The sequence below is a fragment of the Ciconia boyciana genome, chromosome 2, assembly GCF_034638445.1.
Source record: "Ciconia boyciana chromosome 2, ASM3463844v1, whole genome shotgun sequence".
Lineage (NCBI taxonomy): Eukaryota > Metazoa > Chordata > Aves > Ciconiiformes > Ciconiidae > Ciconia > Ciconia boyciana.
Genome location: NC_132935.1, coordinates 41978015 through 42122193, shown reverse-complemented (window position 1 = coordinate 42122193; position 144179 = coordinate 41978015). Strand labels below are relative to the sequence as shown.

At 39.7% G+C, this 144179-nt stretch overlaps 4 protein-coding genes across 7 annotated transcripts; 2 read left to right on the top strand and 2 right to left on the bottom strand.

The window, feature by feature from the left end:
• The first annotated feature begins 8296 nt into the window (after positions 1-8296).
• On the top strand, positions 8297-24048 carry UBXN2B (UBX domain protein 2B). 2 transcript variants are annotated; one of them, XM_072852440.1, is made up of 9 exons: positions 8297-8451; positions 10577-10677; positions 13150-13221; positions 14780-14939; positions 15486-15563; positions 16986-17095; positions 17600-17737; positions 20077-20238; positions 22357-24048. In XM_072852440.1, the coding sequence occupies exons 1-9, from the start codon at positions 8329-8331 to the stop codon at positions 22481-22483; spliced, it is 1071 nt and encodes a 356-aa protein (XP_072708541.1). In that variant the 5' UTR covers positions 8297-8328; the 3' UTR covers positions 22484-24048. The 2 variants fall into 2 exon arrangements, with proteins under 2 accessions (XP_072708541.1, XP_072708540.1); XM_072852439.1 differs by having other exon boundaries at positions 22413-24044.
• Positions 24049-46919: 22871 nt separating this feature from the next.
• Positions 46920-53626, bottom strand: CYP7A1 (cytochrome P450 family 7 subfamily A member 1). The gene is made up of 6 exons (XM_072851258.1): positions 53547-53626; positions 51983-52223; positions 50686-51299; positions 49211-49341; positions 48090-48265; positions 46920-47467 (listed from the first exon to the last, which is right to left on the bottom strand). The coding sequence occupies exons 1-6, from the start codon at positions 53624-53626 to the stop codon at positions 47168-47170; spliced, it is 1542 nt and encodes a 513-aa protein (XP_072707359.1). The 3' UTR covers positions 46920-47167.
• Positions 53627-69161: 15535 nt separating this feature from the next.
• Positions 69162-85195, top strand: SDCBP (syndecan binding protein). 2 transcript variants are annotated; one of them, XM_072852437.1, is made up of 9 exons: positions 69162-69539; positions 73756-73821; positions 76732-76810; positions 79401-79510; positions 79819-79977; positions 81370-81545; positions 82798-82969; positions 83525-83616; positions 84476-85195. In XM_072852437.1, the coding sequence occupies exons 2-9, from the start codon at positions 73771-73773 to the stop codon at positions 84528-84530; spliced, it is 894 nt and encodes a 297-aa protein (XP_072708538.1). In that variant the 5' UTR covers positions 69162-69539; positions 73756-73770; the 3' UTR covers positions 84531-85195. The 2 variants fall into 2 exon arrangements, with proteins under 2 accessions (XP_072708538.1, XP_072708539.1); XM_072852438.1 differs by lacking the exon at positions 69162-69539 and adding an exon at positions 69772-69971.
• A 1719-nt stretch (positions 85196-86914) lies between these two features.
• On the bottom strand, positions 86915-128284 carry NSMAF (neutral sphingomyelinase activation associated factor). Of its 2 annotated transcripts, XM_072852435.1 has the most exons (31): positions 127944-128284; positions 116928-117017; positions 116751-116829; positions 116593-116660; positions 116467-116503; positions 113586-113636; positions 111124-111195; positions 110697-110744; positions 110519-110571; positions 109873-110002; positions 108819-108890; positions 107859-107967; positions 104713-104889; positions 103703-103782; positions 102162-102252; positions 102004-102067; positions 101833-101884; positions 100664-100784; positions 100235-100366; positions 98390-98432; positions 97787-97950; positions 96241-96349; positions 94800-94858; positions 94025-94092; positions 92299-92366; positions 91942-92065; positions 91096-91179; positions 89874-90024; positions 89385-89487; positions 88272-88381; positions 86915-87278 (listed from the first exon to the last, which is right to left on the bottom strand). In XM_072852435.1, the coding sequence occupies exons 1-31, from the start codon at positions 127994-127996 to the stop codon at positions 87184-87186; spliced, it is 2757 nt and encodes a 918-aa protein (XP_072708536.1). In that variant the 5' UTR covers positions 127997-128284; the 3' UTR covers positions 86915-87183. The 2 variants fall into 2 exon arrangements, with proteins under 2 accessions (XP_072708536.1, XP_072708537.1); XM_072852436.1 differs by lacking the exons at positions 94800-94858; positions 98390-98432; positions 100235-100366; ... (16 more) ...; positions 116928-117017; positions 127944-128284 and having other exon boundaries at positions 97787-97926.
• Positions 128285-144179: the final 15895 nt, after the last annotated feature.

Sequence of the window (144179 nt, the reverse complement as noted above, 5' to 3'; positions counted from 1 at the left end):
ATTTCAAAGGGAGGATTCATCTCACCTAACACAGTCACATCCAGGCATATGTCCCTGATCAGCTGAGTAGGTCTGACCACATATGACTGCCACAGCTTGTCCCAGAAACTCCCCCTTGCTATTCTTGCAACAGTACCGTACATGCATGCTGAGACTGAGGCGCCTCAGCAACCCCAGGGTGAAATCAGTAGGTAGCAAGAGGGGCATCCATCCCATGCTGAAAGAGGCATCAACCACGCTTCTGTGGTCTCTCCATTGATTGCAATAGGTGCTTGTCCTGGTTTCGGCTGGGATAGAGTTAATTTTCTTCCTAGTAGCTGGTATAATGCTGTGGTTTGGATTTAGGATGAGAATAATGTTGATAACAGGCTGATGTTTTGGCTGTTGCTAAGTGGTGTTTACACTGGTCAAGGACTTTTCAGCTTCCCATGCTCTGCCAGGTGCACAAGAAGCTGGGAGGGGGCACAGCCAGGACAGCTGACCCCAACTGGCCCAAGGGCTATTCTGTACCATAGGACATCATGCTCAGTATAGAAACTGTGGGAGTTGGCCGGGGGGCAGCGGTCGGTGCGTGCTGAGTGGTTGTATCACTGTTGTTTTTTCCCTTGGGTTTTGTTCCTCTCTCTCTTTTTTGTTGTTTTCCTTCTCATTACAATTTATTATTATTATTATTATCATTATTTGTTCCAATTATTAAACTGTTCTTATCTCAACCCACGAGTTTTCTTACTTTTGCTCTTCTGATTCTCTCCCCCATCCCACCGGGGCGGGAGGGTGAGCGAGCAGCTGTATGGTGCTTAGTCGCCGACTGGGGCTAAACCACAACAGTGCTCTACCAAGCTGACAGCTAGCATTAAATGCAAATGCAAGCCGAAGTTCATGTGGGACTGACACTAGCAGCTGTATCTACAGAAGGCCTAAGTATCTCTATATTTTAGACACATTAAATTACTGCTAGTTGCATGTTATGTTCCTGAGGGGACTGCCAGGGGAGTGGCATGAGATTATACTGCTGTTAAAAACATCAGGAATACAGAAACTCAAGATCAGAAGACATTTCAAAGGTCATCAAATCCACTCCCCTTCTATTATTAGCTGATACAATATATCAACTTTTTTACTAAGTTGAATTCTACTTTCTTTTTGCTAGATATCCAAATCTAGCAAACAGATGCCCAAGTGAAGCAGAGAGCACTTATTCATGCATCAGAAGAGGGAAATCTAGGGATAATGAAGTCTGTTCATTCTTCTGGGAGGCAGCCAGCCATGCAGGGTACATGCAGCTCTGGACAAGCCACAGCGGTTGATGTCCCTGGTCCAAGTGATGGGTCAAAATAGGTAGCTAGGACACACAGCAGGGGAGATCGGACATTGCAGTGCAAGGGTGCTGGGGACACAAAAATGCTATTGGTACTTACAGAAGGGGCTGGAGGTACTGAAAGGGCCTTAGGGAGGACAGGAGAAGGGAAGAACCTAACATTTTGGCTTGGAACTGGAGAAGGATATAATGGGAGGAGGTATAAAGGGAGAAATGGAAATAGGGAATGCAGGATATAGATTTGTGGGAATTTGGCTTCCTTAGTTCTGTGGAACAGTTTGTCTAATATTTTTATTATTGTCTAATATTTTATTATTTATTCCCCCCTGACAGAGGCGGTGGGAGGTCTGTGGCAGACTCGCCACCTGTAGACTTGCTCTCACATCAATGTAAATATGCCCTCACTGCTTTTTCCTCATCAAGATGCTTTCCTACTGCAATCTCTTAAATCTGTTTTGCAGCATCTGCTGTGCTACAGCACAACTGTCAAACTTCTGAAACCTTAATCTTTTTCTGTACTTTGCCTCTGTACCCACTAGTTGCCCTGAGGGTGGCAAGGGGATGGCTACTAGAGCACAAAAATGAAGTAAACATACATTAGCACTGGGAGGATTAATTTAAATATCCTGATTTTCAGAGCATCTGCAGGAAGAATAGAAAGAGTTTACTTTAAAATACCCTTAAAAATATAAGAAAATATCTATTTTGCTTTTTATTTCATGTGCATTGTGTGTGGAAAATTTGTCTGATATCCTTAAATCCCTCTGTTCTCTCCTGTGTGTTCCTGAACCCTTTGGTCACATAGTGTCAACTGCAAAGCTAAGGCTGCCAGGGATCCAAATGACTTGTATCTTCCTTTCAAAGGTATTGAAGTGGCCAGCCTCATTTTGTCCCCTGTAACTGGAAGCAGTTCGGTTCTGCTCTTGTATGCTACAACTGGAGCCATAGTTTTGGGGGTTTTCTTTTTTTCTCCTTTCTCTTCTCTCTCCATCTTTCATTTTATTCTGTTTTGTTAGAAAACTTTGCACATGTGCAATTCTTGTCAAATAAAAGCTAAATACCTGTCACTTGTAGATCCCATAACTGAATGATACATTATTAAATCTTTTCAATATCCTAGGTAAATATAACCAGCAAAAAACCCATTGTCAGTGATAAAACATTTGGAGACAACCAAACAGCAGTGGGAAAATGAAGACAGTGTTGCTGTTTTGCAATTACTGTAATATAATGTCTGTAACAAAATCCAATGCAAACTGCAGAGTTAAGCCAAAGAAATTCTAGGTCGAAGTGATGATGAAATGACAGAACCTTAGACCTCAACAGCAACAAAAAGCCTATTAAAGTATTTTAACATACTGAGTTTGAGAAGTGTAGAGCTTTAGAAATTAGTAATACTGATATATTTTTAATGGACTATGTTCTCTTTGCTTTGGTGGTGATTTTTTTTTTTTTTAAATACAAATGTGAATCTCTCAGCCCCTCAGAAATTTCCTTTGATTTATCATACAATGTTATCAGTTGCAAAACAGCTGGTACATTGTGACCATGGGCCATGACAACCCATTGTGTTCACCCCAAACCTTTTCTTGCTCCTATGTTATTTTCTATGGGAAATTTCCCTCTAACACAGTTCACTCCACAACCACAAAGCACAGAGGTCCTCCTCCCTGTTGCACTCCTCCCTTTCCAGCACAAGCTCCATGGGACTGCAGCTCCTGGAGAAGCAATAAAACCAAGGAATTACCTGCTGCCCACTACTCACAAAACCAGTCTTACAGGACTATGCATTTTTGGCAGAAAGCAAGCAAATGGATTTAAATAAAAATGTTATGTCAGCACTCATTCATTTAGTGTTTGAGTAAGAAAGATACAAGTTTTCTAATAAAGAAGATATTATACTTCACTGTGACTTCAGATGTGCCTTTAAAAGTTATTATCTTACATATCTTCATTCTCCAAACTCTAGTGTGGTTTTGTTTTGTTAGTTAGAAAAAAAAAAAAAAACCCACTATATTTTCAGCCTGGAAATTTACCACAGAAATTCTGTGTGAAGCCAAGTCAATTATAAATTAGGTATTCAAAGTCTAAAGGCTGGAGAGGCACAGTGAATTGTCAAAGCAGCTCTAGGAAGAATTTGGTATCAAAAGGTGGAATGTTCTCAAGAGCTACTGATGTCCTGAGATTTCAGCAAAAACCTCACTCCTAAAGCTCTCGAACTCCAAAACATCTTTTCCAGCTGCCCCAGTTACCAGATCTCTACATTAGATACTTCTCAGAGTTTCAGCAATGATATTGTGCCTTCTCAGAGTAATGACGAAGTGCACATCACGGCAATATCTACCTCTAGCTTTCCCTCCCACTCCTAGACCTCCTAGTCCAGAGCTGCTGGAAATCCAATCCTGGCCAGCCCCAGGACAGACAGCATCTCTCACTGTTTTGGCAGGTCATAGCTGAACTAAAGCTAAATTGAAAGAAAACTATATTTTCTGTGAAAGGATTAGCCTTACTGTAGTGAAAACACAGCAAAATACAGCAGCCAAGTTCAAGTTTTGGGAACTCCCATGAAAACCACATCGAACTATCAACAGCTGTCCTGGTTCTGCCAGAAGACATCTTCCTTTCAACCCTTTTTATCTAGGAACATTGTTGACAGACCTTTCTGGATACTCTGTAGTCAGAGTACTGAAGACAGGAGGCTTTTCCTCGAAGAGCGGAGATAGGTGTTTGACAAGTAAGCCCAATCCAAACAGTTATTCTCTATTTCCTCCGAGAAAAAGGTAGCAGATTGTACAGAAGATCCCACAGACTGCATGCAGATTACATGCTGACAGCTAAATCATGTTTAGCTAAGGAATGTACCATAACTAAATAAACTAACTAAACCCTCTGGTCTCTCTCTCTCCCCCTCCCCCCCCCCCCCCGACTGTTGTCACTTTAAATATGTACTTTTAATTTATTTTTTGAAGATACCTGCATTCCTCTTTTGTAGGTTATTGAAAATTACCTTCCAAATTTATGTGCTCCCTACTAGATAAAAAGGTCTCCTATATGTTCCTGAGGTTTAGGGTAATCCCATCATGCCAATATGTAATTGGTTTGTATCTTAAATTTTTTGTGTTGTTTTTGTTTACACAGTAAATTTAACATGGCATTAAGTCCTTGAAGTTCAAAGACCTGGGATTATATTGCCAGTTTTATTTCAATCTCAGTCCAATGAGCATTTAATCATGTCAAGTTTCAGGTGTCTCTCTCAGCCTCCAAGCCCTTTATACTGGTTGTTCCTTAACATTTATAAACCTAAAACTATAAATTTTGTTGTCTACCCCTATCCTGATTACTCTTTTTAAAGCCTCTACAATGCTTTTATTTTAAATGTCTTTTGAAGAAAGTTACCATTAATTTTGTTCTACCTTTGTTCTAACTTTATTATTCTTTCCTTCTTCTCTTTTAAGTTACATCCAAAATTTGGGGTGGTGGGTGGGTTGAGTTGTAACAATTGTTTGTTGTTATTTTTACTTGCATTTTCATTATATATTTGCTTCTGGACAGCACCAACTGCAGTGAAATTTTGAAAATAAAAGACTTGTTGTCCGTTGCCTGAGTTACTCCCAAATAGAAGACTGTAAATGCTGCTAGTTTTAATCTCTAGGAGAAAAATTTCTAGGATAATTGAAGATTATTTCAGACATAAAGAAAAATGCAGGACCAATTTTAATTAAGGAACTAGAGCCGCCAGATAGTAATTAACTGTTTTAAATCTGTAGCTGTGTGAGAAAATATTAGTCACAATAATAATACTGTTATGCAAATTAAAATGGCTGCTTGGGATAGACAGATTTAAATTTCCAGATGTCTGTGACTATATAAATTTCACTGAGAAAAAAATTATGTGCTAATCTGTATTCAGGTGATCTCTTGAAACATTGTTGGCAGCTTTAGTCAAAGAGGAGGCAATCACAGAGAAAGACAGACAGGAATAATGCCAATGTTTAGGGAAGAGACGCCTGTCAAAATATGGGACACCTAATTAGAAAAAGTGATTTAATAATGAAGTTATTTGGCTTTTAAAGCGATTACAGTTTAGACATCCTCTCTGCTAATTCAGTCTGTATCACCACAGACTGAATTTTTACTTGGACAACAGCTGTGCACCATATATCAACCCAAGGAAGGCTCAATGAAACAACACATTACTACATTTTTATTCTTGACATATTCATCGTATGAAGGCTTCAACTAAAGGGGAATCTTCTTTCCATTCAGTTGGAGTTTTTTCCTAAATAAAGCAGAGTGTAAGAGTTCTTTACAAGCATACATGATCAGCTTCTATAGTACAGAATATGGGAGCTACGTGAAATGTATTATATATGCATTTTATATATAAATGTATTTTATATATATATATAAAATATATCCTCAGTGGTGCTGTTCTTCTTTTTCAAACACCCTAAAAAATTCCGCAGAAAAAAACAATCATTGATACCTACATTCTCCATAAGAACAATATTGCCATTAGCGTAGTGCAGGTAGCATTGACTCTTGAGATGGATCTGGGTACTGGACCACAGTTTTTTCCCTGTTGTTCATGGGCTGAAACAGATCGTTCTGTCTACGCGCTTGCCAAGGGTTTGGCTGACTACAAAGGCACAAACGTAAGTGCACAGTTTAATAGTCTGGCTTAAAAGGTCCTGTGTAACCCCAGCTCCATTAACCGTGGTTCCCAGTGTTTCTGAAATGTAAGCTAGCATCAACAGGGTCTAGAGAGATTGATTAGTGGGTGTTTGAGCTGAACGGCACTGGAAAAAACTGAGGACGGTTAGCTGGCTATTCCAGCTGCAGCTTCAGAGGCATTTCGGTTCAGCATTCAGGTCACAGTCACCAGAGTCCCCCCACGTGGCTCAGTTGGGGGTAATCGAGCATTATGTGTGAATGCCGGACAGTTAGTGATTTTAGCTGTCGGTCCACAATTCCAGATGAAATCCCGATTGCAAACTGTAATCACTTGCATATTCCACAGTTTGGATTAAAAAATTTTTCAACTGCCAGTCAGCTCAATGGGCCTCACTTAGGGCAGTGATTTATTTGTGTGCAGATACTATGGATCCACATCTTGATGAAATATCGAATTGGAAACTGATCTATTGATTCCTGTTTGTCTTTATCAATACTTCTTTCTCATTATACATAAAAGCCCTTGTTTTATATCAAAGAACATAATGTTTGCAGTCACCCTGGTCATCATGATGTCTTGCCCTGTAGTCCAAATGGCAAATACTAATGTCTGCTGAGAATTTATTTTAAGGATTTCTTCCACTGCCTTCTTTCTTTCTTTGTCTTATGTTTATTCTTGGGAAACTGAAAACACCCACTTTTAAATATTACTTGCTCTTCATCAGTTATATTTAGGGTCATTGCAAGTCTTACCCATAGCACTCACTTTTTTATTTCACTGCAGATTAGCACATAAAATGTTCAACCAAATTTTCAATAGTTCATTGTACTGGGTCTGGTTAGTGTGGAGTTAATTTTCTTCATAGCAGTCCATAAATGCTGTGTTTTGGATTTCTGACTAAACCAGTGTTGACACACCAGTGCTTTGGCTATTGCTGAGCAATGCGTGCATAGCATCCAGGTTTTCATTTTCCCACTCTGTCCCTGCAGCGAGTAGGCTGGGGGTGAGCAAGAAGCTGGGAGGGAACACAGCCGCGACAGCTGGCCCCAGCTGACCAAGGGGTATCCCATACCATACAGCATGATGCTCAGCAATAAAAGCTCAGGGAACAGAGGAGAAAGGTGGGATGCTCGTGGTTATGGTGTTTGTTTCCCCACATAACTGTTCTGTGTGATGGAGCCCTGCTTTCCTGGAGATGGCTGAACACCTGCCTGCCCATGGGAAGCAGTGGATGAATTCCTTGTTTTGCTTTGTTTGTGTGCGCAGCTTTGCTTCACCTATTAAACTGTCTTCATCTTGACCCGTGAGTTTTTGGCTTTTGCTCTTCTCATTCTCTCCCCCATCCCACTGGCGGGGAGTGAGCGAGCAAGTGGGTGGGCACTTCGTTGCTGGCCAGGGTTAACCCACCACGTTGCAGGTAGCAGAAATCTTTTTACTTCTCAGTTTCTAGTTTTAGTTTCTGGCATGCAACATGGTCAAGTTTGGTACCTGACTACAAAATTATGACGAGATAGCTAGAGTTTTTCTCAAAGTTTCAGAGTATTTCAACCCATAAGATTAAAGTGACAAACTCAGCGTCCACATTTAGAAAAAGTTTTTAATGCTTAATATGTAAGAGTTGGAAAGAAGACAAAATCTCACACTTTTTAAACCAGACTGGCATTGTGGCACACATGAGCCACCACTTTGAGCGCTGAGTCAGCATTTGCCAGGCTGATATTGTCTGCTCCAAGTTTGCTTAACCATTTATGTGAGCAACCCGGTTTAGTTTTAGCATCATCAATGGTACTTTATAGTTCTGCAGAGAGCTTTGCATGTAAAAGTAGACTACGGAATTCCCTGGTGCCATGGGCACACTCTGGCCATTGGGCTGACACTACAGAGTGAGGGCTGCCAGCCTCCACCAAGGCCCAGGCCGGGCCAGGCCGGTTAGTGGACAAAAGCCTTCCTCCATCGCCAGGTGCTGAGAGAAGGCCACAGGCAAACCCATCCTCCCATTTGTGCCCGCTGGGAGGGACACGGCTGGGCCCTCGCTGCCCGAGGTGACACGCACGCACAATATCCCTCCTGGGCAAGGGAGGCTGAGGGCACACGGAGAGACAGACTGACTGACTGACTGACTGACTGACACACGCACGCGGCCCCCTATGGCCAGCTCCCTCTGTGGTAGCAGGCCCCTGCCGTCTCCATGGAAACAGCCCGGTGGGCGGGGCTACGCCGGCCCGGCCCCTCTCGTTGCCATGGCAGCCACCACTGGCGGCGGAAGTGCCTCGCGGAGCTGGCCCCGCCCCGCCCTGCCCCGCCCCTCGGCCGCCGCCGCCACCGCCTTCGGAAGATGGCGGACGGCGGGGCAGCTCCTGCACAGCAGGAAGGGGAAGTGTCCGCGGCGGCCGGCGGCGGCCGGAGGGATCGGCAGCCCCGGAGCGGCGGCCGCCCGCCCAGCGCCCGGGATTTGCAGGTGAGTGGGTGGGGATGGGCGTCCCGCTCCCTCCGCGGGGCGGGGCCGGGCCGGGCCGGGCCGGGCCGAGCGGGGCGGAGTGCCGGGTCCCCTCGGGGGCGCCGCTGGCCTTCCCCCAGGTCGGCCCTAAGGGGAGCGGGCGGTGCGCGGTTCCCCCCCCCTCTCGTTGCCAGTCGGGGCTGCCCCGCCGTAGGCAGGCAGGGCCGGGCCTCGGGGCAGAGGCTGCCGTCGTCTTTCCTTTCCTTTTGAGGCTGGGAAGGGAAGGACGCCTCTGAAAGAGGACTGGGCGCTTTAGGAAACGCTGGGTGGTCAGCGTGTGGTGGTCAGCTCTCCAGGGAACTGGAAGGGCTCTCCCGACACTTCAGTAGCTGCGTGTTAACTGTACTTGAAGTTATTTTGGCGCCATTGTATTTCCTGATTATTTGGTAGGAGTGCCCTTCCCCGCACGAAAACGTCTGTCTCCACAAATTTGGTGTAAGACTAAGGACAAGATCTTTTCCCAGGTTTACATGGGGGAAGTTTCGAGAGTCACAAATGTGACTCAGCTTTGGTACTTAAATGCTTAATTGCGAACACTTTTAGCAGTATTCCGTTTTTGTGTGTGACTTTGTATGAAGGTTCAAAATATTTTAGCATCAAGTTGATTGGAAAACAAGTGAAACTATTAGTAACTCAAACTGCCTCTATTTTATTTAATTGTACATAATTAACAGAGAAAGATGGATATAATTTTCTTTTTTTCTTGTTTACTCTTCGGGACTTTCATAGGTTCTTGTTGAGATTAACTTTGCGGCAATATGTGACAGTAATAAAGTCTGTGTTAATACTTTTGGTTCATAAGGTCTTTAGTTAGTCACCTGAAGCAGACGGGCTTTTTGGGTAGATGATTACTGATAAAATGTTAAAAACCAAAGAAGCACCCTGTTGGGTCAGAGTAGCTGACCATCCATCCTTCCAGCTCAGTACTTGATTTGTCGTGGCACCATAAGAGATGCGGTATAAGGAATGTACAGAAGCCTGACCATGCCCTTTTATGGTCCCTCAGTCTTTGGATTAGGGATGGTACAGGGTCAATCTTTGCCTGTTCCTTTTAATGTCCGCTTATGGATTTGTTGTCTGTGACTTACCCCATCAGCTTTACATATCTAAAAGATATTTGCTTGTATCTTCAGATAGAATGGAGGTCTTCAGTGGTTTTCTTGAGCTGTCTTGTTACTCAGTTTAGTTTTCTTAATGGGTGTAATTCCTCAGCTTATATTTTTCCCCTGCAGAAAATGCTTCACAATAATATGGGATTAATACCCTGTGTTCATAGCAGTGTGTTTTGAGGGATGGATGATGTTTCATTTTATTTTAATGTGTATTTCTTCTACATAAAACTGTAATGAAATTGTAGCCTAGTACCTATTCCAGTGTGTATTATAAAATGTTAATATCACTTGCATAGCATGAGCAAAATGGTTTGGGGACAAAATTAAGGGTGACTTGACAGAATAGAATATTATTCAGGACAGAATAAGATTGCTAAAAATTATGTTAGATGTGCTTTACACAACTTCCTAAAAATGAATTTGCCAGTGGCATGGCAGCATTTGGGGAACGTTTGTGAAAAACTTTTTTTTTTTTAAAGTATTTGCAACAATGTCTTGAATTCAATCCAGCAGGCTGAATTGGATCTTAATTCTACTACAAGCTTATTTGAGTTATGTTTTTAACATTTCTATGTAAAATGTTTGTGAAATTTATTATTTGCTTCCCAATCTTATCAGAGGGATACCTAGCAACTTTGTTTCAATTTATTAACGTTAATGAGGTGATGCTTAATATATATGTGTGTATATACTCTTGTGGTTCTGAATCTAATACAAGCTGAATGTAGCTAGTGATGCAGTGTGAACCAAATGAAAGCAGAGTACAAGTTCCAAGTCACAATGGCATTAAGCATCATGTGTTTTTTTCATAAAGCAGAAATTAAGTTGAATTTAGAGAAGTCATTGGGGTTTCTCATGTTGATGTTTCTAATTTTCTGCTGATGCGCACATTTTTCATTAGTGTTTTTCTTATTTCTGTTCCATATGTAGTTCTAGAGTTACAAGACTTCTAAAAAGAATTCTGTTTCCTACAGTTGGCCTTGGCAGAGTTATATGAAGATGAAGCTAAAAGGCAGTCATTGTGTCCTGACAAACCAACAACTACGAAGATCAGTAACACAAAAATATCACAGAGGTAGGACGTGCTTTGTACTTCAGAAATATGTTGAATAGGTACTGTATTGGCTCACAAAACTTTGTGGTAGTTACTTGATCTCATCCTTGTATAAAAAGCGATCTGCAGCAGTTCATAATCTGGAATTGTGAATCCCTGTAATAACGCATAGTCTGTGTCTCTCAGAATGCTTTTTAGTTTGTATTTATTTAGGAGCCTTTGTGTATATGGTATTCCAAAACACTTTAAACCCACTTCAGCTAAGATAGGATTAAGATGCTGTAAGTGAAATGAATTGTTGCTCTTTGTTTACACAGATAGATTTTGGAAATTTGCTGTATCAGAAAAATACTGCAGTTCTTTGCTGCTTCAAAATTCAGCAAATCAGTAGTTTGTGTGAAACTTGACAAGTGAGCTGCTTTGAGTGTTGTACTTAGGTCAGTACTATTTACGTAACTAACCTGAGAGGACAAATATTCATTTGAAAAATTTTTAGTAGGTTCATTAGTAGGCTCATATGGGGTGAGAGAAATAAGAAGGGCTTCTTAATGAATTTGTCCGGTTTTGGCAGGTGGAAGGAAAGACATTTATTTCTGTATAAATCCAAGTTTTGCTGGCCTGCAATGTTTGCAGTTCACATAGCATTTAAAGATTCAATGTAGTTTTAATTTTTTTATAAAGAAGTCTTGCCAGTTTTTAATTAATTTCATTTAAATTGTTTTAAAGAAGTCTTTAAATCATTACTGTCAGTGATGCCATAACAATTCTTGCATTTGGCTTGTCTTTCAATTGCTGCTGCCAATATGGATCTCTGTTTTAAAGGAGGTTAAGCAGCAGAAGAGTTCTTAGTCACCAGAGCCATGCTTCAAGTGCATCTGCAAATGCAGATCTTCAGGAAGGAGGGATTTTAGCACAATATGTGACCCTTGGAAAATAATAGGGGTTTTGGTGAGTTTTTTTTGCTTGTTTTGGTAAAACCACCCAAGTTGACTAATCAGCTACATAGAACACAGTTTATAAACAAATAAAGCAAACAGCTCCATTTACCAATACATATCATTGAAGTTACAACTTCCCACTCCAACTGAAGGAAAAGCTGCAATACAGTATCTTGACTACTTCAGTGTGATAGCTGTTGGCAAACACTTGCTCTTTGGCAATCATACTGGAATCTGTCTGAGAGAGATGAGATGGCTGCTATTTGCATGGTATCCAAAATGAGAATTTTTTTTAGTAGACTTCAGTTTGCTCTCAGATGAGCAGTGTATTAATTGCAAGGAAACATAGTGCTGCTCTTGAAGTCATCTACTCAGCTTGCCTTCCACAACTGCAGGTATAGAAGAATGTCTCTGGGCCGTGCTGGAACAAACACCATATTATATATGCTGTCATGTTGTGTAAGCTCCTTTAAGAAACTTAAGGCTATTGGCACAAAAATACAAGCCCCACAAAACCTACAATGTGACAAAGGAAGAAAATAAAGAGATTAAAGTGTTTCTAGTGCCCATGACCTAAGTCCATAACAATACATTTTTTTCTGAGGAAGTAATAAGAAGTAGATCCTACACTGGGGTATAGAATTACATTGTTTTATCAACACTGATACTTAAAAAAGCAATGGCCTGCTCTGCTACACTTTGATTTCAATGGTAATCAGACAAATTGCATAAATCTGAACTAGTTATCTGCCATTACTCATGTAGCAGATTGTATGTATGTTCTTATCCCATGGTAGTTGGCTACCTCATATACATCTTGCATTAATGAATTTTATCATCAAGTACTACAGGATAAGAGCATATATCCGTACAGCTTTTCCTGGCATTTCACAAGCTAATAACCCTAGCTTGTCCTGTGGTACCTTATCAGTCTGTCCCTAATCTGATTCTGTATTTTAATTGTCTTTTGAAAGTCTTTGCGATGTTGCCATTTAAGATATTTTTAAAATTGTGTAAAAAAAGAAGTGAGAACTACTACTTTTTAGTTTCTAGGATCATCATAGACAGGGACTCCAGGACATCAAAGAAAGCCAGTGTTGACTTCACAAGGCAACTTACCTCTTGACAAAAACAGCTAAAATATGGAAAGAATTTGAAGTGTAATTAATTCTGGTAAGCTGGATTCTGAAACAGCTGTTGAGCTTGCATATTACCTGTGTCATCTGTGGGACCACCAGTGGTGTAAAGCAAAATTCTGCAAAACCTCCGCTAGAATAGAATAGAACAGTTCAGTTGGAAGGGACCTACAACGAACATCTAGTCCAACTGTTATTGCAAAATGACTCTGCCATACACATGCCCTTTCCTGCTTATTCACTGAGAAGCATTCATGGCTATGTACTTTGGCAAAAAAAAGTATGGTGAGAAAAAAACCTCCAACAACTTGATATCCTTAGGTTTTTAAAAATAAGTAGTTTCAGAAATTAGATATGAAGTACTTAGTGAAGTGTATGTACCAGTCATCTTCAAACTTTTTCTTCTATTCTCTTGGCAGTCTTAAAATTGATTCTCTTAGAAGGTTGAGAAAACCAGAGAGAAGCATGAGCGATGACAAAGAAAACCAAAGGTATTTTTAAAACAAAAGAATTCATTTAACAATTGTGAAAGTAATTGGGTTTTTTTTGTGACATTCACACTTTGCTCCCCCCTGTTTTTCAAAATGCGTATGAGCTAAGTCTATCCTACAAAGAGCTAGTAACTACAGAGATGCTATGTGGCTTATTAGAGTAAGTGTTAGCTGTGCACTGCTGTAGTAAAACTATATTTAGCAGAATCAGGCTGTAGTGATCTAGGACCTGTACATGCCTTAACACGTGACTGTATGGATGTAAAGGTTGTAACTTACACTTGAACTCAAAAGCTTTTTTGCCTTTTCTTAAATATCCTGAATTGTTCTGTGTATCCATTACTCAAATATTTGAGTACTTCCTTTCTTTCTTGAATACAAATTCTGATGAGAATTCTTGTTTTGTCTCCTTACCACTATCATTCTTTTAAATCTAATAGTTAAAGATTTTCCATATAAATGGTAATTGGGATAATAAATACAGATTTATGTACAAAGGAGAGATGATACTAAGGGATTGCCAGGTATGTGACATCGTAAAAGCAGGATGATTGTACAGCACCTTCATACTGACTACTGTTTTGGGGTAACTGTAAAATATGGTGGAATCAACAGCATTGTGAAGTCATTGACCTGAGAGGTGGTTTCACATGGATTAATTGATTTGCCTTGCCCCAAGTGGTTAAGTGAAAAAGTTAAGGAAAGTAGAAAGCACTTTATTAGTTATTAATGCTTCTTGTAATCAAAGACAAAACACTCTCAGGTTTGCCAGGTTTTGTATTTATATACAGATTTCTTTACAGAATCTATTCCATTGGTATTTAGAGATTTATAGCACCTTCCTCAAGATAATCCTCAAGGAATATCTTGATCTTCATAATCAAACAGGTACAGTTTTGAACAGAATTATTTGTAGTTTAACCTTTTATCTTCAAGAGCTGGAAATGGGGCTGTGTTGAAGAAAAAGAACACAAATTAGCTTTCACAGCAGTTTCTGCAGATTTTAAAATGCCTTGAAAGGTAAATTAAATTTATTAAAAACTCTCCATTTCTGATATTTGGCAGGAATGGAAGTATACGAAATCTTTAAAAGACCAAATTGTAGCACTGTTCAGGTTTTCCAACAACAGTTTTATGCTTGTTCTGTCAGTGTTAGTCGTGAATCTGTATTCTAACCAGCCCAGGCACAGTCGCATGCACAGGACACTCCTGAGGAAATTGGTCTTTCTGGGAGCAGGCAGCATCCACATAAGATGAGGTGTATAAAGCCACAGCTGCATCAGGACTGGGTTCACTTAAACATATGGCCTCGGCCCCTGACCTCTGGGATCTGTTCCAGAAGGCACTTTTGTAGTTTTCTTAGTGAAATCTCTTCGGAGTAGTGCTGCTTGGATTGCTGGGAAGGTCAGAACCAAGTGGAACATTTGTGTGATCAGAATGAGAAGTTTTGTGCCAAATTTAGCTCTTTGTTCATTAATTTTTTTTCTTTTGATGGGAAGAGGAAAATTATGCTTGTCATTTAAAAGCGTTGTTGCTTATGAACATTACTATTCTAAAGATTTTATTCAGGTGACTCAGAATATAGAGGATTACAGATTTCTGGGGCTTCTGATAATCCGAGTAAAATTGTTGCTGAACTCTTCAAGGAAGCAAAAGAACATGGGGCTGTCCCGTTAGATGAAGCCTCAAGAGCATCTGGTGACTTCAGTAAAGCTAAGGTAAAAGTTGAAAGATGTTTTGATCTCTATATACATTAGTCTGTCTGAAACTCATCTAACCACATGAGAGCAAATACGCTTTTTTGTGGTTTGCGAATGGCAGAGGATTTGATCAACACAGTTGTGTATTATCTATTCTCAAATAGCTTGCTGTAGAAAATAAAGTGGGGAGTAACCACACAGTTTTCAGGGGAAATCATTAGAAATCAACCTGAACTGGAATTATATGCTTTATTTTTAATTAAAATCAATTTAAAAAAAAATAAACTGCAGTTGCATCCCAATCAAAATCTCTTACCTGTTGAATTACTAATGTTTGAAAAAGCGTGCAGATTAGAAACTGAAATGCATCACAAAATCTGCTTAGCCTGATTATGGTTACTAGGTGTAATTTTCCACTTAGAAAATATACAAGTTAGAACAGTGTATTTGCTTTTTATCACAGAAGCAAGCTTGCTGATGCTTTTATTTGCATCTAGGTAGGAATTTTAATAAACTGTTTCAGATATTTATTTCAATAATCTTTTCTATGTATTTTTTTCTCAGTCATTTTCTGGTGGTGGATATAGGTTGGGTGACTCATCACAAAAGCACTCTGAATACATATATGGAGAAAATCAAGATGTAAGTAAAATTCTGAATAGCAGGAAACAATCTCCAACAGATGTCTGCTTAATCATGTTAATCAGCTTGAAATGCCAGTATTACTGTAACTATGTCTATGAGAAAAAACTAATATCTAAATATTAGATATGTGTTAAGTAGAAATTGTTGAAGTGAAAGTGTCCACAGAGGACAGATGTTCATTGGATAACCCTGAGGCCTCCATTGTGGAATTTTCTGACATAAATTACTTTGAAATTCTTAGCAAACATTCCTTTCGGTTACTTTCCTCCAGCTGTTGTTCTGCATTCTCTTAGCTATGCTAACATTTTAATACTCTTAGGTTAGGAATTGTTTCTTCTTGTGGCTTGCAAAGTAGCAAGTCTCAAACTGGAGGGCATGGATGTATTCCAGGAATGGTGAAGCAGCAGGTTAGAGGCCTTTGGAAAATTGCCTGCCCTTTCTCTCCTCTCACTTAAAAGGCAGGAATTGAGGGAGAGGGGCGGGGGTGGGGGGGGGGAACAAAGTTCTCTACACTTTGCCATTCATGTGAATGGCTAGAGCAAATGTTAAGCTTATCTAGAAATAAAACCAAGAAATGTCAGGCCAAAAGATGTGGTTCAGGCTGGGGGGTGCGTTCATGTCACACCAGGAGCTGCTACCTTCTACTCTCTTAAGTAATCCTTCTACCCTCTACGTAATGGCTGGCTGTACTGAGACAGAAGCCTGTTGCAGTAGGGTTACCATCACTGGGGGCAGGGATAGTTCTCTAAGGGAAGGTCAGATTTACTGGCTAGGGAAGCCTAGATGTGCTGGACTGCAAGGCATTAGTTGCAGGGAAGAGAGGTACAGGCTCTGAAGGTGAAAGGCTCTGGCTGGAGGTATGGGCATGCAGCAAAATAAGAAGAGAGTGAAGGAGGCTGGTTTCCAGGATTCTCAGCATTTGAACTGAGTGGAGCTAGTGAACTGAGTGGAGCAACTTTATTGGAGCTCAGCATGTAATAAGTTGAGGAACGAATAGTTTTCGCTATAACTGATGTATCAGCAGGAATTTGTAATTTTATGTATTTATTTCTTAATTTATCAACAAGAAATGTTTACTGCTTTTTAAAAGTAGTTGGAACACTGCAAAGATCACTACACAGTCACTGTATATCATCTGTTATGTCATGGATAGCAAATTAAGAGATTCTTTTTCCCCAAGTGTAAAAGTGGTCTTGAAGTAGATAGTAGTCTATAACTTATTTGCTTTTTTAAAGGATTCTAAGAATGGTAGTTACAGTGCAGTGCTCTGTTCTTCTTTTGTCATTTGCATCTTGTTTGTGGTCTGCTACAGAATCCGTTAAGTATAGATCAAAAATTCTATAACTAATCTATATGAAATTGAAATACCTTATTTGTCTATTTTCACTTTTTTTTATTTCACCGTTTTTTGCTTCATAGGTTCAAATTTTGTTGAAACTATGGAGGAATGGCTTCAGTTTAGATGATGGTGAGTTGAGATCCTATTCAGACCCAACAAATGCTCAGTTTCTGGAGTCTGTTAAAAGAGGGTAAGTTAAAATGGCAACGTTTTTGAGGTATATCTTTCAAGTGAAGTGAAGAAAAAGGTTTTCTCCGCACATGTATAATTATTAAAAGCTTCAGGCTTCTTCTCTGCCTGCACCCATAAAATATGTTCTGTATTTGTCATCAGATGCATGGAGCATGTAAAAATTTGGAACACTTTGGTTCCTTCTGGTGGTTTAACTCTGAATGCTACTTGCTACAGACAGCTGTTAGTTTCACATGTTTTGTTAGCGCATTCTAGGTTTTGGCTGTCAGTATGTTCTAGATTTTGACTGTCAGATCACTGATTTTTTTTTTTTTCTTCCCTTTAGTTTTTCATTTTATCTATTATTTTGGGATGAAATAAATTCATAAAACAATTGGATGTCCATGACTTTTAAAGTAGACATATTAATAGTGTCTTCTCATACTGTAGTGTGTAAGGTTTTTGTGTAATTTTGTATTGCAGTTCAGAACATAATTGGGAAACTTTTATTTTTGTAATTAAGGGAAATTCCTGTGGAACTGCAGCGACTTGTTCATGGTGGCCAGGTTAATTTGGATATGGAAGACCACCAAGAACAGGAATATGTGAAGCCTAGACTGCGATTCAAAGCTTTCAGTGGAGAAGGGCAAAAACTTGGAAGGTAAAAAACACTAGGTTTTCTGTTGTGTGTTCATATGCTCTTTCAAAAGTGGATTTAATCGATTAGGAGACTGTCCGAGAAGCTAATCAGATGAGAAAAGCAATATGAAATTATTCTGTGCCACAAGTCTCAGCCCTGATTTCACAGAGAAATTCACCAGGAGTCGTGGAAGCTTATATATGATCTTAAAAAAAAGTTAAGTCTTAGTCCTATGTCCTGGAACTGCTCATAGATTTACTAGGTACTTTGTGCTTTGTTGTGACTGTGAGATTTCTCTGCCTGTTCTTGCGTGTAATTTTGTATATAATTTATTTTTTTTTTTAACTTTGGCTATGTTTAAAACAGGAGCAAAGGAAGCTGAAAGGTGGTTACCACTGTACAAATTTCATGAGAAAAATCTCTGTCTGGATAGAGTAAGCAGACCCAAATAATTGTTCCCTATTTAGTGAGGAACAGGCAGAACTTAATCATAATGTGATACTGGCCAGTGAGGACATACTCTGCTCTGGCTTAGCTGCAGTACATGTTGTGTTTTACTGCTGGGATCATCACAAAGGGAATAGGAGATGCTATTGCAACAATATGGCTGATGCTTGACTTAATGCAGATGGAAAGTATTTTCGTATGGGAGAAACTCAGCTATTTTTTTCGGAAATGAAGCAGCAGAAATAACTGTCCTGAAATATAACCTTGTAAACAGTCTCTCATTATAAGTTATACAAGGCAAGTCTGTTAGCTTTAAGAAAGAGAAATAATTTGATAAACTATTTTTTAAATTTGATCCAAAATAAATGAGCAATAAATTGTATCAAAAATCTCTCAGCTTTTACTAGGATTTGATTAAAACTTCAAATGATGCTGCAAAAAATCTATAGTAGCAGCTGTTTTTTTAAAAACAACCAACCAGAGAAATTGTATATGCTCCCCTAGATGAAATAATACTGCAAAGCCTGGATTGTGGGAGAGGAGGGACTCAACTTTTAACCTCTGACTGGAGCCCCCACTTCCTCCAATTCTAATGTCATCTCCAATTACAGTATAAAATTCATAAATGTAGTAAAAACCCCTGAAATTTAATGATTTAGAAAAGCTCATACCTGGTTCTGTTTCATTTGCTGTCCTGGTGCAAGAGTAGGCTGATGCTCTTAAAGCTCTAACATGTATAACTCAGTTGAACTGATACATAATGTGCCAAAATTCATTCCTGTGACTGAACATTTCCGACTTTGTCCAAAAGTGCATAATCCCCACGCAGCTTAAGTCAGTCAGTAAGAGTAAACAGTAATGTGACCTCAACTCTGCCAATGATCGGCTTTTTCACATAACAATTATAGGCTTTCTAGCATCTTTTCCAGCTGACTTGATATTAGCTGTTGAATTGTAAATACTTCTAGGTTTCTGTTCATGATTGCATTTATTTATCTGATATGTTTGGTTGCCAAAAAGACTTATTACTGGTGTGCTTCTGCAAGTAATTTAATTCAATAAATGATTATTAGCTGTTTCCAATCTATATTACATCTTTTTAAAAATGAGGAAATGTGCTCAGTAAAACTGAGAAGGTGGTAAGCTCTGGTAGGAGTGACATAGGGAACAATTGTATATAATAACTTCTTCACTTGCACACTTGCTCAGATGATTAAAGAAAATAGGTGTGGAAGAGAGGAGGTTCTGTATATAAGGAAATGTGCACACCTGTTTTGTGGCACTTCTGTTTGTTTTGGTAGCTTATGAAATCTCAGGTATGTAAGCAATGAAAGGAGTAGCCAAATGGTTATCTCCAATCAGATTTATATTACTTTTATACTAAATGTAAAAAATTCCATGCTTACTATGTGGTGATAGCAATTACCTGTCAGTATCATTTGTGCTTTAAAAGGGTGAGGGATGCCTGGAATCATAAAGTAGTGCTCCTGAAAGCAATTACTAAAGTAGCTTGGGTCAGTTTAACGCAGTATAATGGTGTGTGATTATTTTTTAATATAGTCCATGAGGTACGATATATAAATCTTAGTATTTCATGCTCTGTAGGCATAAACAAAGATGGTTTTGTTGGTACTTGATTACCTATTTAAAATCATGCAAATGTGATGATATACACAGTTAAAAATAAATGTGAAATATTGCAGTAATTGACAAGAAAGTACAAAAGCATTATTTGTGTCTTTATTTAAAAAGCTGTATTTATACTTAGTTCAGATAACTTTGAGACGATTTTCATTGCTCATTTGTACTAGCTATACATGGTAGTCATTCAATGAAAAAGACAACTGAAAACATTATTCAGTTCTGGTTTGACCCCGTTAATAACATCTGGTTTATTTTTTTTAATCCTCTAGCCTTACACCTGAAATAGTCAGCACACCTTCTTCCCCAGAGGAGGAGGAGAAATCCATTCTTAATGCTCCTGTTCTGATTGATGATTCCATGCCAGCAACTAAAATTCAAATAAGATTAGCAGATGGAAGCAGATTAATACAAAGATTTAATCAAACACACAGGTAAATTGATTCTGCATCAGTGCAGGTAACCATAACTATTTTGATAAGTTTGTGTTTTGTCATTAAATGAATATCAGCAAGACAGCAAAAAGGGGGAAAATACAGCTCCACTGAAATGTTACAGCTCTGTGTCATTTTCATAACATAGATGTACTGATAAATTGACTGTCAAAGCAAAATTCTGTAATTTTGTAATTTTACAGTTATCAAATATCTGTAAACACAAGATATTTGATAACTGCAAAGTCACAAACTTTCATGACCAGTTATGTCCTGTGATTTGTAAGGACATGGTGCCAGTCATAACTGTTCTCAGGGCAACTGAAATCTGGACAACCTCGCTATGTAGTCATCCCAACCCTGGGCCCTTCTGGGGAGGAGCATGTGGCTCATTCGGATGACCCTGTGAAGGCACTTTATTGCAAGGTGTTTTGGAGTATAGTCTGAATTGAAATATAGTCCATGCTACGGGCAGAGAAATGCTTTGGCTCATAATCAAGAGCTCCAGCTTTCTACCTTGTTATAATTGAGAGTATGGCTAAACATGACATGGCTTATAAGTGTAGACTGCAGCCCATATGTGCAAAAGGGTATATGGACATACCATGCTCATGTGCAGTTCTGGCACATAGGCTGGACATAATACTGAGACCCAACCTTTGTTTTCTTTTGGATGATCATCTCCTAGGAATTGGCAGTGTGTGAACTTGGTGGGTTTTTTAGATCTGTTAGTTTGCTGATTAGAGCTTGCCATGAGTTTTATTGACATTTTGGGGCATTGCCACAAATGGTGTTGGCCAACCCCATTCATTTCCCTAAGAGGTTGTGTTAGTGCAAGGTTCTGCAAAGCTCTACTTTGCACAGCGTGGCTGAGAGAACTTTGGGCAGAGGGCAAAGATTTGGGCAGTAGTTCCACCCACACTTCACAGCAAGCAAGGTTCAAGCCAGCCCTGGTCTGAAATCTGCACCATTGTGTTAGAACCCAGCTGAAACCAAGCTTGAGGTGGTCTTAGCATGGACCCAATTCCATGTTAATATTGTTACATGGAGTGTTCACCTGTTTCCTTTTTTTTCCTTCTGGCTCAGAATAAGGGCAGAGCCAATGTGCAGCTTTCTTCGCCTACAACATACACAGACCACAATGAGGCAATTTTAGCTGAGATGCCGATAGGGAGGAAGGTACAGCAATAATTTCCCATATTTTAGCAGACCTGATAGTACAGGCTCAGATCCTTTCTTCACAGCACCTGCTGGAGAAGTGACTTAGATAAACAGTAGGGCTCATCGGGAGCGTCCATAGCCATGATGTGTTTTCTTTTGCCTGCAGGAAAGAGTAGAAGTGGTAAACTTCCCAGTAACATATGTAACCAAGGGTGTGGTGACAGAAGCTGATTTTAGTCATTATTAACTTTCTCTTGGGTGTGGGTCTCTTTAGTTATCCTTGCCATATGTATGATCAAAATCAGCTACTGAAGAGCATTGCTTGTTTGTCTTGAAGGACTAAGAAGTCCCTGCTTATTTGGCTACAGTAAGCCTGCCTACTTATTAGTTACAATAGATCTTCAAAGATTTATTCTCAGCTTACTGTGTCAGGTGAGAAGTCTCAAATTTCAGTTTTATATCTAAAATCTTATTTTTTCATCCATGTCTTATAAAACTAAATTGTTCTTGTTATACTGTTGATGTGATTGTTTTATGAACTGTTGTTCAGAAATTCAATGCCAAGTGAAAGTAGGGGAAACATCTTGCTATTAATTCCCCTCTGCTTTCTCATAACTGTCACCATATATTTTAAGATTCCTCCTTCATTAATAATTTATCCTTTTTGGAATATACTAACTAATAGTGAAATTCTTGACAGCTGGTGTTGAAATTACTTGAATTTCTATGCTAAGTATCAGTTTGCAATATACTTCTATGTTATAAATTTTATTTCTGTTATATGAGAAAACAAGCAACGTTCATTTTAATTTTTCAGGTTTTGTATGCAAGAAGCAAAAAATTCTAGGCTACAACCATTAGTCATCTGGATCAAATGGAAATGTAAAATCAATAGGACATATTAAACGGTTTAGTCTTTTAGAAGGTTTTGTGTTCTCTGATCATCTTAATGTTCAGAGATTTATGTCAAAATGGAATCATACATAGTTTTCATGTCCATATCCTTTCCACAGGATTAAAGATATTCGAGATTTCATTATCCAGTCCCGTCCAGCATTTGCAACAACTGATTTTGTTCTTGTGACTACCTTTCCAAATAAAGAGCTAACAGATGAAAGCCTGACACTACAAGAAGCAGATATTCTTAACACTGTGATTCTTCAGCAATTAAAGTAATCTTACAGTTGTTGGTACAATATACAGAGTGTGCTGTATTGTCACACAATATGTTTCCAGCAGATGAAAAAGGAAAGATCAGTGTCTTTTTATTCCCCCACTTTCACGGATCAGATTTTTGGGTGTCATGTCTTCCAGCTATAGCATATCGAACTTCTTTATTTTAATTTCTCAACATTGTTCAACCTTTTTTCAGTGTTAAAATTAAGCTTCTCTACGTTAGTATGTTTCAAACCACATCTTGTACTAAATGTGAAATGAGATACGACTTTATGACTCTTCATTATTTTGAGTGGGGGTGGAGGGAGAAGCATTTTTCTGAAGGGGACAGTATCTTTCATACAGTTGATAAGATTTGCACTATGGAAATATTTTATGCTGCATTGACAAACAGCCATTTGAAAACTTAGCCTGTAGGTTATGTTTACCTTCCAAGCTGTATTAATATTAAGGTGTTCTGTTTAATAGGTTGACAGATAATTAATGCCCTAATATAACTTTTGTATATTCTGTTTGTAGTGTTTCATGGTGCAGTATAATATTTATATTCTAGTTTTTATGTAATTTTCCCTGTGTCGTTGCTCATATGAATGAATCAGTTCAGGAGATGCAAACCTCAGCTACTGCAGACTATAATAGATTGTTCTTATTTGTATTCTAGTTGTTCTACTTGTGGTGAAAATAAGTATGAATTTTTTTTCTTCTTGAAGTTAGAGAAATGGGAGAGAGCACTGTCATCTGGAGAAATGCTGTGACTTAGATTTCATGAGAGTAGGCCTGTGGTCACTTTGAACCTGAATGTGCAGTTGAACCCTGTGCAGCTACATGATTCTTCACGTGAACGGTTACTTAACCCCAAACAAAAACCACCAAGGTGCACAAACACAGAAGTTGTTTATGCTGTCACTTGCATGCACAAAAGTAGACATGTTAATCAATCGTGTATTTTTGACCTGAATTTCAGGTCTCTATACTTGGAATTTTGGCCAAAGGCATTTTGTAATATTCAGTGGGGATTTGGTTGTGCAGCTTTCGCTATACTTGTTCGGAAGCTGTGTAATTAAACCCCTTATCTTTGAAATTATATATTTTTTAAAATAACTTGGCCCTGCACTGCAGTATGCAGGTAGGAATCTTATGTTGTGGGCAAACTGGCTGCTGTGCTTTAGTAGTATGCAGTTTTATAGTATTTGTGGCTTTATATCAGATGAGTGGATCACACTCTGAAGGAGGGTAAATGGGCTGTATCTCTTGTACCAATATATGTGTTAAAAATGCTGGTTTCACTGATTATTTTATCCTGAAAATATCAATACTTATTTATTTATCCTAAGCTTATAATTGCTCAGTATATTTGATTAATCTTACATTTTTACCTCAAAGTAGATATTTGAGTAAATTTTAAACGTGCAATTGTATTTGAAGTATTTTGTTTTGTAATCTGAATATCTGCATGATTTTAATCATAATTCATTTCATGTGCTAAGTAATTAAAATTTGAAGCTAAAAAGACCATAGGCAACACTTCTTGTTTTCTTCCCAGTTTGTTGTGATGAAGTGGTGATTGTGTTGCGTGCCACATATTTAAGCCTAAAAGGAGAGGAATGAACACTTACTATGCATATATTTTATATACTAACACTTCTCTATATAAATGCAAGGCCAAAGCCAGTATTGTGATATCGATGTTGGGCAGCCTGTGGTTTGGGAATATTTCAGTTCAGAATATAGGTGAAGTTACATTGCTTATTACTTCTGAAGACCCTTATTAATTATACACTGATGTATGAAGGACAGTGGCTAACTAAATTGTGGTTTTTTTCCTCTTACTATGCCAAACCCCACAACTGCGTATTATCACAATCTCTTTATTTCAAATAGCTGGTAAATTTTAGTGTTCAGTAGCAGCTGACAGTAACTGGGGGTCCCAGTACTTGACATTATTTTGTCAAGCACTAAGAAAATTTATCAACACTCGTGTTTAAATATGTCACTGCTTCTCAGTGCTTTAAAACCTATAGAATCTTCCGTCTCATAATTTTGTCATACCTTTTATTGATATTAAATTCTCACTCTTGTAGCTAACATCTTGGCATTTTTGGCACAAAACAGTTCTTTGAATACAGACCTATGTGGATATGCAGTTAAGACTGGCTACAAGGGAGAAGGAGCTTTGTAGAGGATGATGATCTTTCCCTCACAGCAAGGCTGCTGAGCTTCTTGGGAATTCCTCTTAGCTTCTATGACATACAGGTAATAATCCTGTTGCTTGCCCTTGTAGGCAGCTTATGAAAGGCTCAGGCTTCACCTCTGCTTGTCTTTCCCAGAAATCCTTTTATCACACAAGAGCCAAATAATTCGAAACATCTCTTAAGAAAATCTCTCTGGACCTGAGTACTTGTGCTTTTTTTTTTTTTGACACTACTCCCATCTCTGAACTCCACTGTTTTACCTATTTATTCTGGGTAAACACAATTGGACTTGTTAGTCTTTGGGTTTTTTGTTTTTTTTCAGCAGTGCATTGAAATGTTTGTAAACATTCTGCTTTAATCTGACTACTGGACACACTTGTATAATTAGCATATATTAACAGCTGTATCATGCTGTTCTCTCTCTTTGAAAATCTGTCCAATATTAAATGAACCAAGGAAGAGCATGCAAGTACTCAGAGGTGCTGTTACTAGCTCCCTGTGTAGTTGCTTGCACAAAGGTAAAGCACCCATGATCTTTAAATTGTATTATTCTGTGCAGGGAGAATAGACTGGGACATGCACGTTCCCCTTGCTCATGCTGTTTAAGCCTGACAGGCCTCAGTGTAGGCATGTGCTGTTCTATGGGCAGATGAGACAGTGAGCAGCAAGAGTCTGGAATAATAAAAATTTAATTCATGGCATACCAAAAGCAGTAAGCTTGTGGTGTTTCTATGGAAAGGATATAGTTGGAGTGGGTTCCTGAAGAGAAAGTAGGACTGGTGCTATTTAGCTGCTCATCAATTATTTGAAAATAAACTTTGAAAATCCGAAGACTAATGCAGTGAGAAACAACAGTAGGCAGCAACTGTGATGAACATTTAATGAACAGTAGCAATCAGATCAGCTGCATCCTTAATACAGCCAAATGTCAAGTTACAAATCTGGAACCAACTGTGAAAGACACTAATAGCCTGGAAAGCACTGGCCCTGGAAAGGAGTTGGATGACAGTAGGAAAAAAAATGTAGCAGAACTATTTTACACCCCTTTAAGGTTCACAGAGTTGACTTTGTGACTGGGAGATGATTTTAATCTGTGTGTTTGTTATTGGTGAGTTTGATACTGTTTATGGTGCCGGTCCTGCTTCTGGAACTTTAGAGATGGGGCCAAAAAAAAAAATCAGTGGAAATGCTGAATTAAATATCTTAAAAGAGCTCAAAACAGGTAGCTTACCAGGAAGAAAACAGAGAGATGAGATGATTTAAAGTGGGCAGTTACTTCACAGGTGGGGAAAAAGTATTATAGGACTGTTTGGTAGAGAAAAGCATAACAAGAATGCGAAGCTTGTACAAAGCTGGAAACTCAGTTCAGGTATTTTCAAAGTGAAATTAAACCACATTTTTCAATAGGTGAACTACTGGAATGAACCAACCTTGAAAATCAACTTTCTCTTCTGTTATTTTTGTTTAATACTCGTTATTATGCTGGCTTTCTGTAAGATTTGTTTTAGTTAAACCAAATTTATTTGGATTTTGCTACTGAGACAACCAGGTAACATAAGATAGCTTGGGTTTTGGACAGCAATTTACTTTGCCTTTGTCTAGTCATACTTACAATTAATAAATTCCGCTATATGTTTCATATTTAAAGGCTGGAAACATCAGGTACCTCACTGTGCATCTTCAATATTTTCATTACAGACAATCCAAAAAAAGTCTGCTGAACTGCAAACAGGTGATTAACAGAACTCAGATTACAGGCCAGAATTCACCTTTTAAACTTCTTACTTGCAACTCTCCTCCTTTAGTAATGGTCTTGTTCTGTCCATAGTTGAAAAGGTCTGTGGCAGCACATCTGAATGTTAAAAGAAAGAAACTAAGTTTAAAAAGTTTTTCATCTAAAACTGAGAAGTGGGGAGGGTATCTAGTTCTTGTCTGTTTGCTGGGAGCTGTCTGCTCTTGAGTTAAATATGTGATCTATAAGTTACATATTTGGGCTCTTTTTCTGGAGTATGAGAAGATAGATGTCTTGTTCCAAACTGCATTAAGGTAAACTGAGCAAGACATTCTTAACTGTGGAATTAAAAAAAATTTCCTTTAGGGAATTATTCTGGAAGAGCCACTGTTTTACACTTATAAATCTACCTCAGTCCAAATTAATTTGGTGAGATCTTAGACCATTTAAATACTAATGAGCAAGTACTCCCAAATGGGAATACCCAGGAGTCATTTTTCCTATATGATGTTTTTTGCTGAAGTTTGAATAGAAGGAATTACTTATGCAGGGCTGTGAATTTATTTATTTCATGGAATTCTTAGTGTCTTACTAGGTGCTGATATAAAAATTTTGATTGTCTACTCTAGCAAAAAAAATAGAATTCATAGTGTTTACAAGCTCTATCCTAAAAATTACCAAATAATTGCACTTTGAGGACAAAATAAATTTTCTGATTTCCAAATTAAATTTGAATTAACTTTTTCATAGTAATAGCTGTCTACAGCATTTTGGACCAAGGGAAGCCCCAGAACTTTAATGCCTGCATTGTGCAAACCCCGCATAAATGTTCCATTTCAGTGAACAGAATTCATTTCTGTTTATCTTGTAACTGTTCCTAATCAAGTTAAATTAAATCATCATTAACCAGATATTTACAACTTAAATGTCCATACAGTCTTTCATGCCGATTTAGTTAATCCATTTTAAATTAGATTTTACAGATAAAAATCTCCGCCTGAACGTGAAATTGTAAGTGCTGTTTTTTTGGAAAGTTTGCATTTAATAGAGAAGAACTTAGATTATGTATTTATTTCTACTTGCATTTGAATTCTTCTCTTAGCAAGCTGGTTCTTGTTAAAAGAAATTGAGAAATTTTCAATGGAGAAGGCTTTGGCTCTGAATGCAGAATAGTGCTACCACTTCTTGTCCATGAATGAGTACCTTGATACACGTGAATACTTGTTTCTACTTTTTTATTTATCACTTTTTTTATATTGGTTCTCTTGTTTTGAATGTCATGTGTATGCTTTCAACTCTTTTAACTATAAAATTATATTCCTGCATATTTTTATTAAAGCAGTGCTACTTCCCATAGCAGTCCCCAAATCCTGTAGTCTAAAAGGAATCATTGAAAGCACAAGAGGGAGCGTAAGTGGATATAGGCAGATGGTTATGTTAAAATGTTTTTCACTAAATGATTTGCTCTTGCTCTTATAGTCCAACAATTCTTCTGGTTTTCTAAGGAGTCTTCCTGAACACTGTTTTTCCTGGAAACAGACACAGGTCTTAGACACAGTTGGAATTGCTTGGTAACCTTAGTCACCACTCAAAATATTGTAAGCCAGGATTTGGTCTGTGTGAAAGGAGTGAATGCTTCATCTGGATAGATCAGACATTTAGGCCTTAAAAGGAAATGCTCGGAGGAAAAACGTGAACCTGAATCCTATCTTAAATCCCAACACTAGGAAAGTTCAGCTGTACCACTGAGTTGTATATGCATATTTAAGGTTTATCTTTTCATCCACAAAAAGGGAAATTGGCTGTTCTAACTTGATTTTAGTTGTTTTGAAGGTGCTCTTCCCTCTGCTCTTTGTGAAAATGGTAAAAATAAACTGTGTGCAATTGGCTTGCAAGGAGAGAGCTAGCTCTTCTTGACCCGACTGTACTGCAAGCTGGTTTTAAGATAGAGGCTAACAATCCGCCTTGGTAGAATCAAAAATAAAACTCAAAGGCCTGGAAACATTCTAGGTTTTAGATAGGTCTGGCATCAGTCACAACCCTTAATGGAGGACTAAGCCCTATTAGGGATATGCCTATGGGAGATTCCATGAAAATTTCTGTCTTGCCCATAGTACATTAACCACATCCGTCACATGGACAAGGGAAAATTGGAAATGAAAGATTCTTTGTAATGTGATGATTTAAGGTGTTGATGTTAGCAGAGTCATTTTTACTTGCTGACAAAAGGGTTTAATTTCAAAGGGTTGGGTTTTTTTAAATGTAGTGTAATTCAGCTTCCATGTTTCTGTCTGGGTCTCCATGATCCATACTTCCCCCTTTCTAGAGCAATTACTTAAATGGATGGAGCTAAATAAACAGAGGAGAGGGGACAGGTGGATGTGGCAGTCTGGCAAAACTGGAGGCAATTTGGGCCTAGGAGGCAGAACAACCACATTCAGCAAACTTAGGCAGGAGAGGATGCTTGTTTAGTGGGGACCTGTAATGCATCCCAGCTGAAGTCACTATTCTGTGAGAGGCTCTTAGCTGGATTAAAGCTGGTACTCCAAGCTGCTGAGCTTCTGACACCTGCTTTCCTTAGTTCCTGAACTATCTACTAGTCATTGTCTCTGTTGGTCATTCCTGTTCAGTAGAATAGTGCCTGCAGTATGTCAGTTCTTACAGACAATAGTAGTGGTTTGCAAGAGTCTGTTACAAAAGGCAGGCTTAAAGTCTTCCCCTTTTCCTCAACACCTTTCTTCATCGAGTTTCTTCAGCATAAGACCCCAAGATACACTAAACTAACACTTAACCTGGGTACATTAAGCAAGTTTGGATTGTCTTATCTTCTCACCATGTCACTTATAAATATTGCATTTGCCCTACTTCTGTTTAATTGGGTTTAATACATGTGTACCAAACAAAACAAATTATACAATAAAAATTTTGGTGTCTTCCCTGTATCCCTTCTAGTAAGCTTATGGTGCTGGTAGATAATTTCTGCCCAAGGACTCCAGCCCTGTGGAGTTCTCATGAGGGCAGCCCTCCTTCCTCAGGTCCACACTTCACTATGGCAAGAATTTTTATTATTATTGTTATTTGCTTGGTTTATTAGCAAATAAAGTTTGGTTAGTCATTGTGTATTCCAGGCTGCACAGAGTTCTCCAGTGTTTTGATGCTTCACGTTTAAATCTGACAATTCTTTGACAACCCCTCCAAGGGACTCTTAATAATATATGAGGTTTACTTAGCTAGTGCTTTTTGTATTCCTGTTGTTGCAGAGCTCAGCCTTTGGAATACAGTTCTGCTGGGTTTTGTGGGGTTTTTTTGTAGTATCTCATGGCCTAAATTAAGAGATAAAGCTTAGGTTGCACATATGATAAAGATGTGGAGTAGGTCATGGTGTCAGCAAATACATGTGAGAAAACTAGAACCTTGAAAGGATTTTGGAAGAACTTTGATTCTCCGTGTTTCTTCTCTAACCTGCACTGACCTCTTCCACAGAGCAGTTTTTACTTGTTATTTGCTCAGCTAAACATTATCTTATATCTGTACAGAAAGTCCCGTTAAGTTCTGTATCAGAGGCTTGAGCCTGCAATGCTTAATGCCTGTCTTCCTAAACAACTCCCTGGAGACTATTGGCCTGCCTGTAGGCACATGTGAGAATAATTAACTTTAGGTGTAATGCTCAGATACTAAGCTTTTTGTGGCTTAATTCCTAAAAACAGTGGCTGCTTAGTTCTAGTTGCAATCTTCAGGCCCTACTGCAGTAAAACTTTGAAAGAGTAATAAATCAGTTTAATGACTACGTTATTGACTTCTCCAATTCTAGCTCTTGTAGTATCAGTGCCATGGATCTCCAAGTTGATGCATTGATGGATATAATCTGTAGCTTTAGTGTAGAGTAAATATGTGGAAGAGAAAAATATTTGTTTTCTCTCTCCTTCTCTTTTGAAGTGGCAGTTTAGATGAACCCATAAAAAGTCAGAACATGTCAACCTGGCAAGGTCTGTTTGCCTTAGTTGTCTGGATAGGCTTTATTACCCAATCGACTGCGCAAGCAGAGAAGGTAGAGGTGACCTGGAGTTAGTGATTTCCAAATAGCCCTTACTCATGGCCAAGGCCACCAACAAACATGTATTTAATTTTATGAATCATCTTAGAATAGTAGCATATGCAAGCTCAGATAGTGCTACTGTCTTTGTACAAGCACAGTAACTAAGCATTTGTTAAACGCTGTTACAATAGGGAGATGTCTTTATTATGGAGAAAACTACATTTTACTAATGGACTTATCTAAGTCTACTCTTAGATGAACAAATCAGTCTCTTTTCCATAGAGTAACAATGTGATAGTCAATAATATGAATTTTTGTAATATATTCAGAAGAACTTGAAATTTTGTGTAGTAGCAGTAGCATTCTTACAGAGAGCTTGTCTACAGTTATAAGGATATTTGAATTCCTGCAAGACAGGATAAAAAAAATCTGTAACTATACTACCAGATAGAAGTTTATTTGGATTAGGATTTTATAGATGAAACCAAGCATGGGTTGCCAAAGCTGCTGGTCTGATGAAATCAGACTAATCTTCAAGAATGAACTATGTTATGGTTTGTTCAGGATGTGGTAAGTATTTTGTCTAAATTCCCTCAGTGAAATATGGATGTAGATTCTGTCAATCACTTGCACTTCATAGCAAGAGGAAAGTGTTAGGCTCTAAAAAGAAGCCTGAGTATATTGGAGATTTGAAGGCCAGACTTGAATGTTAGTTAAACATGGGAGAAGCAGCTGCTAGTATCCATAAAGAGCCCAGTTTTCCTTACTAGTTTGCCCTTACATAGAGCAGTTGGTTACAAACATGATGTGAGTTGGTCATCGCAAATGCTTAGGGAGAGATTTTTTCCCTCCCTTCTTTATCCTGCCCTTCTGAGGGAGGAACAGATTGTAATCTGTATCTGGTATTTCTGCTAGAAAAGCTTCAACAGATGTGACAATAAAAGACACAGCCTTCTTACTCCAGCTGTCATAGCACCTACAGAGCTTGCAGTCTACACTTCCCATGCAGGTGGTTGCCCGTCTTTCATAAATGTCATGCTTTTTCTTATATTCTTGCCTACTTGAGCATCTGTCACTGAAACTGAGGGAGTCTTCTGACAATGTATCATTGTGTACTCTCAGGGTCTCATCTATTATGTTGCATCTCATCCATTTTATTTAGTCTTCTGCAGCTAATGCTTCTGCTTGAGGAATGAGTTGCTTGGGTGGCTAATTAGGCTGATCATGCAGCAGTTTCTTTTCTGATGAAAAATTACTTTCTTGAGGATAGATCGTAATAGTTTGTATCCCAAGGATTCACCTTCTTTCTGAGAGCCAGATTTTTGTGCATATTTAAGAAATCATTTGGAAGACATCTATTAAAGTGGAAGAAAGGAAAACAACTCTTCCTCAACTCAGTAGTGGAAGGTTGTCACGTTTGATGCAAATGTCACTAATGGATTCTGCTTTCTACACTATGCACTTCCTTTTTTTTTGCCATAGCTAAGCTAAATTGTTCATATTAAAGACCTTGAATCTCTTTTGTGTTGCTTCTCTCTTGCCACTACTCTGAAGATATTGTTATCTGGATGTTTCTCAGCCCTACTCTGGTCAGAATGAAGGCTTTTAATCCATAGATAGAAGCAAAAGGCAAGATCTGCACTGGAAGCATGAGCCTATTCCCATACTCAGTGAACTAAAATACTGTTAACACAGGGGATCTTTCTAGTGAAATACCATAGTGGACATAAGTGAATGGTAACAACAAAGGACCTTGGTTAGCATGAGAGGGGATGGTGGCTGGTTCTCACAGCAATACATTATTATGGACTTGTTTTTTCCCCATTGCTTTTCTGTATTTTGCATGCTAGAACTTGCCTCTCTCTTTCCTCACCATTTTTGAGTAAGTGGACGATTATCACCTTTAACCTAAGTTCAGAGCACTTTGGCAGTTTTGCCAACTCTCATAGTTTCATCCCAGTAATGGGATTTTTAGCTGTCGGTGCAGCTGATCTGTCAACCCATGACATGCCAAAGACTGCAAATATTGCAACCTAGCTGTGGGAGAACTTCCCCTTTCTGTTGTTTCTTCTTTTTTATTTTTTTCTTGTTTCTGTTTCCTAAAGCAGAACAATCAAAGTGGATTGCTGCAGAAGTCAGCAGGAATTTGTTCTCATTCTATGAGGTGATGGGGTTTTCTAGATGAGGAAGTTAAAAGGAAAACAAGTAAAAGCTCCAGCAGCAAAAAGTGACTCTGCTTATGAACCTCTTCCTATGAGCACTGCATCAGTCCCCTGAAGCTTTCCCTTCCCTGCTGCAGTACCAAGACTGGGATAAAAGAGGAGGGATGAATCATGGAATAATTTAGGTTGAAAGCTACCTCTTGTTCATCTGTACCCTAGGGTTCTTTCACCCTACTCTCCAGACTTAGTAAGGGACAAACAGATCAGGTTGCATTTAAACCCATGGTAGTACAGGAATTCTGTGGAGTTGCAGGTGAGAAACATGGAAGTAGTGAAGAAACATAAGGAGAAACATAAGGTAATGAATTAGGCTTCACCAAGGGCAAGTCTTGCTTGACCAAGCTAGTGGCCTTCCATGATGGAGTGATTACATCAGTGGACAAGGGAAGAGCTATGGATGTTGTCTCTCTGGACTCCTGTAAGGCCTTCGACATGGTCCCCCACAACATCCTTCTCTAAATTGTAGACATATGGATTTGATGGGTGGACTATTCGGTGGATGAGGAATTGGTTGGATGGTGGCATCCAGAGGGTACTGGTCAATGGCTCAATGTCCAGATGGAGATCGGTGACAAGTCGTGACCTTCAGGGGTCCATATTGGGACCAGTACTGTTTAACATCTTCATCAGTGACACAGACAGTGGGATCGAGTGCAACCTCAGCAAGTTTGCAGATGGCACCAAGCTAAGTGGTGCAGTTGACACACCTGAGGGACAGGATGCCAGCCAGAGGGACCTGGACAAGTTCAAGAAGTGGGCCCATGTGAACCTTGTGAGGTTCAACAAGGCCAAGTGCAAGGTCCTGCACATGTGTAGGGGCACTCCCCAATACCAATACAGGCTGCGGGATGAAGGGATTGAGAGCAGCCCTGTGGAGAAGGACTTTGGGGTACTGGTGGATGAAAAGCTGGACATGAGCCAACAATGTGCACTTGCAGCCCAGAAGGCCAACCATATCCTGGGCTGCATCAAAAGAAGCATGGCCAGCAGGTCGAGGGAGGTGATTCTGCCCCTGTACTCCACCCTGGTGAGACTCCACCTGGAGTACTGCGTCCAGCTCTGGAGTCCTCAGCACAAGAAGGACATGGATGTGTTGGAGCAGATCCAGAGCAGGGCCATGAGAATGATCAGAGGGATGGAACACCTCTCCTATGAGGACAGGCTGAGAGAGCTGGGGTTGTTCAGCCTGGAGAAGAGAAGGCTCTGGGAAGACCTTACTGCAGCCTTTCAGTACTTAAAGTGGGCTTATAAGAAAGATGGGGACAGACTTTTCGGTAGGGCTGGTTACAATAGGACAAGGGCTAATGGTTTTAAACTAAAAGAGGGTAGATTCAGACTAGATATAAGGAAGAAATTTTTTACAATGAGGGTGGTGAAACACTGGAACAGGTTGCCCAGAGAGGTGGTAGATGTCCCGTCCCTGGAAACATTCAAGGTCAGGTTGGACGGGGCTCTGAGCAACCTGATCTAGTTGAAGATGTCCCTGCTCATTGTAGGGGGGGGTTGGACTAGATGACCTTTAAAGGTCCCTTCCAACCCAAACTATTCTATGATTCTATGAATTCCCTGGCTGAGGAAAAACAGACAGATGTGATGCACATGTCAAATGAAAAGATGGAGGTTTGCGGACCTGTTGGGACCATTGCCACCAGTGACAACTCTTAGAACAAGGACTTGATACACCTTATTTCACCAATGATGGGAATAGGTGTCAAGAAAGGGAAAGACCCCAAAGACTAAAACATAATCTTTTCCCACAGAATCATGACTTTATAAGTTTTTTGAATACAACTCAATTTTCAATTTTATATTAGTGAGGTTGTCATTTAGGGTAGAACGTAGTTCTTACTCAGAAGAGTTTTCCAGGTGTCTTCAGGTTTCTTTAAAATTCTTCCTTTGAATGATACGATTGATGTAATTTCTTTTTTTTTTTTGGGGGGGGAGGGTAATGAAGGAGGTAGATAAGGAGGTAGATTTGACTTGCATCAATGAGCCTAGTGAGGCAGGCTCTTTTCCTCCTGTGAGTAGAGATTGTTCTCTATTGCTCTATATGAAACAACAAAATTAATAAAATTCTCATGTTTATAAGAAACATCTGCAGCATCAAACATAAATATGTAGAAGCTTATCAGAATAAACAGCAAACAAAACAAGAGAGTAGTAGTATAAAATGACAGTCAGTGTCTTAGATTTCTGATTAGGAATTTGGATAGGTTTTCTCTGTTATATTTTAAAGAAAACAAAAAAGATGCAACTCTGCATCTGAGCTTTTACTGTAAAGGGTTTGTGCAGCGTACATCTCGCCAACTGATTCGAACAGTATGGGTGTGATAGTCATGAGATGCTGCATATCAAAATTTAATGTTAGCACATGGGAACATCTCTGTAGTTTGATGGATCCATATTTGTGCATACAGCAATAGATAGATAGAAAATCATTCTTGGAATCTGCCCTGATACATCTCTTCTGTGATTTCAAGTTAATAGAAATATACAAAGCCACTTTCTGCCCTTATAGTAAAAGTTATAGAGGAGACTTTCAAGAGCAGTACACATTGGTTTCTCTTCCTATGGTGGAAGTTTTAGATTAGGTTCCTACTGATGTTGATGAGACTGGAAGCAAACCAATGCCGAGTGTTTTGGGGAACCTCTACTGTGTAAGAATGCCAAAGAAGTGGCTGGTAAATGTTTTCAAAAGAAAATGCTATATGAGTCTTCATGGATTTCAATATATGAATGCATGGTAGGAGGAAGTTAACAGTTCTATGGTTAAAATGGAAAAAGTGCAAGTTTTAGTTACTAGGGAAGCTATGAAAATAATTCCTTTCAGAAAGAGTTGGATGATAGCCATTTAGCAGATCTGACCTAAGTAAAATATATCAGAATTTTCAGCAAACCAAAACATTGTGACAGCCAGTATAGATCAAATGAAACAAAGTGCTATGCTTTCCATCTTCTAATCCTTCAACTTGAAGTAATTTTGAAACGAAAGAGCTTTTTAAATGAGAAGAAAACCAGAAATGTGTCATTTTGAATACAGAGAAAGAATTAATTTGCTTATTTTCAATCCAAGCAATTCAGGAAACACAAACCATATATAACTCTTTTGATTGACTACAGTTTGCATTTTTTTCCACAAAAGTTGTTGGTCAAAGTGTTTTGCCAGATCTGTGCAATCTTGACTCCCTTGGTTTATGCATAAATTACATGATACGAGGCCTAAACCAAGAACACTGTTTCTCCAGGATCTCCTTTCAGAGGGAAATTGAGAGCAAAAGTCTCCAGGGCAGGTTTATTATTTTCCATGATTGATAGCTATTGTTCCTGTAGAAATCTAAATCTTTGTTAAAAGCCAATGACCAAAACTGAATTCAAAGCCTGCATTTCTTTGGCAGTCCTCAAAACTCTGAGAATGGAATTCAGTTCAAAGACTAGGAAACTTAAATGTAGGTAGGTACCTGTACACATTCACGTGTGAGCAAGGTGCACAGCTCCCATTCTGGTCAGTGGAGGTTTAGGGCTTGATTGGGCTGCCATCCCACAGTCAGATCCCAGAAGCCTTTTGGTCTCCTAAGACATCATGAAGTTGACAGGTTTGACACTTGACTTATGGGATCCACATGCCCGTATGAAGTGAGCCTAGAGATTACATGGGATACCACAGCAAATTTCAAATGGCTTTAGATACCTGTGTGTGGATAAGTGAGCCAAACCCCTTGTTAGTGCCGTCATTTCAGTTCAGAGATTTATTGGGTTTACCCTGAAGTAGACACGCATACTTTGGCAGCTGCTGGTGTTCAGATGTCTGCTTGTGCTGACCAGATCTCCACTGGCTATATGAGGAGTTTTGAAACCTAGTTCATATATGGACACCTACGGATAAGTCTCTTAATCTGTGAGCTGACTCTGTCAATCTCAAAATAGGACTTTAAACATTTTTTATTTTATTTTCCTATAGTCTTTGGTGGCACAATTTAATATTTTATTTTTCAGACTATACCGTAAATTTTCATCTTTATATGTGGCACGCAATTTTTTCTTTTCTTTCTTGTATGCTCACCATATATTCATTGCAAAAATCTGTATTATACTGAAGCCAGGAAATTAAAGGCTGTAAACTTGTGAAAAACACCTGCCTCAAAAACATTTTAATTACCCCCCAGATAAGCATAACAAGCAGTGCAAATTCTATATTTCATAGAATCATAGAATAGTTTGTGTTGGAAGGGACCTGTAAAGGTCATCTAGTCCAACCCCCATGCAATAAGCAGGGACATCTTCAGCTAGATCAGGTTGCTCAGAGCCCCGTCCAACCTGACCTTGAATGTTTCCAAGGACGGGGCATCTACCACCTCTCTGGGCAACCTGTTCCAGTGTTTCACCACCCTCACTGTAAAAAATTTCTTCCTTATAGCTAGTCTAAGATAGTTTCGTATTTCCTTAGTTACTTCTTGTTGCCAATATGTTTTTGAGAATGCATAAATTGCAATAATGTTTCTATAGTGCTGGTGATAGCTGCATGTGTGTTTTATTTGGCAGGCTCCAGATAAATTATTTTCTGTACATTTTTACTGGTAGTCCTCTGCACAAAGGTTCAAGGCTGATTGACGGTGCAGTTTGGTGTACTGATCTTTAGCAATAGCTGTAGTAGTGGAACACCTTAATAAATGCTGTTCAAGGCCAGTTTCCAAGGCTGAACATTATAACCTAATAACTTTGATCAGAGTGGTAGCAAATATTTGCATAAGTACGTGCATGTGGATTCAGTCTGCTGTATTTTATTTACAGCAGTAACTGTTTGGAATAGTGTCTGTCTGATACCTACTCTGGAAATTGAGGTTCATGGTTTCCACTAAACCGGCACACTTACTGGCCTCTCCTCCTCTCCTTCTGAGTCCATCCTACCATATCTCCTGAGAGTCACCCTGTCTGTCACTCCTTCCCTTAACCTTTTGTTCTCCCTTGCTCTTTTGTTACCTAATGCAAGCTTACTTCAGCTGTGATTGTGCCACGTTCCTTTCTCTCTTGCTTCATAGCTTGCTGAACACACCATTTATAATCACAGTCTGGAGTGCTGCTTAAGTGCTGTTCTGGCTTCCCATCAATTGAATTTACACCTGCTTCACTCAAGTGATACTTCTTCCCAATATCTTTAGCCCGGTCAAGTCTCACAACCAATACCACATCCTCACCCTTGGTCACCCATCAGCAATCTCTGTCACAGTCAGTGGTGCTCCTCTTCTTAAAATGTTTCCTCTTGGCTTCTGCATAACTGCTGTTCAGATACAGCCTTTCCTAGCCATCCTCCTAACAAAACATTCATCCAGGTGCTCCCTGCTCCCTTCTTGTTCTCTATCACTGTAGCAATTTTCTATTGCTCTCCTGTCCTACTACAGACATTCGTATTTTTGCTGCAAAGGTCATTTATGTATACTGTGATCCCTTCTCCCTTGCTGCCTTCTCCTGCATCCTTTTTAGCACCAAAGATAAACTTTTTTCACTTTCAAGGAGCTTCATAGCTTAATCGTCACCTGTCATCTGGTATTAACTGTCTAGTTCTCATGTTTTAGATCTGATCAGGTCAAGATGCTTTAGTGTTAGTGATAAACTTGACATTAACCAACCTGTTGGTCTCTGCAGACCACTAGCTGGCATGCCAGGAACGCTGCCTCGTTGTTTACTTGCTCTCCTCTAGATGGATGGTTTTCACCTTGTCTTTTTCTTAGATTGTGACCTCCTTGGGAGAAGCATGGTGGTTTTTTTCTGTGTTTGTATGATTCTTACAACAAAGTCCTAATCTGTGTGGAAATAATATCATTAATAAACAACAATAGTAAAAACGTTCTTAGCAGGGAGGCCAAGGAATAAGCATGTAACTTATGCTATCATTTAGCTTTAGAAACCATTCCTGGGGTGAGATTGGGCTGGCCCTTCAGCCCTTGCCTCTGCTCTGCCTGTGCCAGGAGCCTCAGCAGTTAGCTTGGGTCTTCTGAATTGCAACTAGATGTCTGTCTTCTGGCATTGCAATGCCTCCGCGAGGAACCTCATGTCAGCCATCTGCAGATAGCTCTGTAGTGTAGCATGTCTCTGTATATCTCTATCCGGCACCTCTAGCATCTGGTTATAGTTTCTGCAGATTCTGCAGAATTCCTAATGCTTTATTATATCACCAGATTTCAGGAAAAGTCCTTTGACTATAGTCTCTTTATAGACATAGAAGAATCTCTTCTAACTCCAGACATGCAACTTCAATGGACAACAGTTGTTTTGGACTGTTTACATAGGTTTGCTGTGTCTGAATAATACCTGTAAGAAGCTAATGTACCAAGAGTATGAGGCACAGGTAACAGAACTGTCGTGGTTTAATCCCAGCCGGCAACTAAGCACCGCACAGCCGCTTGCTCACTCCCCCCTGGTGGGATGGGGGAGAGAATCGGAAGAGTAAAAGTGAGAAAACTCGTGGGTTGAGATAAAGACAGTTTAATAGGGAAAGCAAAAGCCGTGCACGCAAGTGAAGCAAAACAAGGAATTCATTCACTGCTTCCCATGGGCAGGCCGGTGTTCAGCCATCTCCAGGAAAGCAGGGCTCCATCACATGTAATGGTTACTTGGGAAGACAAACGCCATCGCTCCGAACGTTCTCCCCTTCCTTCTTCCCCCAGCTTTATATGCTGAGCATGACATCATATGGTGTGGAATAGCCCTTTGGTCAGTTGGGGTCAGCTGTCCCAGCCGTGTCCCCTCCCAGCTTCTTGTGCACCCCCAGCCTACTCGCTGGTGGGGTGGGGTGAGGAGCAGAAAAGGCCTTGACTCTGTGTAAGCACTGCTCAGCAGTGACTAAAACACCCCTGTGTTATCAACCCTGTTTCCAGCACAAATCCAAAACACAGCCCCATCCTAGCTGCTATGAAGAAAACTAACTCTACCCCAGCCAAAACCAGCACAAGAACCCACATAATTGACTGTTGCTTGCGTCATGAACGGTTTCCCCTGTCATTTCTAACATCAGCTTTTAATCCTCATAAGGATATTATTCCTTGTTCCAAGTTCTTACATCTGGGAAACTAAATAGCCATGAAATGAGTCAGTTCAATGCGGAGGATGTATTTTTACAGAGCTCCTCCTTTGACTATTTGCCTTTCCTGAGACTTTGCTTACTTGGGCAGAGCAGTCAAGCTGAAATGTCGTGTAAAGCAGACAGGAAGGCTTTCCCTCAGCTTAATGAGCAATTAGCATTAAAGAAGGGAGCAGAGCTGAGGTCACGGTAGGTCAGCAAGGCCCAGATCTCCTCTTGCCCACTGATCAACCCTTTGGGCAATGTTCCTCACCCTGTGCTTCAAACCAGTCGTGCAAGCTCGTGGTGGTGAGCGATAAGGCTTTCGCAGGCACCAAATGTTCATATCTGTCCACAATTCTCTTGCAGGTTCTGATTTGCCTTTTGAGGCGCTCCGTGTGATATAGGCCAGAAGTCCGTATGGAGCATGGGCTGAGAAGAGACGGGGGAGCTGGCACTCATCTCTCTATAAACCGAGCGAAAGGTGAGACTGGCCACAGTGCAGCTGGCACAGGCATGTCAGAGGGGTGGCAAGGACTGGGCCCCGCGCTTCTGCCAGCAAGGACTTTGTGCAGGGTGTTCGCCAGCAGCTGACGCGAGGACGGAGGCCTCCCAAAGCCCTCCAGCACCTCACAGAAGACCAGTCGTTTTCTTGAAAAGTGCTGAGCACTTGTAGGCTGAGCACCTCTGAGAACAAGTCCATTATTGAGGAGCCTTACACGGATCCCGAAGAAGCTCCACTCGTGCTTGCCATACTCCTGTGTACTTCCATCGGCACCTGTGGGGCATTATTCAGAAGAGAAACCTAGGGTCAAGTGGACCTCTAGCCTGACCTTTTCCAGCCTGTGGTCTTTAATGATGTTCTTGTGGATGTTTGTATGTCTCCAGTCTGCAGTTACTGGAGATGGTGAGACATCTAATCCCCTTCCAATCAACTAGTACACAAATGTTACTGAGAAATAGTTACATGGCTCCTCACGCTGAAGAGTTCTCAAAACAAGGGTGATTCAGTCAGCCAAGGTGTTTTAATCTTTCAAAATCTCTGTGGGATCCTGCTATCTGATGAGATTAATTCCAGAAATTACTGTTATCTTTAATAAGATAAGTAGGGTCTGTAGAATCTTACTTATTGGTGAATTATGTAAAATTTTTAAAAATCTGTGTCTCTTTAGTGAATTGCTCTGAAGTGACCTCTCTCTCTTTTCATGACACGTGGACCACTGAAGATCATTTGATTTGAAGTGTGTCCCACAGAATTGTCTGTCTTGGCAGAAAACAAATTAAAGTCAACAACAGTTAACAAGCTGGGTATTTACACTGTCAGCAGTCCATTTAATAGTATGTAACCTTTTTATTGTTTAATTCTAAGGTTATTATGAGGCAATGACTGCTTTTACCACCAAAACTCCTATATGCAGCTACCTAAAGCGGGACAGACTGCAGGCATAATTATGTTCAAGCCCCTTCTGTGTGCTGCTTAACTGCGTTGACCATATTGTGGTGTAAATGAGAGCAGATCTTGGCCTTATCTTCAGGCTGCTGACATGTGACTTTAGCACTCTGTGCTGTTCATAAATGGCAAATAACTATTTAAGTTGGTACAGCTACCCATTTACACCAAGACCATGAACAATATCTTTTGAAGCACCCTATTGACCAACTAAGGTATAGTTATCACTAAAATTTATTTCATGCTTTTAGGAAAAAATATCCCATGACTTTTCCTCTTTTTGCTTTCTCTTTTTTTTTCTTCAGAAACTTGCATGAAAGGTCATGTTATAAACACCAGTTTATCCTGATTATTTCTACAGTAAAATCCAAAACCAGTTTAAGAGCTTTAGGAAGGACGTGGAAATCTTTGTTCAAAACCACAGTCACCAAAACCACTGTTGACAAGTTGAAGAATGGCTGCCTGAACTTAGTGGCAGCTCTGTTACTAGCTGCCTACAGTTCTGCTTCTGTTTGAGTGCAGAAGCGCTGTAGTTTTGACTGAGAAGAGCAGCGCTTTGCACGTAGCTTTGACCCTCAGCCCATCAGGATCCATAGAGCAGGAGGTCCTCTCCCTCTGCCATTGGGGAGCTCCTCAAAGCAAGCCTTGCAGATTGACTCCCCACACAATGCAGTGGCAGCTTCTTCCTTTTAAAATTTGGCTAGGATGGCTTTAGCTTCATCCTGTCAAGCAGTTCCAGGTTGAACCTTAACCTTGAGGAAATCACCGGTGTGCTGCAGCTCACAAGGGCCCCCTCCACGCTGCATCCCCCTTCCCCTAAGCCTGCCACCACTGCCTCCAAGCGTGGCTGCTGCTGCTTCATCCTCAAGTTGCTGGAAAGGAGCTGGTTCAGCCTGCTGGAGGCAGATGACTCTGCCCAGGGTAGTCTTACATGACCCTTAACATCCAGCAAAAGCTTATCTGGGGTAGTTTCTCTGTGGATGAATCCCAGCTAGTGAACAACAGCTATGGTCAGCATGGTTTCAGAAATGTAAAACTGTCTTGTTTTCTGATAAGGTGTCTTGTTTCATTAGTAAAGTCATCACGTCACCTCCAAGAACTCCATGATGAGGTAAAGATTTCTTTTAGCCTGAAAACTGTAAAGCATTTTCACTGCCTAGATCCCATCTGCTCAGCCAAAATGCCTCCTTCTGCTGGGTGATGAGCCACCTGCTCTCACTCAGCTGCCTGTGTCTTGCTCCTACTCCCAAGATTGCTGTGCAGAGGCACCTGGCTACCCCCATGCAGAGCTCATCTGGGTCCAAAAAAACTTGAGCACTTAAACTCCTTGGTGTGCCTAATCTATAATGTGCTTGTGCCTCCCTCAGGGGGTACCCCTCAGTCTTACTCACCCTTTACAGGACAACCACAAGGTTAGAGTCATCCCCTGGGGTGTGGGAGAGACTGGACTCAGTTCCCTCTTCTACCTCAGGGACTTCAATCCCATGTCGAAACTGAATCTTTTCTCAGCGAAGAGAGCACTTTAGCTATAAGGGTATCGTCAGGGAGTCATGCAAATCGTCCTGTTGGATCAGTTCTGTTTTTCAGATAAAACAGGCTACAGATTCCCCGAGAAAAGGAGTGAATGCCTGAGCTAACTTAAAGTTCAGGGCTCCCACCTGGGGGGTGAGGTCTTTGCCCCCCTTCTGCCCAGATCTCTATGCATTTTACCTAGTAAGTATATAATGTGAAATACTCACACAACCCATGGCAGAGGCTGCCTCCTTCCCACCAGCCTGGAACTGCCCAATATTTTTCTAATTGCTTTTATGGTCTTCAGTCTTACTTTTTTTGGTCTCCTGTCTTAAGAAAAGTATTGCTACTAGGAGAGGCAGCAAAGAGAATTGTCCTGCTATAACCTTGTGGTGTCCATGACCCTGGCAAGGCATATGACTATTGATTGCTGAAGTATTTGATTACATTAGCTGAAGCATAGCAACCACAGACTTTGTACTCTTTTCTCCCCTCACTTGCATCTGTGTGACCCCAGTAACAGGGGTTTAACTCAGGTTAGAAAATTAGCAGCCATGGCAGCAAACAAAAATACTTGTATATAGCCCAGTATAAAAAAAGAAGAAATCCCTATGCAAAACTGTTCAAACTGTTCATCTGTATGTCTCTTGTCACAAAGTGGAAGCATGCTCAGGAGGTTATACTGGATCTTTTCAGCTGCATAACACTAGGTCAACATTAGGAGGTGGCATTGCTCCCCAGAGTCCTCTGAAGATGCGTTGATAAACTGCTCACGTTACAGGAGTTCAGAACTGGGCAGAAAAAGCTGGTTGCCTCTGTTTTATACTTCTTTCCCACTGAACATCAATCCATAGGTTAGGGGTCCAGCCATCCACTGAGAATTGCTACCCCAGGAACAGGGGAGGGACGGGGGCTGAGTGGCAAGGCCTGCACTCCCGCAGGAGTTTGGGCAGGAGCCCCTGAGCCACCCCTGTGGGACCCTGGGTATGGTCTGGCAGCAGTGCTGGCTTCTGCCAATTTACAGTAACTCTGCAGTTAAGGCATTGGACTTGGGTGGGATGGATACGGACCCTTGTGCCTGCCTCTGCTGTGGTTTGTTAGCCTGGGAATGATCTCGCTGGCTCTCTTAGGAAATATTTGAATTAGGTCTCCAGCAGAGCAATGTGAGGTGTACTAAAGCTGGCCATTTAAAATTATGCAGATCTATATTGTTATTATTACAAGATAGTTGTGTTGCATGAATGTTGGGGAGTTCTGGCCATTCCTTAGTCACATCTGCCCTAGCAGGAGTATCTCTCTTTTCCATTGGACTTGGATTTATTAAGATTTCTTTGAAAAAGAAACTTTGTACTTTGCGTACTGGAGTAAATAATTTTTAAAGCAAAGTTGTTTACCATGTGCATTGATATGTATTACGATTTTTTTTAGAAAATAGTGATTTTAATTGGAAATAGACTTTTATGAGCATCAGTTTAGATTATTTCCATTAGAAATTTGTAGGGATTTATGCAAGTTGCAATAATGCAAGTTGCAAGTTGACATTCTAGACCCTTTTGGTCTAGAATGTCAACAATTTTAGCATTGACTCCAAGGCCAAACATAAATTTGTAAATAGGAGTCCAACCTGACAGAACTTCACAATTTTTATTTGCTTGCTCTTCATCTTCTGGTACAAAATTGGCTGAAGGCTATAGACAAAACCTAGCCTATTTGTAGCATTTATCTGGTACATTCTGAACATTAAAGACTGACCTAATCCTCACTGAAGAAAACAATACAACAAAGTAAATCTCAGATAGAAACTGAACCTTAACCCTATATACCTGCTGCAGTGAAAAATGCTGCATGGTTCCCCGTAGCTGAACTTCTAGTTAAAATGCTGAAGTCCCTATGAAGGGATTGAAGGACCAGAGAGACCACACCGATACCTTTCCTAATACCCTCTGTAGATCTGCCCATGTGGCAAGTATCCAGAAGGAATGAGAAAGGGATATAACAAGGGGAAGTTTTAGTAGTTGAGGGAAGAGTGGGTTTCAGAGTCCCAGGAAAGAAAACAGGCATCTGACCTAATGCGCACACTGTCGGCATAGTGGGGAAGTCTGGGTAATGAGATGGGGCCAGTCAAGCAAAGCCCTGAGAACATAAATCCAGTGGACCAGGATTATCACACAGCAGGGGAAGGAGGAAGAAGTGCCAAGTAGGCTTTTCTATCTCCTGTGCTGTCTCTGAGAGCATCGATACTTGGGAATAAAGCCAGTAGCCTCCCCACAATGTTCAGAACTTGATTTTAATCTGCAGGGTGACTCCTGTGGTGTTTTTACCTTCCCCTCAGTTGTCTACTGTTGGTATTCCTTGGGTAGCTGAAAGTCAGAACAGCTCTAGAAGCTACTGAATACTTCAATTTCTCATAGACCAAGGGAGCTGAAAGAAAACATTAAACCCCAGTCACAGCAGTCTGGAGCAGTCAGTTTGAAGGAGACAAGAGGATGTAAAAGAAGGCTTAATTTTCCAGGAAACCTAGAATTAGTTTAGCAGTCCTCTTCTTATCTTTTGTTATCTGCTGTTGTAATTCTGTGTTGAATTCCTTTTCATCAAGGAAGGGTATTTTGCTTAAAACACTGGATAGCCTTGCTACCCTCAAAACCTGTTGTTTTAAGCAGGATTTGTTTAAGAAAGGGGAAGTAGGTACTCTAATGGTAATAATATGTGCCAGAGTACATGTAATTATGATAATATCAGGCTATAATGATAATGTCAGGCTATAATGAATGTGCTATAATTTATATAAATCATACAAAAATATAATTGACAGAAGTGTGAAAACAAGCTGTATCTAAAGACTGGATGCTTCCCTTACCAAGAGAACCAAAGTAATAATTCAAAGCCACTTGCATTATACATAGTAGTTTAATGTTATATGTATTGTAGATGGCAACAAATTGGTGTTCTCTGTTCTCCTTTGAAAATGAAAAAAGATTAAATAAAATTACAAAGACAACACACACGGAATAAATAATCACACACTACAGAATCTTTTTATTTATCTTTGAATATTTAGCACAGTGGATAGTGAAGAGAAACGGATACATAATTTAAAGCAGTTCTACGGCTCAATACAAAGTTCCATGTTTAGGAAGAGCTCTATCAGCTAGACTGGATATCTTGCCAGAATGTGAAATTTGAAAATATCTAATAGTCCTGTATCTCATCTTCTGTGATCAGGCTTACTTTTGAGTCAAGGACAAAAGGTCAGACCATAAGTCCTTAGAAACATACAAAACCAGGATAACAACAATATTTTAAGTCTATTTGTTCTTTTCATTGGCAGATGATAAGAAAGCTATCTCTTTCAGCCTGAAGATGTTTCATTAAAAAATGGACTTTTGTGACATCTGTCCATCCATCATTTGCAGCAGAAAAGGACAGGGATGTTACAGAGAACCAAATTATATTATCCCTTTGTTCTTACAATTGTTCTTATGGACATGCCACCACTAAAAGTGAAATGTGTGGGCATACTACCCGTGATAACTTTAATGGAATTAGACTAGGAAGACTTAAGGAGTATGACCGATGGAGGCTTATGGAAATACAGAGTTCAGAGAATGGTGCAAAATACAACCTGAATCACTGGTGAATATATGGTGGCTATTTATTTATCTCCATATTGGTGTTTGAGCTGGCTAGTTTAAAGTTGGCTTAGGTGGCTTTGGTGTAAATCTTTGAGAATGTTAAGACGTTAAAATGACAAACAGTCTGGAGATGCATCTGGTTCAGCCAATATAATTTATTTTAATAGAGTTACAACTTTCTGAAAAGAAGTATATTACAATGAATATAATACAAGTTTTGCAGTTTCACTAGAACGTGAACATTTCTGTAGATTTTCTTCAAGTCTTTTTCTAGTTTTTCATAAAACCATACAGGTACTTCCCCAGGAAACTCTCCCCTCCCCATGGTGAATCTGCCTTCATACAACAAAATTTTTATTTCACCTGTGGGGAGAACCACCATCCCCAACATTTCAATTATAAAAAAGAATAAGTTTTAACTGTAGTTGAATTTTGACAATTAGTTTGAATTAGCTGATGAAATTCTAACTAACTCTGGGAAAGTATTTGCTGACAGAAAAAAAAAGAACTACTATACATGCACAATTCAGAATCTTAACTTGCATTTCAAATGGTTGGTAAAAGGGGAAACATTTGTATCAACACAGTGCATTAAACCCACTGCATTCTGGTACCATAATGGTATACATTATGCGTTTTCCATTAGACTGATGAATTACCATCTTCATAGAGATTTTCCCCCAAGACTTGCAACATTTCATTTGCATATATACGTAAAATATATATAAAGTGTATGTTATACAGTGTATTGAAAATATATATTCATAGACATTTCAGTCTATACCTGAAATCAATGTCATTGACTGGTTGCAAAATACCCAGTCCTGCACGGGATTGATCTAAATAAGGACATTGCACATTATTGTCCACAAGTTCTATCTCAAAATATGAAAAAATCAAAGCCAAAAATTGTTTAATTTCATGGACAGCAAATAACCTGCCAGGGCATTTTGCTATGCCTGTTCCAAATGGCATATAGTAATACTTTAACTTGCGACCTTTGCGGTAGAAGTCAGTCTTTTCTTCTCCATTCTCATTGAGAAAGCGATCATATTTGAATGTCTGTAATAAAAACCACAAAAGAGTTACTTGACATTTGAGTACCTGCAAAGACTAGATAATGCCATTAAGACACAAAATGCAGGCTGGGAAAGAAGAGACTCTAGCAGTAAGCATGGTACAGTAGCACCAGGCCCCATGGTGCTGTTTTGGAGAGGGTAGCCCCTGAGAAGCTCTGGTATGTGGGACATGATCCCAGGTTCTTTGCTGATAACTCTCTTTTTCTTCTCTGATCTCTTAAAATAAGGATTATAACCTGCATCCTTGTTCAGGCAGCAGAACCGGAAGATTTCTCATTCTGTGCATGTGGGAAAATATTATCCTTATCCTTGTCCTCCCTTGAACACCCCCATAATGGTGATCTTTCCTCACTGAGGAGGCAGTAAGTAGAAGGCTCTCTTGGGCTGGCAGCACACTTTTTGGTTACACTAAAACATGTTTTGCAGATAGTGCTTGCACTGACTTTAGTCTTTTTCTTGCCTATCATTACGTCTCCAGCTGTAAGAACAAACTGTCTGGAGTACAACAGAAAACCAGCCATGGGTTCACCCGATAAATGCTCTACTAAAAGGCACGTTAGCTTCTGCTAGAGCTCAGAGTTTAATGCGCTTTGATAAATACTTACCAAGGGATCAGCATAGATTTCTGGATCAAAATGCAACAGCTGAGGATAAAGAGCTACAATATCATCTCTGCGAATGTTGTAAAAATCATTCTCTAAGTGCAAAGTGAAATCCTCCTTGGCAACTCGGAAAGTCATGGATGCACTTGATAGCCTCATTGCCTCTTTGATGATGCTGTCTATAGGGACAGGAAAAGGAATGATTAGCATGGAAATAGTACGTGTATGTCCTTGGACGAGGTCATGCATTTTCAACTATTTCAAACCCATTGTCAAACCCTGCATTTATTAGAAGAAATATTTTAACAATAACTTTCTAAATGCCTAAGAAAGTATCTTTCTCATTCCTTTTTAGCATTATTATCCCTTCTGCAGATAACACCGAAAACATAATCTGCTTTCCCCTAGAAAAATAGTTATAGTTGGTGCAACAGAATATCTGAAAGTGAGACACATTTTCACTCCGAGATAAAGAACAAACCAGTCAAAACTGGAAATGTAACAAAAAAAAGAAAGAGTGCAGTGATCAGAATTTTCTGAAATGTTAAGAGGTGGAGCATAGAAACCAGTACTCAGAAAAAGTAACTTGGGGTTTTTTTGTTTCAATATAAACTGATTTTTTTTTTAAAGCAACAGTAGTTAAAGGGTGACATTTTCAAAACTCTCTGTGACTTAGACACTTTTGAAAAATGTGCCTATAATTTGAAAAATATTAAGAAGAAATAAAATTAATAGTATTAGAAGATATTGCTTCACATCATAAGAACTGGGATATAAAATTTGGCAACACGCTTTTATTTGATCTAAAGTAATTACTAAACAAACTATTGTTCTGAATTATCCATGGGTCTCCAATACTATGTTATGTAGCAGTGTAGCAGTATTGAGACATGCCATTACCCACGAAAAATTCCTATTCATGTGAATTTTGATACTCTCAGTACCACCTGGGACATTGGGAAGACTGATTGTGTTGGCTATTGGTAAGGAACGTATAGGTTTTTGTTCTAGTGTTTGTTGGCTAATTCCATAGTAATTCTGTAGCAAGCATTTATACGGTAACACATAGAAGACTGTGAAAATTGTGGGGTGATTTCTGGTACTCCTGCATAAAATAATCATACCTAGTACTGGCATATTATCCAGCTGTTTTCGGTTCAAGGAAATATGTTTGCCATCTAAGCTGATCTTCTCTCCAGCACTTTCCAAAATACTTTGCACTTCTTTGGTAGCAGCTCTCATTGCTTCTGGACTCCTAAGATCAAAAGAGCAGAAGTATAACACAATTTTACACTTAAGAATGCTTTAAAAAGGGGTTTGCCATTAACTTTCTTCCTGACTAAAATTTAGTTTGTTAGCTGACAAGTACAACTTTCTAAAATGAAAATGTTGCAGCAAAATGCTGCAACCACACTTTTTCATGTCTTGGCAAAGGTACGATAGCTTCAAAAAAAGGAAAAGAACCCCAAGTATTTGATTCTGTCTCCAATGACAAGTGGAACAGAACTGATGTGCATAACTCAGGTAATAAACAGTAATATGTCACTGAAAAGCAATGCCAAGAATAAGAAATAAAACAATCAGCTGTAGATTAGGAAATAGCCCCACTGTGGGTAGAAAGTTTAGGAACAGGATCATAGATCAGTTTTATAACATCACTTATCCTGGATGATGTCCTATTATGTGGCAATATTCTGTCTAGCTGAAAAGAATCTTCCTAATACTAAAAGTCCACATAGTATCCTTCACTGTCTAGACTTTCTTGCAGACATGGAATATATGAGCTATGGTGAAATACATATAGATAATAATACAGGATGCAATAGTGTCTTGATGAAGGCACAATCAATCAGGCTGTTAAAAGACTCCAAGGCCAGAAGACCTACAGCCAGTGCATTCTTGGAATGAAAAGTACTAAAGAACCTCAGATATTAGCATTGGCAGGTAGATATGAAGGTGCAAACCACTGGCTAAATAAAAATGTCAGCAATTTAGATACATACTTAGGACTTAGTCATGCTGAGGTAGATTATACTCCACAGAAGCCCACTCTAAAATGGACATTTAATAGTATTATCCGAACTGTGCACTCCTCTCATGAGTAACAAGCTCAGCAGCTGCAGTCTACACTGCAGCCTCAGTAGGATCTGTCAATGTATAAACTATTTTCTATTAACTATCTGTGAAAACAATAATGAAGTTAAAGCTCATTTTGCCTGCTCTAGTGAGAAGGTCTAAAAATGCCCGATTATATTGGGAGCCTTCAATACAATTAATGTTCTAACTGCAACCAGCACTTTTATGTCATATCATACAGATTTACTCCAAAGCTTTCTTGACAAAGTGTAGCATTGCCCTGGAGTTGTTTTTTTTTTTAAAAAACTTCTACAGAATTGCTCTGTGGTACCACTACTTGGTCTCAGATGAGTGAACGGGGTTTCTGTGGAAGTCCAGAACAACATGCCACTTCTTTTGTAATCAGTAAGCTTTTTGACACTGATGAGGTATCAAGCAGTGGTATTTGCCTGTATTAATGAACTGGTTTCTGAAAGATAACGAACATTTTTCTTGTTTGGAAACAAGAAGCATTGGGACTTACTTAAGAAGATAGAACAAGCTCCAAAATGTGGCAGGAATGGTGTTGGCTTGCGAGGCCCAGAGCAACGCCACGTGGGTCTTCGCTTTTTCCATGTCATCGAAGGTTGACAGAGTGTCATTCAGGAACATGCGGAGGGTGACAAGCTCAGAGAGGTTGTCCCTCTTCAGGAGGTTCTTGTGGAGGAGTGCCTCTCCCAGCTTCTCACGTGCACTGTGGGCACTCTTGAAGAGGTGGATAGGCAGCCCTGCCACGAGCGCTGGAAAGATCCTATCAAATTCCTTGAAGTTTTCAAGGGCATTTAGGATATGAGCTCTCTCAGTTTCCTGCTTTGATGCTAGATTTTTGTCATGATTTGAATTAAATTCTTTACCAAAAAGTGTTAAAAAGCCAGACTCGAACATCACCTGACAACAGAACGTATAAAGTCCTTCTGTCACCCAGGCATTAGACTGAAGTTTAGATGTTCTTGACTGCAGCATGACGTATTGTAGGTTTTCCATCATTGCTTCAATGAGGGCATCTAAGGCATTACCTTGAAGGGTTCTAATGAAAGTCTGAAGAAAATTTTCAGTGGTGTTTCCCTCTGCTGGGTCAATGCTACCATGCCCAAAAGCCTGTCACAAAATAAATTGCATGCATGATAAATAAGGCCTGCCATAACCTTGATGATAAAGCCTAACAAAAATTAAAGCCAAAGTATAACTTCATAGCTTACTAGAAGGAAGCGTAATAAGGGGTATTAATACTAGAACTGATATTTTCTCAGTGAACCATAGCAGTTAAGTAGGCAAATGAAAATAGATTTGAATAGATGCTTACAAATAAATGGACATGGTTACCTAGACCTTCATTCAACTCCCATTGACATCAACAAGACACTTTTTGCTTACTTCAGTAAGAGTTTGACTGAGCTCCTACTGCGTTGCATCATTTTTTTAAGGCATTAGGACCAAATCTTCCATAGTGGTGAGCACCTCCTGAAGAAGGTTTCAGCTTCAGCAAGCTGTATTATCATTTTGCAGATGGTGCTAATTGTATTTCTACTTTAGCAATTTGGGATACTACATGAAAATGTAGTAAATAATGTCATTCTTGGACAATCCAAATCACTGCAAATTTCCTTTCCGTTAAGGAAAGGGAAAAAAAGACCCTAATGTTTTAAACCAATAGAAGTGCAGAAATGTGAACCCAATGATATTTCAAAGGCATAGTTATGCTATAGGGATTAACTGGGTATTTCTGTCCTGCCAGCAGATATTTTGCATGTTAGATATTAAAACCATTTTTAAAGTGGTACCTTGGCAGAAGTAGCAAAATGGAACTTTTTCCAGTCCAAGTGTTTTCCCTGGCGTATCAATGCATGGTATGAAAAAGGGTCAGTGAGGAAATGAATGTATTTCCCCGCTACTCGGCAAGTGAAAATGTGGCCATGCTTCTTCTGCTTTTCTCTGAGGAATTCAAGGGGGTTGGCACTGAACTGCAAGGCACAGCCCAGGTATGGGAGGAACCCATTTTCAAGTGGTGGCTCACCTGGTCGCCTACAAAACACAAACAAAAGCGGAATTTAGAAGTATGTATAAAGATCTCCCCTCCAGGACTTCCAGGTAAGTAAAATGATGATGCTAGGCTTTTTGTAATGTGAAAAATGTAAAAAAATACCCCAAACAAATAGTACATTGACAAATAATTTTCTCCCCTTTAAGGAGTAAGCCTATTGTGAGGTCTATGGCATACAAGAAAGAATGACTTTAACAGCCTGTATTATAATAAACATAATAAAATGCAGTTTGATTATGTCATTTTTCCCTAGATCAGGAGTATATTTTTCACTTGTTTAAATGTGACATTGTTGCCACCAGCTAACATGCACAGTCACATAATTGTCCCATAAATGAATAATCCATCCCACTAATATTGTCTGATACATTTTGGGCCAATGGTATTCACAATTCAATTTGAATACCAAGGGGAATAGCCTTTTGAGTGTAGAAAGTTTGTTATTATTGGCATATCCCATTTGGACCAGATCCTGCTGAAAACGAGAATTTTGCCATGATCTTCAGTAAGCATAAAGAGTTAGTCTTTCAGGCATAGTGTCATTAAGCACATGCTTTAAGTTAAGGAGGTGCTTAAAGTGAAGCATATGCTTAAATGGTATTTTTTATTCTCAGTCAGAAAACTATTTTCCTGCATAAGAACACCATAGCTGCTAAAATAACTTTCAGATAATACTTTAGTTTTTCTAGTAAATTTCTGATGGTTATTATCTGAAGGTTATTTTCACCTTTTTTATTAAACTTTTTAAAGTAAAACAAGAAAATGACTGCTGAAAAATACAAAATTCAATGGGTAAGCAAATTACTTGCTCCTTATGTAAATGTGCCAGTAGGATAAATGCTTTTAAGGAATATATATTTGACATAGTAAGGTACATAAATATTATCTGTGTTAAAACTGTGTAACTAGATATGATAGACTGATAATATGAAAATGTTTGTAAGTAGGTATTAAACTATAATCAGATATAAATAGGTATTAGCTGTGATTACAATGCAGGTAAAAATATAGCCCAGTACTTTAGGAAATCAGAACATGCATATTCATATTTTAATTACCTCATTTATGCATAGATTTGTATCTACAGCTATGTCTAGGCGTTACCTCACTATTATTAAAAAGCCCATACACAAAAATTCTGTTGTAAAATAAATCTCTCAAAAGACCAAACTACAGTGTTGCCCATGCTATCCTGCATCTGTCCATCTGATAGTCTTAAGATTACACTTCTTTTAGTTATGTACACAGTATATTTCACAGAAGTGAAGACTACACTGAGATGCATTTACAAAGAGATTCCTTACCTCCTCCTCCTCCCTAGAAGAAACCAAACCCCACAACAGAGTATTATCACGGTTCCCCAGATCCATGATGCTATGAACATTTCTGGTAATGCCCCAAAACTTCCAAGTGGAAAACTGGTAACTACCAGTATGGCAGGAGAGGTGACTGAGAATGATACAGAAGACAGGTCACGATTTATATACAGTAAGTGCACCACTGTATCTAATGGCATTCAGTCAGCCTAGCAAGCTATTGATTAACTATTTCTGGAGAGAGCCTATTTTGTCTCTGTTCTGACATCTTTCTGCAGAGAGCTTCACTGGATTGATGTAGACAGTTGCAGCCATGGCCTTGAGCTGATGTCACATATTGGTAGCGGTTCCAAAGTAATCAAACAGCTATAATAGTTGATAATTTGAAGGTCTGTCAGGTGTGTTTTGATCTATCCTGCAGATTTACCAATTGCAGTTTATAGTTCAAGTTTAGCAATATATGAAATGGCTACTGACAGGTGTCCAGAGGATTCAGACTGGGCTAAATGGTGGCTGCAGCTCATGTTGTCCTTTAGCTGCCAGCCTGCTCATCCCCTCCCTTCTCCTTCTTGTGGGACTGCCCCGGCTCTGGTGTGCCACTGCGAGAGGGAATGGTGGGGCTTTGGCTGCAGGTAAAGGGATGGCTGCACTGATGGACTTACTCTTTCTAACAACGTTTCTCTGGTAGAGAGGGAACAATGGGCTTTCTATAATGCAGTGTGTGAGAGAAGAAAGCAGGATTAGACAACCATACTGTTTTTTTCTTCAATATCCTTGGATCACCTTTTACTCTCCCATTTAAATCTTCTGCTTTCTGCCTTTGCTCCAAGCTGTACAGCACCAATTCAGTCAACTTTGCAGCCTTAGAATATGGTCTCTGGCCCTGTTTCAGGAAAACTCTGAAAACTGTATTGAATTTTCAGCATCTAGAGGACCAAGGCCCCCCTTTTTTTTTCTCTGATTCTGTCCCTTCTGCTTAAATATATCCCTAGGTACCCATTTTCTCTTATCATCCACATTGAGTTCTGCCATGCCCTGGCCATACATTGCTAAGTCCTTTCTAACGTGCTGTGTAGGCATATTCCTAGCCCTGAAGAGCTGCCGCTTCAAGTATCAGTGCTGCAGAGTGGCCAGGAGAACAACAGGAGAGACAAATATTGCTAATTCAGGGGGAAAATGATCTAGATGGGAGAAGGAAGGAAAGGAGTAAAGAAGACCTGTGTGGGAGAGAGGACTGGGTTAAGTGGGGGACCAACTGCAAAGGGCCACACGGGAGACTGGAACAAAAAGTCTACTACCTGAGGGCTGGAGATAATCCAGGCATAAAGTAACGGCAGGAGGAATTGCAGCTGCCCAAAGGTCAGCGCTGGGAGTGCTCCTGGACATGCTCCTGTTTGGTAGAGAGTATGTCAAGCTTCTCCTGCTGTTTTCTGTCAAGGCTAAACTGTGGGGAATAGGAGAGCACTTCTGGTGCTCAGAAGAGGGAAAAGGGTAATCTGGGATTAATTTAGTGATCATTAAATAGAAATCCCCTCTTGTGTTTCGATTAAAGACTTCAAGAAAAGTTAAGGAAAAAGTCATGAGGGCTATGCTATGCTGCTTCTTGTTTGAAATGAACAAGTACCCTGACTAACTTGCATAGTGAGGCTTGTTGGATGGCCATTGAAAAAAAAGGAATGGCTATGTTATGTCTCTTATGATGCTAGTTTAATCACTTAAGATTAAACCTTTTTCCCCTTCTGTTGCTAACTAGTGAGAGTTCAAACTTTGGCTTGCTCCTAGCATCTGGCATTAAGCCATTGAGGAGGCAGCTCAGGTAGCATATAGTGATGTCTGGTTAGTCATTCAGGGCCCAATATGTTTCCAAGAGAGAAACTGATGAGTTTTAGTCACTTTCTCAGGCTCACTTTTGTATCAGTGTTTGTTGGTGTCCCTCCAGCTGTATGATAAACAGTAAAGGTTTGGGCTTTTCATCAAAGTCTGCCACTTTGAGCACTACACTGAAGGCATCGAGCTGCAAATCTGGTAGAAGGGAATATTGTCCTGGCTTCAAACCAAGGAAGACAGTGAGGCATGGGATAGCTCTGTGCAAATGCGGCTACATCTGAGGCATTTTTAAAGTTTCTATACTGAAGAAAAAAACTTTTTACAGCACTGAGGTTTGCTCTCACTTAATCTAATAGCCAACTCCTTTTGCATGTCAGCTCAAGATCCAGTCCCTCACCCCATTTCCATTTAAGCACAGATGTTTCTTATATTTTCCTAGAAAAACTGCTTTTTCATCAGCTGAATTTAGCCTGTTCTAACAGAATTGCTTTATAAAATCCATGCTTTCCAATTTCCTGCTTGTTTCCATTATGGGAAATTTCAGTTCTGGGTGTCATCTTTGACTACCTCCTATCTTCATCCTAAACTAGTGTGATCATTTTATTATGTTTGTGCCTAATTCTTATTGCATGTGTAGGTCTCAGCCTTTTTATGTCCAAACAACACTGAATAAGAAAGTTGGAAGCTTCTGTCAGTTTTGTATCTGACACACAGGAATAACGTTTAACCAGCAACAGATACCTGTGGCTCCTCACACTATCATGTGTTGCACCAGGTAGAGCTGCCAGTCGCACTTGCCTTTTCCTTACATGCTTTGGGTAGTTGTGCTGCAGTGTGATGATAACATCATTTATAAATGGCATCCTGCTGCCACAACAGGAGTAACTTCTCTAAAGCTGCCCACCTTCCTTCTCTTGATTTGTACATATATAATAGTACTAGAAGTGTAACCAGAAGTAGGCAGAGAACAGGAGCTGCTTGGCAGTCTACCTTAAATAATTGCTCTTTCTGTCAGGAAAATCAAATGTGCCCCTTCTTTTCCATTTATGTGGCAGCACCCTTGATAAATAACTATTATGACAGAACAGAGTAACTCTCACATAGTTTGATGTGCTTCCTAGTCCTAGATCATCTCCCACCTAGTTTCTTAAATAGGCCAATCTATAGCCCCAAAGCCAGCCAGTACTACAGTAGGCTGGAGCCTGTGACATATGTCCTTGTGATAACTGTAAGCAGGAGAGTTGTCTGCCACAGATACTCCCCCAAATTCAACAGATAAGTATGATTCTCCTTTCATTTATATCAGTGGGCATTAGGCTTCCCTGATTTTTCAGCAGCATCAGTTGGGTGCCCTGACATTCTGGATATGGTATTTTTGCATTCTTCAGTTTCAGACAGACAGAGACATGACATCTGGCTGGGTCCCATTTCCCGCTGCTAAAGCTCAGGCAGTTGTCACCAATCTGTACAGCGGGGCTTGAATGCACCGTGTTGTCCCACTGATTGACAGATATTACATTTTCTGCAGCACATTGTGTGTTGTGTATGAGGTTGGCTCTCTCGCCCCAGCCCAAAAGAGCAACCCATAGGAGTTGTGGATGCAGTCAGAAAAAACATACTGATTCATTTTGCCTTGGCTTTGTGAAGCAGACTACTGGCATAAATGGTAAGAAGAATATTAGTGCAAAGAACTTACATGACTTGGGCTCAAGACTCGCCTCAGGCTAATGACACCAGCAGGAATAAAGCACCGCATATCTTTGAATGTATGAGCCTTTGTCATTGCAGGTTTGAATATGGGTGTTCATCCCTTAAGAACAGTGGAGAAATTCAGCAATGCATTGGATGGTAGTTAGAAAATGGAAAACATTTTAACAACTGTCATTTGATCTTTTGGTTAAGTCCTAGTGCATACTAAGCTAGAACCAGTCCAAAAAGAGCAACTCAAGAGAACATGGATACAGACAAAGCAGCGTGCTGACATTTTACCCAGTAAGATGTGTTTAACACCCACTTCCACCCCAGCCCAGCTGCCCACACCTGATGCAACATCAGCAGAGATACAGCTCTGCTTGTGTCTTCAGGGCCAGGACTTGTGTTGAGACTGATGCAGTTACATTGCACCACTTTCCCCTAAAGGTCACCAAGACATTTTTCACCTAGATATGCCCACTGGCTGTGGGCAGAGGCTGCCAGGAGCACTCTTATCTATCACCTCTGCTCCGGCCGGTGAAGTGTGTTTGGTCATGGCCTCCATGGAGCCAATACTGTTCTGCTAAAGCAAACAGGACCAGCTTACTTCTGGAGAGGACCTGCAGTGATTCCTGAAGCCTAAGAGAAGCCTTCTGTCTTGCTTCATACAGCTGCTCAGAAACAACTCACTAACCATCCGAACCCCAGCTTCATCTCATATGTTGTAGCTATATGGCTTTCATTAGTCATGACCCACACATGGTATTTAAATAGACAATAATAGATAGGCCAAGCTGGGTGAATAATTTTTTCCAGGGTTACCAATGGCTTCATAACTCAGGATCACTGGTGCACAGAAGGATGTGATGGAGTTACGAGAGGCTGCTGATTGTATTTGGCAGTAGATAGCAAATTTGCACACAGTTAACTATAAAACCTGTTTATTCACTGGAAGGAAATAAGAGGTACACCCTATAAAGAAATGATAGACTTTTTTTCTCTTGCATGTGTTACAAGAACTGGGTTAATATCTTCATCAACAGATGAAAAACACTGAAACTGCACAAAAAACAGTGCAAAGGCAGCCCTGCAGTTCACAGAACAGGAGCAATCTGATGTGCTACAGCCAGGAGACGCAATTGCAGCTATGAAACATTTCTGCAGCTGTGAAACATGTAAAAGATATCTCAGAAAGGTGGAGCAATGTGAAAGGAAAGCCTAAACAAAAAGTTGCACAGCATAGCTGCTTGGAGCATGGAAACTTTTGCAGCCAGAAAATTACTAATAAATAATTATATGTCACCACCTACTGGTAAACCTCTTTGAATAGCACTTGTGTGTTGTGTTCTACAGCAGTCATTGAACTGTGCTAGTCAGTATTTGTTTCTTGTTTCTATAAAACAAAAACGGTATTTATTCTACGTGCCTATGTATTTTTCTTTGTATTTACATACAAGTATAGCTTTTATGAAAGCTATCATACTACTAGTTTCTGGGGAAGAGTGACTTATGTTTGTTCAGAGCGTGAGTGTTTTGGAGGCCATGGATTGCTGTCTGTGCTGATATGCTGGGTAAGACCACTGAGGTTCCTGAGGGCCGAGCTGAAAACCTGGCTTTTCCGGGGTCCCTGTAAATGTTGCTGTTGACTTCAACAGAATCAGGGTTTTACTCTTCTCCAGCCATGAGAAGCAGCTATTTTTTAGAGAGGAATGATGGCTGTCATCACACAGGATCCTGTAGTGAGGGGACAGTCCAGAAATTGAAGGTCCTTGTCCAGCATCAGTGTTGACTTGACACAGCCACCATACATTCAGAAACTTGAAAGCATCAGCGATGCTCCAGGCACAGCGGAGAGAATGCTGACTGCTGCGTCCACTAGCAACAACAGACCTGACCTCCAACCATGGCACACCATTGCCCAGCCTGCCTTCACTGCTGTTTCCAGAGATCAGCACTGGTTCCCAGCTGCACTTTGGCAAAGACCTGCCTTCACAGGGAGCAGTTAACAGCAGACAAGCCGTTAAGTCCTGTGCCTCATCTCCATTGCACTCCAGTTTTTCTGTGCTTCCCCTTGAGGAAAAATTACTACGAGGAAATGGCATTATGGCACTTCTTTCTTGATTGCTGCCTCTTCTGATCCTGTCTTATTTTCTCCACCATTTTAGAGCTCTGTTGAAAGAGCATAAACGAGCTGCTGTTATCAAGTGATTATGCCAGAAATGTAGTATCTTCCCCAGAGAGACTGTAATCCCAAAAATAAATCCAGCAGATCCCTATCTGGATTCACCTTTTCCCTGGTCTTCTTGGATCAATGGAAAAGGTGGAAGTCTTGTGTACCTAAATAAGAATAGAGTATCTAAAAGAATATGAGTAAAATGGTATTAAAGATGCTGTAGACAACCATGCCTATCAGTTTAATGATTTAATGATCTATACAAACTATAATAAAGTCATGCTACTACAGCTCTATTTTAGCAACCGTCATGGTTGTTCAAAGGGCAGATTTTGTCTACATTGTACTCTGCCTTCTGCAAAATTTCTGAGTCATCTGGCTCCAGGAAAATAGTGTGCTCAGATTTTTTTTATTATTATATATTTTTCTGTAGATTGTTTGAATGTAGTATGGTAGAGATACAACTCTTTCGTAATCTGATATCTTTGTGATATCTTTGACCCTGTCATTTTTTTTTCATTATGAAGCACTCTGCATATACAATGCCTTGTATTTGCATTAGGATAATCAGCATTGGTGGGTTATAAAGTTGGACAGGTTTGGGAACTGGGTTTATTTGCATCCTGTTTCAGGACAATTGCCCCTGAGCATTTAAATAATAGTATGGACAGATGTTTCCTCAAGTTAATATTTACATATTTATCTCCGAGTATCCTCTGAATGTGCTCATATGTTAAATAATGAACTTTGCTTGCTTACACCATATCAGTTGTTAATTTTCTCTTTGGGATTTTCTTTGTTCTTTTGGAATGTCAATTCAAAACTTAGTAACCTTTCCATCAAAACCTGGAACTTACAATGGCAATATCTTCCCTTTAATATCAAGCATTATAAACTAAATCTCATTAACAAATACCATCCTTTCATTTGAATGAGAGTATTTTAATAATATGTTGCATTCTGGCATGACAGGTTTCCTTAAAACTGTAGAAAAAGGAACTGCTAAACCTATGGTTGTTGGTAACAACTGAGAATGTTAGGATTTAAGTAAGTTACTTTTTTCTAGGTATCGCAGAGAAGAAACTGTAAAGAAAGAGAGCAATTATGAAAGCGGAGACAAAAGAGAACTGAGATGGGAACTCAAGCAGGGAAAGGAAATGGATGCAGAATAAACCATGAAGAGTTATTACTACTCACCCAGTGCAGCAAACTGGATCTTCTTAAAGCAATATTATTTTTTTAAACTCTGGAGTGGAATCGTATCATTTGATAACAAAACAGCAGCTTCTATATTATCCTATTACATGTAAAAGCCTAATTGCAGGTACTCAAAACACTGAACAGGGAGAAATCAAAGCTCAGAAGTCATTACAAAAATGATGCAGCTCACTATTACCAAATAATCATTTGGAGAAAGGTAGTTAGGTAACAAGCCAAGAGAACATTACTACAGTACAATTGTCTGGATGAACATGACAAGCTATTCTGGGCTGCCCCAGCAGATGGAGCAGGGAATGTAACAGCACCTTCTGCCTCGCTTTGCTTTGCTTTGCTTTTCTTATGCTGCTGCTTTTTCTTTCTCTTTTCTTTTTCCTTTTTTTTAAAAAAGAAGTGCACCGTCCTGTCTCCCACATACCATTGTAGCTTACTAATCACTCTTTTGCAACTTGTTGCATGGATTCATCTGCCTGAGTTAGCCATCAATTAAGTGTAGCGCTTAATTCCTGTCCCCTACTTCATCAAACTCACAACTCACTTTACATCTCCTTTTAGAAGCCGAGCTGTTGGAAGGTCCCTATACAGACAAGTTTATGTCAGCAGTAGCAAGTGGTGTGAGACAATAGGAGTGGATATGTAGAGTGAAATGGTGCTGAAGACCTGATGTCTGCTCTATCAATTTTTTTTTTGTTTTTTCTTCTGTCTTCACACTACCTCTCTGGCCCAATGGACTGAATACTCTCCAGCAGAACAGACTAGATGTCCTCCTGTATTGCAAAGGTTTACATTAGTCTAAAATAAAAAAAATGCACTTTGTGAAGTCCAAGCCTGCCTCACCAAATGCAAACCAAAGCACTGCAGGAGGGGACATCTGGAAGGTTTGCTTTGCACTCCTGATCCAAACTAAAATGCTAAAATATGTATGCCCAAGTTTATTTCTACAAACCTACGTAAGACCTTCCCCCTTTTTACTTACATATCCAAGTAAGATACTATTGCATGTGTCTTGCTGGACATCTAAATCTCTCGATCGTCAGGGAAAAGATAAAAAGCTGGCCAAGCCAGTCAAAACAAAGGCTCCAAATCAGCAAAGAGGCTCAACCACCAACAAGAAAGCACCAAACCGTTTCACAGATACCTTGGCTGTCGGTTTAGTAGACACCTTAAATGGAAAGCAAAGGACAGCAAGAGAGAAGGGTTGTTTTGCTGTTCTCCCCTCCAAGGCAGCCATCTAGATGAAATCAGTCTGGTTTTAGCTTTAACAGACGAAGATAGCTGCAAGGCTTTGGCGACATAATAGGAGAAAGCAGAGACTGGCCAGTTTGTAAAGGACTGGGCAGGCATGTAAGAAAATATTAAAAAAAAAGCAGTGACACCAGTACTTATTGTGTGAGAAGGATGGCATCTTCTTCTGTTGTTTACAGCTATTTCCATCTTCTCTGTGCAGGTGCTGGTATCCCTATGGTCCTGCAGCTTGGGTTTGTGCCAGTTTAGCAAACCTTGCATCAGGTTGCTGAGAGGTTGGCTACGCACTCCTTTTGGTCCTGAAGTGATTACCCTGTGCAGTGGCATCCTCCATCGCTGAAGTATGGAAGGAAATCCAAAGGTCCACCACCTTACTGGGAGGATGTCATTTTGGTTGGGAGCCAACTTGGGACCTGTAGTCACAGTGGGGACTCTTCCTTCAGGCTATGGCCACTGCAGATCTAAGGGGAGACAGAGGCCAACAGAGAACCAGTAGTTGGAAACCATCAGTGAGTTCCTCTTGATGGTGATTTCAGTGGCTATTGTGGCCACTTTAGGATTGGACATGTCTCCAGAAGTTTGGGGGAAATGGAGAAGCTGGATTAACAATGCCAGCTGGAAAGGATCTGCACCCTGGAAACGCTGGGGGCTGCCTGGTGGGCAGAGAGAAGTTATCATCACAGCTTTCCTCAGACAGTTTCTTGTTTTGAGATCCTCTATCACTTTTCCCTTGGATTTATATACAAACACAGGATGAGAGCATCCTTGGTGGATTGCTGCTAGCCTGTTGCCTAGGTATGGGAAATTTTGCCTAGAACAGTTGTACATAAATGTGTCTTTTAATGAAGGTCCAAGCTTCATTGGACTGTGCAAAATGCGAAGAACTAGATGAAGTGTGGGGCATGCAGCTATGAGACTGAGCCACGTTTTACTCTTCCAAGGGAAAATACATGTGTCCTTCTAGTACTAGAATTACTTGAATATTGTATTTTCCCCACCTCTATGTGCTACTTTTAATATTCCAGTATTTACTGGAGGATACAAGTGAAGAATTGAAGAGTGAGTGCCTTTCTATATTGCAGCAGAAATCTGCCAGTCATAGCTTCAGTCCTTTTCTGTGATATATTCCTTTTTATGATCATATTTCTATGCAGCCAAAGTTTTTTTTTTTGTTTTGGTGGTGGGGGGTTTTTTTGGCTAAAGGGAACTGTGGCAGTGAACAATGTCTTAATTGTGCAGAAGAAAGGAAAAATAAAGCATGGTGTTGTAACAGACATAATATGAAAACAACTTCAAAGTGTGAGGCTGCTCAACTGTCCAGATTAGATTAAAAAGAGATGAATATGGGACTACATAAACAAGCTGTCCAAAGCATGGCACACTAGCTTTACATGTGAATCAGCCTTCTGGCCTGAGAAAATTGAATTGCAACTGAATGCAGATGGCTAATTTGAAAAACTATCTATCTGTGCTGATGTTTAACAAGTTATTCTGATTTTCCACTACCAGAATTGCTGTAATATTGCATTTTACCCATTTCTTTCTATATGGTTTTTTTTTTTTTTAACTTAAATAGGCAAAGACCAGAGATCTATCTCTTCTGGCTTTGCTTTGCAGATGAAAAGACTTAAACCACAAGTAGAAAGACAAAAATGAAAAAAGAAATACACAAAAAGAACATGGTAACATACGAAGAAAAATGGATGAGGGATGAGGGATGACAGGTAGAGGTTGCAGAGAACAGGAGCTGAGGAAGATAAATACAAAACACAAGGTAAAAGACAGAAGCATTGAAACACCTGGAAAGTTTACAAACGGGAACAAATGATTGCTTTTCTTAACAAATTGACACATATCGGTGCTCCTGTAGCCATATGACTCACGACTCTGATCTCATAAGTTAAACAGGTTTGGTGTAGTCAGAAACGTGATGGCAGACTTCCAAAAAAAACCAGTCCTGAGCTACGGAAAGCATCTGACTTGCTGGGTCAGTGCGGAGACAGCTCCCCAGAAAAGCGAGGGCACTGTGCCAACAGCAATACGTGCCTTTGGATGAGCCGCCTTCTGATCGCTCATGGCAGTTCAAGTTCCCACGACAGTCTCCCACTAAATTTTCAGGTTGGTCTAAAGACTTCCAGTGGTGACAGACGTCAAAGGCAAATTCTAATTATAACTGTTCGGCTGTGGTAATTTGTGACCAAGAAATGATCTGCCAAGGAGGCTCAATTGCAAGAAGGGGTTAAACTATCTGGAAGCTAGAGACAGAACAGACTCCGTGCAAGGGAGTGAAGTTTCCCTTGGTGATGAGATAAGAAACAGCCTCAGCATTGTCTTGTAGCCATTCTGGAATGGGAGCACGAAGGGGCCCAAGCTCAGGGGCCACCTTTGGGCAGCAGAGCTGGGCTGGGGAAAGGACCCACGGTGTGGCTAAGGTGCCCCACACAACCCCTCTCAGGACTGGTGCTGGTGCAAGAGTGTATAAGGAATCTGCTTGTGACTCATCTTTGCAGACTCCATGTAGAACCGTGTACTGTGGTGGAACTCTGCCCAATGCATAGTTCATTAATTTTTTCTTTCATATTTAAGCGCAAAGGTCTGTTAAATTCGCCTCGAGGGGTACCATAAAAATCCTTCAGCAGACACCACTGGTGAGCCTTGCTGAAGTGGCTGACGTCGCTGTGAGCCCCTGCTCTCCTTCGCCTCTTCTGCCAGAGGTTACAGCCCCAGCAATCAGAGCAGCACCAGAGAGGCACCCACCTCCATCCCACCACTGCAGCCCACAGGCTGGTGTCTGCTCAAATTTATCCCCAGTGGCATTTTAAGACAGAGTGCTAGGCTCCCATCAAGGCAGCTGAGCTCATGTTTCCTCATGCCACTCTTGCCGCAAGCGCTTGTGCCCTGTGTTCGCAAAGTGCGAAGGAGAGGTGGCCAGGGTGTCCTCCGTGAGCACGCTGTTTGCCTAACGAACTCGGTGGAGCTTCTTGGGCAGTGGCACTCAAGCTCATCTAAATTCCTGCTGCATTTTCACTTTCAGCTGACTCCAGTGTATCACTGCAAGCCAGTAAAGGCAGAACACAGAGGTATGCTGCACCAGGCTATTTTATTTACATATTTTGAGGGCAGAGGGATCTGTCTGTAGTCCTCTAGTCTGGCTTCATGCTTCATCTAGACTACAGAATGTCACCTAAATCAGAGACCATAACCTTGGCCTGAACCAGACTGCATCTAATGTGAATGTATAAACTCTTGATTTAGAGACACTGGGAGAAAGGAAAAAACATTGAATCGCTGGGGAAGCAGTTAAACAGTAAAAATGACCGTTACTGTGAAATATACGGCTTATTTCTACTATTCCTACCTTCTGTTTCTAGTCTTTATAACACGAAAACAAAGAATACATATTTTTAAACATTGCAACATGTACGTCAAAGATAGGAAAGAGCTGTTCAGGCTATTTAAGTCCTTTCCAGCAAAGTCCCACTTGTGGATTAGGCACAGGAAGAGCACAGTCACCCCTCCCGCCTGCCCGTAGAGCTCAAATCCACCCCTTCCTTGCCTCTCTTTCCTGTCCCCTCTCTCCTAGGGCTGACTCAGGGTTGTGCATGAAGGAGCTGGTTGTCTGCAGGACCTCTGCTTTATCTGTTGTAAAGGTTAGAAGGTGTCTAATGAATGAGGAGAGAGGAACATCTTACTGCTCACGCCCTGGACTGGCAGGCTGCAGAATTGGATGCTGTTCCCACCTCTGCCGCAGAGCTCTCCTGCAGTGACAAACAAGTCCTCTCACCAGGCTCTCCACAAGTGGTTCCTGTGTTTTCCTCATTTTCCAGTTGCCCCACAGAGGCCCTAGAGTCTAATTTGCAGAAGTGTTGGGTGCACGCAACCATGAGTGAAGTCAGGAAGGTGGTGATTTAACAAAAAATCTTCTGTATTCTCACAAACATGAAACACAAGTTCATAGAACTGAGAGCTCAGAATAACGCATTGTGAGCGTATTCCACGTAAGTGCCTGAATTCCCTGTCTGTATCCTGGGAATTATGACAGAAAATAAGTGAGCGATTGTTTGCACGGCACTCGGACACTAGAGCGTTACTTAGAAAAGATGGTGACAACATTAGTATTTCCATCTTTAGAGTGGAGTTTGAATAGCAGACAGGAAATCAGGCATGAAACTGCCAACTGAACAGTGGAAAATTACACACTCACTGAGCACCATCCACCCTGTGGGCTGAGGAGGGGACAATGAAAGTAATACCATATATTGCCCTTAAAAGGTGGGGTCAAACGTATATGAACAAGGAGCCAGAAGCAAAGTGACCCAGGCAATTTTAATTCCAGCCATTTCTAATGTTAAGTACCTTACTGAAGTGAAGCCCCTGTAATGTGATTTCTTCTGTGTAACAGGGTTTTATGCTGAAATTCTTGTTTCCATATGCAAACTCCAAAAATTCTTGTTTACAAAGCCTAGAGGCGCTCAGTGCAATGCAGCAGTTACTTACGCTAGTTTGGGGCGGGTTTGTTCTAGAAATACAAACAATATGTCAGGACACTCCTTGCACCTGGCTTAGAGCAGGACCCGTTAACTCCCTCATAACAACCCCAGGCACACAACCGCTTTAATACAACTATTCTACTTCCAGTACTGACAGGGTGCTATCTTGCACAGTTTGTACATGTTTTGGGTCACCATTGATAACGTTTCATTGTCGAATGGGTGGAGAGTTTCCTAATGAACAAAAGCACAATTTGTTTCCAGCTTCAAAGGAGATGTGAAATTTTGGGTAACAACCATGTCTTATTTTACTGAGATTTTTGCAACTGCTGAGACTGATACCAATCAGTAGGTGGTTTCTATTATTCTTTGAAAGTTGGCAGAAGTCTAGTAAAAAAACCAAAAGTAGTATCTTGACAATGGAAAATTGCCATGGGTGTTCTAATTTAAACAAGCAAAATCTAGTAACTTCGCCATTTGTTCCACCTCTCTGAAACAATAGATAATCTTTTTGCAAATACCTTGGGAACTAATCAAGAGCCATTTGTTTGGGTGATTGACCTCCGCTCCTTAGAGCTCCCCAATCTTGGTGAAGTTCTTAGTACAGCTGGGCCCTTCCGCTGCCACCCCTCTGAACTCGGGGGAACAGAATTATCTCCCTTGTCCCAGGTCGTCAGTTCATGTCACAGCGCAACTGAAGCATGTGCCATCCTCTTCCAAGCTTTGGTTTCCCCAGGAAGGAAACTCAGACCTGTGGGTTAGACTAAAAGAGTAGCTGGAATTGCCTTTGGTCTGTGTGTTAGAAGGATGAGGGCCCTGAGACATGCCAAACTGCACTGGGTTGCACAGATTAGACGTTGCCATTTTCTAGCAATTATCTTTCTGTTTTACTGTGCTTTGTTCCTATACTTAAATGAACAATAACTTTGAGAAAGCTTTTCAGAACAACAAGGTTAATTTTCTCTGTCCAAAAGCTGGTTTTAGCAAGGATGGATCCTCATATTGTTCTTCAAAATCTTTATTGAAATTGTGTTTCATGATACCTTTGGAGATTAAGATGGTGAGACTCACTTTTGTTACCAAGGTGGATGTCCCCCAGGTGGACATGGTGCCAGAGCCACTGCCTGTAACCTGGACTTTGCTTGTTCTTGGATTACATATTGTTAATACTGCACACAGAGTATGCGCAGCAAGTAATAGACTATACGAAGCCACTTTCTTTATGATGATGTCCTAGGAAAAATTAACGTCCATTACAGTCTCGTGGGTAAAATCAGGAAGTGTGCATTGACAGTGCAGGTCTGACATCCACCAACAAACGCTGCTACCTTGATAGCAGGCTGCCTCAAAAGACTATGACAAGAGATAAAGTAATGCAGAAATAGCAAATAACAACCTAGCTTTCTGGAGAAAAGAGCAGTGTCTTTGCAATGAGAGGGGCATTCAATGCCAAACCAAAAGCAAACATTCCTCTTCAGCTGTCAGCACCAGCGTCCAGCAGAATTGCACCAGCTGGACAACTGTCAATTGCACACCTACAATTTCCATGCTATATGGACACTACAGTGGTCTTGATTCTCCAGGGTGGGTACAGGGCTTCACTGCACTGAGCTCATTGCAGGATGAAGAGATTAAACCCTTGTTCTGAGCATGCAAAGTTTTAACCCTTTCACTGTACTTATGTTAAAAATCACTTTTGGCTACCCAAAAAATTTAACATTACAAAAGCAGTAATCATCTGCTGTTATTAAACCAGAGCTAGATTCCCTCCCTCCCTCCTGGCCCAGAAGGCACCTAACACAGGGTTTTTGTGAACTCATACCCTAAGCCCAAAATTGCACTTCATATATATTTAATGATCTGTAGTTGCATGACTTGGTGGCCAACGGTTCAGATGCTCCTGCAGGGAGGTGCCAGGCCTGGCTGATCGTTGGCTATAGAAAGAGAAACCTTCTGAGCAGCCGGAGAGAGGCTGTACCTCTGTATTCAGCACTGCTGCGGCTGCTACCCCAACCCTATGCACCCCTGCGTTGCTCACCAAAGATGCTGGCAACTGGAGAGGATCAAGAAACTTATGAAGATTGGAAAATATACTGCAACAAAATTTCTGTGTAGCTTAACTAAGGTTATAATTGCGCAGGCAGCTCAAATGATGAAACAGCCTGTTAGTGGCAGAAGGAAAGGAATCACCATTCCCATTTCTCCTTCCTCCTCCTCCTTCTTTCTCCTGTTTCCAGCCCCACCCTGCCTTCCCTTGCTCTGGCTGGCACTGGTGCTTGCGAGATCCTTTCGTTGCTGGTTTGGCTCACTAACCCAGCAGAAAAACAATCATGTTTTTTGGTGGATTTGGTTTCTGCTGGACCAGTGAGTTAAGCTGTCCCATGAAAGAGCCTGACAACTGTTGGGACTGGCTGAGGACAGGAGAAAGAGACCGGAGGTAGGAGCAGGCCTCCTTCCTCAGCGCTGCCGAAACTCTTCTAGTGAACGCTCTGCTTTCTTAGCTGAAGAGCTTTAGGGTGCTCAGCACATTCAACTATCTATACGATGAACAAGATGTGACAACAGGCAGTCTACCACAGAAGGACTTAAAAGACTGAAAATGGATGCTAGAGAAGTTCATGCTATAAATAAGGCAAATGTGGAGTAATTATGTAATAATTATACAAAATGTGGTAATTGAGTATGAAAACCTCCTTCCGAGCTTGTTACGGGACTTCCCTGTCACTGTACGCTTCACACCATGGTTTCTCCAGGGGAGCTTCCCCAGGGGATGTGCTCTGCGGCAGGTGGTGACGTGGTCACCTCGGCTCTGGCGTGTCGCAACTCGCCAACGCCCGGCCGGGAAACACGCAAAACAAAGCCGATACGACACAGTTAGCAGAGCGTGCTGTATCACAGGAAATAAAAAAAAAAGAAGTTGAAAAAGGATACTTTTTTCCTTCATGAAGATAGCAGCTGTGAACCAATAAAGGCCAACCATTGACGAAAAGGCAGTGCAAAAATGAAGACTGCCAGTGGCGAGCCATCGCATGAGTAAAGCCAGCGACCAGAGGGGAGCGTGGCCGGCCGCGCTGGGGAGCGGGGGCCGTCCCTAACGGAGCTGGGCCACCGCAGCCCCCCTTCCCGCCCCTCCGCCCCACAGCCGCGGCGGAGCACCCCGGCCCCCCCCTGCCAGGCCAGGCCCGGCCCGGCCCGGCCCGGCCCCCTCCCGCCACCGCCGGAGCATGCGCGGGGCCGCGCCAGTTCCGCCTCCGCTACCGCTCCCTGCATAGCGGCGCTGCCGCTCCTTTCTGCGCTGAGGGCTCCGACGAACGGCAGCCGCCGCCTGGGCCAGAGGTAAAGGAGGGGCTGGGGCCAGCTGGTGGGGCCCTCTCCCCCGCCGCCTTTTGTGTGCGGGCCCGGGGCGGCGGCCCGTCCCGGCGGCGTGAGGGGAGGGAGGAGGAGGAGGGGGGGGGGCTGCGAGCGCGGCGGCCGGGCATGGCGGAGCGGGGAGGGGGCGTGGCGGGGGAGGCCGGTGCCGCGCCGGTTGCGGGGAGAGCCTGGAAGAAGCGGCGGTTTCGCTGTGCCGCTTGCGAGGGCAGCGTTTGTCCCCGCTGCCGCCCGGGAGCCGTGTCGTGTTCCTGCGGGGCGGCGCTGCCGGCCGGCTCGGGCCGTGCGTCGTCGGGCCCCGGGGCGGCCGCTCCCCGGAGCCGGTCGGGGGGGCGGCCGCTGCTGGGCCAGAGGCGCCGCCTGCCCGAGGGGTCCCTCCGGCCGCGCCCGGAGAAGACGGTGAGTAAATAAACACCTGTGTCTGTCTGTGTCCGCGTCCTCCTGCGGTCTTGGGTTTGGGGGTGTCTTCTGACCTCTCGTTCAGGCGCCGGGGTCATTGCGTAAGGACTGCGCTTCTCGGGCAGTTCCCGTAAGGAGACTCGGGCATTTGTATTACTTTCTTTTTAGCGTGGCTAACTACTGCTGCAGGGGTGGAATGGGTGTGACGTGCCTTTTCGGGCAAGCGACCCCTGCTTCAGGTCTGAAATGGAGGCAGCAGATTTTAGAGCTAAATGCATAATGAGAGCAGTTGCTCAGAGGCTAATTAGGTACGTATCAGAAGGGAGACACTGAGTTATTAGTGGAGAACGCGTCTTGCAAAACAGTTGCTCGGTTCCTGATGTCTCAGCCTGACCTTCAGGAAGTTTTGTCCTGGATCTGCTTTAAAGGTGATTGATAGGTTGATGGTTGAAAGATGATGGTTAATAGGTTTATAACTCTTCGGGAAGTGGAAGCCAGTGTTTTGGTATAGGTGCTGGCTTTGTGGCCTGCTGTAATCTCTCTGTGGGCCACAGGCAGAAAACACTTGTGGGTGGCTGTTTTGTTTTGGTTTTTTTACCCCTCTCCCCCAGTATTGGCTGCTGCTGCTTTCAGAGACAGCAGTTGCTACAGGCTGGCCAGGCTTCAGGTGGAGCTGGATCCCACACTGCCTTCAGCTCCGTGGTTTCTGACCTGGAGAGCATACAGGGAAGCCCGTCTCCTTCCAGCCGTGCCACCAAGGGCCGTTCTGGATCACTCCCACCTGCAAGACTTCCTGCTGGCAGCCCCAGGGTGTCACGAGTGCAGCCCTTCCATGGGTGTCCAGCCAGTGGCCCAGCACTTCCCTTTGGTAAACAGGATCTGCTTAGTGGGACATGCTGACGGGTGCTGGTGGTTGGACTTCCTAGCCAAGGAGTCCTTGGCTAGTCCTGAGAAACGGAGTGAGGTCTTCATCACCGGGTTTTGAGGGTCGCTAGCTCAGTTACGGCTTTCCCTCCTGCCCCATGCTCTTCCTTTGGTTTTCACTTTTGCTTTCCTAAACACTTGTGTTCCTCACAAGATGTAGGAATATGGAAATGATCAAGGAAAATTATTGTGGTGTCAGTGTAGATTTTTAAGAGAGGAGAGGAGGTGACTCACATTTTGTGGTAGCTGCTCCCTGGTGCCTAAAGCTGTTACAGTGCCTGCTGAAACTCTTGTTTATACTGTGAATAACATTGCACAGAAGTCGTGGACAAGATCTTCCTGCGATTACCGGTGGTCCCTGACAGCGGCAATTGTTATTAAAAGGTCATAGTTTTAAACTAAATACAGTATTTTTGTGGATCTTGCTTTACCTAAGGAGGATTACTTGCTACATCTGCCTGTGCAGAAATTGAAAATGTCATATGCAATGTTAGGAGCTCACTGAATGCAATTGCAGTTGTGACAGTTATTCTGGCTATTTACTTGGAAAAAAACAAAAATAGTCACTGGTGAGATTACAAGGAGGGAGCTAGCCTGGCAGCTCCTTGGTACTGGTGACAAACGCTTGGGTTTGTGAGCCCTTGGATAGGGAGGGGAGGTGGCTGGGGGTTTGTGAAGTGGCAGGACAAGGTGCTGGAGTGTCGTCTTATGTGATCCGAGAACTAATATATGTTTAGCTTTGCTAATACTTTTCTACAGAAAGCACTATGCTCCTCATTGTAAACTAGAGGAACGTTGAGGTTGCCCGTCTGACAAATGTCACCAGTAATCACGTGCAGAGTGAGACTGGTCTGTGGAGGAGAACGAAAGCTGGCCAAGGTGTAAACACGCTGGGGTTTGCAGCGTGGAAGCTGGTCACTGGGACCAGGGACCCAGCAGACCCTGTGCTGTGCTCCGCTGCTGTCTGGATGTCAGAGCTCATCATCCACAAAATGCTGCTCCTGTGCCCCTCATCACCCTGAAGTGGCGTGACTCCTTTGGGAATGCACTGTCCTTGGCCTGCCCTCTTTTCCTGCCTGTGCACTGCCGAGGGTGTGCTGGCTTTGAATGTGTGCCAGTGCTTGGACCAGCACCTGAATGTACTAGGGTGGCTGTAACGTAGAAGTAGATGGTGAGTCTGGTGCTTGACTGGTGTTAGCAGCAGAATGCAGCATCTGGGCACTGCTTACCTGAGTGAGGGGTTTGCCGGGCTTGGGCTTGCATTTGCTATTACCCATTTTGGATGAGCAAAAGCACTTGATTGTTTCAGGCCAATGCTGGATTAAAACAGAACTTTGAACTGGTTTTAAATGTGTACGTTTAACCTGCAAAGCTTCCAGGCTTCAACTATGTTTGGTTTAGTTGCAACAATTAGTCAAAAATGTCAGTGGCAATTAATTATTACAACATAACTGGCCACGCGTTCGCAGTTTAGATCTCTGTCACATTTGGGGCATGCTTTTTTGAAGTTTTAATTGTAGTCTGACATGATACTGGAGCTGTCGGGCGCTCTGCTGAACAAGTAGAAAAGCTGTTGATGACCTTCGTGTAATATGAAGAGATGTGTATTGTGTAACTGCAATATCACATTAGGTGTCAGTGTGTCACTTTTTAAAAAAACAGCTTAATATCTGCATGTAGAGAAGCAGTAGCTCAAGGATTTGTGTAGTGTCACTTTTAGTCTGGAATTATTGCGAAGTTGTTACACTAATAAGGACCTCTAAACTACTCTTTGGATGAGAAAATGAATCCCCAAACTGTAAGCTTTTAATAGGGCTGCCTCATTAACTGTGTTCTCAGTGCCTCGTATAACTTCCAAAACTGTATCACATTTTGTTGTCTTCTGTTTCTGTCTCTTCTCCCCCCCTCCTGCCATTAAAATGTTCCCATATGTTGGTGTGAAATGTTTTATTATAGTTTTGAAAAGTACCTCAGTGAGAATGTGAGTGAAGGAGCTCTGGAAACTGAGATTTCCCAAAGCCTCAGGTGCCCAGCTCTAGCAGAGCTGGGTGTCAGCGTGGTGCCTTAGAGGATCATGTGAAGTGGGATTTTTGTTTTTGCTTGTTTTCTTTTCCTTGACTTTTTTGTTTTATTACTTCCTGATAAGTTGTCACAGGGCTCTCCCAACATCACATGAGAGCCAGCCTGAAGCCTCTGTGTGTTTTGAAACTCACTGCTGACTGAATCTGGCTGCTTTATGGTCTCTTGCTGGAATTAATGTGTTGCAAATGGACATGGGAAGCCAGTTCTCTTTAGTGATTTCTTACTGGAACATCAGAACTGATTAAGGTCTTTAAGTACTTTGGATAACAGAGGGAAAGCTTCCGCACATATATAAAATACTGTCCTAGTTGGGAGGAGGAGTAGGAGGAAGGTGATTAGATTTTTCCTCTTGAAGGTGATTAGATTTTTCCTCTTAAACCTCATCATCCTTGCATCCTGGCCTCCTAAAGTCTGTCTTTGCAATACTTCTTGTGAAATGTTTTCTCTGTATAGATTTTCTCATTGTTGAGACCTAAACGTTGACAACACTAAGTATATTAAATAAAGCCTATTATGCAAAGGCTATTACTGATAATAGATTAAAATGGTAGTCTTAATGGAATTTATCTGTAGTGCTAAGACTTGCAGGTCACAGATCAACTGGCTTGCAGGTCACAGATCACTTATTTAATGCTTTACGTCTGGGGTGTGTGTGTTTGGTTTTTTTATTTTTTTTAAGTTGTAGTCCTAAGTAAATATCTCTGATGGTTAACCCTGTTGTTTGTTTGCTTCTCCCCCCTCCCCCCCCCCCCCTTTATTTTGTCTTCCCTCTGCCCAGTGAGACTGCATCAAAATGTCTCTCTATCCTTCCTTGGAAGATCTGAAGGTGGACAAAGTTATTCAGGTATGGTGGGCTTTATTAAGATGAGTTTTGATGATGATAATATATCTGATGATATCTAATCCAGGGAAGGGGAGACTTATTGTGGGTGAGAGTTTGTTTTACCATTGCACTCTAAAAGGGGAAAGACAAACTGTTTACTTTGTAGCTTGATATAATGTGATTAATGCTCATTTTACCACTGTTGGGTATATTTATTTTTATATATTCATTTATAGTCATTTATCTTTAATGTGTTGATATGTTTGGGTTTTTTGAAGTATAGATACTTGGTCTTAAGTAGACAAGCGTAATCAGTCTCTTCCCATACTTCAGCTCTGATGTGATGAATAGGTATTGACTGAACTAATAAACCTGCTGTGTCTCATTCCCAGTGTCCAAACCTGTGGCAGAAAGCTTTCATGGTCAGTTGGGCACAAAAAAAGAGCACTGGCTCTCTTAACGTCATCTGGAATCACAGACTTGTCCTCTAGCTATTTCATGGTAGTGACCAGTTCTCTCTATACTTCCAAGATTATCACATTTGTGTAAAACCCTTTATGTGTAAGAATACTGGTAGCTTTATTATTAGACAGGGTGAGGATGAAAAAATATCTGTGAAACAAAATAATGAAAAACATTTTAATGGATAAAAACTCCATGAAAAATTTGACATTAATGTATTTTACGAGGAGTTTCCTTGCTTTCTTCAGCATTTTACCTAGCTTCCATTTTTCTTTCCTAAGCTTAAACTGGATTCCCTCCCAGTTTAAACAACAGCAATGAGTTGTACTGCATCTTAAGGTGGCTGCTGCTTCTGTCCTTGTCCTTCTCATTGGGAAGCAGTCAAGTAAACTGCACAGAACAGCTTATTAACTCTCCTGTGCTGTCCCACAGTGGAGTGCCTCACTCTCACCTGTGTTTGTATGTGTGGGGTGGGGCTCTTGAAGTTGTGGGTGCTGTGTTGGGATTTCTCCTTGTCATGTCTGCCCACCCCATTCTTCTTATCTCACTGAAGTCCTTTATCTACAGTCAGGTAATGCTGAACTGAAAAAAAAAAAAAAATAGACTGGAGCCAGAATATGCTCCTTTGGCCTTTTAAAGACCAACTGCTAGAGTTTATATATTACAATTTAAAATATTAAATGTGGTCTTTCTACTGCTTAACTTTTGTGACCACTGAATGAAGCAGTGAGGAAATGAAAGTAGGGTATTGCTATGCTGAGTCCTGTAAACCTTGAACCATATGTACGTGTTCTGTCATTTTATAGAGCAGGGACCTTTATTGTACGTCATCTTGCCCGTATGCTCAGCAGGGCTTATGAACTTGGGCAGAGTGCCTTGTTCGTGTGATGACACCTGTAGCTTCTTCTGGCGTGTCACAGAGAAATAAGAGTAAACCCTATAGAGGTTTCTATAAGGAGCATAGCAAATTGTTCTGTTAAGCTTGTTTAATTGTTGGTGACACTGTAAGCTTAAAGGTCAGTTTTCTGGAAATCGGTTCATGTGGGACAGATGCTTGCTGTCATATTTAAAGATGAGTGTCCACTCAAAGTTTAAGTTAGGATTTCACAAAGTTCTACCGCTTGTTGAGTGGGTTGTCAAGCAAGACAGTTTATGAGAAAATTTGTGTGGGGGTGCAAGAGAAGGGAGGTAGAGCCAAGAGCATTCGGTTACAGATCCCCAGTGTAGAGGCTGGGGTGTTCTTATTGCCATCATCAATGGGGACAATTGCCTTCCAGCAGTTACATGACAGCATCTCGCTCCTACCGACTGTAGTAGGAACTAGGAGGGTAATGGGCTGTCTACTGAGTCCAGCTGTGAGAGAAGGGAAGGAAATACTGTCGTTGCTAAATACCATTATTTCAAGAGTAAGCCATTCCATTTGCACTGATACTTTTGGTAGCAAAGGCTAAATTATTTGCCTCTCCCAAAAAGTGCATTATAAAAATGCTGTCCCTTTAAATATGTCTGAGAGCACTCTTAGGAGAAAGGGGGCAGAGTACTGAGAGACAAAGTCTGTATCCACAACAAGTGAGTGAGACTAAAATGACTGCTGGTTAAAACAAAAGGACTTGTTACATTAAATATTTGAACCTGTTCTTTTTGTCCAGCATTTGAGTTGGACACTCTTTTTCTAAATACGTCTGATATTGATAAATAATGAGTCATTCTTGCTCTGAAACTTTTTTTCTAAAAACAGCTTCCTGGTGAGTACAGGACTAAGAAATCTTCTATTTTTAAGCATGATTTCCTTAAAAACATTAAGCAATTTGACTGTCATGTTGTGTTAGATGATTTATGTGTCCTGTTCAGCATAATGTTTCACTATACGTTTAGTAATTTCCCCTCCACCTTTGACGTTCAACCTCAGGGAGGCTATTGGGATAGCTATTTCCATCACACTTAACAGGCCTCTGTAAGGCAGTGTTTTTCACTGGTCATGATTACACAAGGCCAAAAAAGTAGTAGCTGAGGTATTGAGGAGGAAGGAAACTGGCTTACTTTAATATAGTCCCTTATGTTTGTGAGTCAGTAAGCAATATAGAAACTAAGCTTAGTGTGTTCACTGTAGTGGCAACTTCTGTAGAAAAATCATCTTAGAAGGTCCATTTCTTTCAGAAGGTATTAAACTAGTAGCATTGGACTGTGTGGAACTTAACTTGCAACCTATAAGGGATTGTGACAGAACTCATGAATAATGTCTGTAAATGGTGAAGAGATAAAAATGGCTGCTATCCAGCTGAAAAAAAGTAATTACAAAACACTCTGCCAAAGGTCATACCTTAAAACTTAAAGTTATAATGTTTTTTTCAGCCAAGTTGAATATATCTTTTAAGGAGATCTTATGCTTTTTAGTCTCCTGGCTGCATAATAAAGATTTCATAGATTTTTATTGTACAAGGTAACATACGTGAGTTTCTTTGCTTTTAGGCTCAGACTGCCTTTTCTTCAAATCCAGCTAATCCAGCAATCTTGTCTGAAGCTTCTGCTCCTATTCCTCATGATGGAGGTAAGCTCATGTACTGTATAGTATCCTGATGTTGTGAAAAGCAGTTATGAAAGCCTAAAGTTACAGTACTGTCAAAATTACCTATAAATATGTAATCCTAATTACTAAGGGTGAGACCATGTCTTTTTGGAAAGGCCCATGTCCCCTCCACTTGCCGCAAACCACCTTGTCAGAGGTGCTACGGGAGTCAAAAACCAGTGTTTGCTTAAAAGGAAGTTGTAGCAAACAATAACCCTTCTCCTAACTTTTTGAAACCTTTTCCAAGTGAGCCTAACATAACAAGATCTGCTGTTGGTACTATTTGAGCTCTTTTTAAATCTTAGCTCAAAAACTTAGTTGTCCTTATTTATTAAGTGTAGTTTTTGTAAGCTTTAGAGAGCAGCATGAGTCTGAGTGCCTTTCCTCTCCATATGAGCTTGCTTGGGAACAAACATGAATCTCTGTCAATAGAGAAATGCCCAGGAAGGTAGAACTTAATCTTGTCAGGCTATGAACATAAAGCTTCCAGCAGATTTTGGGATCAAATGTCTGGTGGGAAGTCCATCAGACCTAAAGCTGAATGACTTGTACCCTTTTCTCCTCCTTTTCTCCCATGCACATGTGCATCCATGAAGGTGCACAGATATGTCTTGAGTTCAGAGCTCTGGACTAGTGAGTTACACTTGGTCTAAGGCCTAAAACCTCTCACCAGCATGCCCAGCAGCAGTGCTGGAACAGCTGTCAAGAATGCTGGTGCATCAGATACTAGAGCTTGGTGGATGTAACTTTGTCTCCAGTTTTCCTCTTGGCACTGGTGTGTCCAAGATGACTTTAAGGCAGGAGTTTGTGTAGCTCACCAGAGAGCTACCTCTTGTAGATCCTTTCTGAAATAGATACTTACCTGGCCTAACCTCACAGACCAGATTTAAGTTTGCTTCAGCAGTCCCTTCTTGGCAGCATTTCTTCTGCTGTCCAGAGTTTGAATTCTGCAATTTTTGTGTGTGCTGGCCGAATGATGTAATTTTGACATCACCTTGTGTGTGAATTGCTCAGGAGCTGTGTGTGGCTGAAGAGGGATTAATCACTCTATATATCCCAAAGGAAGGGAGGCCTACACCATCTACAGGATGTGCCAAACCTGCTGAGAATACCTCTGTCCTGGCAGAGGCAGGAGAATATACAACATCAGGAGCTTTTGGATGCTTTCTGCTGTTTGGAGGTGTCTCTGTTTTGAATGAGAATGTAATACACCCAGCAAAGATGCATCCTGTGTTGTCATCTTTGATGAATAGCAAAATAGAAAAATTGAGTAGCTGCAGAAGTCTTATGCAGCATTAATTGTGTATAATCCTAGGGGCTTGAAGATGCAAGCAAAAATAGAAGAAATATTCATTAGAAACCTATTAATCAATATTGGTGAAACTACAAGCTGATAGATCAATCCAGAAATAAGATCAGACAGCTCTCATGTGAAGCAGCATGCAAACCTGACCACTGAAAGTATTAAGGAGCAAAAAAGTCTCTTGTCTGTACTGGAATTCACCTTGCAGTGGCCTTTGTTCCTTCCCAGAAAACTTACTTTCCATTTCTGATCAAATGTGGATTCTTATAACAGCTGGTTTTATACATGTACCCATAAATGAACGCAAGAAACCTGAGCTTTGTGAACTGGAGAGCCTGCTTTCTTCCAAGGCTGTCCCTTGTGCCACCTTGCTCTCTGAACAGCCTTTTCTGTCCCAACTGATTCGGTGAGAACGACAGGTGGACTCTTAAGAGTTCTTGTAACTGCTGCTTGTTAAATGGCACCAGTTAATTATCTGTGGAATGTCAAGAGTGATATCAAGCGTATTTCCAGAGTGGTTTGACTCAAGGTCTGACAAGTCTGTCAGTTTAACTTCCTTTCCTCCCACTCCCTGCACCCTGCCTCTCTCAGGCGTAGAGGAATCTCCTGCTGGATATTTTAAGGGCTGTGTTTGTTTTGTCTTGTTGTGAGAAGCATGTCTAAAACAACTTCATTTTGAAGCTATGAGAAAATGACAGCTACTTTATTAAAGCAGACTGCACTATGGACCTTACAGCCAGGACGCTATCTTCTGCAGAAACTTTACCATGCCTGGGATCCAGCACGTCCTTGGCATGGATGCCTCTTGCGAGTGCTGTCTTGTGCTTGGTGGAAGGTCACTGTGTGTGTGTGTGTGTGTTCTTCAGCATATCTGGTTTGGGGATGGGAGGGAGAATAGTTCCCCACTAATCACCCAGAAGCTTTGGAGCAAAGGCATGTCTTCATGGACTGCAGTACAACATTGTTTTTGGAATTTATCACCGTGGGCCTAATGTTTGTGTTGTAACAGGATGAATTAAGAAACGGAAACTAAAAGTTCTCTGTAAGCTCTTTATCTCAGAAGTGCTGCTTGTCTGGTTACTTTTCTAAGCTGGGCTGGAATAGCAGTCCTGATTCAAGTGGGTCTTCCATCATAATTTTCAAATTAAATACATTACAATAGCACAAGATTTGCTGAAGTAATTGTACATATGAAAGCAGTAACTGCTTGTTCTGTTAAACCAACAATGGTATTGACAGGGTTTTTTTGTTTTGTTTTTTCTTCTATAGGCTTATACCCCAGACTGTATCCAGAACTTTCTCAGTATATGGGCCTGAGCCTCAATGAGGAGGAGGTGCAGAGAAACTTACTAGTGGCAGCCGCTGCTCAGCCACAGGGGGTATGTACCAGTCAAGCATGTTTTAGAAAGCCAAAGTTTAAAGACTAAGTGTATATCTAGCATTCTAGAGAGTAGACTACTATTTGTCTTAAGTACCGTACTTGACTGATAAATGAATTGTTTTAAGTAACAGTGCCTGTTTTAATCTGGTCTTAAACTGGGCAGTGTATTTCCAGTGTTGGGGGGAAGAGCTGGTGGTGTGACTTAATTTGTGTGTTGGTGTTGTTTTTTAAATATCACTTCATATAAACTGTATAGCTATTTAAAAAAGTTGAAACTAAGTTGTCTGGCTATTTTGTTTTAATCAGCAACTGGTAACACGACCTTCTACTAATTACATGGTAGCTCCAGTGACTGGAAATGATATTGGAATTCGCAGAGCAGAAATTAAGCAAGGCATCCGTGAAGCAATTTTATGTAAAGATCAAGATGGCAAAATTGGACTTCGCCTTAAGTCTGTTGACAACGTACGTATAGAAGCTTGCTTTTGCCTATAGTGATCTTACTGCTGGATTAAATTAGTAGTGAAGTGTATGGTCACAAAATGGTCTTCTGTATAATGCTTGCTTATCCATTATCAGAATTTTAAAATCCTTCATTAGATCAGTAACTAGATTTCCAGCTGTCTGCACTAGGATCTAAATTTACAGTGGCAATTTACTTCCATGTGTTATAACACCTGAAAAATACTTGTAACTTTTTTTTTTCACTTTAGAGCATGAAATTGTCCTTGCAGAGCTGCTGTGATACTTGTTAGCAGTTCAAGACTTCTTGTCTCTATCTTTGTGGAAACACTGGGCAGTACTTAAAGTTCAGCAGTATGTGGAGAACTGCCCATGGTGTAGAAGTAGCTCCTCTTTTATAGATTCTTGCAATGTGTTGTTGGTGAGAAAAGTAAGGATAGTGAGGGTGTCATCTTACCTATATGTAAAGAGTAATTTCAGAGCAGGCTTTTTCAAGTTTCCCTTAACATGAACATAACTGCAAGAAGATTCTTGCTGGAAAATGCTACTCTCCTTTTTTTTTTTTTTTTTGGCAAGACCATTTAGTCTGAATGTTTAAAAAAAAAATTGTACTCAAGGTTTCTATATATAGGGTTAAAGTGCTTTTTGTAGTTCTCCTAACCCAGGAAATGCTGGGGTTTCCTTAAAGTAGCATGTGTGGTGTGGTTTTTTTGTTGTTGTTTGCTTGTTTTTAATTCCCCCCACCCCCCACCCCCCAAAGTATTATCTACAATTGATATGCTTTACTTTGTTTTTAGGGGTACTTTGACTAGAAATGGTTTTTTAACACCGTGGTTTTTTACCTGAGGTGCTAGCAAGTAGCAAGTCATAATCAATAAAAAGTTGAAAACTAATGGGGTTGTGAAAGAAGAAAAATCTGTCATAGAGTTCCCAGCATTGCTGATCTATTTCTCCAGCTATATATAGACTTTGATATCTGGCAAAGGAATTATTAGTTAAATGCACAAGGAGATAAGCAAATTTACCACTAGTCTGTCTTGATCCAGTTGTTTAGATTTCTTCTTAAAACAGAATAGTATAAACCCCTTTGAGTAAGGCTTTAATGTTATGCTCGTGTCTTTTTTAACGTCTAGAGATCTAGACAGAACAGATTTGCCCATGTCCAAACTTTATGCTAGCATTAATTATCTGTCATTCTCTTAAAGACATCTAGAAACAGACTGAAATTTCAAAAATGCCTTAAGGAGAGCTAATTAGCAAGTCCTTCTGTCCATTTGGTTGGTATTACATAGAGAATGAGAAACTTTAAAGGGCTGTGTGTTCTGTCACTGGTCTTCACCTTTAAGGAAGAACTTCCCCCCCCCCCCCCCCCTTTTTTTTTTTTCTTTTTTGTAGGGTATATTTGTCCAATTAGTTCAGGCAAACTCTCCAGCATCCCTCGCTGGTCTGCGGTTTGGGGACCAAGTTCTGCAGATCAATGGTGAAAACTGTGCAGGATGGAGTTCTGATAAAGCGCATAAAGTTCTGAAACAGGCTTCAGGAGAAAGGATTTCAATGATCATTCGGGACAGGTAAAGCCAACTGTACATATGGATTGTCATTATCCATCTTGGGGTAATTCTGTGGGGTTTGGGTCTCCCCTTGCTTGAGCAGGACTGCAGGCATAACAAAATCTGTTTGTCCATGTGCTTCAATAGTAAAGATCCTCAGAAATGTTCCCTTTTGTGGGGAACAGTCAAAATAGTTGTTAACTTGTAAACTTCCAGTGCACGCTTGCCCGGGCATGATGAGGCATAACATTTTTCAAGGTAAACTAATGAGTGATAGCACAAGTCAAATTTAAACTCTGAATTCAAGAGTTCTGTGCTTTTTTCAGACACAACCTGACTTTTGCTTATACTAATTGAAAAAGCAATAAAAAAGGGTACCAAAATATTTGCTGTATTAATTAATATATTTGCATTTTTATTTAGCATGATAGTTTTCTTGTGAACTCTGTTGCTTACGTATTAATTAATGCCAGTTTTGCTAAAAGTATGCTTGATGAACCAATACAGATTTTTAATTGTATTAAATAATGAGCTTGTAGCTAGTTGTATATCATAGTAATAGGTCAGATTCAGCATAAGGTCTGTAGGCTATGAGAAGACAGATGATACGTGATATGACTAGGTACATGTCTTGAAGCTTTTTCAATGTTCATTCTTGTTTAAGAACCAAGTTTGACCCAGTGGAGCGCATGCTACTTCTATCAGGGCAGCCACTTCTATCATGTATTGAATCAAAATGCTGTGGTAGTAGATTCCCTGCTCTGTCTACCACTTTTGTGCCCAACTCCTCACCCCCTTCCTTGATTTACTAGCTTTTTAAGACACAGTTTGAAGCTTTATTGTCTGTAAAGCAGTAGAAATGTTGGGAAAGCCTTGTACTCCAGAATCCTGTGGTCTACCTACAGTTTTTAAAACTGCCTGCGCTATTTTATCTACCTTGTAACATTTGTAGAGAACTTAATTTTTAATAGACATTTTTGTGTGTTTGGTTATTGTGGTGGGTGGGTGTTGTATGGGACTCTTGTATTATTGTTAACCCAGATGGTGAAATGTCTGTAGAACAGGGAAAACATGTAAGGCTTATAAACAAGTATGTAGTAATATAACAATATTAACAAAATGAAGTTAAACCAACTACTTTTTATTGTAGTTGATGTATGAGTCTTTTAGAGTACAATTACTTTTTGTGAGTCAAAGGTGCTAAAATAACGTGTGGTTCTTTCTGTGGTTTAGTAGACTGAAAATATGGTTTTGCATTTTAAATGTCTTACAGGCCTTTTGAACGAATTATTACTATGCATAAGGACAGCACAGGGCACGTTGGTTTCATATTCAAGAATGGAAAAATAACCTCAATAGTGAAAGACAGTTCTGCTGCGAGAAATGGACTTCTTACAGAGCACAACATCTGTGAAATTAATGGCCAGAATGTAATTGGATTGAAGGTAAAATAAGTAGTGTGTGGTGGGTGTGGATAGCTGTGAGCTTTTTGTGTGCGTATAGTAATTGTGTGTTGGAGAGGGAAAAGGATTGTAATATATTGTTTAATGTTCATAAAATAAGGAAGTAAGTAATGAGAGGTAACTTGATTGGAGAGACACGTATGTTTTGAGGCTTCTTTGCAGTTTTGTATCTGTAAGCAGGGTAACTCATTCTCTTCTCTGCCTCTACCTGGCTAGGCTGACCCTCAGTTTTTATCTTTAGTTTAACTTTGCTGGCAAAACAAAGAATAAGCTTCTTCCCGCCAGCCTGTGTCAAATTCTAGTAGGAATTCTGTGTATAACATCTGTATCCCTTCTCTAGTCAGTGCGTGCGAGAGACTGGTAAGCAAACATCTATGAAGTGGTATTGCAGGTTCAGTGATTTGCCCTGAAGGTTAAATACTCCACGCAAGGAGTTGTGGGTCTCTTAAGCTGCATGAAATGTGTCTAGAAAAAGCACTTGAACTTTATTAGTCAGCTTGAGTAATGTTGCTCATAAGACTTCTTGTTTAATAACAGGACCCCCAGATTGCAGACATCTTGGCAACAGCTGGAAATGTAGTGACCATTACTGTCATGCCTTCCAGCATTTATGAGTATATAATAAAGAGGTAGGTAATAAACAAAGCAGCCATGGTGTTAATTATAATCAGGTTGACAGTGACTATTTTTTGCAGGTTAAATAAAATGATAAGACCTAATTACAAACTTAACATGAAGGCTGGAGAGGGGGTGGGGGGAGTCTGAAAACTTGGTTAATCTGATGTTTTTGTCAAACTGGTGTGCATTGGTTCTGTTTTTAAACTATTCATATGCTAGTGATGCTACTTTGTCTTTTCTTCTCTTGAAAAACCCTTTTCTAAATGTAATTTGACTACACTTGAGTTCCCGAGAACTTTCACGTATTTGGATAACAAAAGTATTTGTTACCTTTTAACTAAAATGTTGTTTCTAGTGCAACTAATTCTGGTGACATAACCATGATTCTTGGCAGGATATAGTTGGTTTCTTCTAATCCTTTGGCAGCAGTGGCTTTCTACAGCTAAATCTCTCCTGCAAAAATATGGTTTAGAAGTTGCTAGAAATTAATAATGCTTTGGGTATAACTGATTCTCCCCCCCCTGCTTGGTATGCTCTTTCTACAAAACAGTTTTCAGTCTAACAGCCACCTTTCCCCCTGCCCTCCTTCCCTCATACTTGTGATACTACTCTGCTTGCACACATGCCCACATCCTGAAAGATTGTGGTAACACAGCTCGTCTACTAATAAAAACATCAAGTATTGTGGGCTTCTGTGTGTGCAGTTTGGTGCAGCTTTCTATAGCAACATACTTGTCAAAAATAGTGGAGGAAAAGGCCAACTTTGAAATGGTATTAAAGGGCTAGCAATGACAAAGATACAGTGATCAGAAGCTTTAGTGGTCTTCTACAGTTGTCTTACAAAACTGAATGCCTTTTCCTTTTCTTTAGGATGGCAACTAGCATTATGAAAAGCCTGATGGATCACTCTGTTCCTGAAGTCTAAACTTGCATCATATATGTGTATGTACATATATATAATGATGATTCCACTAAACTTGGGCTATTATACTCAGTGATTTTTTTTCTTCTGCACATGAGCCTTTCTGGAGGCTAAGAGAAGATATGCTGCATCAAGCATTTGCATCTATAATGGCTGGGAATGTTACAGTTCAACATATCTCGTTTATTCACAAACTGTAAAACTTGTAGCCTTATATGCTTGACAAATGTGAAATTCCAATTGTGTTATGACTTCTTTTCGTAGGTCTTATCTAGTTTACTACTACTATAAGCCATTGCAACTAAAGCAACCAGCTATCACTTGCAAAGTTACGTGTTGTTACCTAGAACAATGCTGTGCTTTGTATGTTTAAGACAAATGAGTATTTTTACTGCTTCTGTTTGCAAGAGTAGATTTGAAATAGTGTATTAGAAGTATGGCTAGTACTAGTTAATTTTTTGTTCTAGTAAACACTGTTTACACAAGAATGCCAGCTAAGCTGAATATAGCTAAAGGCATCCTTCAGTAAGCATATTAAATCAAAGTAGTGTACAGATACTCAAATCTTTTTATTACTTGTTATACAAATTGTAACTAATATGCTTATCTCTTGCCTTAACCATGTTATTAAGGATTTGGAAATAACCAAATAAATGACTGAAACTTTAGACACTCTGTGTGCGTGTGTGCATACTTCTTAAGATGAGCTAAGACAGGCTTGTTCAGTTGAGGTCACAGACAAGACAGGAAGTACAGTTTAAAACAGCTTTCTAAATAAGCTCACTGCCTACAATGTTGAAATGTTTTAAAAGGGTAGAGCTGGGATACTTTAGACAAGATATGCTTAACTCTTTTCATACCTTCAGCTTAACATGTGGGATAGCTGCCTGCTGTTCTACAAGACATACTAATTGCCACTATACAATTTCATTATAAAACTGTTTGCAGCTTGCTGGGTGTACTGCGTCTGGTTGGGATGGAGTTAGCTTTCTTCATAGCGGCTGGTATGGTGCTGTGTTTGAGACTTGTGCCTAAAACAGTGTTGATAACACACCAGTGTTTGTGCTGTTGCTGAGCAGTGGTTGCACGGGGTCAGTGACTTTTCTGCTTCTGTCCCCTGCCCCTGGTGAGTAGGCTGGGGGTGGCCGAGAGGCTGAGAGGGGACACAGCTGGGACTGCTGACCCAAATTGACCAAAGAAAAATTCCACACCATTTGACATCACGCTCAGCAATAAACTCGGGGGAGTCTTTCCAAAGTAGCTGTTGCTTGGAGACTGGCTGGACATCAGTCTGCTGGTGGGGAGGTGGTGAATGATTGATTGCCTTTGCATCACTTCCCCCCCCCTTCCTCTTCACTTAGTAAACTTGTCTTTTATCCCAACCCACAAATTTTCCTAGCTTTTGCCCTTCTGATTCTCTTATCCATCCTGCTGTGGGGCAAATGAGTGAGAAACTCAGTGGGGGCTCAGCTGCTGGCTGGGGTCAACCCACCAGAGCAGGTCATAGGCATATTCAACTGAGACTTTAAGAAGTTAAGTGATCTTAAGTTAAATACCAGTTGTGGTGAGTGATTTCCTTTTTTTTTTTATGCTCTGTTCCAGGCTTCAGCTGTGCAATCTAGGATTACTGATTAGTTTAGCAGTGTCAGCTCAGCTGTGCCTGTCAAGAAGAGTCTGTCTTGTAGCTTCCTGTTTCTCAAAGGAATTCCTCAGTTATGGCAACTGAGGGAAAACCATTACACTACTTCAGGCTGTAGTGGTGCTCAAACTCATCCTGGGAGCCATTTTAATTACATTGTTTGGTTACTAAATGATATGTCTCTGGAATCACTGTGGCAAGCACTTACTGGCAGTAATTGGTGACTTCACATAGCATTGGCATGATTCACCCTTATGGGCACAGGACTTGTGGCCTGTAGCAGTCATCTCTGATTTTCTTGGCAAGCTAGTTTGCTTTGCTATGAAATCCCTGGAGCCCAAAGCAATCTATTATTGAAATGCTGATCTTCACATCTACCCAGTTTTTACTTAGGAGCAGACACTAGTGCTGTTCTTCAATATGAAAAAGCAATATAGAATACATTCTTACTCTTCTCTAGGCCTTTGCAAATAGCCACATTTGGAGACCAGATAGTAGACTAGACTGACCACTGCTCAGACCAACAGCTGCCTCAGCAGTAAGTGTTCAAAGTAGTATTCACCATCATACATGTCTTCACGAGGAAGAAAGGTTTACTACACAAGAGGTACATACCTTATGCCATGAGATATGGCACTAAGTTGCAAGCATCCTTAAAGACTTAAGAATGCAAATGCTTCTTTGAAACTAGTTGAAACAGCATGCTATGATGCATTCTATATAAATCAAACAATGACTACAAGTTAAGAGCTCTTTAATTACAGAAAAATAGGTCTTTAATTTCATCTCAGATATTATTTTAGACAAGCATTTTCAGTATGACAGTCCATGAAAAACAAATGCATACACTATGGAAGTTAAGAGCTCTCTGTGAAGTCACCATAACATAGAAAGTTGTAGTTCAACAAAGCTTCCTATCTGGTTGAACTTCAGCAGCCATCATTGCACACAGTTAAGTTCCTTCAAAAGGTTTGGTTTAAAATAAGAGTTCATTTAAATGTCTGGAGGGAAAGGCACTTAGTATTGCAGTTTCCAGAACATGATTTGTTTGTCTTCCCCTCCTGTAATAACACTGTTGCACTGTTCATTCATCCACATGGATGTTACAGCACCTGGGGAAAAAAAAAAACAACCAAACAAGTAAATCCAAATGCAAATAAAAGTAGTACTCAAGGTGATGGAACAGATCGTTTTAAGAGAGTTTAGGATCACCTGATCATTAGTTTGGACTACATCGATACCACATATGCTAAAAAGAATTTTAGTAGGCTTCTAGGTGGCAGCTCTTATTCACAGTAAAGATCTCATGCTACGTTGTCCCACGACTACCCAAAGTCAGCTGAGGCACTGTCAGTTGCAGTGTAGAATGCAGATGGCACACTGGCTAAAGGATTCATGGGGATAAGGGGAGGAGGTTTCTCTAGAATGAGATTTTTCACTCTGCCATTTGGACTTACATTAAAAGTGCATTCACATCTAGCATATGCCTAGAAGCCCACTTCTAAAGATTCCTCTTGCTACAGAATGATCTCTATATAGGTCAAGTTCCAGAGTACAAGCTTATAGTAGGTAAATTTGAAATAACTGTTCATGAAGGCAGCCTTAAAAACCAAACTGAGTAAAACTGAGATAGATAGTTTTTCTCCTTCACACATTTTGGTTGCTAATGTACTGAAGACTATACAGATACATTTAAGAAGCCTATAAATCCCCATCCAAAACAAATTTCTCTAGTGAACTTCACTTAATTTGTTGATAGACTCACAGGCTGGATGGCCTTTGACAAAATATACACCGCAGTCTAATATGACACTTTATTAGGGCTATGAGGCAGAAAAATGTTGACTTTTGTGATGTTGTGTGAATTAGAAAAATTCCAAGTCATTTACCTTTGGTCAGTCTTGTAAACAGCAATATTCCTCCAATGTTACTAAGTTTCCTAGGAGGCTCATATGGACCTACTTTTAGTTCTGGTGTTCCAGTTAACATTAACATCAAGAACAGCCCACTGACAGAACAGAAGACTCTCAAACTTTTCAATACTAACAGAGCTGGAACAGAGGAATCTTCCATTCAACTTGAGAACCGGAATAGTTCAGGCATACCTGTATGTCCTTTGATTCTTTCAATAACTTTTCCTCCAAGAAGGTCCCAAATCAGTAATTCACCAGACTGACTTCCTGATAAGATGGTATTTCCATCCCATTTGAAGCACCTGCAAGTAAGTCTAAAATCAGTTCACTTCAAGCTTTTGTATAATGAGAGCCAAACATTTCCAAATTGACTAAGCCAAAAAGAATTGAAAACAGAAGTATGAAACTGAAGGAAACTACCCTTTAACACAGTCTTTCTGGAACGGTTATTCCCAAAGTATTTTAAAAGGGTCATGACCCAAACTTGCTCTTCTGACTGCCCCAGACCCAGCCAGACCTTCCCCTGGCAGAAGGATGAAGCATATTCCCGTAACAGAAGAGGACCCAGTCAGCTGTGTATGGTACCCAAGTGCTCTCACGAGCCATCACTTTCACTTCTGTCACTTCATGTGCCTGAAACAATCACTTGAAGTGCAAAGAGGACTTTCAGGGAAATAACTGAAGAAAAATATATATACACATGCATATACATATATATTTATGTATACACACACAAGAAACCAACAAGCATACTCCATGTATGGCTGCTATTTTTTGACATCTGTTTACCTGGTAAACCATAAAGAACTGTATGCATTTTGGTTTGTGAAAAAAAGTGATCACTCTTTAATTATAATAGCCAAACTTTTCATAGATTAATCAAAACAAAAAGGAAGCATTGCAAAAAAAAAAAAAAACAAAAAGAAGAAAAAAAAATCAAGATTATTGACAGAGATAATTCAAGTAAAAGAACTGTCTCCTTGTTAGAAATTTCAGTAGCTCAGCTGCTGGAAGAGCTGGTTAGCTACAGGTCCCATCATCTTTTATGGACGTTAAAGTTGCTGTTGAAAAAAACCATGAGTTATTTACTTAGATACTTGTTTGGTTTTGTCCCAGTTTGGAAGGCTTGATCATAATGCACACAACAAGCTAGAATGTCAGCCTTTGCACTTTAAAAAGTAATTCAATGAAACAAAGTTGCCGGTATTACTGCTCTTTCCATTCTGCTATCACCAACCATCAAGCATCTCCACAGTTAACTAAATTGGCCATGCAGCTTCATAATGTGTATGTTCTCAGAATTACCTCTGTGGCTCATCAGCGGTTACAGAAGATATAAGCATTCCAGTTTGTACATCTATTACTTTAAAACAACAGTCCTCTCCTGCGCTGAGTAGATGTCTGCTGTCTGTACAAAAGAAAAATGCGAAAAGAAACAACAAAAAAGCATGTTTAGACATTCAGTTCTAGTTACCAAAGCAGTCTGCGATACAGCATGTTAGATGTGACATTGCCTGACCTACTTATTTATAGATAATTTACTGTAAATTAAGTCTCTAAGCAAGCAATGATAAACAAAATTGGTTTAGAATCTAGACCACTGGTCTACAGTCTAGTATGGCCTTATGTACAATTAATAAATTCTTTATAATGGAGACACGTGTCAATCCAAAGCATCTCAGCATCCCCCTTAAAGTAGTAATTCCAACAACAAGGGTATGTTACATGATACCAGGAATAAGATTCCCTTTGAAACTCCCAACAGTGCATACGAAAAACTGAAATCCAACGTACCAGGACTAAAAGCAGCATCAAACACAGTCCCAGAATGACATGGCAACTGGTGCAACACTGTTGCTGTGGTAACATCCCAAACACTAATGGTACCCTCTTTGGTTCCAGATGCTAGTATAGTATTTGCAGCATTAAGGTCAATTGTATTTACCTAGGAAGTTAAACATCCCATGATTTTCTTATTCTTTCATGTAAGCCATCTTGAGACAGGTTTTAAACATACACAAAGCAAGCCCATTATCCATAAGATGATATCTTATTTACAAAAAGCTTTTACATTTAATTCTGCAACATCCTTAAGTACAATTAGTAAAAATCCTGCCTATAAAAAGTAAAAGATAGGTCCCTTTGATGATATTTTAAAATACTTTTTCTTTGCAGAATCAGAAATGTAAATTGACATTTCAGACTACGTTTAGTACCCATACTCTCCATCTAAATGCAAGACTTTACCCTTAAGGGGTAAAGTTCTTCTTTACTTTTAAAGAACTTCCTAGCCATCAGTCATTTCCAATTCTCTTGGGTACAGTTCTTAAATGTTATCAGAAGTGTTTCAGTATTTGCCTATGCTGTGACCTGTTAAAAAACCTAACTATTAAGAAGGTTTAAAACACAGTAATTCTAAATACCCTATTAGAGTGACATTAGAGGCTATAAATAAAAGTGTGCAGTTACACATTTATGATTCACTGCACACAATGTGTTTATATATTTACAGTGAAATTCATTAATCTATTTTATAGCATGGTAAACAAGTCAGAGGAATTATTTTTCATTTGCTTGCCTTTGGCAAAGCTACATAAAGAAGCTGTAACAATGAAAATACTTGAAAAACATTAGTCTGTTTTCAAAAACAAAGAAGCAAGCAAAAAACCCCAGACCTTGCTGTCCCCCCTGGCACTTTGTGCATACAAGCCAAGCAAGACAAATTAAGAAACCTCTGTTTATGCTGTTGCTTCAGTCTCCAGAAGTGGACCTTTCAACCAGGGAAGCAGGGGACACTGGTGCAGGACACATCAGACAAAAAAACCAAAACGGAACAAAAACCGCTACACACACGCTTCCCAAAACAACAGACCCCCTCAGCCCCCTAACCCAATCCTTGGGCTTTACCACTAGATCTTGACTTTGACTTTAATGAGCAACTAATTTTCATATTCTGAGATTCTTACAGTATACTCTATACTCTTACACTTACACTATGCTCTATCCACATACTTACACTAACATCGTGTTCTAACTCTGCAAGCAGTTCAAAGTGGTGTTTTTTATTGCTCAAGGTCTCTCCAGGAACACAGTGCCACACCTACAACACAAATATTTAAGTTTGCTCAAGGAAGCATTAGTGTAAGTCTGGATGAGTTTCTTCAGTATTGAATTCTCACATTACAAGGAGGGCTGCTTGTGTTAACTGTGGGCCTTGCCTACATGGCAGAATACAGCAACCTGAAGTTGAAATGGCACCTGAAGTCATTCACCCTAAGCAGAGCCACATATTAAACATGACTATGCTGATTCCAGATAGCTTACAGAAGCCTACCTAACTATGGATGTATTGCTGCACTGAATGTATACTTACTAAAAAGCCATACACGGAAGGCTTTGGGAAATCCTTTCCTGTCTCTAACTTCCAAATTATCTTTCCACCTAACTGTAGGCATGCTCTTTAGATTAGCAAGTTCCTGGTCCACTTACTTAGCTGAAGAACATAAGCTACAAAAATATTAAACATTTTAGAAGCCTACTCCACTCAGCAAACAGAATCACCAGCCAAGGTCACGAAACATTGCAGTTCCTCCAACAAATACAGTTTGCCTCCAAAACTCCCCCATTTAGAGTAAGCTAGAATGAATGAAATATCTTTAAAGTAACACTTCAGCTTTGAAACAGAGTTGAGAGAAAGCTAAATGAAGAAGATATTCTAGAAATAAACTTACTGTGATACTAGCTAAGTTATTATTCTAGTACAACAGGTACATCCACTCCAAAGCATTTGGCTGGCTGAATATTACAAAGTGCTAGCCATAAATAGTTATTGAAGTTATTGAATACAAACCCATATACAAACCTTCACAGTGGAATCCCAAGATGCAGAATATAAACGCCCATCACGCCAACAGATCTTACCGACTGCATCATCATGTCCCATTAAGATGTCTTGCTGTCTTCCAAATGCAATCGAATAAAAATATCTAACAGGAAAAAGTTATAAAAGCATTACATCTTCAGAAAACTTAAATGTTTTTTTCTAAATAGATTAAAGTAACTTTGCTTCTACAGTTTCTAACAGAAATCTACTGAAAAAAGTAGAAATATAGACACTGCGTTTTAACAATGAATTTCTGTATCATTATCTAAACCCATAAACATAATGACCAAAGCACTCCATTTAATTCAATAAAGTCAATAGGAACTAAATACACACATATGATTGTCCCATGAAGAACTTATGACAGTGGTATCTCCTGGTAAGATTAGACAAGATGACAAAGCCTGTAAGAAAAAGAAAAAAAAAAAAAAAAAGTAGTGTTCAATTTCTTACCCTAAATGAAACAGAAGTACATTAACATGCTTTTGGAGAACAAGAAGCATTTTAACCTTCTATACACACAACATACAGGTGTTATATGAACACTAATCAAGAAAAACCTTATAGCTTGGACACTGAACAGCAAGAATACTTAATCCCTGGTAAATATAAAGGTAGCACTGAAGTTCAGAAATACATGCAGAACTGATGGATCTCCATTTTCAAAATGCTGGTATTTCAAGGACATGGTATGTAATTCCTCACTCGGGAGAAACTGGGTCAGCTCTTCATTTTGTAAGCTACTGTCAATTCTAGGAGCAAACAGCTAACAGAAACTAAAAATGAAGGTTTCCTTTGATGTTTGTTCTCCATGACAGTTACTTAGCAGCTCAGCTCTGTCAAACAAGAAACTTAACTATCTAATTCCTGCTATTCTCAACAAGAAACATGCTTTACAGACAGCTGCTCTGTTAAATTGCCATCACTGGAAGCAGCAAGGAAAAAAGAAAAATCATCCCAGTGCTTCTACTAGTATCATTACTGGTCATGTTTTAGATCTGTTCTAAAAAAAACCAGTAAGCTGCTGGACTGTAAAAAGACTACTGCTTCTAGCATTGCTGCAACAGATCAGCGCCAAAACTAGAGAAGGGAGGAATTAAAAAAAAAAAAAGAGCATGCAAGGCCTCTTCATGAAAAACTGACTTTTGGCTTAGGATTGAGCAAAGAGGTCCATTTTTACAGTGCCAAGAAGTGACATTCCTAAGTTAGCCTTGGCTAAGCATTAGGAATTGCTGTATCTAGATTCACATGCTAGTGTGTGCCATGGCAGGCCATGGGGTCTTGATCCTGCAACTTACTTGGGGACTCATTAGAGCATGCTATGGCTTCTGTCTGGGCAACCCATTTGCCTTTTTTGTTCCCTCTAGAGACGAGGGTACAGAGAAGGCTGATAGATCCTAGCGTCTTGCCTCAACAAAGGACTCTGAAGATGACAACTGGGAGTGAATCTCTATGACCCAGGTCTGGCCACTGTGCTAAAGCATGGAAAATCAAATATAGAATCTCTTTCCAAGTTCTGGTTTAGAAGCAGGGGAAAAATGCTGTTCAGAGGTTGCTGAGATCACTGCTCATTGAGGAAAGATGGCTCAAATTCACCCAGAATTGCTTCTACTTCCTGTGCTTGGTTTTCCTCTGCTGGTTGACTCACAGCCTTCAATCACTTGGGAGCAATAAGGCAATGATGGATGTGAGCACACGGGCAGAATTTAAGCTTTGCGATTCTGGTCCCAACGGCAGTTCAAGATTGTTCAGGAAGACTCTTCTGCTCATGACAGACTATCTTTGTCTACCACAAGCCCTTCTCTGGACAGCAGGGCAACTCAGAACAGAGCTAACACAGAAGTGCAACCATTGAACACTCCCTTCCTGCGTTCACATAATGCACTCTGTCTCCCCAGAGGCCTGACAGAGAGTCTCAATTCACTCTGCTAAATTATTCACACACAATACAACTGAGTAGGCTGAGGAAGAAAAGAGGCATTGATGTATGCTAACAGCCATTTCTGTGAGTAGCTTTCAGAAGATTCCCAATGATCTTGTTTTTATTTTGACAGCAACTTACCATGTTTGAAAAGGACACACTTCTCTGGATTGTTTTTGATTCTTTGGAAAACATCTTCAAAGTTGAATCTGGGGATAATGAACAAAATAGAAGATAAAAGGACTGTTTTATATTATAGAAGCTAGGAATTTTGCTCCTGTTTGAATATTAAAATATCTTACTATGAAAAGTAGGTATATGTTTCTTATAGTCTTTGAGAAACTCTTTATAGAGCTTGTGACTTAAGCCTGGAACTAGCCTGTTTTGCACCAGTTACAGATGGACTCCCCTGTGCCCTCTAAGAGAACTCTGGTATCTAAAAGGGAGAAATTACCACCTTCCCAAGCCTAGATATAGATAATATTAAAATCATTGAGTCAAAGTAATCTAAAACTTAACAAATTCATGTAGTTAAGCTATTTAATTACAAGAAAGATATATTTAACTTAATTTCTATAATAGGTGACTTGCAAAGGTGACAATCCAAAAGCCAAACAGAAGTAGCCTTTACATATGAATACTGAAATTCTCTCAAACAGTATTGAGCATGAAGTGAAAACAAGAATCTTGAATTTGGCAGAAGATTAGGGCCACTCCTTTCATGACTGTAAAAAAATACAGAACTCAGTGATTCCAGAAATATCGCATTTAATGATGTCTTCATTTTGTTCTCAGTGAAGATATTAATGGGATTCAATCTTAACTACATTTCAGAGTTTCATGCTATTTTGTTCACAAAACATTAACCTGCATTTACACTGCAGGTTCTAGTAAATACCTCTGCAATAATACTTACCCTGGGATGTAGTGAAAACAGAAGACCCATTGCAAGTGACTGCTATTCCAGTAATTGCCCTGTTTAATACAAGTAAGCTTATAGGTGATTTCATAGGTTTTGAAACTTAACCACCATACTGTAAATTGACTATAGCTGAAATTTGTTATTTGATCTCTGTAAGAGCTAAGACATTCAAGGAGATTAAAAGCACTACAGTGGTGTTTTATATGCCTAGAGACAAAAATATACCTTGATATAATATGTGAAACACCAGTACAGGTTCCCCATATTGTTTGGCAAGAAATTCATCCTCATCAGAAAGGACATGCCCATGTGAGAGGATAAATAGTTTCACATTCAGTCTTTACAATTTGGGATGAGCTACAAAAAGAGTCAGGAACCTGCCTACAAGCAGATACTGAATACCTCAAGTGTCAGGAATCAGAACTTGCATGTCTTTTCTCCTCAAATTTGACACTGGCAAAGTCACTATAGTCTAGAAATTTAGACATATAGCTTATGTCAGGGAGTTAGTTGTTAGGAAGCACAGACCATTCTGCACAGCCAAAATTCTGTTATACAGACCTGCTTCTATTTTTTTCTCAGCAGTCTTCAGAAAAAAAAAAAAAAAGAAAAAAGATTCAGAAGCTGAAATTCAAGTCTGTTTTCAGGATCGGGATTTCCCGAACCCTAACAACCTGGTAACAGAGGCCCTTTCTCACTATGAATATTACCTTGTTTTCTGGACAAGAGAATGTTTCTTTTCTAGATTAGGTTACAGTCACCAAGAAAGTAGTTGCACTCAAGGTAGTAAGAAATCTTCCTACTAGTCCAGCCACTAAGGGATAGGGCAAAAGGAAAATCTGTTCTTTAAAATATAGCTGCTGTTGTTCATTGTTAGGTATTTCAAAGTTCACCTGAAGTGCCCCTGCTGACTCGTGGCTCCCTAGGAATCCATCAGAACAGTAGTTTGGTACCTGGATTAAGTGAAAACCTATAGTTGGAGACTTGGCAAACTATTCATACAGCAATGACTCAAGGTGTACATCAGTTGAACTTAAGTGGTTTAACCTTTCAAATCAAATGGGATGAAAAAGAAGTTAGATCCTCCTGGGGTTATAAATAAATAAATAAATGGAAGTCTTTATCTGGCTGCTGCTATCACAGTTTTAGAAAAGGGTAATCAATATCTGCTTCAGGTACTAAAATGATAACAAACTTAGCTCTAGAGCTGTATAAGGAACAACAACAAAAAAATTAAGCTGACAAATACCTTTTCTGGATTGATAATCCATCATATACTCAAACTCATCTTGTGTAACCAAATCAATGAGCTGGCTCACAAAGAAAAGTATTTACCTTAAACCCTAACCCATCATTCAGATTGACATGCAGATACCTCCACCCCCCCAATTAAATGGAACAATTTTGACTGTGAAAAGAAAGGAATAGTACCTACTCTTTGTGAATTTTGTATTGCTCATCTAATTTTAGTTTGGCAATATTGTTCCAAGCAAGTGTTATACTTTCTTCTGTCAAATCTTCAAATGATTCTTCATTTGGAGAAACTGCAATAGAATGCCACAATAAAGTTTCGTCACAAATAGAAAATAAAAAGACAGATTTTAAATAACTAGGTAGCTGAAGTTGCAAACATAAATATGAGCATACAGAAATCATGCAGAACTCCAGGAACAAGAATTTTTGGCTAATGCAGACAGTGACAAGATCACTAACTTTTTTCCAAATCCCTTCCTGAATGCATGGACTTATACAGTCAAAAATATGATTTTAGTCCCCAAACCAGGGCTTTTAAACTGGAGACTACAGAGTATGTTTCCAAAATGGAAAAACCAAAGCCAAACCCAAAAACGTTTCTGTAGAGATGTTTTGGTGTTCCATTGAGATGTCAAGAGCTTTCCATATGGAAAAGTACCAGGAAAGCCATCTACTGCTACAGTACATCATGTGCTTTTATTATTCTATTGCATTCTGTTAGGAATGTCACAACTTCATTTCACTGCACTGTTGCAAAAGTTAAGGGATAAAAAAACCACAACAAAATTTAGACAATTGGATGTCAATTACTATAAAAAGGCCAAATCCAACAGGAACTGTTGATCTGTGAGTTAATTAGGCAGCATACCACCATATCTATTTAACACATACGAACACTATTATCACCATATTCAACTTTCAAAGCCACTCTTGCCATTTGGATGCTACAGGTTGCCATGCTAAGTACCACTCAACTTCAGTTCTCTGCTTTAAAATGAAAGCCATCAAAAGGTAAGTGAACTGAAGACAACCAATTGAGAAAAACCTTTCCGTGTGATACCTGAGCTTAAGATTCAGTCCAATTTATACATATGATAAGGACCATAGCATCTTAGTTTCAGAGAATTGGTCTACGTTCTTAATTGAAGAGAAGCCTGTGATGGCCTTACATACCCTTTTCTTGAAGAAAGTTATTCAATCAACATTGTCCCTACAGTATGTAGGGAAAACAAAGTAATTTCTTTATAGATTTTCATTCAAGTCATGGAAAAGGAAAAAAATTTGGATGCTTATTAAGTTCTTAGGGTTTATTTAGGCCAAGCCAATCGGTCACCCCAAAAAATCCCTGTTCAAAAATTGAACAAATCTTTAAACATTTAGAGTGCCTGCAGATATGGTCATTGAAGCTGCTGTCATATCAGCTTGATTTTGAAGTGTCATGAAAGGCCAGGGATGATAGCCCTCCCACAGCTTCAAAAGCAGAGGTTGAACAGTCCCAGAGGAGACCACTGGAACAGAAGGCAAAATGCAGGACAACACCTGTATTTTCAAATTTGAAACTGGTCTTGCCAGTTTTTCTGTAACAGTTAGTTCTTGGATTTATTTTGAATTGGCTTACAGGGAAAGTGGCCAGGAGAGTTGTATAATGAGATCCTGTGGGAGAAAGATACAGAACTTCTCAGAATTACATATCCATTACATCATCAGTTTATCTGTTACACATTTACCTGGAGACTCAGCTATGGAAACACTGTGACTAGATGTTCGAGACAAGCTTTTCAACTTCGGTATTATCCTTCGGGGATGAGGAATTGTAAACAACTGTTTTGGTGTCTGTCCAAACTCCAAGATTTGTGTCAGCAGAGCTACTTTTTCATTAGGGTCCATAATACTTTACAAAAACAAGATATTTAATTAAGCCAAGTAGGCAAGTACTTTTTCTTCCTCCCCTCCCCTGAAAGCATGGGCCTGCATGTGCAGTTACTACAGCACTATAGGCCATCACAAATTCTTACAGAACTGATTTACCACAGATGTGACAGACTGTCATATGACAGCTTCATAATTTTGTTTATGTATAATGACAGTCAATTAAAAAAAAATAAAGCAATTTCACAAAAGCCAGACTGAAGAAATGTTCAAGTAACAATCTTTAAATGCATGCTAAAACTGAGAACTTGATGCTGGTTCTCTGCATATTTGAGATTCTAAAATAGAAGAGCTACACCATTCATGTACAGAGCACTTTTACAGCCAGAAGAGAATCTGGAGGGATACCGAGAAATTTAGCTAACTGCTTTAACAAAAACATTCTGATTCTTGTTCATTACCTGTTTAAATCCACACCTCCTTCATAAGTTAATGGGTGAAACACTGGAAAAAAAAAAAGTTTATTTGTACAATGTAGATATACAAGGCTCATTTTCTTTGTCTTGCATACCTACTATAAAAAAAAAAGTTGTATTTTTTACTCAACTTGGTTATATTTAAGCAACTAAGCTATTTCAGCAGGCAATAGAGTTTGAGATCTGGTGTTTTAATCCTGGGTTTCTTACCTGAAAAAAGTTTAGGATTTCTAAGAGACTGAGAGAAAGTTTCAGAAGTCAGTCCTTCATAAAGGAAGGATGACTTATTTAAGCTTCATTAAATACCACCCACACACCCAATAAAGAAAATAAAGCACAGTTGCATAACTGGATCGCTGGTTATTTTCTAGACAGGTAAACAAAATGTAGTAAAGAATTATCATAAAGGTCTGCCTATTCACCTGTTCATTTGCTATGAGGATAGCAGTTACACAGTGAACTACTTCGGGGCCTCTCCATAAGAATACTTACTTTATATTTTGACATAACTTCATTTATACACAGATTCCTTCTGTCTCTCCTATCTACCCAAGTGTCTGCAATTCATTACACTAATAAAAATCCACATTGCAGCAGAGGAAGCACATTGTGCATAAAAAGTGCTCTCATTTGAGAGGTGAAAATTATAGGTGCCACAATTTAAATGATGATTTACCATATGCAAAGCCTCTTGCACATTGTAATTGACACTTACGGTCACAGTATGATTGGATGCTGAACCCTGCAAACCTAAAATACAGCCAATCATGATTTAAGGATATGTGGGGAAGCACATTAAAAACAAACAACAACAAAAACCAGAAAAAACAACAAAAAATACCACAAAACAAATCACATTATCTTACCCTGGAAGTAGAAAGCACTGACTACCAAAATGAAGAGTTGCTTATTCCTTCCCTCCCCACTGTCATAGTAAGGTTTTCTTTTTAAACTTATTCTATCTTCTTAAGTGCAAACTATCTCAACATTGTTACTTGTAATCCTTCAAAAGGATCAGGGCTTCTGGAATAAACACCCTGTAAGTCTGATCTGCTAATCTTCCTTTACCAAGAGGACACTTCCTTATTGGAGGAGGTAATAACACACACAGTTAAATATCAAACTGCTGAATAATCATTGATATTACTATTAGGTCTAGCTAAATTAAACACACCACCATAGCAAACACATAATAACATCCCCTTTTGTAAGCATTTACAATGACTACATACATGCTCAGAATAAGATTGCAAACAGTGAAATTTTCCACATGTACAGTAAAAGGTACATATACTACTGCGGTAATGTTTGTACACAAGGACAAACCTAGTCACCTGCATACTTTTTCCTTCATTCTTGCTCCTAAAGAGCTATAGCCCATTAGCCCTTTCCTTCCCTTGCCAATCCTCTCAGAAGGAGGGGGAAAAATTGCATTGAAATTATCACACTGCAATTACAGTGTAAGAAAGTTAAATACATGTTTGTGTGGACACCTTACAGACTCCCATTTTTAATTGGGAAACACTGCTTCCATACTACACTGCCATACCGTGCTGTGCGAGCCAGTAACAGCAATGCTGTACAATCTTCTTGCCTACCACCTTAAGTACATCTTCAAAGATGCAAATCACCATGAAGGCAATAGATTTTACTAGATAAGACACTAGTTCCAATAACAAAGAACTGCACTTTCTTTAAGGACCAAGCATTCAAAGCATAGTTATGAACGCTCAAAACAAATCAGACATTACAGGTACGCTGTTATTTACCATCCCTGGCTAATTAAAGCATCCCTTTTTTTTCTGCTATTCCTATAAAGTGTATACTTACCATTGTGAGCTGCAACTGCTTCACTTCCTTTCTGCTTGTAGCCAAATATTATGTCAATCCATTCATGAAGATGTTCTGATACATACTGACTTTCTAAAGCCTCTTGGCTCTTCTGAAGGAAGTCATCAGGACCTAGCAGGACAAAGGTTAATTAAAGGAGAAGATATCCCATTCAGTATTGGTATCCATCTCTGTTCCTCTTCCTTCTTGAAAAAGCAGCCAAACAAAAAACCCCAAGCCCCAAACACCCCACAACAAACCACAAATTTGCTATAAAAATTCAACACAACTATTAATTATGTCAGTGTTTTAAAGCAAAAATTCCTTCAGAATAAAATAGAATGGGCATTTTTGAGAGAAGAACCACCATCCCCGGAATCTAGATAATCTTGAATTAATTCATAATACAAAAAGTTTGACTATTATTACCTGATGCCCAAGGGGGAAGCTCTACATCTTCAACCATCTTTCCACCTTGCCTTTTTCCCAAGTCCAACTTCAAACTGTTTACTAGAAAACTAGAATCGTTTTCATAAAATTCTGGAATCAACTAGAAGAAAATTTAAAAAAATTTAAAAAAAGAAGGAAATTTTGAAACTAGCTTAGCTTTGATCACTTAAGTAGAATACAGTCAGTAAAAACTGAAAGTTTTCAAAGTTCATATGACAAGCCCTAAAGTTGGGTAGTAATTTTTCCAGGCTTTCTTCTCTGTCGGTTAAGCACTGGAAACTTCCTCCCATTATCCTTCCAACTACTTTTAGGCTTCTTGATTACCTTCATGGCAATTCTCTGAGCTAAATTCAGAGTGGCATAAATATTTTTAACATGTAATGTGTGACTTATGAATCTGTAATATCTAAGGGTATCTTCAGAACTGTCATTGCATAGCTACCTTCTCATTTTTAAGACATCAGGTAAGAGTCAAGACAAAAATATAGAATAAAACTAGAATGATGACAAAAGTTTCAGAGGTTAAGTCAATTATTTAAAGACCACCATAGGTAACCAACCTTAATTCCATCATCATTAACTATGGACTTTTTTTTAAAAGAAGTATCACTATATTAAATTCTTTTATCAAAGAAGCATTATTTAACAGCACCCACTATCTGAAAGTTAATCATTCTCAACATATTCTACAAGTTATTGTTTTTATAAGGCTCAAAAAAACTAAAATAAAACTTCTATAGTTTAACCTCTCCAGATGTAATGTTGTAATATAGCCAATTCCTTACAAGATTCCAGCAGACTATACATAAAATTGCATCTTTTCAGCCTTAATCCACTCTGGTAATTCCCACTTATTCCAATAACATTCACAATGACACTTCTGTCAAACTAAAAGCCAGAAAGCAGACACAGGCAAGCAATCATGGAATTACAGAAAAGGAAGATGTTAAAAACATTAAAGGATTCATAAAATGCAGTCAACAGCCTTAAAAAACCCACACACAACTAAAACCCACAACAAAAACAAAACCACAACCAAAACACACCCCACTCCCACCCCAAAACTCTCAAATCAACAGTAGACATCCGAGAACAGAAAGCTTAGCACAGATACCAAGAAGGACTTCAACCATTTTCCAGCCATTTACCTCTTTGAAATCTGTTGCACCATCCAAACAGTTTTTCCAGGTTTCTGCAAGACTAGATAACACATATCAATCACACATTTGTTAAAAAAATTATTTTTTAAGGCTTTGCCCTCCCTTGATGCATATTTGAAAACAAAAATCAACCTAGTTACAGACAAAATGTAAACAAACCTGTTGAACATTCTGTCAGCGTGATCAAACTTTCCATTCTGCAGACAGAGCATGTATTCTGGGGCTAAGGAGAAAGAAAAAAAATCATCAGCTTGCTCCAAATCTTGTCCACTTTGGAAGCAACTGTCTGCTCAGAGAGCATGTAAAAGCTGTCTTACCAACTCTAACGAGATAAAACAAAACATAACCCGGAGATGAATAATGGCTCCCATACATGAACTTCGGCTCTGGCATTTCCTGGTAACGTGTCTGCAACATATGAAGAAGAAAGAGAGGTCTGTTTGAAATCAGCACTCCTGCTTTCCTTCAATATTGAACACATACACACTATTTTTTTAAGACACAATTAGGACTACCCTCAATTTTTTTTTCCTAACGATAAAATAAACTCTGAATTCTAATAACCATGCAGCTTTAATCAGATCAGTGAATCAATAAGGTGAAAAAGTTGTTATAACTTATCATCCAGAATTATCAGGTTTTCAGCTTTTTGTTGTTCTCTCACTTTCACACGTAACTGCAGTGACTCAACTTCAAAGGAGTGCAAACAAAAGACTTCCTTTTTGTCTTTCATATGAAGTTTAATGAGACCATGGAAGAACATATTGACTTCAACTTGGAGGATTCCCTCCTGTCTTAAACTCCTATGCGTTATCCCTAAAACCTATCATAATCTAAATAAAATTACTTTTACTGCAGCAAGTATGAGGCAGCTAACAGTTTGAGGAAACAGTCAGATCTTAGAAAGAAAATTTCATTTACTGTTATTGAAAGCATAATATTGATCATGTTCTTACCCTCCACAACCTTAGGAAGCTTTACGATTTTGAAATATTTAATCTTTTTTGTCAATATAATGCAGTTAGTCTGGCAACATTTTTTTTAATGCTTCATTGAGAACTAATAAAGGTTCCAAAATATTATATATACTTATGTTATGTAAATTATTTTTGAATAGTTAACTTACCATAGGAGACAATGATTTTATAAAAATAATTGAAAGCCAAGAAACTGAGGACCTTCTAAGCCTGTAACTATGTGTTTGACTGCTTCTGAAAAGAAAGCCTGCCTACTTTGAGAAATGGAAGAAATTTGTGCACCGTTATCTGCATGTGGAAATTTCAAGTTGGTGCTCTGATCTCCATGGATCCAGATTTCCCCCCTTTGAAGTACTCAAAGTCAGCATTTTCTTAATGCTTAAATACTCAAAGTCATCTCCCTCAAAGCCAGCATTTTCTTAAATGGAAGTACTTAAGATTTCTACTACTTTGTCTTGTTTAATTCATACACGTATTTTACATTACGCATTTAAATCCATTGGTCTTGGAGTTTTATATTTCTGTACATGTTTATAGTATCTCAGTGCCTGCCATACAAATGCAGGTAAAATAGTTAAATGGATTTGGGGATTTTATTTTAAAAGTGAGGTAAAACATTTAAAAGCCTATACGTATGAAACAGTAGCAAGAGAGAGGAAACAGACTCAAATAATTTTAAATTAGTACTGACAAAATGAGTACTGATGAAAATCAAGCTGAAAATAAATGAGGTATGTTTATAGCTAAGTTTGCTTCTGATAAGTTTCTAGTTAGTTTTAGATATCTACATAATTCCCAAAGCTTGCTTGACAAAGCTCCTTTTATTGCCAATATGTACAAGGCCCAAAATGTGTAGTACATAAAAGCCAAGATATACATACCAATAATCTATCCAGCCTTTCCTTATTCAGGGCACCAATTGGTTTACTAAGGTCACGGAATGTTTCAGGCTTTGTCAGATCTAAAAAAAAATATAGTTAGTCTCTATGCATTGATTTTACTAGACAGGAATGTACTCTAATCAATATTTAAAAACAAAACAAAAAAAGCCCCAAACAGCAACAAAACAAGAAACAACACAGAACCCCTCCAGTAATTTTCTCTGCTCCCTAACTGCAAAAGAATAAAGTCTTACTGTAAATGGCTACTCATCTTCTTCCTTCCAAGCAGACGTAATCTCATACCTCTTGCTTAAGAGATAGTAGTTACATATACACGACAGCTATTTTAACTTAACATCATCTAGTCAATACAGGTCCTGCTACCTGAGGCACAAAAGCAGCTGGTATCGCCTTCTTCCTACTCATTAACTATTAAGTTAAGTTCCACCAAACAATCAGATTGGAGTGTTTGAGCGGGTGCTGATGAATAGCATGAGATTCCGCTACTCTACTCCTTGTAGAGTGACACAATCCTCAAAAGGACAAACTTGCAAGACAAATTCCAGAAAGACCCTTAATCAAGGAGCCTATTTAGGCACAAGCCTTGTTAGCCTCTTCCTTTCAACTTGCAATGCTAAGAACTGTAAGAGAACACCTGGATGCTATACATTTCAATGCATCCGACTTGTTCCATAAAAAGCCATTTTACTGGTTCTTTTGCATTTATTAGAATCATAGAAAGTGTCTGAATGCTCAGTATCGCAGATTTTCAAAGTCACCAAGCAGATGCTTGGTACATACTCTGCATGTGAAGGGCAAAATATTTAACAGAAAAAGGTGAGGTATTGTGTCCACTAAATTGCACAGTAAGGGTAAGTGCTCAAGACGACATCTAAGATCACTAATGCCAGGTTCATTTCCACATACCATGAACTTTACGCAGTAGAAAACCCCTTGAGACATTTCAGGTTGGACATGATGCACTAACATGTCTTTTTGTATACACATACCTAATACTGAACTAGAGTAGTCTGCTATGATCCAGGGAAATACAGGATATTGGGAGAGATCGTTGCAGCTTCTATCAGCCAGATTGTTGAGATGAAGAAGATACTGGTAATTTGATATATGTCCTCGCTGCCATTGCAACATATAACTTTCAGCTGTATGCTCTGTCATATGATTTTCTAAAATAAAAGAAAACATTAAGAGTTTTGAGGTTTGGAGTTCTACTCCCAAATTATACTGTGATTAACATTATGCAAAGTACTATAAAATAATTAAGGGCATAGTTGTTTAAAAGAACAAGTCAGAATTAAGTGGTAACTTCACGTTTCAATAGCTACCATAACTTTATACATTTGAAGATCTGTTCAAACAGGCCTAATTTGCATTCAACAACAACAACAAAAAAATCATGCAGGAGTGCTGAAACCAAACATAGAAACAATGGATGAGAAAGAACTTTAACATTTATGGTGGTATAGGAAAATATTTGCAGACCATGAACAGCTCTCTTGGCAATCAAGCAACCTTTAAGATTTCAAATTTCTAGAAGTAGTTCTGCTAGAGTTGACAGAAAAAAAAAAAAAAGTATTTTCCTACTGGACGACTAAGGATGCCCACTAACAATAACCTGTGGAAAGAAGTCATGTATGTATGTAAACAGGAAGTAGTTTCAGAACCACTGAAACAGAGAGACTAGAGGAAGATAAAACTTGACCACCACACAAGAAAGTAAGAATTATGTACCTGGAGCTTCTGTTTGAAGCATTATGTAGGGACTCAAGAAATTCAAAACTACATTATACTCTCTACTCAATAGCCATAATACAAAGATATGCTGCTGGACAACAAAATGACCTGGGAATATTGATTTCATTCTGTCCCTCCACCTTAAAATGAAATTAAAGAGGTTTCTTTGTTATCTTAGTCTGTCCTGTGTGTGGCAGGTTTATCAAGAGAAATGGGGGTGGCAAGGGTAGTTTTGCACAGGTTTTTTGGGGGGTTTGGTTTTTTTTGGGGGGGAGGGGGGTGTTTGCCTTTTTTAAAATTGCTCCTTCCATTGAGTCAGTTTACAGCACATTGGCAAGTGCCTGCAATAGCAGAATGGAAGGACTGCAACCATTGCACAATGGCAAGAAACTGTCCAATCATCAAGTAATCACAGTGAAACCACATCCTTGCCATACAAAGCATTATACGGCACACTTCTGCATGCTTGTTTTACTGCATCTGTGTTACAGGCTGCTCTTCCTCCTACTTAAAAGTCTTTAAGTACCTTTTACCACCATTTACTGCTGAAGGCTACAACACAAAGCTAAAGATTTAGGATTTCTATGGAACATCAAATTATTCAAATATTATCACTACAATTATTAACTATAAGGAAAGGAATTCAGATTAGCATATTGCAGGCCTCTATTTTAGCTCAGCATAGTCTGGAAAAGCACATTCCAACCCTCCCTTCACCTTAGTACCTTAAATTCTACACATAAAAAGTGTTAGCACCTTCAAAGAGAGGATCTTCTGCTGTCAGACACAGCTACTGAGGTGCTACAAACACCTTTAGAGAAAGGGCTCACTTTTTTTATTTCTAACCTCCAGAAACAACATAGAATCATAGAATTGTTTAGATTGGAAAAGACCTTTAAGATCATTAAGTCCAACCATTAACCTACCACTACCAAGCCCACCACTAAACCATGTCCCTAAGCACCTCATCCACACGTCTTTTAAATACCTCCAGGGATGGTGACTCAACCACTTCCCTGGGCAGCCTGTTCCAATGCTTGACAACCCTTTTGGTGAATAAATTTTTCCTAATATCCAATCTAAACCTCCCCTGGCGCAACCTGAGGCTGTTTCCTCTTGTCCTGTGGCTTGCTACTCAGAAGAAGAGACCGACCCCCACCTCTCTACAACCTCCTTTCAGGTAGTTGTAGAAAGCGATAAGGTCTCCCCTCAGCCTCCTTTTCTCCAGGCTAAACAACCCCAGTTCCCTCAGCCACTCCTCATCAGACTTGTGCTCTAGACCCTTCACCAGCTTCGTTGCCCTTCTCTGGATACACTCCAGCACCTCAACATCATCATCTTCATCTGCACCTTGAAATTTTATCTTTGAAAGTTATCCAGAAAACAAAGTCTGAAGCAGGGTAACAGCATGCAGTTATTTCAGTAACAGAGAAAATAATGTCAGAATCTATTTCCTTTTCAAAAGGAAAATCTAAAAGACTAAAACGATTCTCAGGGAAGTGGTCGTTCCCTTGTGGCCTTTCCACTTTGCTTTGTGAAGTGGGGAAAATGTCAACTGATATTTTGGCAAATTCATTAAAACAGAACTGGAGCTCTGGTACAATAAGAAAATAGTACAAAATTTGCATAAACACTTTCGATATTGGCAGTAAACATGAGTTTCAATGTTTCACTGTAGCAGCATTATGGAAAAGCTATTAGCTTTTTCTCCTTGTTTTTCCAGGACACACACTAGCCTTTTAGAAAGCTTCTGTTCATGATCTGCAAAAGATATGTATCACTTTCTAGGAATTAATACATACAAGATTTAATAGAAATGAGAATTTAACTGTTTCAGAATGGTAATTTTCATCTGCCACTGCTGCGACTGAGGAAAGTTCAGGTATTTATGTGCGCACTGGAAATTAATTCATTACAGGAACTTTCTCAATAGGATTTTTACTTTGACTTAACCAGGGGCAAGGGGGATCCACCCACAAGTCAGTCTATATTCTTTCAGCAAAACACAGTTTAGCTGAGTGGATCTTATTTACCCCTTGCTTTGAAGATAAAGTGTTTTGTAGGGGTTTGTTTGTTTCATTTGTTTGTCTGGTTTGTTGGGGTTTTTTTTTTTTTTTGGGGGGGGGGTTATACAACAGTGCCTATCAAGTTGCAAATCAAAAGAATTAGTTTCACCTTAATAATGCTGTCTCAGCTTTCACACTCAGCTCTTCAAACACAAACAGAATATATGCAACTTTGCAACATTCATTCTGAACTTTGCTTATTTCTATCAAAAATTTTTAGGGCTAATACATCTGTTTATTCTTCTCATTCTTCCCACAAATCAACAGAGCAAAACCCAGACAAATTTCCCCTCACAAGGTACTATGGACTACATTAATAAATAAATACTGCAAACCTATATATGTTGCAATAAGGAAATAGAGTTCATCTCGATCTTGACAGTTGTAGAATTTCAAGTAGATGTCAGAACATAGATCATTTTCTGTGCAAAATACTTCAAGTCCCTTAGAAGTTAAAGGGGGGAAAAAGTAAATGAGAGCAATTACTGACAAGCTGTAATATTAATGTTTTTTAACAGAATATTCCAGTTGCTAATATCTAAAACTTAAGACTCTAAACTGGGTAGCAGTTTTTCCCACAAAGTCTAACATTTTGATCTTTCCTATTTCCAATCATAAAAGCATTCAGTTTACACCCAACTGAGCAAATAGCTTTATAGCTGTCCATAGATTGGCTCTGTCTGCATTGATTAAGCACAGGTGATATACTTTTTTGTCCTAAGTGAATGGAGTAAGGTAAAGTGTCAAATGTCTATTTAGTTTACATGTGTTTTGAGACAAAAATTTTGTTGAAGACTGAAATTTACGTGCAAACGCTGAAAGCGTACAACTAAGGTTCCATTGCAGCACTCTCATCATCCCTCAGTCATGTACAGTGCGACTCATCACTCCGCATTAGTCTCAATGTGAATCAATGATCAAGCTCCCTCCATGAATCAATCCAGAGAGAAAATACGCCATGAGAGAACAATTCATTCTATCCCAAGATAGGTGTTTGAGATAAATGAAATGAATTGCTCCCTGGAGGTACTCCCTTCTCCCTTCCCCTACACTGACTGCATATGAAAGAAATTTTTCACCTTTGACAGAGTTCACTCTTCCTGTTTTCATCTTTTTGACAACACAGGGAACTAAAACACTTAAAAATCAGAAAGGATCTTTGCGTGCTGTTCACTACTTAATCCAGAGTTTTTAAAAACATGTAGCTTTTACCTAATTATGCACACAGTTTCAGCTGGTCATTTTAAGAAACGATATATATAGCAAGACATTAAAAAAAAAAAAATTGAGCTTACCAGTGGCATTAGGCCATGTCTTCTTTTATAGATGCGACGCACATTTTGCAGTGTTATTTGTACTACTGGTTTCTGTGGGGTGTGAGGGAGGGGGAAGAAAAGATGGAGATATTCCAGAAGGTATATGTTCTTCTACATTAACCTCTCCAGTCAATCTGAAGTTTCTCGTGACTAGAGATACTAGCAATATGAAAACAATATCTTTCCGTGTCATTTTAGCAGTGGAACAGTGGTGCTAAGCAGTTACGTTCGAAAGAGGAAGCTTGTCTTTGCTGTTGGTTCTTGTCTGAGTAGCAAAGCAGTTTAAAAATAAATAAAGAATAGTGTATTATCACCCGAGCCTGTTGCCAGTTATAATAATCATGCAAGAGAGGAGCAGAACACAAGAAACTATATTAAAAATAAGGAAGCCATGGGGCTGCTGGGCAAACTGTTTGCCAACGGTGCCACTTGGTGGACAGAAACTGAATGGCATTTTGACATCGTCAGCTGTGAAACACACGTTCCTTGTCTGGACATACTTGTAGTATATTAGTGGCCTGCTAAGACTATCGCTGCTATTTCTGTGACAAAGTTCCAAAGCAGTAATCTGTCTGTGACATGCACTCAGTTTTCCTCTAGAGAAAGAAATGATCAGTTTAATGGAAAACCTAGCTAAGATCTTCCAATATAAACTAATGTATACAAAGCTCTCACTAGGTAGGAACAGCATCACAGAGTGAGATTAAGAAATTTATCTTAAACGAAATGTTACAAAAAGTGATCTTTAAATATTAATAGAGAATGATCAAAGGATATTTTGTGCTTTGTCAGTAAGAGGTCAACTTTAAGCAAGTTAGCACAGAATAAAGCCTCAGAGGTAGAGATACACTGAATGCAACAGTGCAGCACAGATCAAAGGAAAACCAAGGAGCTTCTGATTATAACTGAAAATAGAGTCTTCTTGGAGATGTGCTCCATGTGCATTTAAGAGGAACAATACAGAAAATGAAAACTGTCCACTAGAGGGGCAGCGTGCTCACATCATATGCAAGACCATCTATGAGGCACTTACAGGATATCCATTAAGAGGCTGGAAGTACAAGTTAGCATCAGTAACACACACATGCCCTGGATTAGTCACCAGTGGTGTCACCATTTCTGCTTTACATTCCATATGCAGCGTTTCAGAAATGCTTTGAAATCTACAAGTGAAGAAAGGGAGTAAGTTTACCTCCAGTTCTTACTTACGTAGAGCTACCCTTAAATTCTCTGGAAAGGTTTTAGGTTAGCTTGTAACCTTGGGACATCAGAATGGGGACTTCACTAACGCTATTTTAAATATGAAGAAACTTTTTTTGTTGAGACCTCTACTTTAACAGGCACTCCAGAAAGGAAAGTTGCTATGTTCTGCACCAGTCTCAGAGTGGTAAGCCAGCTGACTCTTCTATACAGAACTTTATTTGGCATATACTGATGCCCAATTTGCAACAAATTCACATATAAATGGAACAGTTTGGAGAGATAAAGAAGTAACATGTTCATCTTCACAACACAGAATTTCCCATTCTCCATTCCAGATGGTTCAGAATACAAAGATAACTCTCTGAATTAAAGAACTTATGCTGCCCCAAACAAGCACCTACTAAGTACTGATACAGTAGACTAATCAACCAACAAGCTAAAAATCATTTCCCAGTAGAAAGCGATTAGAAAGATACCTGTTTTTATCAAATGAAGTTCTAGCCAAGCGCGATTGCAATATAGCAGTTATCTAATGTGGAAGGAAAAAAAAGTTAACGTGGTCTATGATTCAAATGCAATTAGAATTTCATCATTAAACAGTGATACCAGAATTTCATTATTAAACAGCGGTATCAGAAATAATCAGATACTTACCATGGCAGCTTGATCTCCCATCTTATCTAGACAAGAAGCCCTGTAAAGCTAAAGAACAATGAGCTTTAAGTGAAATAGCACAGAGATCTCCCACACAGCTCAGAAGTCAATAGAAACTGGAGGGGCTTTAGCATTCTTGGTGACAGAGTACTAAAAGAGCTATTATTTCTTTTTAAAGTATGACATGTTTGTTCATTGCTACTGTCATGTTATTACTTTTACTATGCAGCGTGGTAGTATATAGATAAAGCTAATATGGGTAGCTTATGACAGCTGTCAGAACTAGATGCTGTGTTCAACTGCTACATTTTAAAAATAGATACTCCAAGAATTTCACCTTGAGAATAAATATTTAATGAAAGCTCTCCATTAAATATCAAAAAAGATGCTGTGATGAAGTGTGTAGTGATATCAAATAACCACATACCTGATGTAGAGTTTGCACAACATCTCCTAGTTTCCCAACAACATCCAGTTGGAGTAAGTGTTCCATTCTACCCTAAAACCAAAAGTACATTTACGACAAATGAGTTTAAAATAAAGCTCAGTGGAAAAAAAGTTAAAACCAAAATCAAAATACTCTAAAACCTGGACAAAGTATGCTATCAAAGGTTGCAGTATACCTGAAACATTCCAAAGGCAGATGTTAAACCTGATTTTTTTTTCTTTACAAATATATCTTCCCTGTAGTAAGCTCTTTGTGCATTATTTAGTCCGTTATTTAATATAATGGGACATAATAGCTTTGGAGTGAACAAATTAATATAGTGTAAACATCAGTAAATGTAGAACTAGTACCTGCTCTATTTTAACATCAAGTAAACACATGTAAATATAGAACATGACATGTTTTCATGTTACATTTAAACAGCTACTGTATATCTTTTAGACAAAAGATACCAGCCCATCAAATCTTTAAAGACTGGGCTATAAAAGTTATCATTCTCCTCTACATAAATAGTTTTGAGCTGAGAAGATCCCAAATCCAATCACAACCTGTTTTGACTAGTCATTTATAAAAACCCCACTAACACATCACCCAGCATATGTGGCATACTCATTTTTTCCTTTACAAAGTTTTCCCAGCTTTAAGTATCATTTCATAGTACATATTTCTGGTTTTGACTTAAGTATATTAAAAGTATGTGCATGGATCAACTGATATTAACTCTTACACATAACTCAGACTTAGCAAAGGTGGTGGGATCCCTTGATGACCCCTGAATGTAGTATAAAACTGTGTCAACACATTTCTGTAGAGTTTTGTAACTTCTCAGGCTAGACTTTAAAAAAAAAAAGTGATCAGTAAGACTACATCAAGATATTAATCAGTGGATACAACTGGATTAATCTAAAACTGAAGGAAAGAAGACATGGAAATCAAGATGATCTTCCCGGTAATGTATGTGATCTGAGCTGAACTGACAGCAATCTAAGAGGGAAAGCATGCTTCAGGAAGCAAATGGAGCTGGAGCAAAGGGAGACAAGAAATTCAGTAGCAATTTAGATAAAAGCCTTGTAACATTTCACCCAGAGCACCATTTTCCTTCAACAGGGAAAGCACAGCTCTCAGAAATCCTAGTGGATGGTCTACAAGGATTGCTTACAGCCAACAATGTAAAAGCTTTTGTGAGCAGTTCTCTCTGTAGCTCTCCAGCCATATGCAAAGACAATAGCTCAGTATTTTGTAATTGATCTGAAACAATCAATGCAAGACATGGAAGATAAAATGTACTACCAAATTCCAGCATTCTGTGACCCATCTGGAACTGGCAATGATTCAAGTAGAAGATATTCAGCAGCAACAGAAAAAAATTCTGAGATGATTGAAGACAAACTAGATTTCTTGTTTTAATATGCAGAAACATAGCTGCACTTTTGTGAAGTAAATTGTAATGGTTAACTGTCAGGAACGTTTTAGGTATGAATTAATCTTGACTTAGGAGAAAATAAAGTGAAAAGCCTTCCAAATAGCCCTTTTGATTCTTTTCTCTTTCACTGTATTGGCAATGTGATAAGATATTTGTATGATACTTAATAAATCTTGCACATAGAGGCAAAACAAAATAGAAGGACTAGAAGAGAAAACAGGTTCAAGACATGAAGAATTGATGGCATAAAGCAAACAAACAAAGAAAATTAAAAAATCCTAGTTTAGAGATAGATCTAATCACAAAACCAACCTAAAGCAGTCTGAGAGAACAGAGATCATCTCTTGCCTCTTTGCTGTTCATTACAGTAACGCAAATTTATGGACACCATCATTCTTGAAATTTCTTACTTGAACAAGTATGTTAAGAAAAATAATTCTGTCTGTTTCAATTCTTGGGCAAATATGGTATTTAATGATTCTGCATTTTCATTTTGTGTTTCTGTCTTAATCCATCTCGCATTCCCTTACTTCTATGCCTTGAAGCCTCCAGGCTCCGAATCAGAGCAGACCCACCCCATCAGCAGAAAGCAACCAGAAGTAAGCTCTGATTTCTGCTGTGAGCAGCCTTATCTGCCATTTCTTTGAACCATGAAGCACTCAGCTGGGAAATATCAACTAGCAATCTCTCATCTCAGGTGTGAGCAGAAGCCATATAGCCAGGATGCAGTGTCCACTGAACACCAGCAGCCAGCTGACAGCTCTCACTCTTGAGCCCACAGAGCTGCACATCAGGGTAAATAGCAAGTGTCAAGTCTGCAGTACATCCTCCAAGAAATATCACAAACACATTATGGAAGAATTCAGACACTTGTTTTATCAATATGCACAATTACTTTTTTTTTTAAGCTTTATTGTCATATTCCTCAAATTATAATTATCTTACTCTTTCAGAAATGAGAACATAAATCCTTGCAAAGCATTAGTTTGCTAAGAATAGTGAAAAAATATATACTTACTCTTACTGTTTTATAGGGTGCAATAATGTTTCTTTCTTTAATGAGGAAAACCTGAAAGAGTAAGAGATGTTAACAGTTTCAATCCTTAAAAAATAATAAAATAAATCAGAAGTACTGATAAAGACAAAGCTAAGAATGCTGTTTAAGCAAGCAAAATACTGGGTTGCAATATCCTGCTTTAGCTACTCCAACTGCAGAAATACAATGACCTTTTGCAGCAGCTAGTTTCAAGAGGGGCAAATGTCCAATGTAGTTCAGAGGCTTACTTACTTATGTAGTTTATTAGTGGGGTTTTATTCTAATCATATGACCTTCAAGGAGTTGCAACATTACAGCCAATATGCACAGCCAGCCATCTAGTCCCATTCAGTGGAAGGATCCGCCCCCTCTTTTCATCTGGTGGCTCATGCCCTTAGGATTCTATCCTGATGGGAATTACCCCACAGGGGCAACTCACAACATAAACTACTCTGTAAACTTTCTCAAATGGACCCCTTCTTCCACTGCCAAACATTTTGCTTCCAGTTCCAACCACCATAAACACCAGATTTCCTCTCTCATCCAACAGCATGTTTTTGAACAGTTTTGTTTCTCTGATGCTATTGTCACATCCAAGAGGATCTTCCCTCCCCAAAACCCCCATGAAACTACTCCCCTTCTTCAGAACATTCTCACAACTCCTATAGAAAGACTTGACTGCTAGCACATTGGTTTGTAGACATCACCTTACTATCTGCTGTCTGAAAGAAGACAAGCCAGAAATAAGTTGTGGTTTTGCTCTGTTTGTAGGGAAGGCTCAAACTTGCTAAATCTCAGGCCTGAGTGTAAGACTCAGGATTGGTCTATGTTCTGAACTGCACAAAACATACTGGACTGCACTACCAACTGTCTTCTACTCCATGGCCCAAGAGACTTGTCCGGTCAAAGGGCCTTTTCCAGTGCCTCGGTTTGCTTCCTACAGCTAGCACTCCTGTGGTTCGACACTCCAAGGCATTGTGGCAGCAGTCTCAAACCAAGAGCCAATGTTAAACTTGCAAGAACAGATGCTGTACCATTCTCTAGCCAGAAGCCTTCTGGCTGGCACGTACAGCCTTCCCACTTCCCACTGGCTGACAACAGAGCCAACCTTCACCACACAACCACTCACAGCACTGTCCAGCCAGAAAAAAGTGAGTGGTATGCTTAGAAGCTTACAAGCTCAGCATGGCTCTCTAAGTGCTACATTAAAAAATAATGGCACTTAGTGCCTTTCATCTGAAATCAGCATGTACAGACTTGAATCAGGCCATAGGAGACTAGGAATCAGAGACACCTGCTTTACACTCAGATCGCTCTTCTGCAGGATAATTAAACATTGAGAGCCCCAAATTACATGAAAAAGTAGACAATACAAGTTAAAAAAAAAAAGGCAAGCAGAGCAAAAACTTTAGCATACTGTATTCATTTCCTATTTTGGAGGATTTTCCCCCAATTTTATCTTGAGAAAAAATACTGAAATAATCTCCAATTATTATTTCCATTTGCTGTATTTTATAGCCGTTAGTTTCTAAGTTGCCTGTTATGTAAAGCAAAGCTTCTTATCCAGCTATGCATTAACAATTTTTTTTGAGCTTGAAAAGGCGAAGATGTTTAAGATGTTCCAATTATTCGCTACGTGCAGTTTCCTACAAAGTAGAAATTCTACTTAGAAAAAATATTTATAATTAGATCATGATTTGTCATAAGTACAACCAATGAGTACTTCATACTCTAAAGTCCCTATGCCTTTTATACAAAATACCAGCATTTATGATGCCACCCAACTATTTCAGAACGTTTCCCCAGAGATAGGAGGATGACTGGCAAGCTACACATGGAAAGGGCAGGGAGTGGGAGGGTGCTAACCACACCTGCCATTTTAAAAGTTAATTCTCCTTTCCTATCGGATGTTTTTATAATTATTTGTTCTTCAGAACATATACTAATAATGTATGGTGGAACAATTACATCAAACAATTAGAAATACCTTTTTTAAAAACACTCAATACACAAAAAAACCTGCCAACACAAGAAACCTTGGCTACACAGTACTCTTCACAGAAGCAGTTTCAAGAGGAAATTAAATACACTGATTACTTTAACACAGTCCACAAACTTCTCCAGCATAGATAACATTAAATGCTTGAGTTTGTTTTTGACTGCAGCTGTACTTAACTTAGCAAGGCTATCAATTTTATGTATTGCTAGAATGTTTAAAAGGATATTTCCCACCTCATCTCAGTTCTTTCCTGAAATGAAAACATGAACATTTTTTGGAAACTTTTACAGCTTTCGAACACCTATCAGCTGCAATTTATCAAAGCTTGAAGTATATTCCCTTAGTTAACATTAAGCATGAATATATCCAAGTTAATCACAACTCATGATTGAAACTTGAACCCAATATTTCAGCACAGCTACTGAAAATTATTTGGTGGACATATAGCACAGTCCAATGTTTTCACAAAGCTGAACTGCAAGGATCAAGATGGCTTTGCCATTACCACTACATGCTGCAGAAAGCAGGAGAAAGCAATATAGCAAGATCAAAACAAAGATTATTAATAACCAGTTTAATTTCAGTCTATTCTCCTTTTTTGTTCAATTCTAAAATTGCCCTAAGCTCCATTATAAAATGCACAGTGCAAAAAGCTGACTTTATCAAATGAATGACTTAATGAAGTCATTAACAGTTTGAAATTTCCAGCATCAACAGCTTCACATTAATGCTAAGTTTTTGACACTGATTAGTTTTGTTTCCAGTTAACCCCCCACGCTAAGACTCCAGCTTTGAGAAAGACGCCATTAAAGAACATAACCTCGCTCATTTATACATCAAGAATCTGTTATATGCAGGTCTTACCTGGTTACATACAACAGAAATCCCTCCAGACGTATCCCTAAAATGTAAATAAGATATTTGAAGGGATGGGCATTTCAGCTTTAAAAGGAGTTAAATACATATATACAGTAACTCAAATTCACGTACCGTGTGAAAGGGTTATTTGCTTCATTATCTTCTGGGGCTTTTATACTAATGCAGTCTCTCAGTGGTATCTGCAGCAAGTTATAAAAATACATACTCCTTCTTAAAAGGTTTTTAAAGAGAATCTTGTTACCAAGAAATTGCAAGTTTGCACTGCTTACCTTGATAATGGGTTGGATATTGTCATCCGGTTCAAAAATGATTGACTTTGAGCAAATTTTTAGAGAGCCTCTGCATTTTCTAAAAGGAACAATAAAAAAGAAAGTAGTTGTGTACGTGTTAGAGATACATGAGACTAGAACAACTCCAGTAAATTAATGTATGTAAGAGTTTTGTACCTTTCGTCTCTGCAACCTATATTTATAATATGGTTAGCTGTGTGCTGTTCAAAGTAATATTCCTCCAGGTTAAGAAGAAGCAGTGAAAACCTACAAATAAATAAAAATTATTTATTCAAAAAGAAAACACCATAACAGTTAGTATTATCAATAAAATATATCAAGTGTTTGGGAAGTCTTCACTGATTTCTGTGCTGTGCCGCACACCCCAAGAATGAATTAATTTAAATTAACTTTTTAGAAGAACAAACCCATATGGAACATTTGTGTACACGTGAAGAAGATCGACTGATGCTCTTCCAACATATATAAGGTTAGATATTTGATTCTGTTCATATGTCTCAGGTGGGAACTATCCTAACATAGCCAGGCTTTCCCCCCAGTAAACATCAGTTTAGCCTTGATCAGTGTATGCCAGTCAAAGTATGCAATGACACAAAAGGAGCAGCAGGAACTAATCATTTGGAATGGAGAAGATTAGATCTTTCTGAAGCAAAGCCAAGTTACATTGGTCTAAAGTGTTAAGTGAAAACATGGCCAAGGCTTTTACAACACACCTGAGCCACTCGATGGATACCCTCTGAGGAAGCATTACCTTCCTCTCCAACCACATTTCTGCACTTCCTCTGTACCAGTGCCTGTTCAACCCCACAGGAAACCTGTTTATGGACTAATCCAATAGACAGCAAACCTCACCAACAAAAAAATAAATAATAATAAAAAATTTGAAGTCTTCCAAAGTATTTAATTGCAGGATCATAGTAATGCCAGTGCTGGTACGAGGTAAATGCAAATAGGCTAGATTAGATATAACATGAAACTGCATTCTCTAACGACTCAAACTGCTGCAAGTGATTAAACTCACCAACTTTACTAACAGGGTGAACACATGGTCACCTATGTGTTTCAGCTGTGGGGAATGCCAGTGGCTATTGGCACAGCAGGAGAAGAAACATCTTACATCACTTCAGTTGGAAGTACAACAGTTAGTTTGTGTGTGGCGCTGGTCTGATCTGCAGAAGTACTTAGTATTTATTCATATCCACGCTTTGAGCTTTTTGTACTGTGTTCGTGATGTGCTTCACAAGAAATGCCCGTGACAATGCTAATAGATGCCAAGTGTCCCCAGAGCAGTATTCAAATAGCAGTAAACATGTCGAGAGTTCACAAAATGAACTGAATGTACTGAATAGCCTGCTCGTTAAGAAAGCATATTTCACAATAGAAAAAACAGTGTTATTGGAAAATACATCTTGTTCACGTAAGATCTGTGTTGTGTCTGTTATATTAAACAGAACATAACAACAAAGGTTTACTGTAACTACAAGTAACAGTGGGTCCATATACTCAAAACTGCTTGTGTGCGTCCAACACACTTTGTCCTAATGCTCTGCTGCTTTTTCAAAATGGCATTAACTTTACCCCTCCTCTCTTGAGAGCATATTTTATGATGCCATTAAGAAACAACTGTTAAAATGTTAGAAAACATAAGAGTTAGAACAGTATATGCCATACAAAACTCCTTAAGAAAATTCAACACAAATCTCAAAAGGTCTCTTCAGCCTCTACCCTAGTTGCTGTTATTGTATGGTTCTTGAATATCTCTAGTTTCTAGTGGGGTTTTAGGGACTTTGCCTTCACATATCCTTTCTCAGAAGACATAACTTCAGCTGCCTTCTATTTCTCACAGAAGTCTGTTCTTCAAACTTACTGCCACCTATGAAAGCATGTCCTTTCAACAAATGTAAACTGAATTTCCAAGTTTGAGGCTTTGCTGCCTTTGAAGGAGCCAAACCATTCTTTTCGTATTTATTTTGATCAGTCACCTTCAGGAAGCTAAAAAGAAGGTCTAGCTCTGCAGTTTGATGAAAAATAGCTTCACTAGGAACAGTTTACAATCTAAGGGGGAACACGAATATGAAACCATAGCAGCTTCCACACAGTTACCATTAAATCCCATTTTTCAACACATCATCCTGTTGAAATCATCTGGGACAAACTTAAAATTTCTGGGATTTTGCAAACTCAGATCTAGCAAGTCTTATCACATTTTGATTGAAAGCTTTATTAAAAAGCTACGTTATGATATATAAAGACCAATTCACCATCAGAATGTTTTTCTTTCTAGTATGCATAAGCATATAAATTCAGCTTATTATCCACAAGCCAAAATATTTAAATAAAAAAGTTAAGAACAAAGGTAATACCCAGTTTTGTTTGAAAAAAAAATCTACGCTCTTTCATTAGGGAACAGACACTATTGACATAGGGAACAATCAGCTTCACAGCAATGACGTTCATGGTCCCACAATTTTTCTTCCAAGAAAACTGGTAACGCCTGGCTGATAGAACTAATTTCTGAAATTCTTCATTCTTGGGCTCTTTCCTTCGTCTCTACCTATTGTTTTGACAAACTCCCCACATTTTTATACTCTTTCCAAATTCACCTGTTGGCAGCACTGGTAATTACTAGACTTTCCTTTTAAGTTTTTGGTAAATGCAGGAATCCTTCATATATTCAAGATAAGCCATGTTTATACATTAAAACATTGGCTCTGTTATTCACAGTAACTACAACATGCTTACATAAGCCAAAATACATAAACCAAGATTTATTTCTTTCAAATTTTTCAAGATAACCATCCCCTAGAAACTGTTGTGTCCTTATACTCAACACCTTACTTATCAATTCACCTTCCCAAACTCAGAAGCTGTGGGCTACTGGGAAGGATTTGAGGTACACCTTCCCTGGCATGATCCTCACTCCTGCTGCATCAGATTATTTCATGAACAAAATAAGGCACAAGGTATGCACAAAACCTCAAGATAAACTCTTCATATAGGCTAACTAGGTACTGTGGGAAATTGTAGGCTTCTTCCTTTTTAAATACAATACCTACTAGCAGCATCCAGTTTACCCTTTTGCTATTAGTTTCTCTGTGTCTCTTCCACACGACTACTCACTATCCAGTTTTACAGAGACAGCATCGCTGTAGAGCTCCTTGCTGGAGACCAGCAACCTCCTGTGCCGTAATCTCATGCTCACTTTCTGATCTCAGCTTTGCTGTCTTGAAAAAGGGTTGTATTGCTGGCAGTTGTTAAAGCGTTTTACTCCAAACATTGTACGTCATATAGGCCAAGTGCATTTTCCACATTTTATCCTTCCCCCCATGCTCTCCACAGAGCCTTCCAGGTGGTTCTGCAGTCTCTTGCAAGCATTTCTGTGCTTGTTGCTACTCTGCTACTTGCAAGTCCATTTACTCTAACTGCATTTTCCTGTATTTTCAGGCTGCTATGAGTCATTTCTGCAGACAGACAGAGCCAGACATCAAATCTCCACAAATACAATCACCAATCTCTACTCTTCTCAAGCACCCATTGCAATTGGGACAAACTTTCAGCCTGTCCAAAGATTCTGTCACAAAAACTCCACCTTCCAAAATTCCACCTTTCTTGGCCATAAAGTATTCCTCAAACCCCATGATTTCACTGTCTGCTTCTTCACCAAGACAAAAGAAAGTATGATTAAAGACATCATTAGCTAAGAAGAAATATTGCTATTCTTTTTCCTGGAGTCCAACTGTTTGCGTACACGTACCAAGTCTATCTTTAACTCTTTTTCATGATACTGCCAGTGTGTTCCAGCTCCCTGGATCTTTTTGCGTCTCCTTTTCTCTTGTTGTTCTCTTTCGATCGCTCATGACAATAGTACCTCTTACCTTCATTTCTACAAGTAAGTTTTCAAGTTCTAGTTATGATACCATAAGTGGAACCAAAATTTTCAGACTTGCATCTCAACTACTGGCTAACAAATCTAGACCAGTTCACGTTACTGCTAATTACGAACTTTGGAGATTATGAAGCATGATTTCTGGAATCTCTCAACTCATCTCAGTCCTTACTGCTTAAGTATTTAAATTTCATTTGTCTGTGTTAATGATCCATAGGGTTGCCAAAAAAAGGAAAAGTCAAGTTTCATCAGATATTCCTAGAGTATAGTCACAGCTTTTTATCTTCACAGAGCAAGACTTCTTCCACATAAGTAAATAGAGCCACTGATAGTTATTGTATCAACAGGGTCCCTGTTGAGAACCACCACTGCACAGGATGATACTTCAGGCTTGCCAGGAGGTTTAACAAGTATTTACAGATAGCAATGAAACAGATCAGTCTCTGGCATGTCGCATGAGTAGGCAAACACAGTGTTGTGAAGGCCTGAAAAAAATCAGAAATCAATCACAATAGCTATACAATTAAAGCAATGGGGATCTTCAACATGCAACTAAGCATATGGACTTTAGGCTGACTGTCTTCCAAAGAGCTAAAGAAAGTATTCCAAAGACACTTGTGATATCAAGATGACTGACATAGAAAATTTATATACTATCAACTGCCATGTAGTCCTACGACAGGAATTTGTATGCACACTTAGTATAGATCTAAAATAGTAATTTAATTCTTCTGCACATGACAGGAGGAAAAAATAAAACCAAAACACCAACAAATAACAGTAGGAAGAGAATGCATGATACCCTGTATAAGAAACTGATTAAATCTGCAACAGTTGAGAACTGTATTTTGGTCTTCAGCCACTGAGCAGCTGTACTGTTCCCTGTGCTGAGTCATTAACAGCACACGCTGTAAGCCTGTGACTTACCACACTACCCTGGAAGAACAGCCTGGATCACAAAGCCAATGTCAAATCAAGTAAGACTAAGCAAGCCTGTTCCCAGTCTACCCTCCCTTGCCTTCAAGTCTGACCCCAAGACATAAAAACCCCCTCAACCTCAGCAATTAGTCAGGCAAACTGGTCTTCCAGTGAGAAGGACTGGACAACTTCAATAATGCAATTGTGTCCCCCCCCCCAAAAAAAAAAAAATTAAAGAAACCTATCAAAAAAAAAAAATCTTTTCCCCCCAAAAGCAAACCATAAGTATTAACTGGGAAATGTACAAAAATACTATCATATCTAAAATTAAAAAGATTTTTTTTTGTCCTTTTAAATTATCAGCAAGAACTAGTATCTGAAAAAAACAGTTCTGGTTCTAACACAAACAGTTGTGTTTTTTCATAAAAATCAAAGGGATCTTCTGTATTTGCCTGCTGCTCTCAAACTTTGTATTCTTATAATACAGTAATAATTAAATATCAGAAACTATTCTGTTTCAGGCAAACAGAAAAGGATCAAGTTTGAGATATTTTTCTTATCATCAGCAAGTGGTTCATTTTAATAATTTTCAAAATGTAAAACCCAATTGTTACTTGAAACTTCTCAAGTATAAATGATTTAATCAGCATTTATTAAAAATCTACTTAGAGAAGGGTAATGCTATATCTTCTCTTGGCAAGCAACTCACGTATCTGTTGATGCAAAATCCTTTAAAATCAAGCAATAAAACTCACACCTTAAAGTGTATTACAGGATATTTTTATGCTGGCTTCCTAATAAAGGCACATTTTACAGGTTTACGTTCACAAATTTTGTGGTCACCATTCTATTTAATGGCTTGCAACAGACTGACGAAGTTAGTAAGCCACAGTCATGTCTTCAGGGATCATTTACCATTTTCTCTTGTATATTGAACTTGACATACTAGACTATTTTAAAAAAACTAATATATTATTTTGAAAATGACAGGAACAAATTAGACAAGATTTTCAAAGAAAGCTCAAACCCCATGAAAGTACCTGCAAGGGGTGAGAGTTTAAAAGATGTTCAATGCCTTGTATTATAGCTTCTTAACAGTCTGGTCTTCATCTTCAAAGTTGTAGTATTGCTATCCAATAGCGAACAAGCTTTCAGAAAACTTCTGAGAAGATGGTATTTTCTTAATATATATGATCATTTGAAACTTAAGGGGGGGAAAAAAAAGCTTCAGTAGCTTCACTGGTCCAGCCTAGCACACCAATTTGTAATGCCTCAAAACCTACTTATAGTTGTGGAGACCATCCACTTCCATCTGCAAAAGCTATCACATTAACAGATACATCAGAATACAAGCTTCTGTTCAGAGCTGTGGAGTTTCCCCAGGACAGTTTTGCACAGATTTAGTAACCTGAATCAGTCCATGGAAGGGAACATGAAGTACCAGAGACGGTACAATGTGAAAGGGTCAGGGGAAAGAACAAGGTGGCCAGGAACAAGACCTTACCCTTTGGGAGGCAGCAAGCCTGCTCAGCAGCTCTGCTGTCAGAGAAGCTGAGAAAGAGGCAGTTTCACTTTCCAGGATGAAATTAATTGGTAGCCACCATCCCCACCAGGGCAAAGCCTTGAGCTTTAGAGTGGATGGAAGGGCACTTAAGCTGTGACATCTCAGGTTTAATGCAAATCCTGTATTTGAAATCAACAGAAGCAGCTTGGGGGGCCAGGGGGAGAGGGGGAAGAACATGCTAGGTAAGGGAACATCTTCTATTATAACAAGTCACATAGCTGGAAAAAAAAGAAAAAAAAAACCAACAACTTTAAAGAACATACGGAGTTTCCCAGGTCTGAAACAGAAGGAAGATTGTTCAGTCACAATTATGTCTGTCTGTTTGGGGATGTATGGTGGGGGGGGGAGGAAGGGAGGCAGTGGATAATCAGTATAAGGTAGTCACACACACTTCCACACACCCCCAGAAACTTAATGAAGGCTCTAACAGCTTTTGTGTTGGAACATCTTCAATTCCCACCCAGTGTTAGAAGTATATAGAACCTAGTGGAGTAAAGAGTTAATCTTTTAATAGCATATGACGGAGCTGTTTGAGCTTCAAAGGTAAGTAACTACACTTAAGGGGAGAGGTAAATTAAAGCATGCTAATATAATTTCACTTGAAGACTTATTTCAAATTCCTGTCTTTGTATTGTCCCAGAAAAATTATATTAAGAAAAATCTGAAAAACTCATATGGAAGTGATGTGGAAGGTATTTTCTTGTGAAGGGAATCAGTACTGATTTGAGGAGCAGCATGGAGCGAGGGGAAGGCAAGCACCTTGCCAAGAAAACCAGAACTTAATCTACAGCAGCAGAAAGATAGGGGTGACACAAGGTAAGGCTGGTGAATGAACAAAGCAGTGAAGAACTCTAGTTGCTCTCTTCTAAATATAAAGTTGAAAGTGACTTGTTCATTTTTGTCTTTTTCAAAAAGCTCCCCTGTAATTGCAGCTCCAAAAAGGGCTGAGGAACATGAGTCAAGAACACACCCAAGGCATACAGGAAAACTAGGCACGACACTAAGTAGCAGGAAAACACTCGCAAAACTTCACCTCATATGATGTCAACCCCTATACACAAGGTTTGGGAAGCCACATGGCACCCAAACATTCCTAGCATTTTTCAGAGTATGCAACAAAGAAGTGAATTACACTTTACAAACTACAACCTGGGGTTTATAAGTCCTGCCAAGATGCTATAAAATATCCTCCAAATAAAGAGTGTGTTTTATCAGGCTTAGTCTACTTGAGAATCTTACTGTCACTGTGCTTGATGTGCATGTCCCTCTATACTTCAGTTTGAAAAGATCTCATCTGAGATCCAACAACACGGGGGGAAAAAAAACAAAACAAAAAAAACCAAACCCACAATTTATTTTATATACCAATGTCACTTACCAACTGAAGCACTGGACTTGTTCAAATTGGACACAGGAACAAAAGTGCAGGGACCAGTGTCTTGGCAAAATCCCGTTTATACCACCCAGAGAGGTACCCCATTGATCCTGCTTTAAATTCTTAATCTGTGATTGAATTCTTACCATTTCCATCACTTCATCAGGAAAGCACATGCTGGAGATCTACTTGGACACAAGGGTTTCAAGTGGCTGATCCAACACACCTTGCACAGTCACTTGACCCAACACTGGAAGTACAATCCTGATAACGGAAGGACATTGCCAGGGATGAAAAAGCAGGCCAGCCCAATCCAGCAGCAGCCCACAGCTATGTAAAAACAATTCTAAAATTAAACCTCCTCCTAACAAGAGCAAAGTATCTATAGGCCAGCTGTAGGACTCATTTGCTGATGTTTGAATAAAAGCCTTCATTATGTATATTTTGTCCCAAGAGAGTAAGATAAGGCTACAGATTAAAAAAAAAAAAAAAAAAAATTACCCAAATGCCCAAGCAACCGTCATACAAAAGATCCATCCGCAGGACCTACATGCTGCCAGTAGGTCGCTTCGCATGAGTGATGTTCCCAGCAGAAGACATGAACACCTCAAACAGGAGGCCAAGCAGTGTGCAAGACAAAACAGCAGAACTGTATTATAAAGAACCTCTGTATCGTTAAACTTGGCTGTCTTTGGGCACACCACCAACAGAACCGAGAACTTGATCTGTAAAGAGAGCAACAACCTGAGGCACACCACACCATTTAATTTCAAGTTTTGCAACTAAAATTGTTTGTAAAAAAGGATTCTGACTCATGAATGCTGAATATTTTAAAGATTAAATTACGTAAGCATGCACACAACACTAATTAAAAAGGGACATAATAGCTCATCTTTCTTTACTCAACACCTGGGCAAAGTGAAAATAGATGTCTACCAATACAGATGAATTTGAAGGGAAAATTCCTGCCAGAATGAACCCTGCTCAGTAGGGACATGGATTTGTTTAATCACATGTAAAGTAAAACCTGCTGCTTGTTCTCAGTGTGCACACACAGGACAGTTCAGTAGTTTCTTGTTTTCTTCTAGAAAACTGCATACAGTCAGAAAAGTAAGTTTATGTAACCAGACACTAAAGCAGTCCAACTAATTAGTTAAGAGGAAATAATGTTTTTCAGATCACTTAAAACTGATCTGATCTTCCTTCCCCCCAAAGCAACTGCATAAGAAGATTAACTTTTTACCTACTAAGTTTCACAGTACTCTTAACCAGAACTTTTGTAGCTTACATTTTTGTATAAAGCAATGTACAAATAACAACAAAAACCCCAAACAAACAAAAAAACAAACCACACATGAAATGTAGTTGCCACAAAGTTTCAGACAGTCTGGTCATCTCACTAGGAAATATCTACACCAAGATTACGTAAACCAAGAGAAGCTTTGAAGCAGGAGTTGGTGTCTCTGTAACAATTACCCAGCAAGAAGGTGAAAAGAAAAGCTCTCAGAGGCTATCCCTTCAAAATCCCCAAAAAAGTGATATAGAGAGCTTTTTTTTTTTTTGGTACTGTTTTAAGGCAGGACTATAAGGAAAACAGGAGACAGAATTTGATATTTCTCATTTGATATTTCAGAGCCCAAAACCTTTTAAATCACTTAAACGTTTTTAAGATTTCCTAATTTAGAAAAGCACAGGAAGAAGACCTGATACAAGGTACAAAATATATATAAATTTACTTTTATTTTACACAAATACCAATTGTTAGACAAGGGGAAGAAACAGAGAAATGAGCTTGCAGATACTTAGATAGGAAAAGCCACTAGTGCAAATGAGAACAAGACTCATCTTTCATGAAGTGCTCAAATTACAAGTTCAAATAATAAGATCCTAAAATCCTGCCAAATATGAGCAAAGAAAAATATTTCTCATTAGAGGCTTTCAATAACTGCAGATCAGTAATGCTGACAGACATCGATATGTTGGTTTTGTTTTCAGGGCTTTTTAGAAGAGATTTAGATCTCACGTGCGTTCTTTGGGACAAGTCTGATGAGTTTTGGCCTTTTCTTCACCTTCTCAAAAAAAAGAAGACTATTTACAATAAATCCTTAACAGTGCTAATATAGTAATTCTTCTAGCTTTTCCTATACTTAACATGTTTTACTTCAAAACTAAAAATCCTTCTCTTTTCCTTCTACACAGGAAGTTTATCCATTCTCCCTGCAGCCCCTCGTACATAACTGAAACGACAGCAGCCCCCAAAAGCAGCAAGGAAAAGATACTCAATAAAACCAAAAGTGATCCAGAATATGCCTGTACTTTGAAAACACTTCAAAAATTGCAGTAGCTTCATGGGCTGAATAGCTATGAATCAGAATTTGTACAGACAAAGTGAGCCGAACTCTTTTGTCATGTGGTTTTCTCACCAACAATAAACAGTGCTGCATAACCAGCAGCATCAGGCGCATCAGGAATTTGCAGAGGGCTCGCGTAGGACCAGTCTGCTGTCCAAGAGGCAACCAGGGAGCCCTGCTCCACCAGAGAAGACACCCGTGTCCCTCCACGGCACGACCCTCGCTGACCTACTGCTCTCACCTTGCAGAGACTTCCTACGTTGCAATATTAAGATTGCAAAGGGTTTTGAAACTTTGTGACAAGCCAGATGCAGATAAGCAGGGCACTAGCTAAAAATAAGGGAGTAAATACAGGATATACTCAGGCACGTGTGATAAGCCTTTCTTATCTGTTCAGTTAGCCACAGGAACACAAAATAGAGAGTACAGTCAGAAAACAGGAACAGGATAATTGAATTTAACACCTTAAAGAGCCATCACAGAGTCTGTAATTTAAGGGCTGACAATACACTGATTATAATGTTCAGGAAAAAAAAAACAAACAACTCCATCTGTAGTGATGCAGAGCTGTAACTCCATGCCACTAACACAACTGAGAACAAATAAATAAAAATCTACAGACGCTGTTTTCACGCAGTTTACACAAGGCGAGCGGCATTCGTATTTTTCCAGGCCTGTTCTACAGCCTTTTCAGCCTTAACTCTCGGGAATCATTAGCCATCTGATGAAAATAGTAACAACAACGAGGGCGAAGCCCAGGACAGCAGCCGGCCTCTGATGCCGGCGCTCCGCCGGGGTCGGCTGCCTCCCTGCAGGCGGCCCTGTCACCGGCGGCGCCCCGCCGGGCCCTCCGCCTCCCCGCCCCGGGGGGCTCCTCCGCCCCCGCCCCGGCGGAGGGAGCAGACCGGGCAGGAGGGGGAGGTGTAGGCCGAAGCACCGCGGCCCCGGGCCCCTCTCGCCGGCGAGGGAGCGGGCGAGGCCGGCGCTACGCCGCGGGACGCGCCCCCACCCTCCGCCCCTGCCGCGGGGGCCGAGGCCGAGCGGGGGTGGCCGGGGCCGGCGGAGCAGGGCCGCTCACCTCTCCTTGGAGTACAGCTCCCGCTCCAGCCGCCGCTTGCGGATGAAAGCCATGGAGCCGGCCTAGGTAGTGCCGCCGCCGCCACAGCAGGCCAGGCCAAGCCAGGCCGCGCCGCGCCTCAGGGAGGCGGGGAGAGCGGGTCGGCCCGCGGCCGCAGGCAGGCAGCCGGTCTGGCGGGCCCGGCCGTGGGCGCCCGCCCCGTTTATACCGCCGGAGAGGCGGGGGAAGGTGGCACAAGCAGCCGGGGAAGGGAGCCTGTCGGTACCGAGGGCTCTGCGCCCTCGCCCGGGCTGCGGCGTCTCTGCGGCCCTTCGGGGCCTCCGGGCCGAGGGGGCCTGGGGTGGGCAGGGGCTGCGGGCTGCCGGGGGGGGGGGCCTTCACCACGGGAACGCAGCCGCCCACCCACACCCCTCCCTCCATCACTTTCCTTAAAGCTTCTGCCGTTTTATTTTTGTTGTTGCTGGCAGGGAGGTGCCACCCGTGTCCGCGGCTCACGGCAGCGGGGGCTGGGTGTGGAAACGCGGCCGCTGCGGGCCCGGGTGACCGTGGGCCCGGCCTCCCGGGGCGGCCAGGGAGCGTAATGCCTGGGCCGAAAATCGTCTTCGTGTGCACACGGAGGGAAGGGCACGCTTTATTACCTAGTGAAAGAGTCTATTTACTTGCATTTAAATAAAAATTGTAAATATAATGCCATTGCAGTGAGATTCTTTCTGCCCGTAGTGTGTGTGACAGATGCTGCCCGGGCAGCTGTGAAGGAGGTGAAGTTCTGCCAGGTGTTCAAAACCTAAAAAAAAAACCTATGTGGAAGGGGGGGGGTAAATAAAATCCTTTAGTTCATATAAAACACTTAGTTCATATGACTGCCATTGTATACGAGTAATTTATAATGTGTTTACTCACACGATCTTGTGAGGTACAAAAATACTGCTATTTGCATTTTTATAAGTAAAAAAATAGATTCACAGAGGGGATGTAATTTTTCACATAGGAATAAAAAAAATTATAGGCTTGTAGGCCTCAAGAGATTGTCTAATCGAATCTCTGTGCTGAGGATGAATCATGTATACGTTGATCAGTGTTACTCAAACATTTTCAATTTGTGGAGCCATAAACATGAATATGAGAAGTGGTGTATATACTGAGAAGAGGTTTGCTTTTGCTAATTGTCTTTCAGGGACCTCTTAGGAGTAGTTCACAGAATCTAAGGAAGCGACACATCACAGTTTGAAAACCAGTGATATCATCCGCCAGAACTGTTTGTCTAATCAATTTGTAAAAGCAGCTATTTGAAGGAAATCTGCAACACTTGCATGTAGCTTGTACAAATGACTAACAGCATCTATGAATAAGTATTTGTCCAATATCCAACCTGAATTTTCTTTGCTGCATTCCTTGTTGTCATACTCCCAGTGGAAATGGACAATATTTATGTTCTTCACATATGTTTTAATAAATATGTGTGTGTAAATATATATGTATTTATTTATACAGTTGTTTATATGTGCAGATATGTATATCATCTTCTCATAGACAAAACAATTTTGTTCACTTTCCTCATAGATTGCACTCATAGATGATTTATTCTTACAGCTTTACTCTGGCTTCTTTCCAGTATGACTTTTTTCTTTGTCTTAAGGTTTAAGGCCCCTTATAGCAGTCCAGTTGAGGCATCAACAGTAATGAGTGCAGTGATTATGTCATGTATTACACAAGAGGAACGTCTATAAATACATCCCAGAAATAATTTGCTTTTCTTCTTGTGACAAAAACTTACTTCTGCTCAGAACCTTTTCTAACATATTGCCACCTAGTTCCCCCCATTTTATTTTGTATGTTTGAGTTCTTCTCGGGTATAATATTTTGCCTTAGCCTTGATGATTTCATCCTGCTAACTTCAGACATTTATCCAAGTTATGAAACTAGTTTTGAAATCTGTTTCTCTTTTCTAGCTCCCAGGTTGGTGACAACCAAGATTTTTAAAATATATCTATATTCTGTTGCATCTTATCACTAATGGAAATATTGAATAGAACTGAAAGGACAACAGATCCTCATGGGATCTCATTGCAAATGCTATCCAAGTTTGATTTTTGCAAGCAGCATGCCATTTGGTTGGTGGTTTCATGAAAACTATATTTCCTTTGCTTTTTGTCTTAAGCAAACTATCATGGGACAGTGTCTAAATTATACTAAACTCAAGATCTATGATACTTACTGTTTCTCTTTTTCTACTGAATCAGTGAAATTGATTGTAAAAAAAGGGCTTTAGATTAGTGTGAGAGCATCTGTTCCTGACAAACTTATGTTAACCTCTTCATCATGGAATTTCTTCTAGAATAGCCCTTGGGATCAAAATTAATCTGGATAGCTTTGGACCTGCTTTCCTTAGGTAGACACATCTTATGCTTTTCTAGTCGCCTTGGACCTAAATAGTCTTTTAGCAATTCAGAGATTATGTTTGCTATATTATTAAGTAAAATTCTGCAGGCCCTATTAACTTGAATACATAAAATCTAAATAGTTTTTAACCCATTCCTTCCCTAAATTCTATAGTAAGATAAATTTAACTAAGTATCTGGGCACTTCTAATATATTTCCAGAACATTTTCTTGTTGCCCTTTGTACCCCTTTTTGCCTGTCACTCATTTTGTACTGTAGGCTTTGTGATTTTATTCTTTTATTCGTATTCTTTTATGTTACTCTTCAGTTATATCCCCTTATTGTGACTTTTTTTTCAAAGCCTTGAAGAGCTCTTAATGTGATGTTAACACAATCTACTTAAGCTTCCCCTGCTTCCTTTTGTTCACATCAAGATAGCTTGCTATTGTATGTTTAATTAAAAATGAGTCTATTGTTCTCTGTAGAAAATCTAGGTTAGCTTTAAATGACTGAGCTCAGGCCTAGATCATACAGAAAGGAGGTTAATTAACTCATATAGAATGGCATGCTGTTATGATGAGCCTGCTTTTAGTACCCGGACTAGCTTGATTAAAGCTAGCTTAACTATTTCTACATAACAATGCAATCCATAGTTGGCAGTTCAGGCGTGCTTTTTCTTCCTCTTAGAGTAGTGAAGCCTATTTTGGTAAAATGTGTCATGATCACTTTCACCCAGTTTACCTTCTGCCTTTAAAATCAAAATGCTCTCCTCCCTATTTGTCATGCAATTTGACATGGTAATGCCTCTTTTAGCTTCCTCTGTCCCATGAAGCTAAAGATCATCCCTAAAATATTACAAGAATTTCATGGACTTTTTATGTCCTGCCATATTGTTTTTCTAACTGGTATTCAAGTAATTGAAATCCACTGTTATCTCATGGGCAAGCTTTTTGAATACCTTTATTAGTTGCTCAGAATAAGTTAGAAAAAACATCAACTTCCTCCTTTTGAATACAGCTATAGTCTATTATGAAAAACAGACCCCCATCATGACATACTTTTACTTCCTCCTTTTCATTTTCACCAAGAACAGTATCTTTTGTCTCTACCTGGATTCGATACAAAATGAATCATCTTCCCCTGATTTTCTGTGCCCGTTTTCCTTAGCATTCTTATACACAACTGTCACTGAAGTGTGCCGCTGTATCTCTGGGATGCTACTAAAACCATTTTTTTTCCATAGGTTCACTAGGTCCCTGGCGTTTGACTTAAAATATCCCAAGATGTTTTTCATTACTTTATTTTCTCTTTTAATGCTTACTTCTTTCTTCTCTGTTCCTCTCTAAGATTCCTTATTTTTAGCTCTTTGTAACTGGCCTCTTTCAAAGTCCCTTTCTAGTGTTGATAAAAGGTCACCTCCCCATGTCTGTGAGTCACTGTCCTCAAATGCTCAAATGTCCTCAAATGTCCTGTCTGTTGAACAGACATAATTTCTTCCCAATAATACTTATGGAACAACACCCCATGGTCAAGTAGTTCAGACCCTCTGCCAAACCATCCACAAAACTGTGCCATTAACCCCAGTATTTGTCACGGAGTGGCCAAAACTCAATCGTCCCCATATAGGCATTAGTCTTTCTTCTGCCAAAGTGCGGTTACAATCCTGTCAATCTGGCTAGTTTCCTCCATTCTGGATTTGTGCCACCATCTTGCTAATGATGTCCTTGTCTTTGCTTGTATTTTCCAGGTAAGCACCCCTGCTCATTTTCCTTTTCTTGAAGAAATTGGTGGAGAGCAAATAATTGAAAGAATCAGAATGACAAGTCCTAGAACCATTAGTTAACGGTTGGACTCGATCTTAAAGGTCTTTTCCAACCTAAACAGTTCTATGATTCTGTTATATTTTCACACTGGTAGTGCCACCTTAGATGAATAAAGGCTTCAATTCAGGCAATGCCCACATATCAGCACAAGCTTAAAGATGTACATAGCTTTTTCTTTCAGGAATGGGGGAGTACATATGAATGTATATCACCCAATATATACGTTAATGTCATTGTGAATACAGGATTCATGTCTCAGGTGTAGTACGATACTATGCCAACAGTTTTATTAGGGAAGGTTTTTTACAATAGTGGGTTTCTGGCAGATATTCTGCAGGGTATTTATCCGGTAAAGCTTTGTCTTTCAGGTACCTAAAAAGCTTCATGAAATACAATGCTCAAGTGTTCCCTGTCAATCTGTTCTGTTATACTGAGAATCTTTAGACACGTTCAGAATAGGCTTAACCTCAACTGTTGGAAGTCAGTGGTTGGGAGCATAAAAGACTCCTAAGTGTATTTCAAGGATTCATCCAATAATATATTTATTCTGCAAGGTATGTTAATGGCCAACCCATGACACATTAACCAAAAGCAAAGCTAGTAAAGAATACTTTATCTTACTGTTGTTAGAGCTAGTCAGAAAAGAGAAGCACATTTTTTTCATGGAAAATAACATAGTCACCTCTCACTGTTTTTCAATTACATTTAAACTATTTAAAGCAAGTTTGCAGTTTTGTAAAGTTAGCATTTTTTAAAAGATACAAATGAATGGTTTTGCTTTCAGCAAAAGTTTAGGGCAGGCTAAATTCTGCAAAGCAGATGCTAGCTTGAAGTTCTTTGTGGCATATGCTATTTTTTCATTGTATGTGTACTCACAGCCTAGAATAATAGATCCTTAACTGGTACATCTTGCTTCTACCACAGTAATAATAATAGAATCAACAACATCAGCAACAACAACAATTAGATGTGCCATGGCTTACCTGTTGCCCTGATCTTATTGATGACTTGGAGGTACATGCAGAAATTCCACTAATTTAAAAATAATCATATAAAGTTTACCCTGATCATGCCATTGCAAGCTTTGGTGTGAACACATTTAAACTAGTTTGTAATTAGCTTATTTGTACTAAATTCTGCTAAGTTTTTTTGAGCTAGTTGCAAATCAATTTATATGTGTACACAAAGAAGTTTGTGTTTAACTGATTTAAAATCAATTTTAATTAAAACAATTTTTATCAATAAACAAATGCATAATTTACCATTTTACCTGGAGCAAAACAATCCTATAGGCAGATTTGCAGTGTCAGCATTTAAAGCTGTTCTGTGAGTAAAACCCTGAAGGCAAGGAACAGAGAATTTTGTACAAGCATTTACATAGCAATTTAAATTGACGATTTAATGTAAAATTAATGTTTCTAGTGAAATCCCTCTGAACTACACCCATGATTAAATGGAGTACTTGACTATAAATTGTTTTGATTTTCATACTCATTGAAGGACTAGGTAGTTAATACACCTCCTTTAGGTCTCTATATTCCTTCACTACTATTACTAACAGCTCTTTTTCATAGGTTAAGCCATGTAGAATTTGAGGGCTGGCTTCTCAGCCTTTGGTTTGGTATGCACTGCTCAGACACATCCCTGCACTTCATTATGGAAGTGTCCTGAAAAGGACTCATAAAATAGTGCAGGGTGTATGGTAATCCAGAAATAATCCATTACACTTTTATATATCCTCACTGCTGGGGAATACTAACTTAGTCTCTTTAAAGGCACGTAATATTTAAAGATCAGAGACAAAATTAGAGAAAAGGGAAAAGAGAATATTTACTTTATTAAAACAGGTTTAGAACTCATGCTAACTATACTGGAAAAAACAGCTGATTATATTCGTCAACTAAGATCCCTCCTCACACCTGCGGTGTCCCAGCTACTTTATGAAGCTGATGAGTTGGCTCCTCTCCAACACCCGTACATACTGCATGTCATTAGATGCATAAGAGTCACTCTGCTCTGCTATATAGCTACTACATATGGTACCACAAATGTTGATTTGAAAAGTGGATGAGCAGTTGAATCATTTCTCTGTATAGCCAGGGTTTTAAGGAAAGGCCCTTTAGTAAACTTGTTACATATAGTCCACAGGGCAATGGAGCTGTATTTCATATAATAGTAATGAAAATAAATATGGATAGTGATGGTGAGAGAAAACCCAGAAAGTCTCGGGGAGGGAGGGAGCATCTATGGAGGACAGATACATTATGCAAAAGTAGTATACAAATACAGCCTTACAGATTAAATTCTGATTTCCATTTTATCCACAACCGTAATACATCACTTAAACGGAAATTTAAAAAGTAACTTGTAACGTCATTGGGTTTTCCCAATTTTTGTATGGGCAAAGTTGATTTGTTGGCAGAACATTAGTTTCCAGATTCATACATTGTTTTATTTCTTTCCTTGTGAGCAAGGGCATGTGACTATATGTTTAAGAATATATATGTATAAAACTCTATGGCAAAGGGAAATTTAAATCACACTCTGTACATGCTAAAACCACAAGTCTCCCTTTTTTGGTCAGCGGGTTCAGCATTCTGCTAGGCAGTACCTTCCCTGGCAGGGGGTGGTTTGTGTAGATGTGGGGGAGGGAAAAGAAAGCAAAAGAAGAACTGAGATGCAGGACCAAACTGTTTAATTTGCTTAGGTAGGTTGCTTTTAAACCTTTTAAAAAGTTTCAGCTAAGAATATTTTAAATGCCCATATTTTGTCCATAGGTAATAGTCCCAGGTATCTTAGACCATTTATTTATTAACTACTTCTACTCTGTATCCAACAGCATTCTTGCTGCAAAGAAGAGCTCTGATAGAATAATATTCACGCTTCCATTTTAGTTCAGTAAAGCAAATCCATAATTTAGATTAATTTTCAGACATATGTGCAGGCATGTAATATTTCTTTGATACATATTCTAAATTATTGGTTGACTGTATCCTGCTTTCCATAAATCAGAACCCAGTTCAGTAAAGATAAAGAGCAAACCTGTGATAACATAAACTCTGTATAAAAGCTAATACTGTGTGGTGAACTGGGGAGATACAAGATCAGCTCAGCCAAACCCTGAATAAACTAATTAGACTGCTTAGCCTATATAACAAATGTATAAAGGCCCATCTAGAAAACTTGACACAATTTGTGTGATGTGTAATACGGATGTCCTATAAATATATTTCTGAATGCAAGACCAGTTTTTTTTCTTAATTGGAAATTTTTTCTTAATTGAAAAGAAAGAAATTTTTTCTTAATTGTCTCCTCTGTCACCAGTCAATAGAGCTATATTTTATTTCAGAGCAGCTGGAGAAGCAACAAACGAACAGAAACAACTCTTCTATTTGGAGCGATTGTTTAGAACAGAATTTCTTCAGGTAATAATTGTACTTGAGGCACTAAGGATGGGTTCTTCTCACCTACATTTAGCCAAATATATAAGTTAAGCCTCTAGTCTGAAATAGTCTTCCATGTTTCTACTGTACATCATGGAGAAGGGTGGGTGATTCACCATTCTTACGTCAGACATCGCACCTAAGGAGAATTAGTTGCTTCCTATAGGTTCTCCATTCACTATGAAGAGAGTCCAGATGACTCTCTTAAATTAGACGTTCAATTTTAAGGTAACTACAGCTGGGTGAAATGAGCCATGTGCCAGGAGGTGCTTTTCAAAGAAAAGTCATGGATTATGTTACATTATTTGTTAACAGCAACCCCAAAATTGCCCCAAAGATTAAACTCACCTATTTCCATATCACACGCATGCAAGGGTAATTTCCAGCACACTTTAAGCATGTCAGCATCTCTGTGGCCATGCTGATCTCATGAGTTATAATGATCCGGTATGCCTGGACAGGCTGTCCACCAGGCAGCATTGTGGAGGGAAAGTTCACCGGACATAAAGCACATTGCTCTTATAGCTGCTTTGTAAGTTGTGCTTTTAATTGTGGTGGAAACATAGCCACTATCAGCTGACTGGTTAGAAGGAGAGAGGAAAAGCAGTCTTTTGCATTTTCAGAGGACTGCTTTTAATTCAGGAGCAGAGGTGAAATTCTAGGTTTTTGTGTACTCTGAAAAATTTCCAAAACCAAGCTAGCGCTTCTGCTCAGTACTCATAAGCATATGGTAATTTTTACAGTATCACATATAGAGTTCCCACTTGGTATGATATGAAAGAGAAAAAAATCAGTATTTGATATTGCTGCCTCATTATAATAGCCTGACTTCAATAGCCTTCTGTTCAAAGAATTGGAACAGAATATGGTGTGAGAAGCTATTTAGGACTACATCACTCAGCAATATGCAGAAAATAAATTGAACAGCTCCTTATGCTGTATGCCTTCCAATATTTAAACATTTTTTAAAATTTCCTAAAGGGAAAGACCATTAATGCAAGAAGCTGTTCAACTTCAAGGTTCCTGATAACTTCTTTCAAAAGGACACTGGAAAGACGGTTTAGATACTGAAGCAGTATTTGGCTTGTCATTCTTGGGTGTTAAAGATTAAAGAGTTCATATGCTGCAATAGGATATTTTAAGAATTTTTAAAAGTCTAAAGCAAAAGGCACCTACTCCTCTTCTGAGGTTTTGAACCTGAAATCCATTGCTTCAAAAGAGCCTGTGTGCTCAGCATCTCTAATGGTCAGGCATTAAAAGATGCAGCACTTCGGCTGACAACTTAATCAATGAGCTGTGGTGGTTTGAGAAGAAGGGAACGAAGGAAAATAGCCTAGAGTTTGGTTTATCATCACTGCATGGATCACCACATCTGTGTCCAACACGTCAGATGCATTTTTCTAGCTAGCTGTACCTGGGAGTTGGATATTTTTGACTCTGGTTATTTTCCTTCCTCTGACTATGAGGATTTGTTACCTATGTAAGTAAACCGTAAATTCTTTGGGAAAGGGAGCGTCTTCTGGTTGTGTTTGTATAATATGTAGCAGGATATTGTGTTCCATAACACTAAATCAGTTACAACAATAGAGCTACATTAGTTGTTGATGATGATGGCAATTGGACCATAAGAAAGTCAAGGAAACCAGCAAGACCCCAAAAGTCTAAATCAAGTTATGAGACCATAAGCAATTGCTATTAGCAAAAAGAAATGTTATGATGGACAAGGTAAAATTCTACCTGTAAATTAGTGACAGCATTTGGTTGACATTCAAGTTTTCCTCTACTCTGATCACTGCTTCTCAGTCAATCACTAGAGCACTATCCAAACCCTTCCAGACTTTGAAACCTTGTAATTCAGGGGTGATGTTTAAGTGAATTTGTCTCTTCAAAAGTGTTTTTCAATTTTTGCCAGCAAATGCATATCTCTTTGCAACTGGTACAGATGTTTCTCTGGCTGATCTCTGCTGCTAGCTGTGCTCTTGTTATTGTCACATGGCTCCAGATATGTAACAGGTCTTTTCTCCACAACCTTTTTCTAGAGACATTAAGAAACTTTATTAAGAAGCAAATAGTTTTTAAATTATAAATTTTTATAACTTCATAGGAAAGTGAGAAACAAAGCAGGAGGAAGTATAATGAAAAGACAGGAAGTTATCACACATTTAAATATGCATTTAAAATGTAGATAGTGTCTAAATATAGGAATACTGATTACACGGCTCCCAGTGCACTTAGGACAATCCCAGCCAACACATGAAACCACTTTAAAAGCTAGAGGGTATATGCAGAGCTTTCAGTTCTTGCAGGCTTTTCACAAAATAGATCCAACTGTAAACCGCAGCCTCTTGTGAAATAGCAACACCACAAAAGTTTGTTCTTCCTTGTATTTCATGAGAAGCTACAACCACAAGTGCTAACTGTCTACACATGATATAGGAATTAATTTGTAAAGGAGGGGATGCAGTGAACTATCCAGAAACGACTTTTACAAAATCACCTATGGTATTATTTCTGCTTTGGGACTACCAGGTAACAAGCATGATTTGTAGTGATACGCCACTCTGCTCTCGACCACAGCAAGCCCTGGCAGACCACTATTCTTGAAGTCTGCTTATTACTCACTCTGCTTATGACCTGGGATTTTTAAAATGCTTGTATTTAGTGTCCTGTCCGCGGATGCTCAGCTCTGCCAACTTCTCCCTTCGCTCTCAAGTGTCTTTTATGAAGTGTTCGCACTGCCTTTCTCCAGTTGGGAGGCTTTACGTTGGCCCGGCGGCTGCGGCACAGCTCCGTCTGCTGGTGGAAAATCAGTACGACAGACTCGGGAGGAAACGCGCTCGCTTCACCTCAGAGAATGACACTTGGGAGATTGCTTCCACCATTAATGGGTGTTTTTGAAATTAATTTACATATATTTTAGATAGATAAAATCTGGAAAAATAATTTGTAGAAATGTTTTCTTAGAATTTTCATTACCTATGCCTGTTTATCCAATGGTTGATCATATAATAAGTGGCCATACTAAAACGTAAACATTTTCCTTGGTGTATCCATTTCAATCCATTTAGGATGCTTATTTCTAACAGAGCTAGCTTCTGCATTTCAGAAAACAAGATAAGGATTTATACACCCAGTTTATGATATCCTTCATTAAAAAAACCTCCATCAGAGCCTTAGGACACCACCATGCGATAAAAATTGTTATGAGTTTTCACCTAGGTGAGACCTCCTATTGAATTCTTCACAGCAAAGATTTCAGCCAGAGAGGTGAGTGAAGTTCTTCAAACCTTATAAACTGAGAAAACAGAGGAGGCCTTGATTTATCAATGTATGCAAGAAATTTTGAAGCTAACTTTGGGATTCTTATTAGAAATGCCCTACAAGTAGACCATCAAAAGCCTGTGAAGCTATTTCCCTGTATTTACATCAAAAGGATAACAGGTCAGCTTTCCTTAGATTAAAAAAAAAATCTGAAAAAAAACCCAAAATACAAGTGCTATTTCACATTTTTGGTCACTTGATGGCACTAAACTAACACTGTATACATATTAATCACCAATAGCATAAGATTATTTCTGTACCAGTGTATTTTTTTTTAAGGCTTGGCCTGATTAAGGTGCTTTGTTTTGTTGAGGGCAGATTTCAGACATAAAAGAGATTAAAAAATAAACAAACATAAAACCAAGAAACAGTTGTGAAATCTGGCTGGCTGTGTTCCGTCTGTCTTGTTAAAGTTCATGACATGCTACAAATACCACGATGTGATAGAATACATAGCATTTCTGAGCAAAACAAAAGTCCAGTTTTCCATGCCAAAGACTAAGCCAAGCCTTCCAGTGTAAAATCTGAGAGAAATATCTGCAAACTTTGGACAGTGGCATTTCCACCAAAATGTGTGGCCATCAGGTGGCCACCTACATGAGGCAGAGCACGTGGACATCCTGGCCTTTTGCATGTCTCAGTATCTACAGGGAAACTGTCAATATTTCAGGGCTAAATGTTGGGCTCATTGTGTACATGCAGAGGTGAAGCAAGGGACAGCTTTGCTTGGATGGTCTCAGTCATGTAATAGGAAGCTCCTGGTGTGATAGATGGCTTAAGAAGGGACTGCAGCCCACTGTGTCTCCCAGTAAAGGCACCTCCTCATGGTCTGTCCAGCAGAATGTCTGTATTATTTTTATGTGTACTTGTAAACCTGAGACCTGAGAAATCTTCAGCTAAATGGAGCCTTTTTTGGGACTTTTCAGGATGTGATTAGAGTAGTAAGGGAACATTTTTATTTGATTGTCAGAAGTTTTGAGCTCTCAAAATATTTTCCCCTCCTACAAAGGGAGGAAAACCAAAATTTTTGAAAATTTTCACAGGTCAGCAATCAAGAATGCTTTCGTTGGATCAAAGAACATACTTTATTCTGACAATGTCTTTTCCCTGGATGTTTTCAACTTCTTTTTCAACAGGAAGTTACATAGATTTCAAAACCTCCAAAAGTTTTGAAACATTTTTTTACAACCTCCAAAGGCAACCTCTTATTTTGGAAACCTAAAGCAGGATATTTCAGCAAGTTGAAAAGGTGGAGAGGGGATTCTTTTTTCTTTTTCAAAGGGGGATTACATTCAAGCCTTTCCCATAAATAGGTTTTAATGAATCAGTAAACACAACAATTTGTGGCACAAAATTCCCAGGCAGCTCTAGAAATGATGCTGCAGATGGCTGCTCTCCCCCTTTCTTGCAGCACTCCTGAAAGAGCAGTTGTGACTGACAGAGCAGCGCTTGCACAGAGGGACTTTCATAGAGCTGAGGATGGGAAATCCCATGACGTCAGATGCGCCTGTCCTAGCTTAAGGGGAAGGAAGTGTGGTCATTGTATCTTAAGGCAATGTTTTTTCTTTTGTCAATTTTTACAGTTAGAGCCTTTTTTTTTTATGTGTTTCCATTCTTCTTTTATTACCTATTACATTTTCATCTACTTGCAGCATGGGAGACTTGGATGGTACTCATACTGAGGGGAAAAAAAATCTCCATGATGTCACCACTTCTGGAGCACTGGAGCATTTATCTGCAGGTTTTTTCATTGTTGTCATTGTCTAACTGCTGCAGAGAGAGGGTCGTAATGGACTTTACTTTCTCATGTCCTCATACTTTCCTGTCTTCAATGATTCTACAACTGTCAAGAAGTATGGTGCTTTCTGGGAGTTTTGTGGACTTTACAATGGCTTCAGTTAAGTGGAAGATTTGCAGCTTGCCAGCCAGTGAATCCATTGTGAAAATTTTGATTGGATTTGTCATTTTGTGTGTCCTTAACCATGTTAAGCTTGAGGAAGGGGGTTGGTGAAAGCATTGCAGTGATTTCCAAAGTATGCAAAGCCAATTTCTGCCCTCCCTTGTAGTCATGAAAGTTAATGGCTTTCCACAGGAGGTAAATGAGGACAAATTTGGCTTTCTTAGCTTAAAAATACCTTGTTTTCATGGCTATCTGATTATGTACGCACTAAATTTAATTCAACTACAACAAACTGAATCTGTTCATGAAGTTGGATACATGTGAGCTAAGCTAATATAAACTATGTGAAAAATCACACTGTTCTATGCAGTACCAGTCGAACGGTATTTGAAAAATATACAGAAATATAGAAATATGTATGAAAATCTTCTCAAAAATAATAGATGCAGGTCTAGTTTTTAGATGCAGATCTAGATTTTTACATGATAAATAAAAGCATAGGATCTCAAGCCTAAATTCAAACTTGCAAACTCACTGCCAGAGAAACAAAGAGAAATGAGGAAAAGCTCAAGAAATCCTCCTTTCAGAATCACACACTGTGATATAAGTTTTCCACTATTACATGTCTTAGTCTCTTATGCTTCCCATACATGTGCTGGAATCACATAACACAAAGCCTAATTTTTTTATAGACCTGGTAAAAAATGATCATCATTTTATCATAGAATCATAGAATTGTTTGGGTTGGAAAAGACCTTTAAGATCATCAAGACCAACCATTAACCTACCACTGCCAAGCCCACCACTAAGCCATGTCCATAAGCACCACATCTACACGTCTTTTAAATTCCTCCAGGGATGGCGACTCAACCACTTCCCTGGGCAGCCTGTTCCAATGCTTGACAACTCTTTCAGTGAAGAAATTCTTCCTAATACCCAATCTAAACCTCCCCTGGCACAACTTGCCATTTGCTCTTGTCCTATGGCTTGTTACTTGGGAGAACAGACGGAAACCCACCTCTCTACAACCTCCTTTCAGGTAGTTGTAGAGAGCGATAAGGTCTCCCCTCAGCCTCCTTTTCTCCAGGCTAAACAACCCCAGTTCCCTCAGCCACTCCTCATCAGACTTGTGCTCTAGACCCTTCACCAGCTTCGTTGCCCTTCTCTGGACACGCTCCAGCACCTCAATGTCTCTCTTGTAGTGAGGGGCCCAAAACTGAACACAGTATTCGAGGTGTGGCCTCACCAGTGCCAAGTACAGGGGCATGATCACTTCCCTAGTCCTGCTGGTCACACTATTTCTGATACAAGCCAGGGTGCTATTGGCCTTCTTGGCCACCTGGGCACACTGCTGGCTCATATTCAGCCAGCTGTCGACCAACACCCCCAGGTCCTTTTCTGTCAGGCATCTTTCCAGCCACTTTTCCCCAAGCCTGTAGCGTTGCATGGGGTTGTTGTGGCCCAAGTGCAGGACCTGGCACTTGGCCTTGTTGAACCTCATACAATTGGCCTCGGCCCATCGATCCAGCCTGTCCAGATCCCTCTGCAGAGCCTTCCTACCCTCAAGCAGATCAACATTCCTGCACAACTTGGTGTCATCTGCAAACTTACTGAGGGTGCACTCGATCCCTTCATCCAGATCATTGATAAAGATATTAAACAGAACTGGCCCCAGTACTGAGCCCTGGGGAACACCACTTGTGACCGGCCGCCAACTGGATTTAACTCCATTCACCCCCACTCTTTGGGCCCAGCCATCCAGCCAGTTTTTTACACAGTGAAGTGTGCACCCATCCAAGCCATGAGCAGCCAGTTCCTCCAGGAGAATGCTGTGGGAAATGGTCTCAAAGGCTTTACTGAAGTCTAGGTAGACAACATCCACAGCCTTTCCCTCATCCACTAAGCGGGTCACCTGGTCATAGAACGAGATCAGGTTAGTCAAGCAGGACCTGCCTTTCATAAACCCATGCTGTCTGGGCCTGATCCCCTGGTTGTCCTGTACGTGCCATTTAATGGCACTCAGGATGATCTGCTCCATAACCTTCCCTGGCACCAACGTCAGACTGACAGGCCTGTAGTTCCCCAGATCATCTTTCCAGCCCTTCTTGTAGATGGGTGTCCCATTTTCTAACCTCCAGTCAACTGGGACCTCCCCGGTTAGCCAGGACTGCTGATAAAGGGTTGAAAGTGACTTGGTGAGCACTTCTGCCAGCTCCCTCAGTAACCTTGGGTGGATCCCATCCAGCGCCATAGGCGCCATAGGCTTGTGAGTGTCTAAGTGGTGTAGCAGGTCACTAACCATTTCCCCTTGCATTATGGGGGTTTCATTCTGCTCCCCGTCCAGCTCAGGGGGCTGGGTACCCAGAGAACAACTGGTCTTACTATTAAAGACTGAGGCAAAGAAGGCATTAAGTACCTCAGCCTTTTCCTCATCCTTTGTCACTATGTTTCCCCCCACATCCCATAAAGGATGGAGATTCTCCTTAGCCCTCCTTTTGTTGCTAATGTATTTATAGAAACATTTTTTATTGTCTTTTACAGCAGTAGCCAGTTTAAATTCTAGTTGTACTTTAGCCCTTCTAACCTCTCAACATCTTTGTAGTCCTCCTGAGTTGCCTGCCCTTTCTTCCAAAGGTTATAAACTCTCCTTTTTTTCCTCAGTTCCAGCCAAAGATCTCTCTTCAGCCAGGTCAGTCGTCTTCCCTGCTGGCTCGTCTTTCGGCACATGGGGATGGCCTGCTCTTGCGCCTTTAAGATTGCCTTCTTGAAGAACGTTCAGCCTTCCTGGACTCCTTTTCCCTTCAGGACTGCCTCCCAAGGGACCCTGTCAACCAGTCTCCTCAACAGGCCAAAGTCTTTTAATTACATGTGAAGGTTTGGTTATGGTTGTATGTATGTAGCTGAGAAACTGCTGTCTCCTTATGTTGCTGAACTGTGATCATTTTCCAAATTGTCTTTTGGTCATACAGCATAAATTGAGTTGTTTCTTCTTTTATAGATTTCTAAAGAGCTTTAAAAAAATTGCAAGAGTAATCAATCTGTAAAGATTTGAATCAAAAATCTAGCATTCGCTGAAAGGGCTATTAGAGGGACTTGCAGGAAGACGGACACAGCGACACTCAGTGGATTTGCCTGGCTGAGGGGTGAGTTTGCTGGCTGAATGGCATAGGCACTGCTGCCTTGCCCCTCTGTGTCTTCATGGAACCCCATGATCCTTATTCAAACAGATTTACATTACGTTTCTACCTGAATAAAATGGGATAAAATGCAGAGGTGGCTGTGACTCAACCAAAACCACTCCTGGAGACTCCTAGGGAGACCTCTCATGTCCACTCACTCCACTACTTATCCCTTTTAGCCCTGATCAGCC

What these genes read in the sequence shown, in the direction of transcription:
- UBXN2B (XM_072852439.1), top strand. Translation starts at nt 8,329, where the DNA reads ATGGCGGACGGCGGGGCAGCTCCTGCACAGCAGGAAGGGGAAGTGTCC. An exon ending in TATATGGAGAAAATCAAGAT is followed by an intron (nt 15,564 to 16,985) that starts GTAAGTAAAATT and finishes TTTGCTTCATAG; the next exon opens with GTTCAAATTTTGTTGAAACT. An exon ending in AGATTTAATCAAACACACAG is followed by an intron (nt 20,239 to 22,412) that starts GTAAATTGATTC and finishes TCCTTTCCACAG; the next exon opens with GATTAAAGATATTCGAGATT.
- CYP7A1 (XM_072851258.1), bottom strand. Translation starts at nt 53,626, where the DNA reads ATGTTCATAGCATCATGGATCTGGGGAACCGTGATAATACTCTGTTGT. An exon ending in ATTTTGCTACTTCTGCCAAG is followed by an intron (nt 51,300 to 51,982) that starts GTACCACTTTAA and finishes ATTTTGTGACAG; the next exon opens with GCTTTTGGGCATGGTAGCAT. An exon ending in AAATCTATGCTGATCCCTTG is followed by an intron (nt 47,468 to 48,089) that starts GTAAGTATTTAT and finishes TTTTTATTACAG; the next exon opens with ACATTCAAATATGATCGCTT.
- SDCBP (XM_072852437.1), top strand. Translation starts at nt 73,771, where the DNA reads ATGTCTCTCTATCCTTCCTTGGAAGATCTGAAGGTGGACAAAGTTATT. An exon ending in GCCTTAAGTCTGTTGACAAC is followed by an intron (nt 79,978 to 81,369) that starts GTACGTATAGAA and finishes TCTTTTTTGTAG; the next exon opens with GGTATATTTGTCCAATTAGT. An exon ending in AGAATGTAATTGGATTGAAG is followed by an intron (nt 82,970 to 83,524) that starts GTAAAATAAGTA and finishes GTTTAATAACAG; the next exon opens with GACCCCCAGATTGCAGACAT.
- NSMAF (XM_072852435.1), bottom strand. Translation starts at nt 127,996, where the DNA reads ATGGCTTTCATCCGCAAGCGGCGGCTGGAGCGGGAGCTGTACTCCAAG. An exon ending in AAAGGCTGGATAGATTATTG is followed by an intron (nt 102,253 to 103,702) that starts GTATGTATATCT and finishes CATATGTTGCAG; the next exon opens with ACACGTTACCAGGAAATGCC. An exon ending in GTTTTATCTCGTTAGAGTTG is followed by an intron (nt 102,068 to 102,161) that starts GTAAGACAGCTT and finishes CTTTCTCCTTAG; the next exon opens with CCCCAGAATACATGCTCTGT.